The 144,179-nt window shown below is 41.4% G+C and overlaps 1 protein-coding gene across 4 annotated transcripts; it reads right to left on the reverse strand.

Annotated features, from left to right (window-relative positions):
- Positions 1 to 1,797: 1,797 nt before the first annotated feature.
- On the reverse strand, positions 1,798 to 119,704 carry cntnap5a (contactin associated protein family member 5a). Of its 4 annotated transcripts, none has more exons than XM_037110710.1 (24): positions 119,324 to 119,704; positions 101,232 to 101,342; positions 98,094 to 98,287; positions 84,818 to 84,965; positions 79,034 to 79,237; positions 78,249 to 78,433; positions 73,311 to 73,454; positions 68,137 to 68,404; positions 57,725 to 57,868; positions 57,433 to 57,592; positions 51,765 to 51,871; positions 49,600 to 49,719; positions 45,576 to 45,776; positions 38,284 to 38,440; positions 35,972 to 36,099; positions 33,929 to 34,099; positions 32,759 to 32,977; positions 28,439 to 28,678; positions 25,678 to 25,905; positions 19,854 to 19,987; positions 14,590 to 14,677; positions 14,193 to 14,393; positions 10,133 to 10,207; positions 1,798 to 2,629 (listed from the first exon to the last, which is right to left on the reverse strand). In XM_037110710.1, the coding sequence occupies exons 1-24, from the start codon at positions 119,394 to 119,396 to the stop codon at positions 2,436 to 2,438; spliced, it is 3,894 nt and encodes a 1,297-aa protein (XP_036966605.1). In that variant the 5' UTR covers positions 119,397 to 119,704; the 3' UTR covers positions 1,798 to 2,435. The 4 variants fall into 4 exon arrangements, with proteins under 4 accessions (XP_036966605.1, XP_036966604.1, XP_036966607.1 ...); XM_037110709.1 differs by having other exon boundaries at positions 14,193 to 14,396; positions 119,324 to 119,703; XM_037110712.1 differs by lacking the exons at positions 101,232 to 101,342; positions 119,324 to 119,704 and adding an exon at positions 100,388 to 100,444 and having other exon boundaries at positions 14,193 to 14,396.
- Between the last annotated feature and the right edge of the window lie 24,475 nt (positions 119,705 to 144,179).

Genomic DNA, 144,179 nt, shown 5'->3' on the forward strand with positions numbered 1-144,179 from the left:
ACAAATCATTAAGAAGAAGTAACCACGTGATATTACCCATTGCAATATAACCAAAACACTCTGAGAGGTATGTTTTCATTTACTGATACTAGAGATCACATCTTGAGACATAACAAGGACATGCACAGATGGGGTCTGGTGGATCAAGACCCTATCTTCTGACCATGCCACTCTCACTTTCAGTCACGTAATCTTTAGCCATGGTAGTGGTGGGGCTCCAAGACGGGCGATAATGTTTGTCAGTCTTTCATCCATCCGTCCATCCATCAGTCCATCGGTCCAAAGATCACAATCAGGGTGAGATATCTTCACAAATACCACAGAGTTGTTCCTTTATGATCTTCATGACCCCCAGCGGATGAATTCTAATGACTTGTCCGACACATAGGAAAAAACAATTATCACATTCCCGTCCACCTCAGATTCAGCTTTTCTTTGGGCTTCTTATGTTTAGCATGTTAAGCTCAAAATACAACTGACAAAGACGGCTAACCTGCCTAAGAGTAGCTGAAGCCAATGGATGATAAACCTGTTGACATAGAGCTGAGCCTGACAAGCTTGATTTTGACATTTCGGGTACTCTTTTTACTCTAGTACCACCTCCAGGTCAAGCTTAGTGTTTTTTTGCAATTAGGTTTTTTGGATCTAAAAAAAAAAAAAAAAAAAAGCAAAGTTGTCTTCATTGTCCACCCATGCTTTGCTGAAATTGCAACTCGTACGCAGACCACTAGGTTGGTTCTCGACTTCTGATCCTCTTTGTGTGTCTATACGGATCTTTCCAAGGGATATCCCAGCCTCACAGTCTTTATCTGACACTGACAAGAAGGCCTTCCTTCTCCTGCCTGCTTGGCTTCTGCACATCACCGAGCCAGTCAATTGAGATACAAGCATGACAACTTTAAACAGTGGAACAAAGTCATTGAAGTTCTGTGACAAATTGTAGAAGAGCAGGTTGTGGCTGAAACAATTAACCCTTCGGAGCATACTGTAGCTGTACAAGCTCCGATGAACTGCGGCGACTGCTTCATAGTACTGCAAACTTGACTCGACTCACATGCTGGTTAAACCAGTTTCACACTTCCTGTACACACCAAACTGCTGCCTGTATGCCAGAGACCACCAAAGGTACTGCTCGGGAGCTTAGTAGATTTAGACATTTGTATACTGCACTAGTTTCAGTATATGCAGTGGAATTGAACCTGTAGAACTATTGGATGCCTGCAAAGGCAACATTTTTGACCGCAGTCTGGTTGAGAGTTACACCTGTTCCTGCACATGTTAGTGTGGATGACCATTTTGTATTCATTTAAATACTATAATTATTTCTGCTACTGTCATGAGACAATAAATGTATGTGTTTTTTTGTTTTTTTCATGTAATTGAAAAATAATACACAAGTAGACTCCGCACACTTAAATAAATATGAAAAATTATGATTTCATAAGCCTTCAGCTAAATATTGCCTACGACTAATTATATGTGGTTTAAATGGTGTACAATGAGACTTGAAAACCTGAAAGTGTTGAGAGCTACTACCTACTTAAAAAGAAAAGATTACAACTTCATGGATTTAATGGACTTGATATGATTTGTAAATTTCCATGCTACTTCGAACGGTGCAGCTGAAAACAGCTCAGTGAAAGAAACGTTACTGGCAGTCACCCGATACTAATGGTCAACTGGCAGATGTTGTGCATGACTGGGGAATTCAAATTCCCTTTTATTCTATGTGGTGTGGGTTACAGAACTGAATGACTATAAGCTCATCTCTATGTAAATGCGACTGCTTTTCTTTTCTTTTTTTTTTTTTTGCAAATCACATGAATAACTTCTAAAATGTTAAAATAAAAACTTGTATGCAAATTAGGCACTCATACAGTATAGGCAGTATTGTCCCCTTTTCTTCTTCTACAACACTCACCACCACTGACAAAACAAAGACAGCAGCGAATGCACGCATATCTTACAGGCCTGGCCTACATTTCCTGACTTGCAAGTACGGTTTAGTGAGTCCCACTGAAATGTGGAAATCTTCAGCATTTGAGGGTTTTAAACAAAACGTTGTAAGTTGTGCGCGTTCAGGATGGACAGCAGCGTTCGCTCGGCGCACTCGTGGTGTCCCTCTCTTCCACCGCTGCAGAACATTCATCTTTTGCTTTACACAATTTGCAACGACAGAAACCACAGCAGCTTGATTCTTGACAGTTTCACCAACATCAAATACACTAAGAGCTGTAAAGATTCAGCCACTTGCTTGTACTGGAGCGTTTACGAAAGTGGACTACAGGCTACAGGCTTTTTGCAGTGTTCCTGAGAGTCTTCCAGGGCACAGAGATGTTTTGTCGTAAGAAATCCTGCAGCGGCTCGTCCACCTGTTAGTCCTTTTTAAGAGAGAGGTAAGTTTGTGTCCTAGGTCCACAGAGCGCACACTGTAGTCAGATGTAGTACTCCTTCATGTTGTCCCTGACTGAGTTGTGGAGGTGCATCTCTGTCCTGTAGTCCGTGTACATGCTGTGTCTGTTGTCTTCTTTGATGCTGCTGCTCCTCTGGGCCCGCCGCTGCTGGTAGAGGAGGCGGCTTATCACAGCCAGAGCACACACCGCAATGAAGACCACCGCTGTGACCACACCTGAGAACACAGCAGGGGAGACACATTAGTAAGAAACCATGGGACAATGCTGCGAGCCCCCATCAGACCGTCATCAGCAGCATCCTGAGAATCCTCTCGGAGACTCTAAGCAAGGAAAAAAACTTCCATCCTGAGGAGGCGTGGCTGACCCGTTGCTCGGTGTGACATATTATTATAAAAGCTGTAACTGGTTGATCGTTAAAAAGAAATAAAAACACATTTTTAGTGATAAAGGGCAGGAAACGGACATTGAAACCAAATGGAAATCGTTAGTATTTAGTCTCTATTCAGAAATTGTTTGATAATGAATATTAATTTATGTAATCTCAGTTTAATAGCTTGTAAGACATGCGTGAATTTACCAATTACTATTTATAGGAGGCCTTAGACTTGATAACAAGTGTGAAACCATTTTAAATACCTCTCATCAATCACAAACTACATTATCCTACTGTATCAAACATTATCCCTGCATGATCTAAACCACCGTGTTTCATTAACACATATTTCTCCTCCCTCTTTGTCTTTCCATTTTCTTTTTTTTCAAGAAACTCCTCGGGCTCTTTAAAGTCCTCCTCCGTTCCCCTGGACAGCTCAGCTTCCCCTGAGGAGCTCTCTTAAGGGCGAAGATGCTTTGCGAATACATTTTTTTCTTCAGAGGGATCTAGTCTAAAGTTTGAGGTAAATTCTTAGAAAACTTCATGAATGTAAGAATTACTGGGAAGCTTTTTGAATGCGGCCACAGGTGCCTGGTTGACTTCTGACCTCCTGATGTGAACTTCTTACAGAGAAGTCAGTTTGCCTGTAACTGTGTGATAAAACATGTCTTTGGACACAAAAATCATTTCTTGGGTACAAACTTCAAGAACCACACAGTTTATTATTGGACACACAGATCATTAAACTAGTGCTGAGTATTGGATCTTTGACCACTGCCCTGCTCACAAGCACAATTAGTTGCTGATGTACTTGTTTGTGTGTGTATATGTCATATTTAATGTAATTGCATAGTCCTTGAAAATGTTGTGTTTGACAGCATTAGAGTATTTATGTATTCTATTAAATATGATTACAGGAAACTCAGAAGTGATTACAATAAGACTGATAACACTCTCTTGACTTAATGGTAAATATTAGGGGCCAGTAAGTGATTTTGGCTAGAATTAGTCCATAGTTGTTTGTGCTTTTAACCTTGAACTTTTGTAATCAAATTCTCCCTGTTTCTAGCCTTTACGCTAAGCTAAAACAACCCTCTCCTGGTGCTGATCATTGTTAATAGTCGTCTCATTTCAGCAATGCACTAAGCAATAAACTTCTTCTTTATTTATCTACAACATGACAAAATTCAAATTCAAAATTCCGTACTACATCTCGTCTCAATATCACGACACTGCTTTGGTGAAAAACGATGCAGCCTCTGTGTGCAGACACCTGTGGCTGGATTCATAAAGCTTCTTTGTCTTCGTCTTCTAAAGATTTGCTCCTGGTGCGGTAAAAAAAAAAAAAAAATCTTATATTTATGAGATTTTCTTATGCTTTCGCCTTAATGATGAGACTAGATCCTTGTAAATTTAAGAGTTATTCACAAGCATCTCAGTCCTCAAGAGAGCTGATAAGGTGGAAAGCTGTAAGGCGTGGGGAGGAGGATGTTTAACCCCTTGACACCTATTTTCAGTAATTTTCGCCTATTTAGCATACCCAAATGGAAAAGCTTATAACACAACAACTACAAGTCCTGGATGGATGTATGATACTCATATACTTACATTACATTATGATACCATACACACAACCTAAATGACATCAGTTCAAACATGGCTCTAAAACATTTTTTTTTGTCTTCGAAAATAATAGGTCACATCTGAATAACAATAACTAGGATGTACTTAATGTAAAACATATGGCAATATACCACATACCTTCTACATCTTATCAACTACACCTGGATGAAATTTTAGACTTCTTGGCCTAACCTTATGGGAGTTATGGAGTTTTTAGTTTGTGGTGTCACTGGTGTCCACGAACCTCTCCAAAACGTCTCCAAATGGCCAAATTGTGCCAAATGCTTTTACTCACTTCTGTGACACTGGAAACATTACTGAAGCATTTTGGTGACTATAAAGCCTTCCTCCATGATTCAAAACATATTTTTGTTCACACATTCATTTGATGGATGGCTTGAGGGGTTTCCACACGTGGCCATATTGAGATAATGTCATGTGACACTGTCTCAAGACACTACAGAATAGTAAACATTATACAAAATGACAGACTATACTGAACTGAATTTAAAACAAGGATTTTATTGTCTTTCAATATACTAATACTGCATGTACAACTGTGCCAATATCAACAAAATATGAGCAATGAATGAACTATATACAAAAAATATGAACTAAATATGAGCAATATACAATAACTCTAAAATGTGTATAAAAGTAAGTAGTGGAAAATGTATAAGAAAACTTGTCTAGAAAATGAGGTAAACTGTACTGTAAACGCAAACATAAAAAGTGCGCTGTGACGCGCAGTGGACATTTTGGGCCATTCTACATTCCGTTTTGTGTGTGCCACTCATTGAAACAGTCCCTTGTGGCAACAAAACACAAGGGAACATCACAAGTTGAACAGCCAACTGGTGTCTTTTTGTAGCAGAGTGTGCAGAGCCGTCTGCCGACTCTGCCTGCATCCCGCTTAGCCACATTTTGTCCCTCTGTGAAATAATGCAGCTTGTGGGATGCTGCTGGGTTTGGGGGTGCAGTGATACATGAGGTGGATGGCTGGGATGTTGATGCAGGTCCTTGGTCGGCAAGCTCCTCAATGAGGGCCTGACGGAACTCTTCCTGCGTCATTGACCCCCTCTGACACTGCTGGTACAGGATGTGGGCGTTCACAACCGCAATGTCCAAAAAGTGATAGAATAGTGTCCTGTACCATTTCACTGTCTTGTGTGTGGCGCTGTTGTACCCAATGAGTGCATCTGACAGGTCAACGTCCCCCATGTGCTGGTTGTAATCCTTGACTGGTGCTGGAATGGGGACGTCGATCACCGTCCACTGTCCTGCTGTCTTCACTCTCCTTCGGGCTGTATCACCAGTGAATGCCTTGTGAATGGTGGAGCACATGACAACCTCTCTAGCGTCCATCCATTTCACGAAAAGGAGTTTGCTGTCCCTGATCCACTTGATTGTCCCCCGAGGAGTGCGCCTGGTGAAGTCATTGATGGTGGTCTTGGGGAAACCAACCCGGTTTGTGCGGATGGTACCACAAGCCCCCGTCTTCTTCTTTAGCAGGTCCAGAAAAAGTTGGCAGCTCGTGTAAAAGTTATCAACGTAAAGCTGATAACCTGTACCAAGTGAATCAAAGTCCAAGAGGGACATGACAGAGTCATAGCTCAGTCCCTTTCCAGCACTAGGTGACTTTCCCTCATGAACAAAAAAATTCCAAGTGTAGCCAGTAGCAGAATCTGCCAAAACAAACAGTTTGTATCCCCACTTAGTGGGCTTGTTCCTGATGTGCTGCTTTATGGAGATTCGGGCCTTTGACGCAACCATCCTTTCATCAATTGAGATGCGCTGCTCTGGCTGGAAGTGGGCTTTGCAGGCTTCGACAATGTGGCTGTAAAGGGGCTTGATCTTGCCCAGGCGGTCATAAGCCGGTGTCCCCCTCTTAGCTGCATTCTCCTCATCTGCTGTGATGTCACTCATGTGGAGAGCACGAGAAATCCTGAGGAATTTATTTTGGGACATCACAGAGGTGGGGAATGGAAGGCTATAGAGGGACCCATTCCAGTAATCCACCGTCGCAGAGCACTTGACCATCCCCATGTATATTACCATGGCAAGGTAAGAAAAAATGTCTGCTATGTCGATGTTATGCCAGACCTCTTTTTTTCCTACTTGCCTCTTTGCTCCATAGGCATTGGTGTTTGCCATCAAAGTCCCAAGCACTGCATCGGTGAAAAACAGTCTGAAAAACTGCAGTGGAGTGGTTGCCCCGCTGGTCCCCTGCTGTGGTCCAGGCTGTCTCACCGGCATGAAGTCAACTTGAGCAGGCTCAACGTCGTCATCCCCCACATCATGCCACTGTTGTTCCTCCGTGTGGGAGCTAGGTGCTCTGGAGGATCCTCCTCTTCTGCCCCTCCCCCAGGCATGTCTGGTAGCACGGGAATGTCCAGCAGTTGGTGTAGAAGCTGCAGTGTCCCCTGAGCCAGAGGGGGCAGTGGAAGAGGCAGCGGGGGAGGTAGCACTGGTGGATGCAGAAGAGGATCGTTGGCACTTCTGACGACCGTCTTCAGCAGGAGAGGGGGTTGGGCGTCTGACTGCCTCACTTTCAGGCTCCCAATCCACGTCACTGTCTTCAGACTGTGTCCTACAAAACACAATGCAATGCACACATGTTACCAAATAAAATGAAAAAATATATAAATGCAATTCAATGGGGTGCCATTTACATAGGAAACAAATAAACACAGATATATGATATTACATATTACACAAAAACATCAGGAAAATAACTGTACATAAACAGAATAATTGAATTAGGGGAATATTCCCAGTGTCTGGTCAGTGAAAAAGATCTAGTTCAATTTGCTTACAAGCTTGATAAAAAAAAAAAAAATAAAAAAAAATCTGAATAAAAGAGAATTTAGCTTTAGCGTTTGTTGGGTAGTTGAGGCTAGCAAGGCTAATTAGCCCCTGAGGCGCTAACCATTTCGCATCATTAACTTCTAATGTATGCTTTACTGTTCACTGTAAGCATAAAACCCCCCATCCACTAACTTTCATTCAAATTTCACTCATAGCTAAAGAAATAAATCAAACATCATCAAAGATAACGCTACTCACCGATCTAAGATGTCGTCGAGGCCCTGAGCAAACATCTCCTCTCTCTCAGAGTCGTAGTCACTGTCTTCATTTTCATCCGATGATGCCATGATCCATTCCAGGTCTTCTTCCCGGACATATTTAGTTTTGTTTGTGGCTTCCGCCATTGTAAACTGTGAAAATTGCCGAGTGCTTCTGCTGCGTAAAGTTAGCCCGCTAGCTGCCAGACGCCGTGATATCTTCTTCTTCTTCTTGTACGATTCCAGCAGTTTAGACGCTGTTCAGCGTATACGCAGTTATATCCCTCGGCTCATACCTAATCGGACCTGGGCACGCCTACCATCGGTGGAAAGGTAAAATAATTGGCTAGAAGCCTGAGTGATTGACATGTCGATAGCCAAAACGCTATCCCTGTACTAAGGCAGCGAAAAACAGTAAACAAAGCCTATTGGTCCTTCAAACAAGGAGCGCTCCATCTACTTCACGGGCTCTGCTGGGGTGAAAACTGAACAGAAAACAATGGGGACACTTTTATTTTGTAGCCAGCAAAGGAATGAAAACAAGCATACCCAACAACACCATACAGGAACTAGAGAAAATAATGACGCGGCCGGTAAAATCTGGATTTTATTTGACGAACAAAGTTAGTAGACAGTAAACAAATGGACCTTACAGGACGATATTCAAAAGCTGGAATAATTTTATGAAAAACTATTTTGATGCTTTTGATCAGTGGATTCTTACGGACAACTGGAATATAAATAACTGAGGAATGCAAACGTATTACGGCTTTATGGCCATGTCAAATGTCGCCGTGTGTTTCTTGTATATCACGTTAATCATGCTGATAAATATCAATGATTTATGGTTTAGTGCTCATGATTTCTGCAAAATCAACTGGATGAATGGTTCTACCCTTTCTAACGACGTACAGTATGTCCGTAATGACGAAAGTTGAAGCGGGAGACGTCACTGCGTACTGTAGACATACAGTCACTTAGTGAAATCCGCCGCCGGCGGGCGGGTGGGTTTCAACAGAAGAGCATTCACGGTTTCTTAAAGCGAAACTCGCGCCAAAAAGCAACCTAGGCCTTATTTGTGAATGTGAATGAGTCAAACATGCGTGTAAAAGCATAATTATGAAGAAAGAGGCACTTTATAAGATTTACCTTAGTGTATTTTTAAAACACTAAGAAAGCTCGACATAACATGAAACTTAGCTCTAGTATCACCAGAACAAGAGCATTGAGAATATTGTTTGTGTACACAGAGTTTACTAAAAAAGAACGTTTTTGAACAGCTCACATTAGCAGCTGTGTCTTTGGCTCGCTGCCTTCATGGCAGACAAAAAGTGTTGATCCCAGAGTGTGACCTAACAGGAAGGCTTGAGGAGCGGTCCACCATTACTCTGCTTCCTGTCAGGTCACACTCGGGGATCGATTTTGATGCTAGAGTCAGAGTGCCCCAGCACTCCACTGAAAATAAGCTTGCCTGAAAACGAAAGTAAATCTTAAAAGTGCCTCTTTTGTCGTAATTAAGCTTTTACACGAAGGTTTGACTCATATACATTCACAAATAAAGCCTTGGTTGCTTTTTGGTGAGAGTTTCTCTTTAAGCTGATGAGAAAACAGTGGAGAGAAGGACTGTCCAAATGCTGAACGACAGTGAGCTAATGAAACGCTACAGTTTAGATTGGTGCAGGGATAATGTTTGTGGTGGATCTCATTAGAGATGCGCTCACGTCTCCCACGCGACGCAGTAACACTGATTGTGATAACTTGGGTCTGTCACAACCTTCCATCCGCAGAGTGATCACACGAACAATTACAGCGCTTTTCATGCGGAAAGAGAGGTGTGCGTCTGCTGCACTTTGTTTTCTCACACCTGCCTCTTGGTTATGGTTTTTACGCTTGTTAATATCAAGTAGGCCCAGTGCAGATATCACCATGGCAAATAGTTCTACACAACTACATGTAACAGCTGTTTTCACACAGTTTGTAGGCTTCTGTTTATCATTGAGAGTGGATTTCTATTTTTTCTTCTGATCAACCAATCACAGCTTTTTTAAGCTTTAAAAGGATATATAATACATGCACCCTCACTGAGATAGAGTTTTCTGTCTCTTCCTTGCTCTAAGAAGTTTTCTAAGTCAGTCTTAAGCTAGGACCCCTTGCCTGAAAACGTCGAGGCAAAGCTTGGAGCTCTCTGTGAAGATTTTCAGAATGTCTGTGAATACAGCCCCAGCTCCCTCATTAGCTTGAAGACTATTTTCCACTCCCTGCTCCCTCTTCAATTTCCCAAAATGTCACACATTCCCTTTAAACACTTTAATTGGTCTCATATTGATGTTGCAGATCATCTGGGTTTGGGTATCTCTATTGTCAACAATACAGTTCAAGTGTAAGGAGAAGGAAAAATGCAAAGCAAAGTTTCCCTGTTTAGAGAGCAGACAGAAATCCATGACCATTATCATCATCATTTTAAATTGAATTTCGAGCAATGCTGTGTAAGTGGCAGTAATGAAAATGAGCCAGAGCTAAGACTGTGTTATCAAGAGACCAGGAAAAAAGAATTAAGATGGAAGGCAAACAGAGAGAATGACAAATAACAAACAGCTGGGGCTCATTTTCAATTAAGCAAGAAAAAATAAAGCAGAGCAGAAGAGAGGAAAACAGACCTGCTATTACAGCCAAATCGTTCTGGGTGCTGCCGCTGTGCTGCTCCTTGTCTTTGTTTGCCGTTACAGTTTGATCTGGGGAAGATACGAAAAACAGACGGATCCATTTATGTCTCCCCTCATACAGGAGACACATGTACAGCATTAACATCTCTGATTCCTCTGGGACTTCTCAGTGTCATCGAGTTTCCATCCCTAATCGCTTGGCGGCAGTCAGAGTTTGACCCATGTTAAGCCCCGGTCAGAGGGAGGGTGGTGATGAAGTGATGATGTGTGTTGACCCATTTAACCCATGTCAAAGTGTCATTGTGAATGAGGTGCGGCAGTGAATGAGCCTTGAAGCGAGCAGCTGGTGGTTCCATTGGATGCTATGGCTCCCCGCGATGAGCCGTTTCACGCGGCTGCCAAAACAACACTAAACAAAATCTCCATTATACTCCGGATGAGAGAGTCTTCCCGTGTCAGCCAAGCCTGAGTTCAAAACTGGTGCCTGGAATTAATCTATCTTTTATGATTTCGCATCAGTTTTTCGAGGATATTTCCTATCACGGTCTGTAATGTTTTATGATGTGTGTGGCAATATGGCGCTGGCTGGATGTAAGCAACACTCAGAGCCCGTCCAGCTGATGGGAGTCGCTGGCACTGCCTCTGCTTCCATTAAAGCACACTTGATGCTTTGTGCATTAAAGGTCCCATCTTATGCTCATTTTCTGGTTCATACTTTTATATTAGGTGTCTCCGAGATAATGTTTACACGCTTTACCGTTCAAAGAAGGCATTATTTTTTTCTCATATTGTCCATTGCTGCAGCACCTTTTTTTTCAGCCCTTTGTCTGAATGCACTGTTTTAGCACCTGTCGCTTTCAGGGCAGACTGGGTTTGCCTCCCTTCCTGAAAAAACAAAAAAACAGTCTGCTCTGATTGGTCAACTCTCACAGGCCTGAACAGGTAGCAGAGGCAGCCATGCTGGGCGGCGTGGTGACTGTTTTGTTGTGACCTCACAAGTTTACAGAAGTCCTGACAGCTCGCTCAAAGGCACAAATTCTGAGTATGGGCTGCAAACTTTTCTCAGTGGATTTAGTGTTTTGATACATAAGGTGATACAGTATATAGCACCTAAGCCCACTTCATGATCAATTAGACTTATAGCTTTAACAACAGATAACTTCTGCACCAAATTGGAAATCTTGAACCACACAAGGCTGCACATTACAGAACATCTGTTTACTAAAAACAACTGCTCAATTGTGTTCTTACATGAATGATTGGAGGGAGGAAGAAAAAGACTTGCAGTGTGGCTGGCGCAGACAGCTGCAGTGAAAAATAAATAAAAATAACTATAAAATAAAATGAGGAGTACATCTGTTCTGTCAGACAGAGGACTGAAAAACAGCTGGCATGTGTCTAGTTTAGATATGCTGCAATTAGCTAAATACACAAGTCACTGGTTACCAGACAGGGTTAAAGACTGTAACAGTTTAATAGGGAGCCAATTAGACTGTTGTGTCTGAGTCATTTTCTTTACTTTCAGAATTGATAATAATGTGTTCTCATGCGATGGCTTACAAATAGCAAGCCAATGTTTCGTGTACTTTAACACATCCACATTATAAGGGTTCTGCGTGTGCAGTGAAGGAAGAAGTCCTGTAACTGTCGGGCGAACTTTGGAATGGGACTCAGGCTGGCTGAGCAACAGGAAAGCAGAGACTGTTGCGTCCACATCTTTACAGAGATCTGTCTCGACCACAACATCCAGGATAAAGCTGTACCACTAACAGCTGATCGTGGTCTGAGCAAACAGAGGATACAGCCGGACGAGTAGAGGACTCTGTGTTTGCATCACTGGTGCCTGGTGCTCAGACACCTGATGTCAAACTCATCACCAAGTCGCTGCTGTTTACCTCCCCCCAGACACAAGTTATTTTTCGGGTACCTACACTACCAGTCCAAAGTTTGGACACACCTTCTAATTTAATGGTTTTTTTTCTTTATTTTCATGACTATTCACATTGTAGATTCCCACTGAAGGCATCAAAACTATAAATGAACACATATGGAATCATGTAGTAAACAGAAAAGTGTGAAATAACTCAAAACATGTTTTATATCTTAGATTCCTCAAAATAGCCACCCTTTGCTCTGATGACTGCTTTGCGCACTCTTATGCAAACCCGATGGGATGGCATGTCGCTGCAGGATGCTGTGGTAGCCATGCTGGTTCAGTGTGCCTTCAGTTTTGAATAAATCCCCAACAGTGTCACCAGCGAAGCACCCCCACACCATCACACCTCCTCCTCCATGCTTCACGGCTTCATTCACCTTTTCTGCGTCGCATAAAGACACGGCAGGTGGAACCAAAGATCTCAAATTTGGACAAATCAGACCAAAGCACAGATTTCCACTAATCTAATTCCTTGTGTTTCTTGGCCCAAACACATCTTTCTGATTGTTGCTTGTCCTTCGTAGTGGATTTTAGCAGCTATTTGACTATAAAGGCCTGATTCGCTCAGTCTCCTCTGAACCGTTGGTGTAGAGATGTGTCTGCTATTAGAACTCTGTGTAGCATTCATCTGGGCTTTGATCTGAGGTGCTGTTAACTTGCGATTTTTGAGGCTGGTAACTCAGATAAACTTATAGAAATTCCACAAATGAATCCTGACAAGGCTCACCTGTGAAGTGAAAACCATTTCAGGTGACTACATCATGAAGCTTATTGAGAGAAGGCCAAGGGTTTGCAGCGCTGTCAACAAAGCAAGCATAGTTTTGATGCCTTCAGTGAGAATCTACAATGGAAATAGTCATGAAAATAAAGAAAAAACATTAAATGAGAAGGTGTGTCCAAACTTTTCACTGGTAGTGCAGGTACAAAAAATAACTATATATACTCATCTGTTTGCGTAGCATTTTGGAGTTTATAAACTTTAATTTTGTTCTTTCAACTTTATGTTTCACAATAACAAAAAAAATGACCTGAACATGGAACTTTTAATAATAAACACATCACTAACGTGAAATAGACTTGACTTTTGGTTTCAAGGACGCATTGAGAGCTCTTGTGTTTGATCTATCCACCTCTGTACAGGTTGGATAGTGTTTCTCGCCTGTCCGACATTTTTGTCTCTATGAAATCTGCGCAGAAGTGATTGAGAAAAACAAAAGACGCATCATGATAACACTAAAAAATGACTCAAGGTACTGGCCTGTCATTTATGTGCCATTTGGTGAGACCAGGCTTGGTTAGCAGCTACATTTGAGGCTTGACTCTTAAGTTTCTGGTATCATGAAACTAGATTACTTTTGACCACTGCAGTTGTCAGCCTCATGTTGCAAAATGCTCAAAAGAGAGTTGAGACGACTGGATCAAAATGTTTCCAAGCAATTAGTTCATTGCTGTGGGATCCTTACACGGAATAACAAGTAGATCCAAAAGCAACACTTCCTCCAACTGAAACGAGGTGACGTCTGTCTACAGCTGCAAATCACTCATGTGTGATGTGCGCCAAAAGACCCCAACACTGCCGCCATCTCTGTCTGTACGGTGTGTCCCATGTGCACCACAGGCATCGGTAAACAGCATGACACTATGAGATGCAGAAGGAGGAGTGCCCGAGGAAGACTAAGTGGAGAAAGAGACTCATAGCTCGCTATAATTTCTTGGTACAGTCCTAAAGAAAGATTAAATATGGATGCAATTATCTTTCTTTGTTGCTTAATATGTCAGTTGTTTTTTAATTCATCGTTAAATCCATGAAATGTCAGTTGGTAATGAAAATCTCCCTCCCTCCTTAATGTTTCCGGGTGACATCTTTAAATAACTTGTGCTGTCAGCCATTCAATCAGCTTAGAGATATTTAAAGCACAAAGATATAAAGAAGAGCAGCAAACTCCTCACACTGTGGAAAATGTCCTAATGCTTAATTATATATTTGCTGAATAAATCACACAAAAGACAATTATTGTGTCATCAGCTAATTGACTAGTGGGCAGAGTGAGGGGGGGGTGTTCAGTGACTATTTAAATGCAGTGTGTACGTGGGAGTGAGTGTGTGTGCATGTTTTACCTTGCAGTGTGTGCGAGGTGGACTCTGCCAGCGCGCCGCAATTTGACTGGACCAGTGGGCCACGGATGGTGACCAGCGAGCTCCCTCGATTCGTCAGCGCCGCCTTCAGTGGCGCCACGTGGTTGAACTGAACCGAGGAGAGGCAGCCAATGAAGCCTTTAGAAGCTGCCTGCACCACTTTCTCGTTGAAGTTCTCCCTCCCTGCTGAGTTGAGAGGGGGAAAGTACATGTTGTTACCGCTGGTGACAGGTTTGATTACACAAATTACAGTCATTTCTGAGTAGCCAAGTGAAGAATGACAAAGGAATGGTCACGGGGAACAGTCCGACCAAAAGCACAACAGGGGGATGACGTTAGAGCTTTTCAGCAATTATCTGAGCATAATGGGAGGACTTACTGGTGACTTTGCCCAATGTCAGGGATCTGATTAAGATCAGCTCTGCATCAGATGACAGTGTGTACTTAGTGTGGATGTCCTGGTCGATCTGGTTGAGTGGAAAGAAATCAAATAACAAGGCGATTACAAGAAATCTAAACCGAGGTAACAGCAGCAGCCGCAGCACATTTCGATACATTATAGATTGAGAATTGTGTTCTCTACTGCTTCACTCAAAACCATATCCGCCCACAGCTGGCTTTGAAGTGATTTCGACCTTTCACTTCTGCGCGACCATGCTGACTCAGTTGCATCACTTAACTTGATGATCTGCAATAAAACACTGAAGGACTTTGATAACGTCCACTGACGTTTATAAAATGCCTGCAGTGGTATATCTGATGACCCAGCTGAGAATGGATTTCATTACAGAGGAAAATCTATTTTAACACCAACTCTCTATTGTTACTGTCCGGAGCGCAGGTGGAAAATTCAATTCTGTTTCCTTGCAGATATGGTAATTTGTGTTATTGTGCAGAAACAGATTAGACAATTCTATAATTCAATGTATAGTCAGCCTTTCTATTATTTTATATCAGTTATGTTAGTTGCAATGTGGTAATTTCACATATGTTTATTTTACTGTTGCCACAGATGCTCCCAGCTGGCACATGAATTAAATTTTACTGTAATCTTGCTTTAACAATGACAAAATAGCATGTAATCAAGGTCCAGTTCCTGGTCTTTATTCAGCTTTCAACCACATCTAACATCTCCATCAGCAGAAGGAGCTTGTTTTGTTATCATCGCGAGTAAAATGTGGAATTCAGACAAGCAAAAACAGCGGTCATACTGTTTAAAGGGGAGATTAAAATTCCTGCCAACACAAAACACTGTTCTTCAGTGCAGGGCAGGTTCCCTCTGCTAGTGAAGACTGTCAGTTGAGACTGACAGCTCAGCAAAAAGCTAGTAAGTGGGCCATCGATTGAGATTATACTGTCACAAGTGGAGTCTCTCCAATGGTTTTTGAGCTGTTTAGCTGCCCAGGAAGCATTGACTTTGGTGATGTTTTAAGTAACGAGATGTCTCGCTGTTGAGATCCGCAGCTCAGTTTGAAGAGTAGAGGTGGTTGTCATCACTGATTTACTGAATTGATTCGATTCCGATTGACAAGGTTCCAGTTGTATTTTACGGTATTTCCAATTTGATTGGATTCAATATCCGGTTCAGGGAAATTTCCGTAACAATAGCAATTTAGCTTGGAAATGAAACAGATTCTTAGAAAACTTATTCTCTAAATAGTGCAATTAAACATCTAACCTGGTGCATTATTATCAAAAATATTAATGTTTACTGAAATAGACAGAATTAAATGGTGTCATCTATTTTTTTTCCTTTTGAAATATGACCCAGGTACTACAATGATTTTAGCATCCAGTTGTGAGCAGTGCTGTGGTGAAAAAAACGGAAAGTAATGACAGATGTAGACCTGTGAACGTCTTCAAAGGAACTGAAGTAAAGAAAACAGAAACTTTGCTGCCTACGCATCGTGCTGCGCAAGGCTATGTGGATTTCAGAGTTTGTGACCTGCACTTGAATGCACCATAAAGGCATTCATTCCTGTGTGTGACACAGACAGGCGGGCTCACAGGGCAGAGACTCTCAGTGTTGCTTTTACTTTGACATGACTGTTTTGATTCCAACATTTACTCGCCGGTGTGACAGAAGGCCTTCATAGATTTACTCAACAAATGGAAAATCTTGCTGCATTTTGCGCTTGGCGGGTGTTGATTTTGGCCCCTGTGAAACATCCAAGGGAGAAGTGATGTGGTAAAGGACTGTCTTTGGAATTCATGACGTGATATCCGATCATTCGAATGAAGATTGATTTGAATCAGAAAATCGAGAAAAAGAGGGACCATTTTGTAGATGTGCCGGTTATTTCTGTTTAGTTTGCTTATGAGCAAAACTGTTGTCTGCCATTGTTTGTGGGATTCTTACCACATTTGTGTGTTTAATGTCAAGCACCCACTTGGTAAAGGTTTGAGTTAGGGCTAAAAAATCAACTTCCTTTACTCCCACAGAAGACATTTTACCAACCTCCTGTGGCATAATTGCGAAGGTGAGAACGGGAATTAGACTACTTTTTAGCCTGGTGAGAAATGACTCTTTAAATGGACAAAATGTTGCACTATAATGGAACAGACTGTGAACTTGGAGCCATGTGGACAGAAGCAAACAAACCTCTGCCTTTATTTGACACATTCATTTCTGCACCGGCACTAAACGCTGCTGCTAAATGAACTCAATTCTGCAGAACAGTTGCATATCAGCATAATTTGAGACTGCGGCTTCCTCCTGCATACCCACATGACTTAATGTGTCCGCCGCTCTGTGGAGCACAAAGGATCACAGTGGGAATTTGTTTCCCGAAGTACTTTCACGTTCCCTTGCAGGAGGTTTTGCATTCCCCCACAATATTTCTTTTGAATTCCCCCTGAGAAATAAGGAACAGTTAGTGTGTTGGTCCACTCTACTTACAATACACTGCCAGTTTGGAGAAAAAACACTTTGCAGATACAAGAGAAAGGAGGGACGCTGTAACTCTTTATATGAGGCATTTATTGCTCTTTAAAGGCCGAGCTCAGACAGCATACAGCCACTTTCTGTGAGCACAGCTGCAGCTGCTCTGCCTCGCTATGCAGGGTGAAGCTAGAGCAGTGGAGATGGTTGATGCTCCGGCTGCAGCTGCATTTATGGGTGAATCTAAGATGCTGTGAATATAGCTACAATAGCTCTACTGTGACTACTTGTAGCACTTAATAATGTCACCGTTTCCTGAAAATGTCACACAATTTGCACTTAACTTGATTTAAAATATAATGAAAGCCAATAATGTAGTAACTTGACCAATAGTGTAATAAAATGGCCTGAGTGATATTTTAATAGCATTTTTATAGAAAATTTAACGCCTTATGGAAATCTGGGATTGGAGCCCTCCCATAATCAGTGGGGGTGCAATTAAGTAAAAGACAAAACGTTTTGAGTTCTTTTTTTTTCTGAATTTCAATTTTCATTCTCTTTTTGAGTAAGTTTCATAAGATTGAGCGAGGTAAAAGACACACTCAATGCAGTAAGAAAAAGAACATTTCGCAGAGAGTGAATCGATCGTGCGACGTTCATCCCTTGCTTGTATAACACCCTCTGCAGCTTTTGACATTTTATAATGCATCTAATCCAGAATGCACTCTGGTCTAACAGACAATCCTTACCCAGTGATCAGTCAACATGGATAGAGGTGGGTTCATTTCCTTCTGATAGGGCTTACATTTTAATGCAACACTGCCTGATTACCACTAACTTATGTACCACTTACCATGTTTTGTGTTTTTCGAAATTTCAAATTCTATAAAAAGTCTAGGGTTTACGTTTCTAAACATAAAATCAGTGGTGTTTGTATCTTACTGACATGACACTAATAAGATTAATACATGTTGAATTACATTATAGGGTTTTATCCCATTTCCATAGTGTTTTTTAGATTTACTTTTTAACATACAATTGTATTTCAATTAATACAACTGTTGCCCATAACTTAAATGTATTTAACTTTTAAAAAAAATGTCATTGCATCGATTGGGAAGAGCTCCTGTTACAGCAGCCAGCAGTTCCACTCACCACCATTTTCATTTCAAGAAGCATGTGGTGTCAGATTGCTGAAGCTAGCTGCCTCTATCTGTCAATAAAGCCCCACAGCCACTGGTGAGCTCTAACCTCATGTATTGTCGGTGTTGCTGGTGTGAACCATGCTCGATAACACATGATCACTGTTGCCATGACAGTGTGGCGTGTGGTGTGTGGAGTCAGCTGTTTATATTAATCAAAAATTTAACACGAGACCTTTTCGACTGGCGGCCCATGGGATGAATGCAGTGCTTTAACAACCTCATTCCGGCACCTTGATCATTTGGTTAGTAGGCTAATGAGCCCACAGTTGCGCGTGTTACTCAACACATGTGCTGTTTATTTCAGTTTAAAAACTGTTTAAGCAGAGGGAATTTAACTGACAACCTACTTCTAAAATTACAAAGGGTATTGATTTAAAAATATTCTTTTTAATATATACATTTTAATTTTTTTAAATTTTGAATACTAATAAACAAAGCAGGGAAAAAAGTGCATTTACAGGTCGACATAGGGAATGTAAAAGTCACAGCTCTTTAGTTTTTTTTTTAAATCCTTCTAAAAAAAGAGATGGGCCTGTTTTAGACAATGTAAAAACCAATCACATCCATCATTACTTGAGCAGAGGTAACAAGGAAATGATGATGCAAGGTGAAGGAAGTTGAGCCCGCATCTGATGGAAGTGGATGAAATGATGAAATGGCAGTAGACGGAACTGCTAGGTATGACAATAAAAGCTCTGCCATTTTTAAATGTCATGGTCGCTTTTTCTACTTGGTTACATTGTACTTAATTTCCATTCATGATGGGATACTTTATTGAAAAATAATTATATAACTAATGGTTAAGGAACATGATTTATATTTGAAACATGACGTTGTATTTAATTCCCCTGAAATGGAATTTTATTAAAAAAAAAGTCAAGATATTGAATTCTTCACTAGTTTACAATTCATTTCAACGAGAAAGGCATTGATAAGCCACACAGGATGTTGTGCCTGTGATGCACATATCACACATGACAGATGTGTTTCCAATAAACCACGGGAGTTCAGGAATACAGAAGCTTAACCCTTGGCCATCAACCATGTCAATTCAACACACACACACACACACACACGCACACACACACACACAAAGCACAGTCACAGTTAAAGCTAAAATACCATATCAAGGCTACAGCCAGAGTGAGCGTGTAGGTAAACCAGCTCCACTACTTATCCCTCCAGCTGCAGGGATGTACACCTGCTCCTGTGCCAGCCACAGCTGAGGGTACACCCACTCGCACTGTGGTCACAACCACCGACGCTCTGATACATAATACATAACACCATATCATAATACCGCGCAGACCTACTCTATGGATCAGAGGGAGTTCAAGATTTAAGAATCAAGAACACCAGATTTATCATGAAATTTGAGTTGCCGTTTAAACCATAAAACATTTATGAATGAAGGACAATCAATTCACAAATGCAGCCAGGAGTCTCACAACTACAGGAGAGAAACTGCAAAACGTATTGTAGGGAACCACAAGAGATTTTCGGAAAGAAAAAAAGAAAAAAAAATCCCAACCTGACGTGTGGGGGCTCTCTGCTCACCTGTACATAGAGGTTTTTCCCCACCCGGTGGATTCTGATACGATGGAGTCGTCCGTCTGCCAGGTTATTGAGGGCGGGGCTGAACACATCTGGACTCCTGTCCGTCTGAAGGTGATACCAGATCTGCAGACTCCCTGGACACAAAGCATGAGAAGACATGAAGCTCTGTCTTTGAACAGACCCCTGTAGAAATCCCCATCTGAGCACTTGATGGCTGTGACGATTGATATGCTTTTGTGCTCAATGCAAATTCTAAACCCACAGGCTCAAGGCTGAGCCCCCCTGACACGAACACTTTACTTTCTACTTTGGCATCAAGTATGTTTACACTGCAAATACTGGAAAAGAGGAGACTTCTTTACTGAAATGAAGCAGCTACTTACTTATAAATAGAGCGCTAAATCTAAACTTCTTCTATTGCCTTTTTAGATCTCTATCTCCAAGCTCTTCGCTCCCACACTGAATAAGTCAATATGTGCTCAGTGTTCCTCCCACACACACAATCGCTGCCAGATCATAGAGTCAGAAAGATATGCATTGTCAAGTGGAGCTGGGTCAATATTACAATTCCCCATCTGTAGGTGAAGGGCTTTGTGTTGTGATTCATTTCAAACCCTGAGAGTGCTCCTATAGATGGAGGTCGCCGTGGATGAAGTGCCTCCTCTGCCCTTCACTGTTTACAGGGACCTGAGGAACACGGGCCCTCTGATTCAACGCAAAAAAGAGTGCACGTGGATACTGACTCTGACTACCAACTGCACACTGGTGTCACTCAGCATGATACTCAAGTTTGGATGGAGCTTAAAGGCTGTCAGCTCAAAGCTTTGAGGCCTTTTCTTGTGTCAGAAGATGAAAATGCTCAGGCACCGACGGCAAGAAATAAAATGTAAGAAAGGGTTACAGATGTGAGGACCTTCCTCTAAAAATACCAAAAGTGAAATGTCTTCTTTGTTTTTGATATATTTTTTTTAATCAGAAATTAATTGAAGTGACATATTCATTAAATTATTTTGTTGAGAAATAACTGTCTAAGAGCTTTTCAGTGTTTTGAATTTAACTGAAAACAGAGATTTTTCAAAGATACAGAGGAACCACTGAGGTTAAATCAGTTCATCAGCCTATAGTCAGTTATCATAAAGTTGTGGGGGTGGTTTTTTATCAATTCTGGCAGCCGTGCGATAGACATTAGTTGCCTGCTCACTGTCAGATCAGTTTCAGGCCCGTTTCCCTGAGAACCTTTCAACGCACAAATAAACGAGAGATTTCACATAAATTCAATCCCGAGGTCTTCTGAGCGTTAGGTGTTAATGTGAGCGGCACATTTTGCACTCGGTTCCCTGCTAGAGATTAAAAATAACCCTCGATGGTAACCGGAGTTGCTGTGGGTTTGTAATTGAATCATTTCTATTCAGATGGGCTCCATTTCTATTTGCCTAAAGAGGGACGATCTCTGTCTGCTTCCACATGAACCCTGGTGCATCTCGTTCGTGGTGTGAACGTAAAGTACACCGGCCCATTGTCAAGGAAGCAGTCGCCCTGTGTAATTATGCAAGATCATTTGGTTGGCATGGTTACACGTCTGTGTCAGCCGGTGAGCTCAGGATTTGTCCTGATAACCAGATTCTGAAATGAGGGTAAAACTGAGAACCCCGTGCCGCTCTCCTCTATCCCACGCACTGCGCCGTCTGTCTCCACCCGTTCGTCATTATTTGAGACACATGAGATCCACCTGAAGCCGTGACTAATAACGATCAAGCCCACCATTTCTTTTTCCACCATACAGGTTAAACACACACATATTTAGCTTTTATCACGTATAGTGCTGATGATTCAAAATGACAGACGCCCAAACTGTCCATCATCTTTAAGTGGATTACCTTCCAGTGACTTAAGTCTGGGTTGGTTTATGATTAGTCAGTGTGGATATTATTATCATTATTATTATTATTATTTTTTTAACATAAAGTGAAGCAAACTGCACTGATGACACATACTTCAGACGAGTTCAGAATGTGAGCTTAACCCTAACCCCCGTCTGTTCACCACTTCTCTGTGTCTCAGTCAGGAGGACAAGGTGCACCAATCCAGCAAACTGTGAAGTGCCGGAAAGTGGTTGTGATCGCTAATAGGGGGGGAAAAGAAGGTGCGATGGTGTGAAAATGTCACAAACAGACGCGAGAAATACAGGGAGAATAGTGACCACAGGAGGAAAGTGGGAGAGGGCGATGAAAAGCTGGAATCCCCCCGTGAAAATCGTGAGGGAAGGGAAGGAGGGTGTGTCAGCATGGACTTCAGTCAGAGGGCAGGATCACATTGTGACATACATACATGTGTACTTTAACATGCACATTTTCAACATATAACATTGTTACGACGTAATGAGTTTTGTTTGTAGTCAGCACCTGCGTTATGTCTGACGATCTGTTACACACCTGGGAGTTGTATTTACCACAGTGGTGTCAAATTGGGTCAAATTGCACAAAATGACAATTTCTACAAAATGTTGCTTAATGCCTTGTCGCACGTGAACCTGGTGCTGTGAAATTAATCCATGCATCTTTACAAAAAATGCAGTCAACATTGGGATTTTGGGCTATAATGTAGCCAGAACATGTTTTCTTTAAACTCAGTGAAACATTGCATTGCATACTTAAATATAAAATATCAGAAAATTTGCAATATAGAATTATTTTCTTTCAAATTGGTATTTGTCTAAGGGAGTTTCATAATGATACATTTTCCTTAAAAATGTACCATAGTCACTTATTTTGTAGATTTCTGTACAATTAATTATTATTATTTTCTGCATTTCTCAGAAATCTCCACATCAGTGGTGCTGACATACACTAAGCTTTTTAACTAAACATTCTAATCTCATTGGAGGTTATTAGAGAGGATTTGTTCATACATCATTCATAGCCAAATTTATATGATATTTTATTCATAAAAATAAAACAGATTTCTTATGACTGTTTTTCTGCTTCAAGGAGTGATATATAGACATATCCCAAATTCCCCGAGTAAGAATCTCTGAGTCCATTAAGTTGACAAAATGAGACAACAATTTTTGCAAGTGGCTTTATCCAATATTCAGTTTTCTGTTACTAAAATGTCAAAACTCTTCCGTTAAAAAAAAAGTGGGAACGTTTCACGATGATGTTAGTTTGTGTAAAAATGCATGGATCTTTACACAACTTTTCTGTAAAGGATGTTGTCAGGAACATCTTACAAAAAAACACCATTAATAAATGGTACATTTATAATTAATTCAATTTTACTTAATAGTTATTTTATTATTTATCAGGAATTGTAAATATTTAATGTCTACCATTGCAACTTTAAAATGGTCATCAAATGATGTTTATAGATGAAATACACAGTATTTATTAACCATTAATCACAAGACTTGTTCAAACATCATTCATGGAGTGATTTACACAGCATTTCATTTCTAAAAACAAGGACAAAATTACATTTTTTATAGTTGTTGACAGTATTTTCTGATTTATGGAGTGTTAATAACAGCTATCTAAAATTCTATCTGTAAAATAATAGAAGCAGAAACAAAGGCTGTAATATATCAACAGCAAAATGAAACAAGAGCTTTGAACCTGGAACCTTCTGTACTGGAAAAATGTGCAAAATAGTGCATTTTTAACTAGATAAACCCTCATTTGCAAATGTAACATCAAATACAAATAATAATTGTCTCAATAAAATTAATAAACTGGGGAAAGCTATTCAAATTATAGCCTTGTTTGCCTTCAGTGTTTTAAACACGATCTAACAAATACTGGGTCCCAAAGATTCTGAATAACTGACCATGTAAGCGTGGGCGTATCTACCCCCTGTACCTGAAAAGAGCTTTAAAAGCTACATTTTGACCTCACAGTCATCATGCTGAATCACATCAATGTCATCTCAACGGAAGGCTGTAGACCCGAGGCCAACACTGGGGGTTTCATATGTCAAACAGTGGGACCCAATACAAATGTCCCCTTTAGGGCCTTAAGGGCTGAACCCTCGAAGTCAAGCTGGTGTCACCTGGTAAGTGCTCGAGTTTGAGAGGCTGCAAGGGCCAAAAATGGTAGACATAGGAATGGGACAGCACTTTGTGACATATCATGTTACCTTGTGGGTTTTAGGACATTTTAGTTTTGTACTTTTTCTTCACGGCCAATGCACTTAAGGGACCGACTGCCTGATTGAAATGTCTTCCAGGCTCTTGCCTTACATAGTGGTAATTGCTAAATAATACATTTTCTCCTTTATGTCAAAACAGCATTAGACGGTAACATGAAAACTTTCTTGCTTTCCTACTAGTTTACTTTAAAACATTATGTTTAATGAATCAAATGATAACAGAAACATTCACATAAAACAAAATCGGGCTGATCTTGTTTCATGTGAATGTTTCGATGGAAAAAATAGAATCAAATTCAAATGACACACATATATATGTGTGTCATTTGAAGAAAGTTCAATGCATAAATGAGAAATTACATCAAAATAGAAACAGAAGTACACAAACATTTTTCAGGGAAAAAGAGCCATAATTTTCAAAATTCAAATGACTTTTTTTTGTTTAATAAACTGAATGATTTCAATGGAGGTTCAGTTTTGAAGATAAGGGGTGAGATATTGGGCAGCAATTTAATTTGTTAGGGAATTGAAAAATAAAGTTTGCATATAGAATAATTACATCAGTCAGATAACAAAGAGTGCCATCATCTGGATTATCCTTGTTTTTTGTGATTTTTTTTCTGGCTTCCCCCGATAACCCACAGTAACCTTGTGTTCAACATTACAGCACAATTATCTAAGGGTAATTCCCAAAGGGAAGGTCTACAGGACTGTGGAGTAACGGAAAGGGGCACTCGAAACGCCTGCCAGAGAGCCCCTCATGCACTTGACGATTTGACAGTTGGACAGTCCTAAACCCTCCTGGACTTACGGGGAACACACCTCAAAGTGTGTGTGTCCATGAGTATGGAAATGGAATGGGCCTGTCTCCATCCACATTTTTGCTGTAACGATGATGTAAACCGTGCAGTATTTAATCTGACAGCATTCTAAATGGTTTCAGATGTCCATGGACAGACAGCTGTATAATAGGGATGCAGTGATTTCCTATGAAAATAACAACATATAGCAAGAATGGCACTCAGCAGAGTGCATAGCGCCGCAATGACCAACAGTCCCCTTAAATTCAATCAATCCTGAAACAAATTCAAAAGCCCTGTATCACTCTCAGTTTAAAACCACCCATATCTGCTGTTCCATAATTAAAGCTCAACAGATCTAGGATCTGATTAGATGGCCCCAGCCACTTCAGTTGTCTCGGAGAAAGCTGCAACTCTGTTTTGCTGTGAAGCTCCAGAAATGTTTTGTAGACTACCCAACACTCTTGACTTTCCATCAGCATGGAGCCGAAAGAACAATGAGTGAATTTTAATTTTTTGGTGGTTTTTAGCTATATTGTAACACAAACTATATATCTTGATCTCCTCAGAAATGCTTCTTAAGTGCTAGGACCTGAAGAGAAAATCAAATATCCCAATATTTTAGAACAAATATCCAATGTGTGTAAAATATGTGTGCAAAATATACAATACTGGAGGGATGACTATTGGCACTTTCACAAAATAATATTTAGAAAGATGGAATAGACAACCCTTATGCCATTTCATGATATAACAATATCCAAAGTCCAAGATGATATATTGTCTCATATTACAGTAACAACGTAATATGCATACATTGCAGAGCCGTAGTTTTGACTGCGTAGCGGGTCTTTTTGTATTAATGTCAAACCTGTACGTACCGTTCTTGGCCAGGATGACAGCGATGTACTGCTGGCTGAAGGTGCTGACAGTCAGCAGCATGGCGGGCCTCTGGGAGGTGACGAAGCTGAAGGCTATGTCCTCTCTGGCCCTGCTGCTGCTTTCTGTGGACACACTGGAGGCCTGTGAGCTCCTGTTCTGCATCACTGAGAAGGGCTCCTGGAAAGTGTAGGTCACTGAGGACTCCATGTCGAAGGACACTGACACCTCTGCACACACAGGGACACGGATAAAAAGATGGTTTCAGCGCAGGCAGCTGTGTTACAACACTTTTTGAAACAAGATTAAAAGACTAAAAACACAGCTCAGGGCCTCCAGAGGCTGCAGCGCTCATTATATCTGAAAATATGAAAGCAGGACAAAATCAACAGACCCTTATTAAAACTGAGCTAAAAAATATGGTTTGCCCACTGGGTACGGCCAGAGGGAAGTCATGGTTTTGATTGAAATCTGTCCAGAAGCAATATCTATCCACAGACACGTAGTGGGGTGTATACGCACAAACGCTCTGAGCCGGTGGATTTACTGTACGTCTAAAAATAACCAGATATACACGTACGAGTCCAACTCACGCAGCAAGGCACGTCTCAACATTTCAGGTACTCTGTGATGTTTTGTGCAAACAGCCAACTTGTGTTCCCTGACTTTGAGGCCTCCCATTCACCAGGGAAACCACTATAAAGGCTCCGACGCGGGGATAAAATGTTGTCTTAAAGGTAAAATGCGAGGAAACAAAAGCTCGCTCGCTGCTGTCTGTCTGTGACTCGCATCCGACGGAGGGGTATGAAATGGATGGCTGGCTAGCTTATCATGCGCGCACACTATTACGGAACATCAGATCACGTTATTAAACTTCACTCAAAGCTGGAAATTCATCTCCACGAGGATACGATGACACAGATATAATGCTGAGAACAAAGCAGCTGAAGCAGCGGGTTGTTGTCGATCAATGCCACTCAGACACTGTTACCTCAACAGGTGCCGGGAGTTGAACCCCCCTAACGAGCAGGCTATTGTCTCCTCTGTGTTTTATGCGTGAGAGAGTCAAATATAAGGGGGGGCGGATGGGAGCCACAACATGCAAATGTACCGAGGCACTATTGCATTGCATCACCGTCTTGTTCCACATTGCCACAATAACGCATTCATAATGAGAGCGCCTCAGTAGTGGAGCAGTCTCTGCACTGTAGCAGGTTATCTTTAGGCTACTGCTGCTCAGCACCTCGGGCGCCCGCTTTCACAAAGTACCAATAGATTCACTGACTAAACACCAGCAAAAAAACACTGACAGTTTGCTTTGCAGCCGCGGTGTTCATGGCTTTATTAACACTCTGGATTTTTACCATCCAAGCAGCTTGTGAAATTGTCACAAAATATAAATATAGGAGTTGTGTGCATGGATACTAGTTTTTAATTACATCTGTGCTCTCAGCATGACTATCTTTTTTTGTGCTGGTGTCACGTTTCTTTGACTGAGAAACAATTATGAACCGCACAGATGCAGGAGGAAGGAGGGTGGGCTGGACGGCAGGTGTACATAGTCCAGGACAGTAAAAACACAGAATCCAGGGTTCACATCCAGTCTGTGGTCAGGTTTCAGCCCAGTCACAGGGATGGAATATTGGTAGTTCTAACAGCTGTCAGTGATACATTTTTATTAACTTAAGGGTTAAACAACTCTATATTCCATCAGTATTCACTGTTACTGAGTGTGTGGTTAGTAACAGTGAATACACAAGAGGGAGGGATAACTTTATTGCAGTCAGTAAGTCAACTCAAATGATGACAGTGCCTACAGAAGCTACAATGCTTTTGCAAACCACTGATACGTTTACATTTGAAGACTACTGACATTCTACAGACTGTGTCGTGTCATGTTCGTAGTTCATGTGTATGACCTAACCATCAGGAGGCACAAAGCTGCTCACATTTTTCATTTCTGAACTTGTGTTCTTCAAACGTACATGATTCCTTCAGATTTTTGTCACATTTTCCCGAACTGCCTTGACACTGGGTTGGGATTATAATGTTAAGCACTTTCATTAGGTCAAAACTTCAACAACACAGAGTTTTGAAAATCTACCGTCCCACTATTAATTATCTAAAAACTGCATATCAGTCCTGAGGTCCATGGAGTCGAACTGTCAGAGAGACGTGGATCAAAAGGACAGTCTGTAGCCCTTCAGGTGACATACAGTAAGTCACATGTCGGCTCTTTCCCACAATAATACAACTGAATGTGTGCTAAGATTCAAGTTGTTTTGATCCAGAAAAATTGTGCACAGCAGTGGGATTAGCTGTATCCTGGCATGGTTCGTACTGGACAGAGTGAGCAAGAGGGAACTGTGTAAAGAGTAACTCTACAGAGTTGGTAGCCACAGTTGCAGCCAGACTTTAATTTAATCTCTTGTCTTCAAACTCTCCACCATGTCTGTATGATCTGTTTGCTCAGCCTCCTGCTCGTCTATCTGTGCTGGGCGCTGGTGTGCTTCACTTGCGCCTGTGTGCTGCTCCCGTCCTCCCATATAGCAGGAGATAATTCGCTCTAATGCATTTTAAATGTTCTTGGAGTCTGGAGTCAGGACAAGTATTAATTGCCTCTTGCATTACTCGCATTTTCATTGAAGCGCCGTAATGGAATAACCTTGGCTTGATTGATTATTTGTTTGTCCTAATCAACATTAATCTACTAAAAGAATTGCATTAAGTGTCATTAAGCTTTTCTCGGTGATCAGCACTCACCTTGGTTACAGGTGGTTCCTCCGTATGCCGATTGGGAGCAGTCGCACACGTAGCCGTTGCTCTTCTCGATGCACCTCCCTCTGTTGTGGCAGAGGCTGCTGGAGCCGCTGCAGTAGCCGGGGCAGCCGGAGCTCACCCCCGGCGTCATCCTCGCCCTCTCCTCCAGGTCAAAGCTCACGCCGTTGATGGTCAGAGTCCTGATGCAGCCCAGGAAGCCTCTCTGCTGGGACGCTGTGCCCCCTGAGACGAGGACGGCCGTTAGTCACGACTAATGCTCGCAGGCTGCGCAAAGAAGCCTCCCTGATGACTTTATTAGCATGATTCCCTTTAAGGCTGATGAGAATTTACGACATTGAGCATTTGCTCCATTCCAGTGTGAATCCAGGCCGACTTTGTCGACACGTACGCATGTCAAGCCTCAAAACGACCACGTAAACCATGTAATGGACTGGACACGTTTCCGGGAAATTAACATGTAGAAAACAAACATCTGTGACGTGTTGGCAACTGCTAATTTGTGATACAGTGAGGTGGGAGACTTTAAATAAAAAACAAATATCACACTCTATAATTGCTCTGTAATTTCACTGAGAGGAATAAAAAAAAAACCTGCTGCCAGCTTCAGGGCGCTTAATTCTTACAGTGTTGTACATGTTAAAATGTCTAAAAAGAAGCTAAACATGTCTTCAACCACAGAACTGAATTCATCCTACTGTTTTGCAGGCTGGATACCTGTTCAGGTTCACTATCAGAACAAAGGCCTCTAGTGTAATTACAGCATATTAAACTGAGACTTGGCATATTAAAATATAATTCATGTTACTCTAGGTGGCAATGAGCACGTTTTTTTTCTTTAACTTATTCTTAAGTAAAATACTGACTGTGCAGCACAATGGCTGTAGAAAAAGCGACACCACGCGTGCACAGACTGGTTCTAAACCTGGCTTTCAATATGCTATTCGGCCTGTCACCGGCATTTTGTTCTTTTCTTTTTCAAGCAGAACAAAGATCGAATTACATCCGCAAAGGAAGCACATCTGTCATTGTGCAACCAAAACTGGAAGGGCATTGTTTTCCCTGGTCACTATCTGCAGGAAGCGGTGGAACAACTGCAATAACTGGTGAACTCTACACTGTAAAAGTAAAAGAGAGGGGGAGAGGGTGAAACAAGAGTGAACGGAGCGCTCCGCTGTTATTTCCTTTTAGCAGCGGGACTTGAGACAGTTCAGCAGTCTTTCCATACAACCATAAGTAACAAAACCTACGCATTAATACAACTGTCTGTGTTTTACTTTGCCTTTCCAAGTCAAATTGGGATTATTACAGTTGTTTTTCTTTGGACAGTAGCCAGGCTGATAGCAGCAGCCACGCTGCTGACACTGACTGGTTGTCTGTTTCTTTTTGAAGAATAGCGTTTATCTGTCACCGTTTAGTAACATTTATAAAAGAAGATGGAAGGAGCCTGTGAATGAATAATAAATACTGCGTTACATAACAGGCTGTGGAGCCACTGTATATTTTAAACATTTTCACAGTAAAACCAGTGTGGAGTAAGTGAGAAATTCAGCATTTAAGTGCAGTGGCCTTCAATATTCCAGGACAACAACAGTTGCCTTCTGTCAAACAGCACTCTATTTCAGGAAGTGTTCGGCGTCTTGGATAAAACTGTGGCAGAACTAAACCATGTTACTGTTGAACCGGTCTGCTTATATCAAGGTTGGTTTTCCATAATACTAATACAGGAAATCTCACATGGTTAATGGACTTGCATCTATGGCATTTTTCTGCTCTACCGACCACTCACACCACCATATAATAACCATCATTAATTAAAGTCAATTAAACGTTAGTTATTTCACTGTTAACAGACAATGAAATGCTTTTTTAATAGTTTATTTACCCTAACCCTTGGTTAAAAGTTAATATTAACTGTAGTTCAATTACATATATACATCTATAATTTATCAATGTTGGTTATAATACATTGTTACTGTTCTTCCTGGTCAAAGCGCACCACATAATTATCTGTGCTCAGCCAGCGATACCACCTCCAGTGGAGAAGCCATCAGGTAGCTTCGAACCACAGGCCGTCCAATGAGTGGACGACCCCCTCGAAGTTCTACATATGCCTCCATATATCTAGACATGATGTCATTTTGCTAACCAGTTTCATTTGTGAAGTGTGTGCTTTGGCGATGAAACATTTTTGTTTTGAAACATCAATTCAATTCTTATTTAATTTGAGTGTAATTAAAAGTCACTTTTATTATCTACTGTTCCAATCCGGTCATCAGTTTGAAAATGCCAGAGAAAGCCCCCTAAAACTGACATGATCACATCCATATTAACTTTGTTTCTTTCATTAAAACTTTCAAACATTTAAGCTTTGATGAAGTGACACCTCGGCAGCTTCTTAGGAAACAATTAAATCTTCATCTAACGTTAAGTTCTGCTGCGCTCCACGGAGGATTATTGCTTCCATTTGTCATGTTGCTCCTCTGATAAATTATTTCTTAAAGTAAATGATCCATTAAGTGCATGAACTAAGGCCTAAAAGTGAGAACACACGAAAGAAACACACTTTTTTAATGGCGTCTCTGTCCCCTCCAGAGGGATGGTGTATTATTAAGGAGACATTAAAATGTCAGAGGGGGGAAAGAGGAAAAAGAGAGCAGCCATGCTTCTGAGCCACAGCAATAATGAAAAAATAATAAAATACATTTGTTCTTCACACAGGTTTGTATTTTTTCCAAGCCTATATTAGCACAATACTCTGAGGACAAACGTACGTTTAAAGTGTTATTGTTAGCTGTAATTACTTCTCTCCATTCTGTCTGTGAAGAGAGACCTTTGTATTGCGACTTCATCGCAAGAGATGCAAGACACACTCCACAGCGCTGTCTGTGTGCAGAAATGAACTTTTCAGTTCAGCCAGAGCTAGAATACGAATTCTGCAGTCCCTGTTAGACAAATCTTGCATCTTTGTCCTGGCAGTATTAAGATGAAAACACAAATGGGAAACATTCGTACTACAAATCCTCAAGAAGTCTTGATTTGACTGACTAAGCCAGTGTGCAATCTGAAACATATCACTCCTCCGTGTAAACCCACCGAGATGCCACACCTGACTCTGCACCTCCTTTTAGCTCTCCTGTGAGCTCATTGTTTTTGGTTAAAACTGTACAGAATGTTACAGTTTTGGTCCCCTCTCATTTCTGTGGGGTAACACAGAGGGGAGAAGTGACAGAATGTAATCTGAGACATATCACTCCTCCATGTAAACCCATATGGACGTCACACCCCACTCTGCAGTTCATGTTAGCTGTGGTGTGCGCTCATTGCTTTTGTTTTGTTTTTTAACGCCATGCCAGTTTACAGTCCTGTTTCCCTCTCACAGCTCTCAACTTCATCGACAGCAAGTATAAATATTATTGCTAACTGGTGCTGCAGGAAAAAGAAAAAAGCGCATTGTGTGAATTTTGACAGATTTTGCAAAACGATTCATGGTTAGTGAGAACTAGAGACTTTTGCTTGACAATTTTCACTGAAAAACTATTATAATCAGGTGTCTGTCGTTCTAATTTATATTAATAATAATAATAAAATTTTACCGAACATTATTGGAACCAATTATTGGTAGAATAATTTTCTGCTATTTTTCCAACCAGCAGTTAATAAGTAGGCGGTCATTTCATGAGAAACATTTCCAGGAAACTTCCAACTGGTTATTCGCCGACTGTTTAACTTCTTCTGATCATGCCTCTTTTAATTCCAAACCACTTTCTGTCAAACTTCTGCAGGTCAGTATATGAAAGTGCAATTTTAACCAATTCAACTATCAACAATCAGCACAAGTATTGTCTCAAAAAATATACTGGGGTATTTTCAATACATTTCAGGGTAATCACTGTGGTACTGTGGGGATACTTGAATAAGTTTCATGAAATCTGTCAAATGAAGTGAAGAGACGTGTTTCCTTACATGTGGAGAACAAAACTCGAGGACGGGGACACCTCTGCAGCACCACAGTACTTATAATGCTGAATTGCAAAACATTTTATTTAAAAAAAAGAACTCCAGCTTATGTTATTTGAATGGTGCACTTGGCAACATTGTGATTTGAATAGTATTTTGATTAATTGTGCAGCACTGACGCTCATGTTACTATGTGTCAAGATGTGTAAGATGGCGACTGATTGTTATCTGTATGTAAATTTTGCGCTCACAGCTTGCTGCCCCCCCCATCCCCCCAAAAAATGACAGATTCAGGTTTAAATAATTCCTGTCTCAAGTGGCTGTGTAGACTGATGGCACACCTACCCACAAACAGCTGGCTGCTGAGCCGTAAACGGGGGTGTCCATCAGCCGGAGCCTCCAGGAAGCGGAGGGGAAGCTGGTCGACCTGCAGGGAGGCCTCCTTCACGTTGCGCTCTGCCCTCACGTAGTGCCACTGTCTGTCATTCAGAGGGAGGTGGGACTTCACGGACAGGACCACCGGACCGTTTCCCACATCAAAGGAGAAAGTCACCACTGAGGGAGCTGGGAGGCCAGTGGGGAATCACACACACACACACACACACACACACACACACACACACACACACACACACACACACCACAGCCAGGTCAGACTGAAAGCGATATTATGTGTTTTATGTCTCCTCTGTCCTCCCTTTCTGATGCAATGTGATACAATGCTACTGGGAAAACTTGATGACCTGAATAGATTTATGAGGGGGCTCAGCTGACAGCTCGTCAATATTTCACAATGTCTCTGATGCTGCGGCAATACATAATGGCTCCAAGTATCCTGAGAGCTCCTCCCTCGCATTTGTGAACAAAATACACTGTAATCAACAGTTCCAACACCTTTTTAACACCTCGAATAAATAAACTAATCCACTGCTACTTCAGCTCGCTCTCTGAGGACTACATGTGTACTCTGTGCTTATTAAATATGCCGTTTGAAGTACGAGCACACGTTGCTGCAATTTTCTTGCAATCCTAAATACCTTAGGTCTTCTGTGTATTCCGCTAATGGTGCTCATGTAAACAAGTCAATCCTTTGCGTAAATATATTTGATTTTTTTTTTTGCATTTTATCTTATGTTTCCTGATTGTTAAGGTAAATCTGCGAGGTAATGAGGCATCCTCACTGCTGTATCCATCTGGTGTATTCAATAAGGATTTCAGCTTCGGCAGTTGTTAGGAAATGCTTTAAACGTCTCCTGTGACAACATGACACTGGAGTTGACTGTGTCATTAGGATTACATCATGCTGGGCAGACCTGACAGTCTGCTTCTTGGGGAAATTAAACTGTCAACAGCTAACATTTCCATCTAAGGGAAAAAAAAAAAAATTAAACGCTGACAGCTTTTCCTGAGTGTTGTTATGTGTAGCTGTGCTTTTTCACAGACTGCGTTCATGTCCTTGTCATGTACTTTCGTTCATGCTGCACGTCTTTTATTACGGTCTGAATGTTTACTCACAGCTGAGCTCCACTCTGATGAAGTCCTTGAGGCCCAGGTTCTCCAGGAACACTCCTGAAGGAGCACTAGTCTTGAAGTAGAAGGAGATGTCAGAGGCGAGCTCTGCCTGCAGGGTGGGGAAGTAGAGGTAGGACGACTCCTGGTAGAAAGACGCTGCGTTCCATATAGACTCTGAAAGGAAAAGACAGATGAATCCTTGTTTGCTGTACCTTGCTTGCATTTTATCAACAACAACAAAAAAAACAAAGCAGCGAAATACGAGAGTGGAGGAATTTAATGAAGCATGACATGTGATCTGCCACCAGTGCTTCAAGTGTTGACTTCTGGGAAGAAACAGGAAGCAAACTGTGGTATCTGGTATCAAAATTCACACCCGAAAGTCAATCAATCTCAACCTCCTTCCTGGGAGCTTCTGCAATGGTATAATAACATTGCTGTATTTTCTTTTTCAAGCGCAGCCGCTATTCACCACAAGAGGTCCATTGACAGGAAAACATTTATATTAATCATAGTTTTTAAAGTTTTGAGCATTTTTAGTATTTGAACAGACAACCAGCCCTGTAGGGCTGCAGCTAACTGACAATCATTTTCATCATCGAGAACCTGAAGATATTCGGTGCTGTCATAAGCCCTATTCTCACGGGACTAGTATTACCTGAGGACCCCTAGTTATTTGTAATAACTGCAGAAGACGACTGCTATCTGTGCAAATATGAAATGTCCAAAGTTTCTTAAATAAATATTCCACCGCATGTTATCCACCAAAGTTTCACCAAACAGAGGTCATGAGATGACAGTCCCATGCGAATCGACATGTTGGTGCTCTGTTTTCTGTCATCAGTCATCAAGAGTGACATATTCTCTTGTGGCTCATATAGCTGTGCTGTGAAATCAGCAATACTGATGTTTCAAAGTGATGAGAATGTAAGGAGCAACCAAAGATAGTCATTTAAGTACAGCTGCAATGCATCTTTTACTTAAATGAGCTGCAAATGTGTATTTTATGTTGTAACAACATCTTGAACTTATCCTGGTGGCTCCTTGCAGGTTTGGATTCGACAAGTTCAAATAATATTCACCCTTTTGTAATTCAACAATGAGCAACAAAAGACAGTTTGAGTAAACCGTCTTCCCAAACATATCACTGAGCGATCTCTGGAAATGTTTTCATTTCTCTTCAGTTCAGTTCTTCCCCCCACAAGTAAACCCTCTTCTTAAATAAATCAATAAAGGATCTCTGAAAAACAGGAGATGTACCCAACATCTGTGACACTCTCAGGGTAACCTTTGTAGCAGTCGGCTGATCATCTCCGTGCACACAGGAAATGTCTGGAAGTGTAGCTGCAGGCTACAGTGAGCTGAGTGCCTTTTCCCTCAGACTGAATGAAGCCTGCAAGTTGGCATGCAGGAGGGAGGTTCTGCCGATCCTGCTTTTGTATTTGATGATCGGAATTGAAAGACACTTCAATCTATTTTTTGTTTTAAGTTTCAACTGTGACATCCCTAGTAGAGACTGTTCAGTAGTCACTTTCTCAAAGTATTCTCGATGCCATCATTTGATGGCTTAGAGAGAAAGTGTTGGTATCTCCAAATGGATTTCAAATAAAACAGGGGGTTTTGAACTATATTTGACTGCAGATGAGTTACTAAATATTCCCTGCTCTGTGTCCACAGCTCGCTCTGGGACATGAAGCAGTAAATATCTACCGTCTCTTTCATGTTCCAGTGCTGCTGTCCAGCAAGCCCCCCCTCCCCCCAAATGAGTTTCCTCTTATTTTGGCTCCCCTGCCTGGCTGAACAACATGAGTTAATAAAGACAGGCAGCTGGGGGGGGGTCCGGCAGATTTTAAGAGGTTATAGTCCACACGGCCAGGTGTCTGCCTTGAAACAGAACAGATGAGGTTTATCTCTCTATCCCTGGCTAAACACACGAGGACTAAAGACATCATCTGAGAATACTCTGTGTCTGATCAACACTAAGCCTGGGAATCAAGGCCCCCATCTGCAACCAAATCTGGCACGGTAACTGAGGTGATCACCTACTGTCTCCATAACAACGCAGCGGCCCGACGTGGTAGACGGCCTGCGAGCCCGTTCTGTTGGTGTCTCCAATCACTATCTGGCTCACTGGTAGGTGGTCTTTGTAGGAGAGGACTCCGGTGTCATTAGCCCTGGGGCAGACAAAAAGGAAATAAATGAATTGTAACACAGAGCCCTCTGGGCCGGATGCCTTTATGGGGCTCCAGATAAAGGCATCCATTCTTCTGCATTAGCACAGAACGCAGAGTAAACACATTAAAAAGGGAGCAATCTATCACGATGCAGACAACTGCCGCTGGAAATATGCAAACTGAGCTGAATCGAGAGAAGCTCTGGAGTGGATTTACATCCCTGCAACAAACGTCTCATACACCGACAACACAATACAGCCTTTGTTTCTTCATTCGCATGATTTATTCAATCATAATTGTAATAGTTTGTATTAGCTGTAATTAATCATTTCAGAGGGAACACTGGTGTTGGAAGTGGCTGAGGACAGATGCGGATAGATAAAGGAGAACAACACTGAGCAGATTCTGGACTCTCAGCCGCTCAGTGCTGTTTGCAGTTTTAGCCATTTAGGAATATCCTCTGTGACTTGATTTTGCTGAATGCCTATAATGAATTCACTAATTAGTCATAAGTTCTATCTCTGTGGCCTTCTCTGGATTATCTCTGGGTAGTGGTTTACGGTTATACCTCAGAGCGATTACGAGAGATCATCGATGATATGATTAGAGGAGATCAATTTAAAAAAAAAAAAAACATTCCTTGGTGGTCTGGTTGATTCATATTTGGATCACTAGGCTACAAGAGGGGCTAGACACACTCTCCGCTCACAGCCACTTAGCTTAATCTCATGCAGCCTAATACAACAATCCTGCTGTAAATCCTCATGTGTGTTTCTATGGTGCTGTGTGAACACTGAGGATCACTTATTATAGTTTGGGGAGTTGATACCTTCAATCAGACAGAATGGGTGGACAAAATAATAGACTCAGAACATCATCATTTGCCTGAAAAAGTGACAGTATTTCAATTACATGTAAACTAATAAAAGTTCAACCTACCCTAACCTGACGTTCCACCTCGTTCAGGTGTGCCATTTGATGGCTGCTGGCAGGCACTTTCTAGATGGTCTACTTTAAATACTCAGTCTTGGATATTCATCAAACTTATTACAGACATTAGGCTGCAAATTACATACACACACACAAAAAAAATGTATTTTACCTGGGACATACTGCCAAATGGTCTTTGGTGCCCACAGGTTTTGATGTCCTTTCTAATGATCAGCAGGATGTGATACCTAATTAAAAAGTGTCTTCAAAAGGCAGCACCTCTTGCGACAGTCTCCCAATGCCTCTCGTCTTTGAAGAACTGCATAAAGCCGTTCCCTTCTGTGGGTTCTCTTCTGTTCTCTTTGTTAAAAGTTATTGTTCTAGTTCTAGTTCTTGGTTTGGACAACCCTTAGCCTTTAAGTATGAGTTGAAGTGCTTTAAAAGTGATAAGTCAAACTTTCAAATCAATCCTAAAACTAACGAGCAGCCAGTGTTTGGTACAATTTGGAGTCTGTTTATTAATTTACAGCCCGTGCCTTCACAATAGTCCAACAGTGAGGATATAAAAGCATGAATGATAGTTTCAGTGTCATTAAAACTCAGCATTGGTAATATTCTGCCAATACTCCTAAAATGGTATTAACGTGACTGAACGGCCAGGTCCCTAACTTTAGTAGAATGTTGTCTGACAAGAAACCAAGACAGGAGCAGATACTGGAATGAGGATTATCTGGACCGATGATAAGGATCTCCGTGTTATCTGGCTTCAGTTTAAGGATTTGCAGACTTCCATTTATTTAATATCTGCCAGAAAATGTCTGAGAATAACTAGATGAGTGATCTATTACAGGGGGCAGACTAACCAATCTGAAAGGCTTTCATGTACAATACTTGAACAATAGAGAATTGAAAAACACATTATGTTCATGTAGAAGTTAACCCTTAATGTTGTAATAATAACTGAATACACACAAGAGGTTTATTGAGAAGTTTGCATTATTAAATGTAGTAATGTAAGTTATTTAAATAAGTCACACTGTCTCAACATGACAGAAGAACTTTGCTTTAAATATGAAACTTTACACTGAACTTATGCAACAGAAAATTTACATCTAATTAAAATACTTAAAGTCGGTGTTTCTGGCAATATGCTTTTTTTGAGTGAAGCGTCTCTCTCTCAATTAAAATGCATTGTCAAAAAAGACAAAAAAAAAGACGTGTGCTAGTGCGAAATTGTGCGTGTCTGCACTGTACCATGAGTCTGCATCAGCGTCACAGTTACAGAAGTAATTCATGTCGATGCAGTTCTCCTCCAGGCTGCAGGAACACTGCTGAACTCCAGGCAGGAAGCCTCCCCAGTAGCTTCGTCTCTCCCCTTCCCGGTCCAGCCACCAGGACAGCGGACTGCCATCTGCAAACAATGCAGCACACAGTCAGCGGCCGCGGCAACAGCCTGATGCCTGCCGCTGCCAGGGCTCAGGCTCAAGTAGGTCAAGGTCATGGGTTACATTTGGAGGATTGTGTTGTTTCGCTTCACTGGCTTTATCTTAATATGCTAAAAAAAGTATCTATGGAAGTGCACTGAAAAAAATACAGAAAAATTAATATTTATAGATAAGCATGGTACAGAAATCCTGCTCTGCCAGAGGCAGCTGAGCTGAGAGGCTTACGTAACAGGAGACTAAATAATGGGATTAAAATCAAGCAAATAGAGCTAGGAATGGAGGTAAGCAACAAAAAAACCCCTCACAAAATAAAAGACAAGCACAGGTTTAGATATTTCCAACACTTTGGTCGTAAACCAACAGAACAAAAAAAAAAAGAAAGAAAAATATAACAGCACACATGAGTTTTCTTTTGGTTTGCAGTTAAAAATAGAGATGTATAAGTTATACATGTTGGTATTCACATACACAAACACAGCTACACATACACACATATAAAAAACATACTATATTCATACTTCAGAGCCACTGTCACACCAGCAGTCGGAGGTTGTCAACACTTTAACACAGTCTCTTTTGTAACAGTCCTCTGTGGGAACTCTACAGGCTGCAGGGGAAATTATCTTTTCTATCTTTGTATATCTGTATACACAGGTGGTTTTATCCTGATTCATTGCAATAAACTCATCTGTTCTTCTGTTTTAACCTCGATTTTGAAACCCTTACTAGTATGACGCTCAGTAGAGCGCGTACCTCCACCAAGACCAAACAGTCCCTTTTAAAATCAACCAAGCCTGGTCCAGTAACAAACTTAAGAGCTCTGTATCCCCCCAAAACTTTGCACCGCCTGTTACTGCTCGACCACAATTTAAGATCACCAGGTCTGTCACAGCTTGCCCTCACCAACAAATCAATACAGATGGAATCATGATCTCCTTTGTGTTGTTGAAAAAATAATATATTCTTATTAAGATCCGCATCGACTCATCATACTCACTCATTGACACCAGCCACCTAAATATACCTGATTATTTTCATCAAGATCGTGACTTCTTCCCTGGGAAATTAATAAATAATTGTATTAAAAATACGACATATAATAACTGAGTGATTTCGCGAAGATGTTCAGCTTTATGCGTGCCCTGTTTATGAGTCCATCAGGTTGCCCTTTCTCTATTAATTAGTAGTTGATGGAAATTGTTATTCTTGTATACTTTGTTTGTTTCTTCAGTTATGGTTGCGGACTCTCTTCTCCACCTCACTACACTCATAACTTGAGGGCAAAAAGAGCCAAGACACACACAAAGTAAAAGATAGATTTGATTGCAAGTAATTCTGTTTTTTTTTCTTTATAAATACGCCGATGATATTATCTTGAATTTCTTTGGCCTTGAAAATCTGATATGATAACAGCCCCAGTTTCACCTGTCTCCGATTGGCCTCCTGTGTATTGAAGTCCTCGTCTTTTCCCCTATCTTTTTCAGTTTGTCTGTTTTGTTCCCGCCGTCTCTGTGCTGCTCCTCATGTTTTATGCCCTCATGTTTTTGAAATCCTACCTCTGTTCCCAGCAATCTGGGTTGTATTTCTTTTGTTTTTTTCTTATTTCTCTTTGGTTCTTTTTGTGGATTTGCCCCTGCCTGTTTCTGTGAGTCTTGCTGCTTGGTCCCTGAACTTTCAGTTTTAGACGACAGCTTCATTATTGAAGCTTGCTTTACGTTTTCAACCTCCCTGCCTTTGTGTGTTTTGCGTTTGGGCCCTCACTACTTTTGAAAACTGTATCAAATGGGATCCATTCTGAGCTGTGACCCATCAGCATACCCCGTCCGAGTTTTGTGGAAATCTTTCTCAGTAGTTTTTGTGTAATCCTGCTGACAAACAAGAAACTCACTGAAGGACATGGGTGAAATCATAACGTCCTCGGTGTCGGTGACCAGGGACAGGGGGCTGCAAGTTAAGTTGAGCTAGGTAGATTACAGACATCTTTGTATTGCTTATTTGTATGATCTTATATGGAGATGTTACAGCTCAAACCAAGATAAACACTTCATGTCATATTGATTAATATCGTCATCATGAGATATGTCAAGTCAATTACAGAATGAGGAACACGGGGAAAGACAAAAAATGAACGATTACAGAAAATTACATCACCAAAGAGGTTCGGTTTGAAGTCAAAACGCTGCGTTTCTGACAGACCTCTTAAAATACACTACATTCTCATCAGCTGTGCTCTTCCTTTTTTGACAAAAATGATCATATTCCTCCTTTCATACATTAACTTATTTTGGCTCTCGGCTGGCATTTCATGACACATTGTCTGCGACTGACAATGAGGCCACAGTGGAGCCATGTAGGCACAAGTCATTACCTCCTCTATGGGGTTAAGTGGTCCAGCTTCAATCATCTGTCACACAACGTGACCCTGCATCGGAGATGAGGCCAGCGAGCAGGGGAAAGCCCATTAAGCTACATGTCACAATACATAATCAAGTGTCACATGCTATTGCGCCTTCGTCTTCGCCTGCATACATTACAGCTGCATTAGGCAAGGTTTTTCTGTATGGATACACATGTCATTATTGGTCTATGTCACTGAGTGGATCTCAGACAGCCAACAATCTCCCATCTCCATCAGTTCACTCTTTCTGGGCAAGAAAGATTGTGCTCTTGTGTAGATAACAGCCCTGGAAATCCTCTCCAAACAGGAGCTGATGGCCTCCGACTAACAGCCTAATAACACAGTCTCGCCAAAATTGGGAGGACCAAAAGTTACTTGTATTCAATAGCGAAACACAGGCAAGAAAGGAAATAATGAGGGCTGGAACAACAAGGCCCAGCCAGCCAACATTTGCATTACAAAGGTTGAAAATAACAAACGCTTTATTGTCTTTACCCTCCCTGTCCTTGTGCTCGCTGCACACATACAGCCTCCCTTTTTCTCCATTTGTGCTGCCTCCTTGGGAACACTATTCAGACAGTGAACAGGTACACAAATAAGAAACAGCAACAATCAATACTTCCTGAAGGAGAGGTGAGTCTCAGTCTCTCCCCCAAATTGGTTCGATATTGACAGGACATGTTTACAGCAAGAATGCGACTGACTATCTCGCCTGAACTGAACTGAAGCGAACTGAATGACAACTGCCTCACGAACAGCCTCGAGAGTCTGCAGCATTCACTACATCCACAGTGCAAAAGGGCTGGGAATGAACATCAAATGTGGCGCTGGACGAACACTGATCTATAATCACATGTGAAATGGGAACAATAACTAAAACAGAGAAAAAGTGTTTCAGTCGATAAGTCGTTGTTGATGGTGATATTACACAGAACCGCAGACGCTTTTGTCCACTTTGAAACTCTAGAACAGCCACTTGTCATCAGAAATGGGTATTTCATCAATCTCAGACGAACAACTAAGCGCATGGTCAAAGCGCTTAAGTACGAGAGCTTTCTTTAATTTGAAACTTGAAATACCACCTCACATATTATGTATGCCTGCCATGCACCGGTCAGGTAACAGTTTCCATCCACGCCTGTCCAGAGTTACAGAACACAAGTTGGAGGAATTTAATCAGTAGCGTTAACGTTTATTTTTCGGTTAAGGTCTCACTGTGCTGACATGATCCGGGTGAATCATTTCCAGTGAGAAAGCAAAACCAGCGAGCTTGTGGTGGATAACTGATGTTTGTCTATTGTCTTTAAGTTTGTTGAGAGAGAAAGGAACTGTCAAATTTCTTGTGTGTTGACATGTTGGTCAATAAAGCTGATACTGATGGAACACAAAGTTTGGAGTAGGAATAGTAGTTGCAGTTCTCTCGATGAATTTGCTAAGTTGTTTGGTCAATAAGATGTCAGGAAATGGTGAAAAATGTTGGTCAGTGTTTCTCTAAGCCAGGACGATGTCCTCAAATGTCTTGTTTTTGTTTTTATCTATCAGCCTGAAGATAATGTGTTTACAGTCTTAGAGGAGTCAATTAAAGCAGAAATTGTTCCATTTAAGGCTCTACTCCAGCAAAGTTACCTCCATTTTCACTGTTAAAGTTCTGTCTGAAACAGACAACAAAGAGGACGTAATCCATTGCCATGGCAACCAGAATCCTGTGCGAGCAAGATCAACATCATTAGCATGGACAACAATAGCATGGATGTCAGCATGGATAGCACCAGCACGATGAGCAAGGGTTTAGAAAAAAATGCAATATAACGTTAGGAGTCCTTGAGTCCTGCTAAATCCATGTTAACGGAGTGCTGAGTGTTGTTGTTGAGGATGCGTTCAGGAGCCTGGGGAATGAAGCTGCTCTGCAGTCTGGTGGTACGGCAGCAGAATGACACCTCTGTATCTTCTGCCATTAGCATAGATAGAAAAAGCATGGATATCAGCATCGATCACAATGGCATCACTGTTAGCATGGAGAGCAATGGCAATATGGGGCAGCTGCTCCTGATGTGCTGGTCTGAACCTTGCATGGCAGCCACCACCATCAGTGTACGAATGTATGTATGTATGAATTACTGTAAATTCTGCTAAATGCTGTAAAATGTCAAATAGCATGATATCAATAGCGAGATTTCCTCGCTGCTCACTGTGAGGAGTGATGAGTGAGGACACACTGACACGCCCCCTCATTTAATATCAGTTACTGATATTAAACAGCACTTTTTTTGGGTTGGTACTGTTGTAAAAAAGGATTGAATTTGAGTGTTCCAGTCACAAGCTTTTTACATTTTTCTTAAGATCTGTATTAAGTGTAGGTCAAACAACTTTCCCGATTCATTAGAAAAGGATTTTCTTTCATAAGCTGTTGTTTACTCCATCAAATCTGATTAGGCTATAAATACAATTAGAGACCAAGACGCTGTCAGCAAGAGGCACAATAGTGGGTCATTAAAGAATACATTTGTAATCAGAATATCACTGAATACAGATGTAAATAATGAATAAATCATATAAAAACACTGTGTGTAGAAATGGTTCATGTGCCTCAGAGCAGGTCGCAGTATAAATACAGAATGTAGCTTTGTTTTTCATGCACAGGTGTTTGTTCAACACCCACGCTGATACCTGTTAACTGTGCCGTATTAAAGACAACTGACAGCTGATCCAGCTGCAATCAGCTGGAGCCATTAGCACAAATGCACGACGCGTCAGGCAACGCTCCAGATGAAAGGAGGTTTTCATTTTTCTTTTCTTTCCTGGTTTCCTCTCTCCTCGCATTGTTTCGCTTTGTAAGTCCTCACTGGGAGGGACTGGGGCGCGTGGAAAAAACGAGTGAGGGGATAAGTGGATGCAATTTATAAGAGCTGGGATCAACACAAAGCGGGAACTTGTGCCAAAGTCCCGTCCGGCATTCCTGAGATATCGTGTTCACAAGAATGGGACGGCCAGACATCATGTCTCTGGTCAGAAGCGTCGCTGTCGAGGCATTCAAATACACGACGAGATCCCAGCTCTAGCTCTGCCTTTCTTATGACCCGCCACCAATAATGGCGGTTTTCTAAATGCCAAATTGTCTCACGCAGTGAACGTAAATAAATGTCTCACCACTGGCACAATGTCACTGGATGCAGACAAGAATGTGAAGTAAATAAAAACACTGGAGTATAAGACACGGAAGAGCATGAAACTGCTGTTGTTTTAGTCCCTTCAGTGCCACTTCAAAACCGCAAAGCTCTCAGCAAACTTTATTCATTATGCGTGTTAAATAAGGAAGAAAAACAAGCCTTTAATAATTCAAATCAGGCGACAGTTGAACGCCATTACAGCAACAGTAAATCGCTGAACATCTGTGTTTTAAGTGACAGTAACAGAACAGAGGCTGACAGGAGAGATGGCAGAGGGGGGACATGTTATACAGCCCAACTCCACAACTGGAGGTGAACTTCAGAAGTTCTTGGCACATGCCAGCATCTGTACTCCCAGCAGGCTGCTTCAAACAGCTGTGGCGGTTGTTTTTCCCCCCCTCCGTAAATTAGCATGGTAAGTGCATTTTTGTACAATAATTAATTTGGGTATGCTGTAAACTATGTTTGTTGTCAAAAGTGATCCTGCGTGTGTCTACACGCTCAGGAAGGTAAGGAGACATTTGCCTTCTTCCACAGACGCTGTCTGTGCTGTGACAATGAGGGGCCTCCATCACACCAGTGTGTTCATGCGGCTATAAAATTGGCTGTTTTCTGCCTCTCTTTGATGTCTGGTGTGATAATGAACTTGTTTGTTTTCACATGCATGGCACCCGGGGAATAGTGGAATCTGGGACTCCATGAATGTTTCATGATTTAAGAGCAGATGTTGTTTGGGCCACCATAGGTGCAGCAGCAGTTCAAGATGAATGCACACAGAAAGATTGGAGGCCGCCTTTATAGTTATTGTGAAAATATAACAAGAGGAGTGAAGCACGAGGCAGGGTGTCGAAGGGGCAGCAGCTCCCAATGTGACAAAGCACAGACCGTCTGACTTTCAATTCACAGCGAAACAAGATAACTCTCCCCTGACGGTGCAAAGCACAGAGCATTCAAGAGACATCGTCCACGCGAGGCCATGACTTCGACTGGAGCCCCGCGAGAAAAAAGCAGCCCCCCCCTCATTCATCTGAATGAGGCCAGTACAGCGACACAGCAGGCGTGCCAATCAGAAGAGCTGGCCAACAATCAAACCCAACACAATGCAGCAACCTCTGGCAAGGCACTGCACATCAAACATGTGAAAGCACACATTCCTGGTAGAGAGTTTTGTAGCTATATTTGTTGACTGTATCTGTACTGTTTACCTTACAGTGCAACCCTGTGCAGTGTTTTGGCAGCTGACAAGCCTTTGAAACACAGTCATGTATTAATTAGTCATCCAGATCTGATCCATTTAAGGTCTCAACGGTACCTGAGGCAACATGCCTCCACCAACGCAGACCTTTACATTTTCTAATGTTGGCTGCAGAGTCTCAGGCAGTTGTGAAATCAAAAATAAATAGTCCTGTGCTGTGTGGTCAGTTATCCATAGGCTACCCATATGTAAGACCTGCTAACCCCGCCCATCATATTAAACCCAACTTGCTTGTGAGTTGTAGTGTGCAACTTTGACATTCAGAGGGAAATAATACTCACCTTTAGTATTAAAGAGACGGGACTTCTTGCAGTTGTAAACCACTTCCTGTTGGCATTGCTCTGACCCTGACACGATGGCATGCAGCTGCTCAGCTGAGGCGCTGTAGTTGAGCTTCATGACGTGGGGTTTGTGAGGAGAGGAGCCCTGGACTGTGACAGGAGCCGTGCTGTTGTGCGCCAACACCGTCCACACCTTCTCCTCTGAAAGAAGAGGAGTCAAACTGTTAACATCAGTCTGCCGCAAGCACCTTCTTCCAGTACATGTTAGACAGTGAGCATGATCTCATCAATACCTTTAGCACCGGCATGATCGCACGGTGCCCACAATAAACCATTTACTATCACAACCAGGGTCAGAAATTCAGGTAATAGCCATAGCCATCACAAGAAACCTTCCACCAACTGAGCTTAGTTCGGACTTTCTGTCACGGAGAGGTGCACAACAACTTAGTAACTTAAATTCTAAACACAAAACCTGAAATGCTTTCCAGGAACAGAACATGGCGACATGAAGCAGCATAATGGAACAAAAAGAACGAGTCTAAAGCTTATTTTTCAAAGTTCACAGATAAACAGTGGATGAATGAGCCCATAAATATAAATGATGTTACAGTGGGCGTTTCGACTTGTCTTGTTGCCGAACAATTGCTGTGACCCATTTGTGTGTCACACTTTGCTGTACGTCTCAGCATCGCGGCCAAGTTCATTAGCGAGTCACTGAGACGTTCAGTGTTGTTGGCAGAAACATCCATGTTGCTGGTGACATTTTCACAAATCTTTGCAGTTTCACATGACTGAAAACCCAACGGATGCCCTCGTTTCCAAGCAACAATTCTCTGTCACCACGAAAATAAACCTTACCCTTCCCCAGCACACAATCTTATCACAGCAGAAGAGCTCTTTTCAGTAATAGTCTGCTTTTGCTGCTCGCAGCATGAGACACTTGAATTACTAGTCCTTTTTTTTGTTATTTTAACTTATTCCATAAACATTTACATCCAAAAGTTTGTCAAGAGTTTCCACAGCAAAATCATGTCAGGTATCCCTCCTATTTCGGCCCGCAGTTTTCATTATGGATTTTCTGTTTACTCTGCGTTAGAGAAAATCCCTCTCCACTTTGTGATTATTCACATCAGGTTGTAGGGCTTAGAGTTATTTACATTCCTAATAGATTCCTTAATTGAGGTCAAGCTGAGGCAATATCTGCTGCCGGGTAATTCAGATTTGTGAGGGGAAGTCGGGGAACGCAACACGCAAAAAGACAGACAGCATTTGGTGGCGGCACCACACGCTCTGTAACACCACCGCTACGTTAACCTTGCAAATGACAAAGTAGCTGAGGAAGTTGTGACAGCTCAGTCATGAATACTGTCATAACTTAATGGAATATGTTTTGTCCTATATGTCAAGAGGACTGTGGATCAGGTTGTGTCCCACTCCCTGTCTGTCAAATGTCACATCTCAGGTGACAGTCCAGGTGATATAGAGCACATTGTGTTCCCGCTGTCAACAGATCACACTGATAAAGCAGCTCTGATGGGGCGATACGCTGCCAAAGTCGCTATTAACATAAAACTGCAGCTTCACAAATCCAACTGTCCTGCCAGATTATACTAATTGCATACTGTAAATAATTAAAGGTCAAATGGCAACGTGAGCCCTGTCGTCTCCAAAACTCGACAGATTGCCATGATATTCAGTATGGATATTTGTGCTGCCGGGAGCATGTTTTGCAACCGTTTTATCGACCCCTTATCCTTAACTTTCCTTTAGATAGAGGTCAGTCGCTCCTCCTTGAGCAACACATACTATCAGGACATGGTGTTTCCAAAAATCAATGGGGAAATCTCTGTGAAATTTGATGTGGATATTCATGGTCTCGAGGAAATAAAGCCAAATAGTTTTGGAGAGCCCTGACTTTTGCAAAACGATAAGGTCAAAACCACAAGCTGCACGCAAGGAAATCCAAATCTACCAGGCCGGATGCTGATTAATTTATCGAGAGATGCATTTCCATTTTGGACACTTTTCACCCTCAGTTCAAAATGTCAGTCTTGTGCACAAAATATCTCATTATTTAATGGCAGGCCGCCATTAAATTGAGTGAGCATATTAGTGCTCCCGCGAGGATTAACCCTTTTGACTCTAATGACCCCATGCTCTGAAAACTGCAGCCTCTAGAGGACACTAGAGGGGCTTTAGACTTGTAAGCTGTGAAATTGTAATTTCATCATGACTCTTTAATTTGGGAACCACAACTTCTAATGACCTCAGTGAAACCTTGGAAGCACATGATGCTTCTTGTGGCTGACTGAACCGGCGGGGGGAGGGGGGTGCTTGCACTAGTTGTTGGGAGCGCTATGATATACTCCTCTTTGCTCCTTTTTAATTAAACTTAAAGACATGATGAGGCAGCATATTGCAACAAACATAATGACTTGTCTTTCTTTAGCTGGAGGGATGTTTTCTCTTGTTTAAAGAGAATAAGTTAGACCCAGTAACAGATGAAATGGTATCTGAGGGTGCTTGTTGTACCTGACATCACAGTGTTTGCGTTGTTCCTATAACGTCATAATTGATGACGACAAGCGTCAATGTCCACATCTAAAGCAAGCTATCACGGCTGAATTGGTTAAGTATAGGACTCTGATTCAAAACTCTGGGTTTTGTTTCCTGTTTGGAACATATTGTTGTACTGTTATACATTTCACTTATCCATTTTTTCTTTTCTTTCAGTTTTCTCTGGTGCTCTTGTTTAGGGAGCAAAATATAAGTATAATTGCTCGATGTGAAATGCGTGTCCAAGAGCAGAACTTCTCAAATCTTCTTCACCAAATCGCTAAGCTATCAGTTTCAGTGTTGGTCCTGGAGCAAAATGAGTTATTCCAGGAACAACAGATCAAGCTAGGATCCTTTCACGTCTATAGTTTTCTTTAGTTTGGACCAAGGATAAAAAAACATACATTTTTGTATTCACGCTGGTTTTGGTGTGAATGATTTTTGCTAATTAAGCAAAAGGAAAAAACCTGCAGTCATACAGATTGAAAGTTAACTCACTGACTGCACAGTTTTGGCTATTGCCATCCATTCATCAGGACCTATGTGGGTAATTTTTGGTGTTCATTAAAATAAACTGTAAGTTCTCTATTGTCACAAGGCTTTCATGGATAAATAACTGATTAGAAGCATTGTTTGCATTATCAGACTGAAAATCGACTGCATGTTTTGAATGATGACACACAGATAGAGACAGGATGGGGAAGTGGCATCATGTGCATTAATATGTATTTAATTCATAATGAACCTAATGAACCGGCAAAGTACACAGAGTAGGATGGAACCACAACACGCTGCAATCTGAACTGCTCTTGAATGTCATCATTCAATGGATCAGAGAAAATCCCCTTACTAAAAGTCATACTGATGCACATTAGTGTCACCACGGTTAATAAAGATTTGCGGAGAACATGTACATCGCTCATTCAGACTGATTATGGGATCACTTTCTGATCAGCTTACAATCAGCAGATGGATTTAATCGCAGTTTAATACTATAGTAGATTTTGTATCTTTTCAAATCCTGCTTAAATCCCAAAACGACTGTCAAAAATACTGGAGTTGGTCTGTTTGCTTTCACCACACAGACGATCTGAAAGCAGATCAAGCCTGTGCTTTTAACGTGCTCGGTTCTTTTTTTTTCATTGGCCTTGTTTTTTTGTTCGGCGCCGCGGCTCAATTTAACTGAACCAAACCTGTGTGAAAGCACTCTGACATTGTTTAAGCGTAACCACATGGACATTTACAAAAGATATTGACTTCTCACAGATATGTTCTAAACTCTGAGGAACTGCCCTGAGTGGCTGTAATGATTTATTACTGGATGGTAAAGTGTGAGATAGCCAGGCTGGGGATCGATGCGCTACGATCACTACGTGAGCGGACTCTTTACTCTGAGCTTTCTGCCAGTTCTCAGTTGAACTCAAAAGGAGTAAAGGTGACAACACGTGAACTACAATGATCTCACCTGTCATGTTGCAGTATACTTGTGTGGGCCCCAGGGGACCACTCCCATCTGGATCAATGGAGAAGAAGCCCGACGAGCTGCCAATCAGCTTGTAGGCCTCACAGGAGGACTCGTAGATGGCTGGAAGAGGCAGAGTGGGGACAGAAATCAGTTATTCCTCCAAGATTCATCCCACGCTTTCAACAACATTCTACTGGCTGACTCATCTGACTGCAAAAAATCTATCTTTATTTATGAACTGTTTAGAAGTTATTGTATTCATCCCCTTCATCCAAAACAGTGAAATGGTGACATATGCTTCTGCTCTATCCATCACCAGTTGTTGCTGTGATGCAGATTGCGCTACACTTATATTTGAATACTACTGAAAGGCCTGATCACAATGTATTCACTGTAAAATTGTGTGGATTCAGTGTTTAATTTAAATCTTGTATCTATTCTCATGGCTGAGAGCATCGGCTTTTGAATTGTCGGGGATTGGGACCCCCGAGGTGGTTCCAATTTCCAGTGGATGCCAGATTGTTGTGGAGAAGAAAGTAAAAAAAAAAAAAAAACATTTCAAGGGGTTCTTTACTTGACAGTGGTTGTGCATAAAATGGTTTGGGAATATGCCACCCTTACAGTACCATCTTCATGCAAACTTACATTTTGCAATTCCTGTGAAAACTGTGACGACAAGGCCCCGCTTCAACCCTATATGTTACATTTTCCACCTTATAGCCATGTGTGAATAGGGGGACGGCAAGAACAATGACAGACTATTGAGCTTTGTTTGTGCTGCTGACTCTGCTGAGTTTATTAACGCTCTACCAGCAAAGTGTAGGTTCGCTTCACCATTAATGTAATGTGACAGCTCACCGCTGTGTAGAAGAAAGTGTTTGTGCTGTTATCCTGTGGAGTTTAACTGAAAAAAATACACTGTAACCTACTGGCCTGGCAATGCATACTACAGGGTTTTCCAATCACTTTTGCAGTATTGTGTGCATGAGATTTTCACAATGTCGCATGATCGCAGAATGTCTTGAAATGGCGAAGGAAAAACGTTTTAGTTTTTAGCAAAACTTTTGTCATGTCATGTCAGGGCCTTAGACTGGGGAATAGTTTTTGAATCAGCCCACACGTACCAGTGATATAATTTGCCTTGAAATGGATTGTGGAGTGTGTTTGCGAGAGTCAAGGGCAGCGAAGAGCAGAGATTATTTACACTCTCAACACACGGCCAGGCTTGTGCACCCACCTCAGACTGGGTGCCCAAGCATTTCTTTAAATGGTCACTAATCCGCCATATTAAAGTATCTGAAAACAATCACCACACTGGCTGCTGTCTGAGCCCCACCCCCCCCTTGGTTATTGGTGCTACTTCAGTTGTTGCAGTTTACATGTGTACAGTGGCATATTTACAACCAAAAATTCATATTATTTTTTCAAAAGAATGGGTCTTAGATTTCAGATAGATTTCAGAGACGCATAGACAGTACCAGGCTCCTGATTTCTAACTGGCGACCTTTGTTTATGTGGGCTGGAATGACAGCTGTAGCTAGTAGATGCTATCAGCCGAGCTAGCTAGATAATTAAACTCGATGATATGGTTGACAATTCAGCCTCTGGTTTACTTATTAATCTTCCCAGCTGCTAAAAATATTTCTAATTCAGCAGATGCTCCTATCTGTCATGTAGCCTCCAACATGCAAATAAAACAACATTGCCTGCATATAAACAAGAAATCAGTAATCTGGGGCAGGGGAATTTCACACAGAGTTTCCAACAGCCGTCTCCACTATGAATATCTGAGGATGTTGGGAGGATGTCAAAAAATGACACCCGTAAGGAAACACTTTCACATGTAGAGTCAGTCTGAAGCCAGCAAGTCTCAAGCTATTTAAGGATGGAGTAAAAAAAAAAAACAAAAAAAAAAAAAACAGTTTCTCAGAAATCCGAAAGCGAGAATAGCAGCGATGATTGTGAGGTCATGTCAGGTCGAAGAGGGGCAAGTTTCTTCTTTGCCTCTCTGTTGTACAAAGTGAAGAAAAGCTCGGAGCATGACAGGTGTGTGCGCTGAATCAAATGACACAGCTCAGTAGACCTCAAATATATGGGGAGGTGCAGAGGGTGTAATAGTAGGTTTGAGACTAGGTGGAGAAATGAAAGTGAGATGAACTGCTCACAGTTGTGACAGGTCGCTCCAGAGTATCCTGTTCCCGAACAGTCGCAGGTGAAGGTGCTCCATGTCTGAGAGCAGCGGCCTCCATGTTCACAAAGGTTGGGGAGACATCTGAAAAAATGAAAAAAAAAGTTTTTACATTACCAGTTAATATAAGGAGATTATTTTTTTGTTGATTAATTGGGTCGATACTTAATTAATCAATCATCTTCATATGTATGTTTAGATACACTGCCTGACTACACCATGAACATATAGCCCCATTGATTCTGATGAAAGCTGCTCAGTGGTGCAAAATGCAAAAAGTTCAGCTTCCTAGGTATAAAATTATGTGGCCCATGGCTAACTTGAATGGGAGTGAAATCATTTACTTGTGCCCCTCTCCTGAGACTGAACTGATCGAATCATGATGGTGTCATTTTGTGGAGGTTTTGACTGTATCCACCAGTTTATTGTTTCCACATTTTAACCACTGTTGGCTAAAAAAAAAAAAACAAACAGCTAGCTAATAGGCTCCGTTAGCTTTCTGAACCTAATAAATACATAAAGAAACAACTCTGTTTAATAGTCGTCAAGAACATACCTCAGTATGTGCAACAGTGACTTCCTACTGCTGTAGGTGTGTGCTGTCTGCTTACAATAGCCACTTAAGGAGGCTGTTTCTGCCCCCGAGCTCTGGTCTTTGGCCTAGGGGCTGTGTGCTTTGTGCTAACTGTATTAGCCACTGGAAGGCTAATCCTGCTGCCCTTTGGGGCGTTTGTCCCACAGACACATGAACTGTGTACTGTAACTGATCATACATTTGCCACTTATAAGCTTGTCAAACTACCTAATTTCTCACTGTCATGTAAGAAATCATTGAACGTTATCATAATGAATGAAAGGAATGAACAAGGCTATTGTTAGTGGTCACCGCTGCACTTTCTTTGCCATTCTTGTGCAACTAGCTTCCTACTAGCTTCAGCAATAGATCAGCCAAGCACTGAGCAATATTCCAGTCATAGGCATTCAGTGCATGGGCAGAATGGGTGCAGATAGGTACAAAGGTACACAGACAGGTAGCCTGTTCAATCATTTCATGTGGTCTGAATGAAAGGATTAGGTGGGCTTATTAGATGCCTGCAACAGCCACAGATACGGGATGTGTTACTGTCCAGATGTCAAAAAATGCTTCCAGTCTAACCCACCAACCCTAGCTTTTAATTGTTTGATTTGTAAAATATCAGACAATTAAAAAACACATAAATGTTTGTTCTGTACGAGCAGTCAAACATTATTTTTTCTTTTTTTTGTAATATACATAACAAAAATCTTAAAACTGGAACCTGAGAATTGCTGTTCAGAAAAGTTACTATTAGTTGCTGACTATGTTAGTCCTCTCCTGATGCACTTTCATACTTTCACTTTTCATACTGATACAGGCAGCACAAAACGGCCATTTCTTGGCTGCAAAACAAAACATCACACAAGCCTGCTAGGCATTTGTATTAGGTACCGGTAGAGATACTTCTATTGTTACTGTTTGCAAACCTGATCTTTTATTTATCAGGCAAGCACGACCCCCGCTCGCTGTACTCTTTATTCTTTTGTATGCAATTATGAACACGCTTTGGAACCCACCCAATGGACTAATTTGCTGTTTATTCATGTTTCATTAAAAATCTCAAACAAGTGTGAAATGATTGTGTCTCATACTTTGCCCTTGTATGAATTAAAAAAAAAAAGCTGACACGTCGAGGCGTTTTACTAAAAATAAAAGCATTACTGTCACCTTCAGACTAGAATGCCCGTTAATGGGATTTTGACACAATGAGCGCTTCACAGAAATTTCAAACCACACTCGTCTGATTAATAGTCCCTTCCTCAAGCCTCCTTCAGTTTCACATAATTGCCAGCCTTTCGAGCATGCATCTATAATTTCATACACTTTCATCTCCCACCTATTAACTGCAGCGGAGCGGGCCAGCCGCAACATGGATAAGGTTGCAGCCACTGGTTTAATTACCATCAAGCTATTTTCTGTTGTGTTCATGAGTGCCCTCGCAGGTCATGGAATTACAGTAGCCAGCACACCTAAGTGCATGCTGACCATAAATTGAGTCACAAGGTTTAATTAGACACAAAGAAAAGAGATTGACTCTGATGAAAGTTAATTTCCTCACACTCAGGGGTCATTACGCAGGCCACAATAAGTGAAATGAGAGTTAACATCAATGAAATAAATGTTTGAAAAGCCGCGCACAGCTGCCTCACATGTCACGTCAAACAGATCTGAGCACAGGATGCTGCGCAGATACCAAGTACACACCAGAAAGAAAAGAAAGTGTGGATGTAACCCACACACATTTGATTTTAGTTCTGCATTGCTTTCTTTGTCGCACACTGCATAATGCATGTAGATAGTTGTTTCATTTGTAGGAAACATCAAACGCTTTCCCCTCTCGCATCTGTTTTCTATGAAATGCATAATGCAGTGACTATTAATATTTATCAAAGATTAGAAAAAAAATACACTGAAATATTTTTGTAACATTTCACAAAGCTTGATTTTGCTTTAACAGTGGAGTTATTTCCCCCAACTTGTAACGCTCCATAATCAACGCTGTTTACATTCACTGTGAATGAAATGACTTTTTAAGTCATATTTGAGTCAGAGATTTTTAACTTCTTTTTGCTTATGGGTTTGGTTTTATGACTCATGTTCTGTCGTGGTTGAGGATCACTGCATCTTCTCATTAACCTTGTCTCAAGCAGCAGCAGAGCTGTTTTCAGCTCTGATGAACCCGCTCTACACTATGTGCCCAGCAACAAAACAACAGACAACCAGAGTTAGCTTCTAGCTGGTAATATGCACTGCATTAATATGGTGCTTTTCTAGTCTTCCCATTCACACACACATTAATACACTGGTGGCAGAGGCTGCCATTCAAGAGGCCACCTGATCATCAGGCTCAATAACAAATTATAGTCACACTCACATGCCGATAAACAGCCACCAAGAGCAATTTGGGGCTCGGTATCTTGCCCAAAGACACTTTAATAGCTGGGGACTGACCATCCAAGCTTCTGATCAGAAGTGAGTAGTGACCTGCTCTAATTCCTGAACCACAGCCACAGAAGAAAACAAAACATTAAGCACTGGTGCCAACCAATCAGCTAACCAAGAGAGCTATCCTGGGCGGGTCCCCTGGTTAAGTTTAGGTGAGTGGGAGAGGTGGCTGTGGGCTTTGGAGGCCTCTGTCTGGGGAGAGCCAGCCTGGGGGAATATAATAAGGATATGCTCTGTCCCCACCCTCTCTATATAGATGACATCAAGAAAGTCATTCAAACTAGATAAGTGTGGTTGGATGCTGTTAAAGAGAGGGAAGATGATTTGAACTGAAGGGGTTGAACTACAAGAAGTCAACAAAGCTACAAAGTAGACAGCTACAAGTACCTCAGGGCCTGCAAGAAAATGGGAACCATGAGGCAGCAGCAACAATCAAATACCTACATAGAGTAAGACAAGTCCTGGAAAGTAAGCTGTATAGTAAGAACAAGGTCTGAGCAATCAAAACCTACACCCTGCTGGTCATCAGATACCCCTATGGCATAATGAGCAGGCCAAAAGAGGAGATAGAGGCCACTGATGTTAAGGGAAGGTTGCTTCCACAGTGAATGGAGGCTTGCACCCCAAGTCCTAAGTGGAAGTAAGGAGGCCGAGAACTAGTGAGCATCAAAGACACTATCCAGGATGAAACAACAAAGATCCATGAGCATATCAGGAAGATGGCCCCGAGTGAGGAACAACTAAGTGAATACCTCAGACAGCAGAACCTCCTAGAGGAGGAGAAGGAGGAGCAGGAGGAAGCATCATGGAGGGACAAACCTCTGCATGGTACAGTATGTCCCATCAACAAACTGAAGAGAGTGGCTGATATTGAGAAATCCTACCAGCGGCTGGGAAAAGCTGGACTGAAAGACAGCGCCGACTGCCTGAGGCCGAAGGTCTGCCACACCAGGCAGGACCCCAGATGCAGGCTGTGCAACTGTGCACCTGAGACACTCCAGCACATAACAGCAGACTGTAAGATACAGGCAGGCAGAGCGTATATGGAGCGCCATAACAATGTGGCTGCCATAGTGTCCAGGAACATCTGTGACAAGTATACTAGGCTGGAAGCCCCTGGGTCAAAATGGGAGACACCTCAGAAGGTGGAGAATGTCAAAGCCAAGATCCTGTGGGACCAGATACAGACCAACCCGACACAGTTGTGGTGGAGAACCATCAGAAGAAGGCAGCGGTGATAGATGTAGCAATGCTAAGTGACAGCCAGCAACATCTGGATGAAGGAACATGAGAAGCTCGAGAAATAACGAAGGCTGAGAGAAGAGCTGGAGAATATGTGAAGGGTGAAGGCAGCAGTGGTCCCCGTGGTAACGGTAGTGCTTGGGGCTCCAGCTGATTCCAGGAACAACATCTGAGAGCTCGCCAGCCTGTTCCATCCTCTGCCCACAAAACGTAATCAACGTAGCTGGCTGAATTTTTCAGTAATTTTCTAACATGAATAAATGGTGGATATAAAGTTGATTAACCTTTAGGTAATAGTTATCTGACCAACATTAAATGTTTTATAAATTGTTAAGCAATTGTAAAGGTTTATAGACATCAGTTGAAACTTGAAATAACTTCTAAATAAGTTATAAATAATGTCTATAGATGAGCTGCACTGCATTAACCGACCATTTACAAAGTATTATAAACATCAGTTGCAACTTTATAGTAAACTGTTGCTAAATAAAGAATTTTGAAAGCCTGTCATTGTATATCAGATAGCTGTTAGCTGAAGTTCAACTGTAAATTTAACATTTTTCAATGATGTGTGACAAGATTTTTCTTTATACGACTGTAGAAATGTATCTTGTTGTCGTTCTCTGTCAGAGTTTATTTATACTATAACAACTCCGACTGCTATTTTTTCCTCTTTTTTTCTCTCCTATGCACACAACAGATGTATGCATCTGAGCCTGGAATAAGAAAGGATTCCAATCCAATTCCAATCTTCTGTCATTTCCTACAGTCCGTCCCTTCACTCACTGCCACAACAGACTGGCAGCACAGTTGTGTTTGCATATCCTCTGACAGGGGACATCCGCAGCAGGAAGGAAACGGTTTGAAATCTGACAAAGGAGAGACTCTCCTCGGGGCAAATACAAGATGAAAAACACAAGTTTGCGTCTTTGTCTCGTTCATATAAATGCTCCAAGCTACATGTGGACATTCAATGAGCTCATAGTCTCATTCACAGGGCCCACAGCTGTGCAGGGTAATGAGGGATAGGGATGGGGAGGGATGCCACACAGGCCAGTAGGGAACAGCTTGTTAGCATAGTCCTCTGCCAGAAAAGGTGTTGCTGACTTTCTGTTGCAATTTAATTGGATGATCCTGTCAGCGTGTTTGTCTTTATAGGACAAGATGTCAGTGACTTTCAGGCAGCTCTGCAGACAACACTGCCATCTCCGAATTAACGATGTGGGCATGAATAACTCTCTGCTGCCAGCTTGGATAACATTTTACAGACTGTTATATTTGACACATTTAGACTGTTGATTCTCAAAGTTTCCTGTAAGCTTCCTGTAAGACCTGTCCTCTAATTAATTAAAATGTAAATAAAAAATTTAAACCAACTTACCTGTCTCTGATATTGCAGGTGTCAAACTGGAGCTCATTATAATTGCCCAGCAATCCTTGCTGTACATGATTGAGATTCATCGGCTGCCTGTTGATGAATAGGAGCCGCATACAGCCCTGGAAGGCCGGAGTCTGCTGCTGACAGTTCATCGCGGAACAGCCTGGATGGAAATGACACATGATGGAACCTCAGTTTTAACTGCCCCAAGAAGCATTCTGTTGAGCTGCGTGTTAGAGATGAGAAGAGATGTATGTATCTTAACACTGCCAACATGCTGTGAGAACCCACTGACCTCCGAAATAAAAGCTGCCTTTTGATTCCAGTTGTTCCCACAGTTCGATCGCGGAGGACGGCTCATTATCCACGGTCAAAGTGATCTGTAGATTCCTGGTGTCGAGACTCACAGAGTGCCACAGACCATCATTGACTCTGTGACCTGGGGAAGAACATTTCACATTAAGCCTCGGTGACATGGCTTTAGTTTGGTTTAGTACAGCACAGGAAGAGATATTTGTTTCGAGCATTTTCCCGTGAAGCGTTTCTACCCTTGCATTCTGGTTCACTGCAGTGGGTGTTTTCTCAGCAGTCGCCACTAATGCATCAATGGACCATTGAAAGCAGGACCGCGTTTGAGTCGGCGGACGAGTTAAAGATAAAGTGTAAATTTTGTAATAGCTGGCAATACTGCCGTCAAATCCCCAAATTTCCCTCTCATCACAGTTCCTTCACACAGCGGCTGTCACTTCACTGACACACGAGACAGTCGCAGAGCTTCGAGGCTTCTCCATCACTCAAAACAAAAATCTCCCCCGTCCGCCTCCCCCGCCCTGTCACCGTCAACAAAATCTTTACTGCACGTTTTATCACTTTGACGATGTTAATGTGCAGATAACGGGGAACGCCTCTAACGTCAGCTTCTTTATATCTAATAGTAGTGAGCAAAATACTGGCGGTGCATCACTGCCTAGCAGTGTAAAGCAACTACATACTGAACTCTAGCTACTGTATTTCATACTTCTACTAATGATTGTACTTTTTAATACACTACAGTTTCTTTCCGACAGTTATTAGTCTCTTAACAGATTAGGACTTCCAACACCTCCAGTTGGCATATAAAATGTGTTGCATTGTTATTCAAATTCAATGACGGTTTATAAAACAATGTGACCAGCTGCAGCGCTACAATCTTGCCTGCATGTTCATCTTTGTATGTACCTCCGGATGGAAGCTGTCAACAGCCTGTCCTCGATTATTTTTACTGACGTTATCTTGAGATTTTTTTTTTATTTTTTTTTTTTTTTATAAAATCTTGAGATAAAATCCTTTTCTTGTGATAAGGGACACATTTATCTTGTTGTCTCAAGAAAATAAAAAGCAGATTTCTGGAGCTGACAAGATCATTCATCAAAAGGAAACAATTCTTTCTTTTCTTGCAATCACAGGATAATTATGAAGAACTCCAGCATCACACCTGACTTCAGCTTTCAAGCTCCCTGTCATGACTGACAGGGAGGATTCATAACTGAGCCGCACAGTGACGTGCACTTCAGTGGTCAGCAGGATCACTGAAGTGCACTCACCTGTGAAGCCGAAGCCTCTTCTCCTTAAAAAAACCAGAACTGATCAGGGTGTTATCTCTGACACAATGCTTCTCCTGCCTGTGTCAGACCTTGACTGAAGCACAGTCTATGCATGCTGGCATGGAACTGCTGATCTCTGATAAACACTTTTAAGCAATAAGAGGAGACAACCTCTTGTTCTCGCCAGATAAATTGTTGATTATCCCGTTAACCTTAGATAACAAAATAATTAATTTGTCATCTCGAGATAACGGCATCAAGTAAAGGAATTGCAAGCATGAGAGCGTGGCTGTTCTCAGGTGATAATAAAATACATAATGACAATGTCAGGAGCAAAAAGTTTACTTTAAGCTGATATTACATACATTTTATTTTTGAACTACAACAATTAGTCGATTCATCATTTAGTCGTTAGTTTAGCCTCTTAAAGATGAGGATTTATGACTGTGGAATGGACAGAAGAACCAATTTAAAGATGAAAGATGAAAAAAAAAGTGTGGAATCAGGAAAATAATTGTAGAGAATAAGGTAATAATGTAAAGATTTGTTAGTCACAGCCCTCGTATTTTAATACCACATATTGAGCTCCTGTGTCCAATAAATGTAGGACTTACTGTGTTGGGATGTTTTAGACGTGAAACACATCTGCACTCTAACTTGTTGCCATGAGTGTTCACTTTTTAAATCAAATATCAAACCAAATCACTTTAAACCATGAGCTTCTCACATATAATCACTCTGATGCTCATTAGGCAAATTCCCTGCTGGTTTCTGCAAAAAGCCATAAAACTGGCTCAATGTTTTCATATAAATTGCGCTCTTTCATCCATCTATTTTCATTCGAGTACCATAATTCCCCCTCTGTTAAAATAGCAGAAACGTCTGCTTTTTAAACGATCGACCGCTTGCTTAACCCAAAATTTTCGTAATTGGAAATAGAAAAAAAATCCATCTGAAAGTCAGTTTCAAACCATTTGGACTTTAAAAAAAAAATCTATTAAAACCCAAAAAGATGAGTAATAAACCAACTCAGCTTGAGCCACAAACCATTTCTTTTAAATTGACAGTGACAGCTCATCTCACGGAGCAGTGGCCATCAAGAGGACGACGCCACAATGGCTGCTGAGAATGGAAATTACTGATCCACGCCTCCATTTTGACTCTGTTTGTCCCCGACTAAATTAGCATCCAGATTGAGCTGTGCTGCGCTACAGGAACTCAGAGGGGACAAGACGGTCACACAGAGTGCACACTGGGAGTTATTTTAGTTACTCTAAAATCAGATCTGTCCAGGCTCTTGGGGGAACTCGAGAATTTCAGATGCAATCCAGTGACGCCTCTCGCTTACAGCGCAACCTTTTATCCCGGAAGACTGTGAATGCCATGGGCATTTTTTTCTCCACACCATTGACTGTTTCATGGAATAGGCAGTGTAGCCGCGAGGGAATGCTGGCGAGCATCCGTGGGAGTTTCCCTTCCCCCATTCAGCTCATATCTCATCATCTCCTTGCTGCCCTGCTGCTGGCCAAGCTTGAAGTGTCAAAGTGCTATCTAGGACAGATATATAATGTTTTTGTATCACATCAGTGAGCTGCGCGACAGCCGCTCAACTGTTAAGAAAAACATTTGCCTATTCTTCCTCTGTCTGAGACTACTTCTCAGAGCCCCAGTGCTGCCTCCAGGAAATACATAGTTTCATGTGACAGAGTCGTGTCATTACTGCACCAAGCTGCAGTGGCAGCTGCTTTAAGTTCTTGACAAGCCCAACTGGCAGTCGTTGCAGAGTGAGGTGAATGAAACAAAAGTTTGTTTTGGATGTTGCTACCCAGCGTTGTGTGTCTGGTTGTTTGAGTGAGACAAACATGTTTACTTGCATGGAAATCAAGCTGCTGGTGCAGATCATCTCTGGGCTGAACGAGTGAAGATACAGATCGATACTCTTTCCACATTAACGCCGTTGTGCACTTAGCTTGAGTACAGCACTTTATCAAACAGCGCCTATTGCATTTCTCCCTAAGCCATTTCATTGTCCACTTGTCAAACTAAAAAAAAACACAACTGTTGCCTTTCTAACAAAACTGAAAAGTGAGAAGAACATGAGGTTAGATTTAGAAAGAAAAAAATAATTTGCAAGAGCTTTGACGAGCCCTGCGGCTTAGTTTAATGAGTTTAATGACACCTCCGCTGCACAGCATTTGGCTTCTCAAACTATGTGATAGCGTTCGGAGGAGAGGGTTGAGAAAGGTGAGAATACGCGATGAGAATCTGTGAACTAAATTTGAAATGCAACTGACATCCATGACTTCTGTCTTCTCTGGGTGTTAAGAGAGTTTAGAGTGCGTACAGAAATGCACAAATTCTCACGACTGGTGCAGCGATTTCATGTTTCTTATTACGTTTCATGTCACTCAGCACACTCGTGCTGACACAAATATATATTCTTAATTGAACCAAATTACAAAAGTTGTTCAACTCTGCTTTTTTCACCTCCAGACTACTGCAAAGACCTTTTTTTTCTCTGACAGGATGATCTGTGCTTTTACGACATCATGTCTAGATCACTGCTCCTCCACTATTTTTTTTTTTTCATAAAAATGCAGCTTTTTGGGCTTTGAATTGACTTCAAAAACACCGGACCACATCCGCCTTTTCTCACTCCCAACTCATCAAATGCAGCAGCCTGCTCAGTGGCCCCATGCCTCTAACTTTGATGCTGTAGTTACCCCTCTTGCATCACTTCTTGATGTGCCCCCATAGTGCAGTAAAGAGGAGTCAGAGAAAAGTCAGAGTCGGGCGGTGGTTTCGGTGGTTAGATCAGTCATTCACTGGACTTTCTCAAATGACTGGAGATCCCATCACAATTGTGACCAAGCGTCAAGTTATGTCACTTGAGTAAATTAGATAATTATGTTATGTGAGCAATGCAGTAAGGTCATTTACGTTGCGTGAGGTCAGTAAGCCTAACCATGGCTTTGAGTGAAAAGTCTGAACAGAGTTACTGTATCTGAACCCAAAGTAATATTTGTCCTCAACTTAGAGCTGCTGTAAGTGCTAATCTTTATTAAGATAAGTGTCCAATCAGGATAGAGTTCTCCATATAGAGGCGGTCCCGTCGGCGCGTGAGGGTCCTCCTGTTTGCTGCTATGTCTGTCATGCGGTGACGTAAAGAGTAGGGAGAGGACTGCAGCTCTGAAATGGCATGGAACTTAGCCAGAACTACAACAACTCTTACAGCAGCCTTAACCGAGTGGGGGTTGTAAGTCTGAAGCTTAAGGCCTCTGACAAGCTGCGGCTGTATGTGACGAGCCGGGAGTGAGAACGTGTTGACCACATTACTCCCGTCCTTGCCTCTCTTTAACGGTTGTCTGTTGGTTTTAGAATTGATTTTAAGATTTTATTGCCAACTTTTAAAGCTCTGCAGGGTCTTGGCCCCATTATAATGCTGACTTACTGCTAGCCCCATGAGCCTGTATGTAACCTTAGATCCTCAGCTGTGTCCCTCCTGTCGATCCAGAGGTCCTACCTCATGACATAGTCTCATAGCATTGGATTATTTGTTTGATTACTAAGATGCTTTTGTCCACTTGCACTGTTACTCAATAGTTTTGCATTTAGCTGTGATTATTTTGTCATACAGTGCAGCCCTGCTTTCTTATCTAAACTGTGTGTCTTGTTTGTAAAGTTCGTTACTATTATTATTATTATTATTATTATTATTATTATTATTATTATTATTATCATCATCATCATCATCATCATCATCAATATTATTAATATTATTATTATTATTATTATTATTATTATTACTACTATTATTATTATTATTATTATTATTATTATTATTATTATTATTATTATTATGCTCATGCACCACAGGAACAATAATGATTTAGCAGCAGCGACACCAGCTTTCTCTGCTCAGCATATCAGTCATAGAGGAGATTTCCAATGGCTGAGTGTGTGTGTGTGTGTGTGAGGCTGTGTGATGCACCCTTTTAACATGGGAGTACCATCACTTTGGGGCCCTAATGTAATTAAGGGATTTACCCCCCATGTCTGTATTTGATGCAGCACATTCACAAAGGATAATTCTGCTTTTTGCAGACTAGATCCCGGGGATTATGTCTCAGTACTGTTAAAACTGTTGCTGGCCTCTGCGCTGAGGAGCGAGATGAGCCCCCTGCATTTGTAACCGAGATACTATCAGAGCTCTTGCTCAATAATAATCTTAGCTGTGACCTTCAGAAATCCAGTCGAAAAAAAAAAGCTAGGAATCCTAATGAAAATAAGTGGCTAAGTAAATAGATGATATTGTCCAAATTACCGAGAAGTCAATTCATATCAAAGTAAGATCAGACTACCTCTATATTCCTCTAAATTAATTTGCAGGCAAACTTTTATTTATTGCAAACAACAAGATGACTCCAGGTCATTTTCCTCGTGCGCTGCAGCTCTAAGGCTCATGGTCCCTGGTGCAGTTAAGTAATTTAATGCAGCTTGAGGTAAATTATATAAAAAGGAATATTGTCCCTTAGCTGTGGTTGTCTTCTTCATCTATATTTCCCTGCAGCCTACCATCTGTTCAAAGTCTGGCTTCCCCAAACAATCAGGGTTATCTCTATTATCTTTGCTAAGCAATCCCACTCAGAGGATTGAATGATATTATTCTCTGAGTAATTCCAAGAAAATAAACTTTTTTTTGTATTCTATTGAGGAAAAAGGTGATAAAAGTACGTTGGATGAAATGACTTTGGCTCAGTAAAGTGAAGCGCACAAACAGGCAGCCAGGTGGAGTGGGAGCGGTCCACACGGCAAACAGTGCAGGTTGGGGTCAGCATGTTGTTGTGTCTCCACTTCATTAGCTAAATAAAAAAAGAATACCCCAGTGTTTATATAAAGAAGGTCATGTTTAATGGGCAAGTTACAGTTTTGGTCAGTATTTGTCCTCTGTTTGGACAAGCAGCAGGAGTATTGGTGTAGAAAGCCACACAACGTTCTTCTGCGGACGAGGGCAGCGGCAAAATGTTTTTAGCCACTTAAAAGTCCGCCTACTTAAAAAAAATTAGTGTGAATTGAAGTGTACGCTATATTTAAAATATTTTGCATGCTAGATTTAACCGGCAGACAGCCCGTCCCTTCTACACTACTTTTTCTTCAGCAAAGACCTCCTGCAGTCCTACGCATGACACAAATGCGTAGCAGTTCACAGAAGATGAGAGTTTACAGAAGAAAAGCTTTTGAAAATAATCTTCTGTGGAAACTGCATTTCTGTACTGGTTGTTTGGTTGTTTATTTCATTTTCAGGTATTTTACTGCCATCTTACCTGACGGTCGGTTCGAGCAGAGCTCTTCACCAAGTGTCTATCTGGCTTATTTAGCAGGGATCTGGACCAGTGCATTAGGTGTTGTTTACGCTTGAGAGAATGGAGTGCCAGAAAGGGCTGTCTGATTGCAAGGTCAAGGTGATGTGCTGAAAATATTGTAAATATAGTTCACTTAAAGTGATATTGATTTCTTCAGGTTGGCATGTTTTAGGTGGCTAAAAAAACATTTCACTGCTGACCCCATCAACAGCAGGACACTGCCTTGCTTCTGTGCCAGTTCTGCTCTCTGCTTCTTAAACTGGAAGCGTGCCGGCCACCATCTACTGCAGGAGTGTCCAACCAGTCGATCAGATTGAGTCGACCGTGAGGGGTGTAGGAAAAATTTTTTAAAATAAAGCTGTTTTTTCTTTTTTTTTTTTTAATGTGTGACTGTATGTTTTGTTTTGTTGTAGTTATGCGTCGTTGGATATGTTTTATTTGATCTGCAATGCAACCGTGGCGTTGGCAAGGAAAGGGAATCTGGAGCGGCGTTTTAAAACGGTGCACAGGAGCTACGAGAGGGATTTCCCTGCAAAAACGCCTTTACACGCCACAAACGTGCAGGATTTGAAAGCACAGCTTGTAGCATGGCAGTCAATCTTCACCAAACCAAAGACCCAGGGTAAGGCCACAACTATTGCGTCCTATCGCGTCAGTCATGTCCTTGTTACACACAAGAAGCTATTCAAAGATGGTAGTATTGTGAGGGAACCTTTTCTCTAGGCAGCGGATAGCCTTTCTCACGACTTTAAAAATAAAACAGAGATCATGAAGGCCATTAAAGAAGTGCAACTCTCCCGCAGTACTACTACAAGGCGATGTGAGGGAATGGCTGTGGATGTGGAGAAGAAAGGATATTGACGTGTGTGAGTGCTTTTCCCTCCAATCTGACGAGTCGACTGATACGGTGGATGTGGCACAATTGTGTGTTTTCATCAGGGTGGTTTTTGAAGACATGAGCGCCAAGGAAGAGCTACTCACCATTTTGCCATTAAAAGGACACACCAGAGGTGAGGATACTGTATTTTCAATGCTTTCATGGGATTTTGACAAAGAGACAAAACTGCCGCTCTTCAAGCCAGTGGGTTCATTGCACTGTGCAAAGAAAGTGAATCTTTCACGGATATCCTGAATTATCGTTGTATAGCTCACCAGCGAGCGCTGTGTGGAAAGATTTTAAATATGAAAGAAGTGATGGATATCGCAATGAAGATTGTGTGTTCAGTTTGGGCCAGGAGTCTGCAGAGGAGGCTTTTCCGTGCTCAGAATGATGCTGAGCACACAGACATGCTGCTTCACATGGACGTTAGGTGGTTAAGCAAATTTTTGGCCAGATTTACGGAGCTGTTGCCTGAAATCAAGGACTTCCTGAAGCTTTCAAAACATGTGGATCGCCATACAAAGCTAGAGGACCACCAGTGGCCTTTAGATTTATCTTTCCGCACTGATCTCATTGGCAAGCTCAATGAATTGAATTTAGAGCTGCAGGGTAAGGGTAAAGATGTAGTCAACATGATGAGTTCAACAAACACGTTTGAAAGCAAGCTACAGCTGATGTCAAGCAGGCTGCAGCGTGGTGACCTGCGCAACTTCCCTCACACGCAAACAGAACTGCAACGTCAAGGTAACGGTGTCACACAGCTTGACAGTGCACGTTATGAGGAGCGTGTTCAGAGCATCTCATCAGAGTTTGAGAGGCGTTTTACTGACTCTGCATCCATCGAGCCTGTGGCCAGCTGTATCTGTTATCCGTTTGGTGCAAGTATTGACGTTGGTGACATTGCCGCCAAAGTCAAATCACTTTTCCAACTTGGAAAGCTCTTGAGGATGAGATTCTGACATTGCAAAATGGCATTGAGATCAAAGCCAGATCAACATCCGCTCAACCTGGAGAGCATGCAGTGTTCTGGAAACTACTGGTGGAGGAGAAGTATCCCGATCTCAGAGGATGTGCCTTGAGCCTGACAGCTCTTTTTGGATCAACTTATCTGTGTGAGTCTGCTTTCTCGCACATAAAATCATCAAGTCCAAGTACAGATCAACAATGACTGATGACCACCTTGCAGCCTGCCTACACCTCGCAACCATCTCCTAAACTCCTGACCACGAGAAGCTAGCCTCCTCCTCCCAGTGCCAGGTCTCCCACTAAGGTAGGAAGTGATTTCCTTTTTGCAAACTCAAGAGATCTACCTGTTTTTTATCTGGCTTATTTTTCTGTTTTGTTCATATTAATGTCAGTTATGGCTATTGCTCATCATGCAGATTGGTGTGTGTGTGTGTGTGTGTGTTTGAGAGAGAGAGAGTGGGTTTTCCCTTGGGATAATGCAGTCTTAGTCTAAAGAAATATAATTAACATTTTTTGTTAGGTAAAAGGCTCCTTAAATATGTAGGATCCCTAATTATAAACTATTTTTCATAATCCTTACATGGCGGGCTGATTGACAATCAGGATCCAACTTTCCAACGTTTTTCATCTTTAGAATGCGATACAATAAAGCAGGTGTTTGGTTTTGGCCCATCGCCCAGCATTTAGTTTCAGTTTTGTCCCTCCAAGGGAAAAAAGTTTGGCCAGCCCTGTTTTAGATTGATAGATTCAGGATTAGGACTACATTACAGTCCAAATGTATTTGAGCAGTAGTTCCATCACCATTTCTACCCTTTTTGTTTCTCACAAGGTTTTTAATTAGTGCATAAATTAAAGTCAGTGGTTCACTTAAATTGGCCCTGTGGAGTTGTCTCGTAAGAAGTTATATTTACATTCAGTGTTACTCACAAAAACAGATAGTGTAAGTCCTTGAGCTCTAAGAGACACATTAAGTGCATTTAATTCTTAATAAAACATGATTGCTTTTAAAGTTTTTTAAACCCAATATTGTTAAAGTCCATGCTTAGTAGCTTGCAGTCTTCTTCCCTGCCTTTATCGGCTGCATATACATAGTGATGAATGGAATAGGGACACAGTTAGCAGGACTGTGTATTGCAACATATACTAGCACCCATGTGTGCATCCTCATGTACATGTTCCTGACACATCGAACTTGGACCCACTCACAGAAAAAAAACCTTTGAGCTAAACCATTTTTCATTTTACTGCTCTTAAATATTTTAAATGTCAAGAGAGGCAGTGATGTACACTGAGTTCTACTGAACGCTTAAAATGTAACTAATTGCTTGCGTGGTTAGAAAGCAAACTGATCTGTGGAGATTATCAAAATGACTCACAGCATAATAATAATAAAGCTCCATTTTTAAAACAATAAACACAAGGCAAAAACTTAATTTAAATGTACTGTCGGTACAAAGTAATAAAGTTAAATGTAGGGAAGGGAGGACATAAAGAGTTTATCACAAAACTAGATAAAAACACCCAGCACGAGTTGTGGTGAATTTTCCTTTTTGTGTGATAATTGTAAATTTCCTCACGAGTGACTTGAGACAAGACAGTTTTACTGTTTTTCATTAAAAAGGATATTCACAAGAAAAGATGGGTGTCCTATTTGTTCAGTTTCTTAACCAAATTCTCCCTTTGTAGGAGTTTTGAGCATATTTTGATAATCGAAATAATACAACAAATCCTGTTTATTTTGGCTAACACCAAGTCTGGAATACTTGTGACATGAAATATTCATATGCCTCAGTTAACAATAGAATTCAGTCTGTGTGTCTGAGTGAATAAAGTCAGGGACAGTCCTCACTAACACAGTTATTCAATTCCTGTTTTCATGTGTTTGTTTCTGTTTATGTGTGGCCTGTGGACTCACCAGCAGAGACCTCTGATTTCTGCCGTCCTGAGTTGTGCAGGGTCAGGTACAGCCGGCTGTTGCTGATCTGCAACTCCAGTCTCTGGGGCTCCGGGTTCAGCTGCACAGAGAGCAGCAGCCCGTCTGGGTTCCACGTCCGAAACTGGAAGCGAACAGAGAAACCCCCAGTGGCAGACGCTGCTGACGGAAGTGACAGGAAGCTGCTGCCGGAGCTCACAAAGGTGCAGGCCACCAGCTGGGGCTGCGAACACGAGAAGGTCACATTGCCCTGGAGGACGACAGACCCAAGGACACAGATTAACATGCGTCTTCAGCTTCATGTCCCGTGTCTCATGGGAAACTCATTCTGATACGTCCGGAAATAAATGTTGATACGCACAATAGGGAACAGATGGGTGAGGAACCATGAGCCACACTGTGACTTTTACTGTAACCTTTAACCAGTACAACTCAATTACTTGTCATCAATTGTCGACTACCACATATTATATCCGGTACCATTTTTTTTTTTTTTTTTTTGTAATTTTACTTTTGAGTTGATTTTTTTTTTACATTTAATACAACAAATCTACAACAATTTCACAGAGGAAAATTGCGAGGATTCAATATAAGTGTGTGTGTGTATATATATACACACACACTTATATTGAATCCTATAATCCTATACTATATATAACTAGAAACATATGTAAAATCAATAGTCAGTAGGTGTTGCAACTTAACAAAATTAAGTATATGAGAAAAGAAAAAAAAAGTCTACTTGTCAAGAGTACAGTTTAACGGGTGCTTACCAATAACCTCTTGAATTAATGAGTCAGTCCCTTTCCAGAACACTTGGATGACCATGTCACATGACCAAAACAAATGATGTAAATGTACCTTTATGGATTCTCCATTTATAACAAAGATTAGAACTGCTGGGGAACATCCTCTAGAGGCGAACAGGTGTGACATCCTGTCAAAGAATTTAACATTCTTGTCCATGTATGGAAAGTGAAGTACATTTTGGGAAGACCCCAAGGGATCATAAGCAGAAGTACCTGAATACAGCAGTAAATCATAAAACTCTGAAATTATTCCTTGAAAAGATTTGGCAGAGATCATGACATCTTCTAGCTCCGACAGCTTCAAACCAATCTCCCTCTTTAAAACACACTCTATGTAATGACGGATTTAGGAGGAAATCTAATCAAAATCTGATTTGTTCAAATGATTTTAGAAATTCAGAAATTGGCAAGCCTGCAAAATGTGAGAGACCCCTGCAGGTCTGGTGCCAGAAGAGACCAAACAGAGACAACAAGGTATGTTCAGATATTTACTCACATCCCTGCAGGACAGAAATGTGTTGTAAATATTCATGTTATCATTACTTTGGATCCATACTAGTCATATTCTCACCAATTTCAATTCAAGATTGTAGTACTTTGACATTTTGGGACATCGTTTCTGTTTCTTGCAGAGGGCTAGAAGAGATTGTTACAAGTTTTATATGTTATAATTATTATCCAGCAGATGATACACTTAACTGAAAGGTAGATAAATATTTTCGCCACAAGGATTCTTCCTATAAAAAAAAAAAAACAAAAACATGTTTGCAGAGTGTTGTATGGGGAGGGGGAGTCTGGGTGTGAGGACAGAGCCACTGCTCAGAGCGGTCCAGCTCTGGAGGAGAGAATCGGCGCAGAGCCAGACCTTCTGAAGAAGTAAACACCCGGAGTCTCAATGGAGTCTGCTCTGATCTGGAGCAGTTTACTAAAAGGAGGAGATTCATCTTTAACTCTAGGGATTATAAAGCGGATTCATCTTCAGTCCTATTTATCAACCTGACTGTTGATTCAGTGATGCGTGGAGGTGACCTCTATTATCAACTGGAGCTGGAGGGGAAATGTACTTTGCTTCATTGTGGTAGAGCCACAGATTAAAGAGGGGGAAAAGAAGAGAGAGGACCAGAGTCCCTGGTGAGTGCTGAGTTCAGTAATTGACCTGACCTGACCACAAAAGCAGATACAACCTTGGTTATGTACAGTAAAGTCATCTGATTAGTGGCAAATAAACACTATTTTTTGTTCATGGGTGGTGAACACACCATTAAAGAGCCATGTGTCTCAGGCACCGATGTTTACAGACAAGGAGCTCTTTTACAGTTGTATTCACATGATTAGTCTCACACACCATCATCCTTCCTCACTGATGACTCTCTCAGAAAGTATAGCAACAGGAAAACAAATGAAATACACTGTAGCAAACTTTTGGATACATACCATATCCATCAGCATAAAGATGCAGATAAGAGAAAAGGCTAGATTTGCCCACAGTAAGGTCACAAAATCAGTTCAACATTCCTACCATCTCAAGATCACTAACTAATATGTTATATCTCAAACAACTATGTGTTTAACAGGTGCTTTTAGGTGTTTTTTTTTTACTAGAACCAGACTAGCTGTTTCCACCAGTTTTCAGTCTTTATGCTGAGCTAAGATAACAAGCTGTTGCCTGCAGCTTTATGTCTACCGTCCACATCTAACAGCGTCTACCACTTTCTTATCTGACTTTTGAGAGGAAAGTGAATAAACACATTTCCTAAAATGTCGATGTGCTATTTTCAAAATTTCATATGGAGCAAAATAATTGTAAAAGAACATTTTTAAGTACTTTCCCTTTTTCGTCAACGAGCACCGTCATTGAGTCAGAGTGGTTCACTGGCTGACTGAACAACAAAATATGGAGGGGAAAAAAAACCAAAAAAAACTGCAACAGACCCGATATGAATCTATGACATTTATTTTCTATAAACCAAAATGGAAGAGAAGCCAATATGTATTGTATATGTATGACACACACACACACACACACACACACACACACACACACACAAATATATATATCTATATATATATATATATATATATATATATATATATATATATATATATATATATATATATATATATATATATATATATATATAAAACCCATTTAAGTTTACATTTCAGTTTAATTCTGTACAGTGCAGAGGTCGTGTTAGGTACAGTCAAACACAGACCGGTCGTGTCTGCTGAGGTCAGAGCCCCATCAGCTGTGGTGCCTGCAGGGCAGCACAGAGCAATCACAGCTCTTTGACTCTCAATGTGATTCTCTCCCATCAACCTCAGGGAGATAGCCCCATTGAAATTCCATTACAGCTTCCATCATGACAGTTTCTCTCCACCTCTCCGCCTCTGTTGTCAGTAAAGGCCTTTTAACGCAGCAATCAGACGTTAAAAGGCAGCGGATGTCTCAGATGAGATGTGGCTTGTGGCTCTTCGGCCGACCAATCTGATTTGTGTGGGAGGTCGACTCCTCAAATGAATCCATTCACACACTTGCTCTTAATGATATAGTCGTAAGGATCACAATGGATGTCATGATTGTTTTCACATAATTCTCTGCTTCCGTACCAGAATGCGTTAAATCTGACAAATCGGATACAAATCTGTTGAGATGAGAATGTGAAACCTCGCTGCAAGGAGAAACTAAAGCATCAACATTAAACACACTAGTCGACGCGGCTCCGAGGACGGCAATGTCAGTAGCCAACCATTTTAGTCTAACACAAATGTCAAAACAACTACTGGATGGATTGTCAGGACAGTTAGTACACATGTCCATCCATCCTCTGGATATACTGTAAGAACTCTGTTGATCACCTGACTTCAGATAACCCAGTGACATCCATCCATCCATCCATCCATCCATCCATCCATCCATCCATCCATCCATCCATTGTCTGTAACCGCTTTATCCCTTTTATGGGGTCGAAGGGGTTTTTGCTAGGCGAGGGCAGGGTCCTCCCTGGACAAGTCGCCAGCTCATCGAAGGGCCCTCACTGATGGCAGAGGCCGTGACACAAGGTGCCAACCGCATATTTTTGGGGGGTTCAGCATCTTGCTCAAGGACACTTCGAAATGCAGCTCAGTTTGGAGTAGGGATGTGAACCAGCGACCTTCTACATTTCTACAACAAGTGTCTTAGTTTAGTTTTGGCCCATGTTCACAACATTATGCTTAGTTTCAACAAATCATGGTGGAATTGAAAATGAAACATGCAACATTACAGACTGTTTTGTGAAATCTTTACAGTAAAGCAGTCACTACAGTAAGAGGTTCTCCAATAACCCAAAGGGCATTAGCAGACAACCCTCAGCGGGGCAGCTGCATGTGGATGTTTACCTGCAGGCACGGCCCTTTCATTCATATGCTGTTGGCTTTTCTAAATGACTTTATTCATATATAAATCATTGCCCAATGCTGACCTTTTAAGTCAAATGAACAGAAACTCTTATATGCCTGCCATATATGAACGCACGTTGAACCCACATTTATTGACGTTATAAATGTGTAATAAGTTCATCTCTGGATGTCACTCAAAGCAGACACGCCAGTCTGTGCTGCAGCTTTATACACCCCACTGCTAAATCAAAGAAATACACTGAATCGGATAATATTTATATATATACAGTATATATGCAATATAAATAAAGGTTCACTTGTTTCCTTTTAGTGTGCTCTCCCACTTACTGTCTTTAAATATCATTAAAGCCATTTCTGTCTCAAGAAGAGATTCTCTGCTCTGTAAAAAAGCTTTCAAATGGCAGAGTGCTTTCTCACATCTGTGAGCTTTTAACAGCAATAAATCTGTTTCTTGGAATAGAAACAGAAGAACTGTACGGAGCTCAAAGAAGTCATCTGGACTGACCCAACCTGGATCTACAGGGGAGGCTGAAGAGTTTTCCTGACCTGGTATAAAAGACTGTTCATCTTGAATCATCAAAGCTTATCACAGACAGTGTAATATATAAATAATAGTCATACAAAAATGCAAAACATATGTGTGTAACACTGTAAGAGCTGCACCACACAGCAATTTATTTTTTCGCCTGTTCTTGGCGTTTTATAATCCAATGCAACACTTTAATCTGCTGAGTTAATCCAGAATATTTTCCAGAATATTTTCTAAAGATGAAGACTGCAGAGATATCCATTCTCAGCATGGTTCTCTTTTCATCTAACTCAAGCGCTTCATGACAAATCTTTAAAAAATATCTGACACATTTTACAATACGTATGGATTGAATGTGCGCGGACAAGCTAAAAGAGCTTGCTAAGACACCTAAAAACTGTAACTCTGAAACTCACCACGCTGTGTATCTGAGGCTTGCGTCTCTTCGCCAGATCTATGATATTGATTCCGTTGTAGTAGAGGTTTTCCATGCAGCCGTGGAAGTTCTTCCTCAGGAAGGTGCCGGGTTTACCAGGCAGGGGGATGCCTCCAAAACTCAGCTTTCAAGGAAAGAAAAGCACAAGAGATCTATTAACACTGGATACAGACACTGGTCCTACATAGTGACATAATGAGTAGTCGATGTAAAAAACTGAATAAAATGAAATTCACATTCTGTTCTACTATCTGCTGAATGGTGTAATAATAACTTTTTGCTACTTCAACATGACAATAACACCGTTAGCCAGTGAATTGTTAATTCTTAACGGGGTGGTGGCCCCATCTGCACACACACACCCATAATCACCTCTCAAAGGGCATTGTTCCAGAACACTCAACCATAACTGTGATATTTCTAACTCCACAATTCCATTTCATCCTGTTATCCTCCCAACCCACCCATCTACAATGTCTCTAAAACGACCGTGTAATGAAGTAATAGGTAAATACACCTGGAAATATTTTGCAGCGATCTGAGTTTATTCAGGTAATCATGTTTCTCACAACACAACACAAGCGAGGACACGTTAGGCAACATGACCCACATGACCACTTGGAATTCATTACCATCTAATTCTTTGAAGGACACCCTTTTACACGAACATAGACACGTGAGTGGTCAACGCACATTATTGGAAAACTGCAGGCGGCAGTGCATCTCTACAATCCTCCCGTCCTTCTGTGAACACACGTTCCTTCTATATCACTGATCATGAAGATGACATTAATCTATGGAGCATATAGGTCACAATAACATATAAAATTGCTATACAGATTAGAGAATATTATCATGAGAGAAAAAGGCGCAAACACAAAATCTGTTTACACCTTCAGCACCGTGGATTCATCAATACACAGCACAGTTAAGCCACTGATTCTTCAGAACCAGGGTCAGGGCCATAGATTCTAACTTGCAAAAATCTTAGTCGGGATCAATAAGTCAGGCTATCTAGACAACCATATGCCACCAAACAACCCCTCTGTCCATGCACTCTGGCCGCGAATACGAGCTGGAGATTGGGGATGGCATTCTCCCTCATCCCGGCTCAAATTGCCCACTGGCCCCCATCCACGGCAAGCGGTTCTTAAAGAAAATGTTTTCACATTGTGCTCTGGAAGAACTTGGCAGGCCTGCACAGAGTCCTCACTTCAACCCTATCAGGCACCTTTGGGATGAACTGGAACTCTGACTGCGAGCCAGACCTTATCATCCAGCATCAGTGTTGGACCTCACAAATGCCTTTTCGATCTGAATGGGAGCAAATCCCTGCAGCCGGCTTCCAAGCTCTTTTTGAAAGTCTTCCCAAAGGAGCGATTAATGTTGGGATAACTCTGAACTCATCAAATGCGGCAGCAGCCTGGTCAGCGGCCTGAAGCTTCAAGCTCTGATGCTCTACCTACCCCTCTGGTGTTAGTCTGGGAGATGAAGAGCTCCACAGTCAAGTAAGCAGCAATAGGTAACACACAGTGTTTGGTCAGACTTTACTGTTAAAGCTTGCTGACAAACAGGCCACATATTATAACATTACTACATGATTGTTATTAGTGTTTGGGTTCAAATAATTATGTTAAGTGACTCAGGTCACGTGATATAGCTGACAAAGATGAAGTGCAATCTGTAAACTGTGATTCTGTCTGTCCTGTACATGCGACATTTGCTGGGAGAGGGATCCTCCTCTGTGACCTTTTTAGCTGTTGAAAGGGTTTTTATCTCAATATCGCAAATTTTTCCTTACTCAAATTGAGGGGACAGGGGATATTGTTCCCTGTACAGACTGTAAAGTCCACCAAGGCAATGTGATTTGGAGCTATGTAAATAAACTGATTTGATTTGATTTGAAAAGTCCATCCCCGACTCTGACTTTTCTTGCTTTTTAGGCTACTGCACTAGGGAGGAACTTCAAGAAGTGACCACAGACAAGTAACTACATCATCAAAATTATAAGTGCAGGGCCGCTGACCAGGCAGCTGTATTTAATATGTTGGAAGTGAGAAAATGTTAATAACATGTTGGTGTTATGTCAAGGTGTCCACGTAAATTTGGTCGATCCAGGAGTAAATTTGTGTGTTTTGTTTCAACATCTGCATGTGTGCAAATTTTCTATGCACTCACCCTTTTAGCTAAGCCCTGCCCCCAGAGCTCTGCCTGACAACTTCCCATTCTAGGACTGCATAGTTTTGGAAATGCTGAAAAGAATGCTAATCTCTAAATTCTTTGAAAAATGGAGAATCACTCGCTCCCTTGACGCGCGCAAGCGTCAACTTACATAATCTGCTTTCATTGTTTTCTATTGTAGCCTCCTAACTGGCTGCGAGCGACGCAGCGTGATGTGGCGTGCCATTTAGAGTCTGAAGTCCTGTTTCTATTACATATATATTTTCACTCCTGTCGCTCGTGTTGCGATCACAATACAGACGAGGAACGGCTGATTCATGAAGCGGAGACTGGGAGGTACATAAACAATATCACCCCCTTTTTTTCTGCAAAACATAAATAAGGTGGCAGCTGTCACCTGAGGGAGAGAAACATCTAAATATCACAGTATTGAATGTGTATTTTCTGTTTTGAATGTAGAGATGCAGGAAGACAGGCTGTCTCAGCAAACTCCCCCATCTAAACTGCAGCTAAGTGTCCAATCTGATCTGCGCACAGCTGATAGGTACGTGGTTTGTTTACTAACGCAGCGGAATGAATATTTAACCGAGTGGAGAGTGAGCGTCTGATATGTTGCTTTCATGCACAGGTTTTGGGTAACGTGACTTTTAGAAATAGCTCATTGCGTTACAAGATTACTTCAGTTAAAAAAAGTATCTTGTTACTGTGTTATCAACTAAGAAAAGGAAACACATTGTGGGTTATACTGTCCAGGCAGCATGTAGCCAGCTGTACATGAACCTTTGAATGTACCGACTCTACTGTCATTTTGTAGCCTTCTTTACACAATCTGTAACTCCATAGCCTAATAATAGGAATGACAGATGCAATTCACCATTTACATCTTTTTTTTTGCTCTCAATCTGACAGTTTGAAGCACAGCTGTTCCAATGAAACAACACAGCACGGGGTCTTATATTAAGTATGCTTGAGTATAAGTATAGCAAGTATACTATGGACCATGTACTTGTAGCATACTAGAAAGTATACTAATTTAATAATTCTTCGGACTAAATTGGAACATTTTAAGTCTATAAATGTATACTTTAGGTATACTTTATGAGGTCATTTTAAGTTTACAGAAGTACACTTTCAAGTATACACTTACTCTCATCTATATACTACTAGTGTACTAAATATATACTTAAAGTCCACTTTTTAGTTTATTAACATGTAAGTTTATAACAGGAATAATACCTTAAAACAAATGTGTGTAGCGAAAGACATTTTCACTGAGCTAGAGTAAATGCAAGCACAAGTCAATGACTTGACCTTATTCTGTGCTTAAATCAAGACATACTAAGCACTACTATTTGTAATTTGGCAAGCTCTAGTCAGACATCCACCATTTATCACCACACATGTTAACAACTTAACAGACAGGAAGTCTCTCCCGGAAAAAAACCCCCTTCACTCACGTTGCCAACATTTTTATCATCTTTGTTAACTCGACACAATTTAACCACAGTACAAGGATGTGATTTAACCCATAACCCATCATCTTATTCACAGCCACATTCACGAACCATAATTACACCAACAACAGAATACCCAAGAGTCTTTGCGCCACAGTCCACAAGGGGCGTTACAGTATACTAAAGTACAAGTATAAGTGTAAGTCTAAGTATTAATATACTTAGTCTTAGGCTATTCTTTATATTTTTAAGTATAAGCCAAGTATACTTCAATATACTTTTCTTAAGTATATAAAAATATAGTATATAAAAAGTACACTTCAAGTATACTGTCTCTGTTTTAGTATAAAATAAGTATACTTGTAGTACACTTGAATAAACTACTTTTGTTTGCATTTACGCTATTTGAACACACAGACTCACCCAGCCAACGTTCTGTTCTCTCTAGTTTACTTTACACAAACTAGTGATTCTAATGCAGGAGGAGTTTTTTTTTTTTTTTTTAATCTGCGTCTGACAGTCGCTTCCTCCTCTGGGGTAAAGCCTAGACTTCCGAGGCCTCTCCACGGGCACACTGGATGGCAGCAGTTCTTTCCAATAATAGATTACTTTCATGTTTGATTTGCAGAACTAATGCGTTACGTTACTCCTAACAACAAAAAAAACTAACCTGAGCACTGGAGCGGATTATTTTTTAGGTACCCCCAAAGCTGCTCATTCTGTTCTGACAGTGTTGGAGCTCCACCACAACAAATCTGAGGAGAGGTCATGACAGGGCTCGCTGTGCGTAGACTGGACAACTGCTGTCTGATGGAGGGGTTTCATGTACAGTCGATTAAAGGGTTTCTGTCGAATTACTGTTAGAGGGCATAGCTCATAATCTCATTTTTCTTTTTTTTTTTTTTTTTAACACAGTTTGGAACTGGAATAACTCATAATCGTGCAAAGTTTTTTGGAAGTTGACAGCGCCTCTTATTCCTTCGAGACAACAGAAATAACTTGTTCCTGCTACTTTTCTGGTTCTCTCAGTTCCATCTTTTCTTCTTTCATTACAGAGATGTAATTTCAAAGCATGCCCCTTCCCCAGGGCCTCCATACACTAGACTCTGTTTACCATAGTGCTCCAAGGCGTATTAATAACTCCGCGCTCATCGCTGTGTTAGCAATGATAGGGTTGTCTGGCCCGCACTGGGTAAATTCATTAAGCTATGAGCTCACATTCACAAGGCTGTTCTTGCTGCCTCACCTCCAATTTATGTAATTCAATCATCGCATGAACTTACCTCGTAGTCCACCTCCAGTGAGTGTCCTTCTCCTTTGGTCTGAAAGTGCTGTGTGTGGGAGTCCACGGTGAGGTTAACCTGCCTGTTGAAGCGCTCCATTTGGACAGAGTGCCAGTGCTGGTCATCCAGCAGACTGCCTACAGTGACTGCAACACGGCCGCTGCTGAACCTCAGTCTGTTGTCATCTGGAAAAACACGAAGAAAACAGAGGGAGCACGGTTAGCGGCTTTAAATCTATGACAGTGAGCCTGGAAATGTGTGAGGGAAGATAGGCAGCGCTCCGAACACCGTGAACACACACTATTGTGTCTGATCCAGTCACTCAAGTGATGAATGCTGCAATAGTAATGCTAAACTGGCTATTTGGACAATTAATTACAGCAAAGAAATTAATTACTATTCCTATAAGCTATTGACCAACACAGAATGTCAAAGGGGTTTAAACTTATTTCACTTTATTTTGTTGTCAGTCGAATGCCTTTTTGCTCGGGAAAACTGCAATCTGATTCAAAGATAGTTATCACTGCAATTTGAAGGCATGCATTTGGTCTTTGGTGTGTTGTGAAAAACCTCATTACGAGGTGGAAATGAAGTGAGATTCACAAACGATAACCACCGCCCCGCTGTAATACTTCTCAATCATGAAAACATCCCCCAGAATACACCTCTTTTAAAGCCGTCATATCTTCTCAATCTGGTGAGAAGCCACTCACCACATTCAACCGTGAGACTTAACTCTTAGGAAATACAAAATTGATTTTTGAGCTAGACGTTGGGAAAAGAACCTAAGTTGAGGTAGAGGTCCAGTCTTCCTCGGTGAAGCTCCAGGGTGATATAATCTCCTCTCTGCCCTTCTCCATGCAGTAAAACACCCTCCGCCTGGTGGCTCTTGAAGCGTAGCGAGATCACGTCCTTTACCGTTGACATGGACTTCTGGTTGAACCGGTAGAGCAGCGCACTTCTGCCGTCAAAGTCTGCCACATACGACTCTGAAAGAAAACCGAATAACTGAAATCAGCACTGCACACAGAGCTTTTCAGTGAACGGTATGGAAAATGGCGAACACTTCATTTCACAGGTTTGCAAGTTCGTCATGTCGATTAAGTCACACATTTGAAATTAACTTCTGCTGATCCACCACACTGAAGTGAGTTGTCGCAGCTTCATTTCCAAATAGTTTCCGTTCAACTTGTTTCCGCAGTTTGATCAATTAAAACGTTTTGTTTTCATCAAATTTCATCACCTCAGCTCAACTTTTAGAACAATTTTCCACAGATGCAATATTTTTAATATCCAGCCTTCACAGACTGCTAATTACCAACAAGAAGAACTTCATCTTCAGTAATCAAGTTACTGATTTCACATTTCAAAAGTTCAATTTTCTTTAATTGCCTGCTGAAGCCTAATTATAATGTTTTCATACCACTCAGGTTAAATTTTAAACTCTTTTATATTTTAAGAGGCATAGGTTAATTTTCATAAGTCACCCTGACTGTGTGTGTGTGTGTGTGTGTGTGTGTGTGTGTGTGTGTGTGTGTGTGTGTGTGTGTGTGTGTGTGTGTGTGTGTGTGTGTGCGTGTGTGAGTGAGTGTGACAGAAAGAGAAAGAGTCTGATTTTTGATTGTTGGGTTTGTGAGAATTTAAATGATTAATACAACTGTGCAGAAACCAGCTGGACATGAAGCTGCTGCAGCTCACTGCAGTATGGCAGCCTGCTGAGGGGAAGTTAGACAAAAACTATCTGGAAACTAAAACGACATGACCAGCAGAGGTTACACAGAGAGGTTTCCTGTAAATGAAGTGAGGTGGCAATTACTGGATTTTTATGACCTGCTTGCTGGGAAATAGCAGAACGTTCTTGTGAAATAATATTGGGGTAATTTTCATAAAGTTTTGAGATGAATATTATTGTAATGCCTAGCTATTAAAAGTGTATTTTTAAAATAAATTTTACTCGGTAAAAAATAAATTGGGCCCTGTAAAATAACGTGTTTTTCAAAAACGGTCTACATGCAAGTCTGATTTTTAAAGCTGCTACAAGTTGCTTTTGTTTATTGTTGACTCTGGCGCCCTTTTGGACTAAAGATGGCGATGGTGAAACAAAGATAAGTTTGTGTTAGAGTACAGAGCAGCATCTTTCCTCAGGCTGTGAGACTCCCCAGCTCATCCTCAGCACTCTGTCTTGAAAAAAATGTCTTGTAATTTTATGGCTTATCATACCAGAACAAAACAGAATCCAGTGACAACATCATGAATAATTAGAATATCGATAGCCAGTCTTTTTACCGATGGTCCTCTCTGCTTGTGTGGGTGGTGTCAGTATTAAATTCAGACTGTTTCATGACCAGTTCACAGTCCCTGGTACATTTAAAATGTCAGTAATATGGAGTCACAGTTTGGACAGTTGCTGAGGCAAGTGAGTCAGAACATTTTGGACTACATCAGTAAAAAAGACAAGGAAAACCACAATTGGATGAAACCTAAAAATACACACACTTTCATCAGACTGCACTGAAAATGTTAGTAAATTGTCTTGAAGAAATTTGCTCAGTACAAGATGTTTCAGCAGTGTCTTATTCTCAAAGGTATATTATGATATAAATCACATCTTCTGTGCGGGTGAAAGGATCAAATTTGGATTTGCTTTTAGAATCAAATACAACTGGTCAACTTCAGTGTATAGACGGTATACTATCACTTGTACCAATTCTGAACCGAATTAAAGAGTCCTGTGCGTGATAATACTCTATATGTTCACGTACTTTCCATGGGATAAATCTGAAACAGAAATCACACAAAGAAAAATAAGAAGTAACTGCGTACTGATAAGAGGAACACCAAAAAATGTAAACAAAGGGGCAATAAACAGAATGATGAAGCACATGATGTTGTGAAAAGCGGGGGCGAGGGCGATAACGCAAAATGAGTTAGGACAGGCCTTTTGATTAAGACGGAACATAGCCACCGGCTGCATCCATTAAATCAAATTCAATAGGAAAGAATAATCCTTTCAGCATCACCACTATCAAAACAAAATTAAATAATTAAAAATGTAATTAAGTGGCAGCGACACAGTGGAGTCAATAACAAATAAATGCACAGGTTAATCAGTCTGTACACAGTCTGTCATGAGACATGCAGCCCTGTTGATGGCTGTTGCACTGCAGTGGTGCCGGGAGGCCAGCTGGTATACAGTAATCAGAGTGACAAAGGAAAGAGTACTGTACTCAGCCTTTGTTCTCCTCACAACACCAACAGCAGCCAGCTCGCTGTCAAAATGGAGAAAATCTCAATCTGTAATGCACTCTCTATGTTTCAACCCTCCTCATTCATATACAATAGAGTTCAGGGAGTCCTGAGGAATATATTTGAGATCAGTTAATAGTATGGGGGCCGCTCTCACAGTCACCTCCATATAATCCTGCTTCAGAGAGACACCCCGGTATAGATTACAGTCTGTAATGCAGCAGAATGAGCTGCGTAGCAGTGAAACCTGCCTGTGCCTCTCTCTGAGTGTGATGGCAGACGACTGTGACTTCATTCTTCATTCATCAGTCACATTGTTACTTACATCATCAGTAGTTTCTATACATACACATGAGTCTGAAGAATTTACTGACCAGCAGAAGAAGAAGACGTATACGAGGACGCTTTAGTTTTATACCTGCTTGTCTAATATTAATACACCTCACTACTGTGTGTTGGTTAGACATCATAAAACTGATCACTGTGGGATATTCTGACTGTGTTTCACACTGCATTAATTCACTGGCTCATCTAGTTAGTGCTGCTTCACAATGCGTGGGAGAGTGTGTCACTGAATCCCCATTACATGTATTTTATTGAGGTTTGCTCATAAATGCTGCTGTGTGTCTGAGCAGCATTTCGTTCTCTCCACCGTGCAGTCACAGTCTAGTTTGTCGGGCATGGAAGTGTGGAACCCATTAACGTCAGCCTTTATTACTCAATGTCCTGAGATGGTTATCCTCGAGAAATAACTGGCTCCAGTTATTTCTGTTTTTCTTTAAAAAGACTCAAAGAAAAGTTATTTCATTATCTTAAGATGATTCACAGCCTCAGTTGAGGTGGAACACACGCCGGAGTCACGTGAGGCACTTTGGCACACCTGCAGCTGTTGTTTCCTATATGCAACCACCCCCCCACCCACACACACACACACACACACACACACACACACACACACACACACCCACACACACACACACACACACACACACACACACACACACACACACACACACACACACACACACACACACACACCCACACACACACACACACACACACACACACACACACACACACACACACACACACACACACACACACACACACACAGACACACTCACATACAGACACACAGACACACACACACACACACACACACACACACACACACACACACAGACACACAGAGGGTGTCTTGGCTCTCCTCAAGGACTGAAACTCCACAAAAAAAAGCAATTTTTAACACTCGCTTCCAGGATTGGCACATCCCAGCCTCTGTTCCGTGACCGATTCCTCTGTCTGGCAGGCACATCTGGTGTGTGCTTCCCTCCTTGAAGCTAGCCCGTGTATGTCACACTCTCTGAAAAGGCCCACTTAGTTCCCCCTTGTCCGTTAGGTTACAGCAGAGAACAATGACTACACGATGCATCCCACGCGGACGGACTCTCTTTTATACGGGAGGTGTAAAAACATGTCATCCTGAGATTGAGATAATGAGGTATTTATCTCAGGATGACAGCGTTTCATTGAGACAAGGAGATAATTAAGTTATGATGGGGAAGATAAACATGCAAAGCAAATTATGAATTTGGCATTAATTGGCTTGCTTGTGTTAGAACCATGTTAGTATTAACATCAGCAACATAATGATTTAACTAACAAAGGGAGAAGTTCACTTAGGAAAAAAAAAGAAGAAAATTATTTATTTACCCCCACGCTGATGAAAATGTCAGGTGAGGTTTCGTGGTCCACATTGCTGGAGCTTCACAGCAGAACAGTGATGCAGCATTCTCCTAAACAACTGAAGTAACCAGACTTGTTTCCCAACATGATGAAAAACAGCTGGAAACTGGATTGGCCCACTGTGGAGTTCATACCTCGGCCTCGTCTGAGAAATTAATGGCAATGTTGAAAAAATGTCAAAATGTTAAAGAAAGTGAGGAAACAATTCTTGGGTCTGACCCGTTATCTGGATCTGCACCAGAACTTAATGGAGTCTTTTCTGGGCAGAGACCCATCCTCCATCCAAATGTTGTGCTCAGTAGTGTTTGTGTAATCCTGCTGACAAACCAACCAACCAACATAAAAAGGAGGCCCCGGTGTCCAAAATTCATTTAACAGGAGGTTATTTTCTTTTTCAGATCAGTTTGAGATCTGGGGCTTCCTGACATATGGATACCAGGAGTTCGTTTAAACTATTATTTCTGTTGTTCCTCACAGTCCCAGCTAATTCAGCTGTTTAGGAGAACAATGTGATGCTGTTTTGCTGTGAAGATCCAGCAATGTTTTGTGGAATACAAATCATCTCCTGACTTTCAAGCAGCACAAGGGCTGGTAGGATGACTGAATTTACACTGATGGGTGAACCTTTCCTTTGAGACAGAACATAAGGCATACAGCTCAGCCTGCGCTATCCAAGTCTTCAGATGCCCTGAAATCCCTGATTTGAAAAGATTTTATTTACACCCTTGATGCTTCTCATGCATGAGGCGCGTGCTAACGCTTTAAGCTTAGCAGCTGCAGTTAGGATTTCATTTAAAAAAATGACGTAATATGCATCTTTCCTAATCAATCAAGGATCTCAGGGCTTCCGGAGACTTGGATTATAATGCAGACGAGCTGTGGAGCCATTTCCTATATATATAAAAAAAAAAAAAAAAATATATATATATATATATATATATATATATATATATATATATATATATATATATATATATATATATATATATATATATGTTTAGTTGTTGTTGCTTCAAAGCTCCAGACATGTTTTGAGAACTACATCTTTCCATCAGAATAACCGCATTTTCATTTAAGTTAACCTCGCCTTTCAAAAAATCAGCTGCACTCAACACATAATACATGAAGTCTATACTGCGACACACAATGTTTGTACCCTTCATAGTCAAAGTAATGTTTCATTTAAGTGTGAAAAAGAAGACGCTGAGGTTGATTATTGGAGCATGTTTTTCCAGCCACAGTGACCAACATTCAGTCCAAAGCTGCTCGACACCGGTTTGAATGTTCAAGTCTTATTCTGGAAGTGTTTTAAATGTGAGGAGATATGTGCAGATATGGGTTTCACACCCTGGCTGGTGTGGATTTGCTTCAACATATCACCGCTGTCTGGAGTATCAAACAGCGTGTTAAAACTGAGTGAAGAGAAAATAGTCCTCATTACTCTCCATCACAGCGTAGCTGCAAAGCCGGATGCACAAATGAACAAATCCTTCTAGGCAGTGTAACTACAGAGGGTTTGATGTGTAGACTGAGTGCTTTCAGACTCTGGTATTCACTCCAGGGTGTGTGCTACTCACTGTAGGAGCAGCCGTACACCTCCACTCTGAGGCCCATCCAGCCGCTGGGGTTCCAGTCGCGAGGGACGAAGCGCAGGAAACGTGTTCTCACTGGGTGGGACAGCTTGTTCTGGACGACGGCCTCTGAATTCGTATTCCCGACAAATCTCTGCGGGAGCAAGGAGGGACAAAGATTGCAGTCATGATGGTGGCATAAAAGTGATGTAAAGCAAGTGACCAAGGCTCCGGCGAGGAACAAAAACGCCCTCAGATTGTAAGTGAGTATTAATATTATTTCACCAGGGAGAAGAAAAGTCTTTTTTAGCCGAATACCTGAAATATAAGCAGAGTAAAAGAAAAACTTAATCCTTGAATTGCACGGACAACAACAAAGTGCTGACGAGGCAAAGCCAAGGGCAATGTCTTCTTCCTATCCTTGAACATACTATTTGATGTAAAGCGATAAGAATCATTGTGCGGTCCAGAAACATGAGAGTATCCGTTCAAGAGAGTCCATGGGAGGAAAAATCACCACTGAGGCAGCCAGGGGCAATATACGGGCTCGCCTATTGTGTTTTCACCCTGCGGAGCTAAAAAACAAACACCTCTGAGTGCAGCGGGGAGACGTCATTCTTCTTTTTCTGTCCCAACGCCTCTCCTCCGTTCGGTCTGCACCAGACAAAGCTGGGGGACACAAACAGAAACGGAGAGAGGTGCCGACAGAAACAGAGACAAAAAGCCTCTCCTCTCCAATGACTGATTACCGGCCTCTTCATAACCAATTCTAGGCAGGTGACATATCAAATCAATAAGTACTCGTACTATAAAGAACTGAAAATATAGATCATTGACAGCGGCACTCCAGGGTTTTGTGAATAGTCTCAGTCTGACAAGGCCAATCATTCACCTCTCAGCAACAAAAGAAACACAAAGACCAGCGGCACAAATGACCATCCGGTCCTTTAAGAACGCTGCGCGGCTGATGGATCAGTGAATGCACCAGGACGCTGCCTCTCGGTAGATAATCAAGGCAAACCGTGCAACCGGTGAGGCTGTTATTGTGATTTATGCCGCCACTTTCCTCGTTTTGCGCCGGCCGCCGAGAGGAGCCTCGTCGCTGAATCTTCACACACGCGCGGGCCGGGCTTATTTACACATGCAGAATAACTCACGTCCGCACAGGAGGGATTAACAAATAGCACCGGGGCTTACACATTTGGTCAAAGCCAATGTATTACTTGAAGCAGTGCAAACAGCTTTTAGACCAAAGGAAATAAGAGAAACGCGTTGGCCTCGGAAAAAAAAAAAACAAAAAAAAAAAACAAGACATGCATATTCACAACACTGAGCTTTCTGAATGCTTTCAGTCTCAAAATCTCATTAGTCGCTGGCGTTTTATTGGGAATCAGGCTGATGAAAACCCGCTGCTGTGCTTGTCATGCAGGGCTCCAGCCATGACCTTGTTATTCTCAGGCTTTGTGTAAGACACTGCAGGAGAAGACTGTTTGATTGCTCCGCATTCAAAAGCTGTAATCTAAAGCCCGTGCAATGTGATTTCAATTCTTAAGCATTACTTTAGAACATATAATGATAATCAGGACCGGAGAATTAACACTAAAGGTGAAGTCTGGAATAAAAATGTATTCAGTTGTTTTCTATTGACTGTGTGGGTGCAGGTTTTCCTGGTCTGACAAGGTTTAACCCCTGAAGTTTCGAAGCTGCTGGGGCTCAGCACCCCAAGTCCGCTAACTGGGCAGCTACAATTACCATTAGCGTTTACTTTGGCAACAATGAAAGCTAACCATCCATAGTAGTGGCGGGGCAGCCGGAGGACATTGAGGGAAGAAACAGAAAATATTTTTCTCTTTAAAATATGAAGCACTCTCGACAAATCAGTGAGCAAAAGAAAATCAGAAATGATGCACGAGTTATTAATGTGTGTTTCTGTAAGGTAACCTGTAAAGGCCTGGTGCGCAGAAACACTGGTGGCACCCTTCTTTTCATGCAGCCATGGCAGCATCATAAAAATAAGGTGAGCGTTTATTGGACGGAAAAGCTGATTGCACAATTTCTTTTAATTGTTCAGGAAGCAAAAAAAAAACTTGAAAAAACCATTTAGAACACTTGCAAACAACTTGGTTGCCATCATATTGCCTGATGCTGGTATGCAGATGATTTTAGCTTGTGAAAAGGTGGCAGTCAGTAACATGAGCCAGCTGTGGTGGTGGATCAGATCACATGGGACTGGGAGTATAGGTAACAAGAATACCTGGCCGGGTTTAGGAGAACGTTGTTTGTGTTATCCTTTCACACGTTACAAAGAATAACTTCTCTCACGTCTTTCCTCGTCTTCCCTGAGTCAAAAAGTCACGTCATTACAAAAACATGACTGGTCAGTTGCACCGACGGCACTGGAGCAACATTAACTATAAGTCTCCAGCAATGACACCACCACAGTGACATCGGATTGTTCCATCACAGTGCTGGATCGCATTTTAGCACGCTGAGCAGAAATGCTTGCGAGAACAATTTTCCTTGCTGACACTGTGCTGGAATCGCGTGCACACACCTGGTATTTACGTGCGCGCGTTTAGAGACTCATTCAGTGTCATAGTGGGGCTCCATTTTTTCACTCGTCATCAGTCTTTTGCCTCTTTATTTCGGCGCTGCTTCAAGAAACAAAAAAACAAAGCATTCAAATAGTGATTTGGATGTCGATTGCCATGGCAACAGTAAGCTTTGAAGCCCCAACTGCCACACACACACACACACACACACACACACACACACACACACACACACACACACACACACACTGAATCAAATGTTGTTAAAACTCTGATTGGTCTGTGGAAATACGTGGCATCAGCCTCTGTTTTTCCTCCCGCACCCTGCCCACCTCCAACCAGAGTGAGAAGCGATGACAAGAACAGAAATGCCACAATCCTTCAGGTGAAAACCAGGCGGGAGTCAGAAAACAGAGCTTTGTCTCCCCTTTGAAAGGGATCAGAAACAAGATGGATGTCGAGTGCAGGCTATATGTTTCTTACACAGCTTGCGCAACTCCGCTTCTGGGCTCTGTCCTCATCATTAACCCCGTCTTTCCACTTGACTCCCAGCTGAATGTCTGGAAAATCTAATGAACCCAATCAACTCTGGCTGAGGCCGCGGTGCAATCATTCTCACTATCCATTAGCCGAAAAACTCACACACGTCAGCATGAGTCATTAGCATTCAGGAGCGATACCACTACAAGTGCACCGCCGAGGCTGCCCTCAGCGATGACGCTTGTTTTTTTTTCCACTTTGGAAAAAACTTGCAACAGAACATCCTGTGTGTTCCAGCTGGGAGATGAAGTAAAGTCTCGGAATAAAGGCCTGAGGGTACTGAAGACTTTCCAGGGGTCCAGAGGACCGAGCCGGGTCCTTGCCCACGCAAACAGTCCTAACCCCACAGTGACTTCATTATTTCTATTTATGTTTCTGTCACTGCGTAACAGACTCGCTTCTCATTCATTAGGACTCTTTACTCATCCTCTCCAGTGATGAGCTCCCTTGAGTCACTTTTCCTTTGTGCTGCGTACAGCGCAGGCACATACGTTTATTTTAATCAGTTCGCTGGGGGATAACTCCTGCTGCTGGCGAGGAGGAGATACAATATTCTGTAAAAAAAAAAAAAAAAAAAAAAAAAGGTCACTGCCCCGTTAAACACCCTGAGGGAATGCGAGGCGAAGCCATGAGTATGTGACCTTGCCATGAGTGAAAATACTCCAGCAATCCCTGATCACCTGCCAGTCAGCCAAACCTCCCCTGAAAAAGGATCAGCAAGACCTCGGCTATCTCCCCGATATCTTATCAGCAGAGGGCCTGACATGTTTCTGTTGAGCAAGAAAAGGCTACTGCACCCATCGAGTGAAATTCCAGGCTAGGTTAGATGAAGGTGTTTTGTTGTAATTATATCAATTTATCTAATGTACAACAAGATTTGCAGCTGCCCCGGCATCCCTGCGAGGCTGCACTGAGGCACAGTGATTGTGTTGACATCAGCATGTGAGGATCGCTGTCCAGGGTGCTGATGCTGGAGCCGTCCTGGGTTTTCACTGACATTCACACCAGAGAGCACAATCCTGCCAGCAGAGAGTACACGGGCTGATAGTCTGCCCGATCAGCCTTGTCATTTGTCTAACCAAATCATGCAATACTGGAGAGTTATTTAGTTCAGCAGTTATACAAGTGGGGTCTTGGGACCCCTACAGGCCCGTCAGGGGGTTCTAAGGGGGGACAAAACAGGGGATCATTTATTTTCACTGTGCTTTCATCCATACGTATGTAACAGTCAATGGATGACTACCTTGTTCATGGGTTTCATTTGCACATCCAACAAAAACAGGAAAGTATCACTTCAGTCTGAAGAAAAGAAGATCCGGCATGCTGCCAAGCATCACCAAGTTTGTTGAGACCCCTGAATCTCTGCTGACGTAGATCCAGGGGGACCAAGAACCTTTGCTGATGGCTGAGAGCAGCGTGAGTAATATTACATCTGAAAGCAGAGCGAGTATCAGACGGGGGTCTGCGGTCTGACGTGTGTCTGACTTGAGGGGTCATCACATGAAAAAGTCTGAGAACCACCGATTTAATTGGTCCTGTTTCCCTTGTCAGTTCTTGGAGTAGAAATACAGAAAGGTTTTGGAGTGTTGTTCACTGTGGAAGGGTTTAATTGCTGATGTATAGCAGATATCACACTGACCATATTAATCAACTTAATTTCTTGGTTTAGCACGCTAACTTAGCATTGAACACACAGTCATCTGAGACAGTGTTCAGTCATTACGGACAGCTGAAAAACAAATGATCATGTCTTTTCCCCCGTCATGTTTCAGGTGCTTCTGTAATTTCCTGTTTTACTCTGCAGTTTTGTCTCTCGTGTCCTGCGTTGCTTTTCAGTTCCTCCCTCTTTGTGTGAATTTCCCGCCCTTTTTCTTTGTTCACCTTGTCTTGTTTGTAGTCAGGCCTGTGTGTGTGTGTGTGTGTGTGTGTGTGTGTGTGTGTGTAGCCTCATGTCTTTGTCAGTCCGTCTGTCTTTCCTCCTGTGTGATTCTCCTGTGTTTCATCCAAGCCTGTTCCCTTCAGTGTCTCCCTGTTCCTCCTCACGCCGTGTTTCTGGTTTTGTGTTTTTCCTCATATGAAGTTGTACCTTGTTTTTGCTTTTGTGTTGCTACTTTGTGTTTTTGGTATTATAGGATTTTTGTGAAATAAAGCTCGTCTATTAGTGCCTTATCAAGCTGTCCTCCTGTGTGTCTCCACATTTGGGTCTTCACCATTTTTTTGTCTTCTGTTTTTTTTTTTTTTTTTTTTACCAAACATGACATATTCCTCTTCCTTTTCAAAACCTGGTGCTTACATCACCCACAATGCAATTCAGCCACTGAGCGACATCACTTACTAGATTACATGCAGCTCCCTTCGGAGCTGTGTGCCACTCTCGTACACTTATGCAGGAGTACTCTACATGACCTGTAAACACACTTTAAAGTGTAAAATTGTTGGAGCTACCCCTTTAATGTGATGTGATGATACTGCTAGAGGTAACCGCTTGAAGTTACACCTGACTTATTACAATTCAACTTCATGGGAACTTAAATACACCAGCGCCATCCATCCTACATTTGTCAAGATATTTCACCGACAACCACAAATGAGAACCTCATGTTGGGGCTAAATGAAACCTCAGGGGACCCCCGCTGTCAGGAGGAACCAATAGTTGAGGTAGTTCATTCTGGAACAAAGTGCCTGACCAACTGGCCGACAGAGAAAAAACACTGCAACCCCAGGAGCACTGAAACTGGAAGCAGAGAAATCCTCAGATAAAAACACAAATTAGCACTCAAGCAAACACATTTCAGTCCTTGTTAGATTCCCATCCACCTGAACGGATAACAAGCATGGACAATCGGTGTTTAAATTTCCCCCTTAAGGAGCAGAATCATTCACAGCTCAATTACAACATTTCTTTTTCTGTTTTTCTTTCTTTTTTTTTTTTTTAAATAACACTTCTCGGGGATAATGAAGGTAATCTGGGCCCAGTGCTAGAGTACACACCTTCCACAGACATTTCATTCTAATTGGGTTATCATTAGCTTTGTGCCTTCCTGTTTCTTTTGTTTTTTTTTCACATGCTCTTTCAAAACAACCAGCTTTGCTCACAACACAGGCTGATTGCAGGAACAGAGATGTCTACACATTAGTGAGGTAAGGGTGAAATTAACACGTGTGGAGAGTGAGTTAAACAAAACGAGAGAAACTGTGAAAACATCTTAATGTTTGCACCGGAAGAAAATGCTGCTTTGATTTGTGTCAGGCCTATTTGTGATTTCATTGTTCAGTGTTTGTATGTGCTTTTGAGTGTCCTAGTACCAAGTGGTAAGAATAAGCCTTGAATCCAGCTGTCATCAACAAGGCACTTAGAACTTAAGAATGAGGTTCATAGAGACCTTCAAGACTATTCTAAATTTGCTATGGATATAAATATTCCTTGTAACAATCCCCGCACTTTTGCCGTGTTGAAAATGAAGCAGTTTGTCCCCTCGCTGCTCTTTTCAGGGCGCTGCGTAATTGTGCTCCATTTTCAAATCAACTTGCTTTTTGGGAGAATGTTCAAAATCGATGAAATTCCCTAACACATTTATGTGCTATGTGTCAATCTGCCCGCTCGCCCGGGCAGATTGACACATAGCACTCACACACAGTCACACGAGCTCGCCGATAACGTCCCAGTCGTTTTGATGCCTCGGCGCCAGGTGGCTGAGTTAAGGTGGGTCACACACTGTCACCGAAACATGTTCAGGAAACTGTCAGCTCACCGAAAATCAAAGCTTGGCATTTAACCCAGTGTCTGTCTGTGTGCCACAAAGCTATCATGGTGTTATACAGCTAGCTTGATGGATTTCTCGCAGTAATAGAAATGATTGGAAGATTAATGTAGTTCATGGGAGAATGCACAGGGGCGCGTCCGTTACATGTGTCCGCTCCACTATACTCATTGTTTTTATTACATCAAGGAAATTCATTTAACAGAAATTGTAATTACAAGCGGACATAACGAGATCCTCAATTTAAAAAGAAAAAAAAAACAATGAGCGTGTGGATATTATTAAAGATGATGCTGAATTATTCATCGAATCAATTCCTTCACTTCTACTGTTTTAATGTATTCAGAGACGTGATCTGGGGCCAAACACTTGCCGCAGATGCAAATACAAAAATTGAACCAAGATTTTTCCTCGCGCTGGTGCCACAGTGTCAGACTTGCTAAAAGCGTAGAGAGAGTACGGCAAAATGACCTCCGCTTTGTCAAAACTTATTTTTCTGGCCAACAACACTCATAATCGAGATTGGATTGGACTTAAAAAAACAAGGTTGTTGCATGTTATTCACTGGTCTAATCTATTTGCACTGCTTGGTGGCAAACAGGGGAGAAACAGTATTTGACCACCAACACAACATCATAACGCATATTATATTGTATCAGCCAACAGGAAATTGTAACTGCATGTGTTTGCATGCAAAGATATGCAGTTTGTATGTGGATGGATTGTTAATCTGTACTGCACTGCCTTAGGCCCACGCTCACTTAGAATTGTTATCGTTAACGAAAAAAATATCTATCTTTAGTCTTACGCGTTGATCAGAGTCGTGATTAAAACTTTGAGCCCCAGATGATTTTCCAATTTCATACTAGGCTGCATCATTTCAAACTTTGGGAATGGCTGCTCCAGTCATCGTCAGGGGGACATTTTACCCCTGAAGAAATCTTAAAAAAAATGTGAAATAGATTTAAGTGAAACACAAAATATCAAATTTATTTCAATCAGGAGGGACTAGTGAATCAAGTAAAGACAATGTTTACTACAGCATGCCCCCCCCCCACCCTGTGTTTTCTGCTCCTCTAATCTCCGTTCCTTCTCTCAGGTGTTCTGTTCTTCCACAGACCAGAGGACTGAAGGTATGGTAGCCATGTTTTCTGTGGCTTCTTGTAGTTTATGGAAGGAAGTTATGCGTGGAGTCCAGGCACTGGCGGTTGTGGTTTATGATTCTTCGCAGACAGATGGGCTGATGAAATGATGAGGCTGATGTAGCTTGTGAATGTTTGAAGACAGGGCAGAGACTGGGGAGATGGAAGGTGCCTGCAACAGCAGAATGAATGAACTAGAGGCAGGAGACTGTCTCATTTAAAAAGAAAAAAAAAAAACAGTGAATGTGTGTCGATGCGCTGTTGGATAGATGTGCCCGGCTGTTGTGAACAGCTGACATCAACTGACGGGCCCAGATAATGACCGGCAATTATGAGTGAGAGGAGTGAGACGGGGAGATGAAAGGATGGTGCGCGAATTAAACTAAGGACTGAGCATGTGAGAGAGTAGACTTCCTGTCTGAACTTTCACTAGCGCTTCATTTAGAGGAAAATTATTTATGTTCTCAATAAACTTTATTTAATGCTCCCATGGCTCCCTCTTTGATCCAGGGGTCTTTTTCATGCCAAGAACCCCTTAGCTGAAAGAGAGACGGAGCACTGATCCTGCATTTAATGAATGACATTCTGTTGCATATTAAACTGAGCCTACAATAATGTGTTGCTAACAGGCTAATATGTTCCAAAAATCCGTTCTCATCCCAGGTCATCAAATGCGGATGCTGTTGTACAGCGCCCTTTGTTGGCTCGTACAGACAGGCGACAAACCCTTCAGTGCTGTGTGCAGAGCCCCGAGCCTTCCTGCCAGAGAGCATTACACCAAGGAACGGGACAAAATGTCAGTTTTTTATGCCCAGGGAACGAGACCGGCTGGAGATAACTAACCCGTTTACTGTTATGGACAGGTGCTGCACAGTGACTAAGCATAACATTTAGTTAGCTAAAGTTAAAAACATATATATATATATATATATATATATATATATATATATATATATATATATATATATATATATATATATAAATATATAGAAATAAATGATAAAAACAATAATTTTGGCAGCCCATTGCGGTAACTAGGGGTCCTGCACCTGTAAGGCCCAGTGTTATATAACATTTTATTACATTTTATCATATTATATTATATTATACTATACTATATTGTGTTTTGTAATGTTATGTCATATCATATTATATTATGCTCTGTTATATAACATTACATTATGTTGTACTATAATATTGACCATCTTGCTATGGCGTCACATTAGCAATGGCACCTGTTAATGTGTTCATGTCCGACCCGTAGTTCTATCCCTCACCTAAGGCTTGGCCTTTTATATGGCCACACCAGTCGGTTATCCTAACCTCGACCTCTCCCCTCTCCACGTCTAACCCCAATCCCTCCTTCTTTTCCTGACCTGACGCTGGACACGCCGTAGTCAGCATTTTTTGTATAGATTTAATGGAGTAAAACACGTTTTTTTAGCCACTGGACACTCTACTGTGTTTTGAATTGGTCCTGCCAATATGCATGGAGGCTCGCGGAAGGCCTTCTCCCCCTCTCAACATCCTCTTGCTGTTATCTCTTCTGTCATGGTTCATGCTGACAAGTGGGTGGTGGGATGGGGACTAACTTGCGCCGGCCTGTGCCTTGCCTCTGTCTCTCTACCCAAACTATGCTTGTCGGTGGGCAACATAGGGAGAGACTCTGAGTACTTTACCACTATACTTAACCTTCATTTAGATCTCAACTACCTGTGAAGATGTCACAGTGACACAATCTGTTCACAGACAGGCAGACAGACACCTGGATAAGCACTTAAAACTGTCTCTGAGCTAATTCCATTACCAAAAGTTTGCCATGGTGGCACACACACACGCACATGGACAGACACACACACACACCACACACACACACACACACACACATAAGGTAAAGAAGTACCAGCTGACACTGTCGCAGCTGGTAATTATATTATATTATATTATATACACAGTATATTTTAAGCTAGACTTCTGGGAGGCCTTTGGTGCTTTCATATCATTTCTTTTTTAAACGTTACAGCCTCTCAGAGATGCCAGAAGGATTGTCGATCTTTAGCCCAATTTTTAACAGAGCTAATTCTTCCATGGAGCTAATTTGGCTCGGTGTTAGCTCAGAGTGCCTGAGAGCTAGCAGCCATTTCAGCAGCTGCTTCTCTCTCATTAGGCCCCCCGAGTTCAGTTTCTGGCAGCGAGCCGTTACCTTTGAGCTTCACTTGTTAAAATGCCAGACGGACGTGAGTTACTATCTTCAGCGTCTTGGTGAAAGCTTTAGTCAGTCAGCTCGGGTGTGAGCTTCATTAGAGATTGCAGACTAATTGGCTGCCATTCATCCCTGCAATATCTATAAGCCCAAGTTCACTTGAGCACCCAATAAAAGTGGGGAGGCGTGGGGCTCTAATGGTTTGTGTGAGTGCGCATTTAATACACATCAGTTGATATGAGCACCAGTCACGCCTGGTTTTTAATGCATGCAGCGTTTGAGGAGGATGCTTCCTGTTTTGACTGGTATGAAACAGTCCTGTGTTGTGTCTGAGTGCTGTATGAACGGTAACATTTGAAGCATAATTATTTCTTCTCCTCTCTCTCGGCAGCCAGTAACAAAAGCATGTGTGTGCGCGAGTCATGCTGGTAACATCTACTCTATACGTAACGTCTCTTCTCACTTCACAGTGGCTTTTTTTTTTTTTCCCAGTATTCAGAACCAACTAAATGAAGACTGACAGTGTGTGGAAGGAAGCTGCAAGCTGTTTGTCATGATATTTCAACAAGTCAATCACCGGATAACACATCAGGGAAACGTCTGAGTCAGTGTCGCTGTAAATATTTCACGTTATTTCTGGGGAATCCTACACTTTTATTTCTTCACTGTGTATTTCTTGGAACTAATTAAAAATTGAGTAATGTCACTTGTTTACATAAACCGCTTACATATGTACAAATTATATTAAAAAAAAAAAAAAAAAACTGTTTAGCCAGATGGTCCACGAAATCTTTAACATTCAGTGTCTGGTCTGAGATATGAGCAGACTGAGCTGCTGCTACAGGCTGCGCACCCATTGTTGGTCCTGTGAACGGCCTGTTTACATGTATTCAAACCTTTGCTCATTACGCTCAGGAGTGTTTAAATACTATTTGTTGTTCTATTTCAGCCCTTCATTATAAATAAACGTCTGTTTAAATAATTCATTGAAATTGACTGTTGTTCTTCACATTGGCACGTTCCAAAACTCAGAAATTGTACTTGGGAGTGAATACATCAGAACTTCCCCTGCTTAATTAAAAAAAAAGAGCAGGGTACTCGAGATTTAAGTAAACGCTACTTTAACAGAAAAGTAAACCGTGTAATTACTAGGGACTGGCTTGAGCATTGGATTTAAACACATTTGGTCTTTATGTGTGCAACGTACTGAACAGAGTTTGTGTGAAATGTTTACATTCTGGTTGGGCTTCGACATTTAGAAGCAGTGCCACCCATAAGGGGGGACAAAGGGAGGAGCTGTTGGGGGGCTGAGCTGCTTGGATACCTGCAATGATCACTTTTATCATGGGTGTCATTTACACTGGGGATTGCTGGGAACATTTTAAAAGCATGACTGATTAAAGAATGCTCACATGCTAGCGCCAAGAAATGTTAACTGATGAGAATGCTTTGCTCCTCACCAGCACCTGCATTTGTAACTGGCTTGAGCTGATTTCACTGTGAGATTCTGATGAAAAAATTAATAAAAAAGGAAAGAAAAATAAAATACTATGAAGTTAACAGATGTGATAAACATAAAGCGTAAAATCCCAATGAGCTCCGGGGCGGCTGTGGATCAGGGGGTCACTGGGTCGATTCCCCTGGTCTACATGTGAAAGTGTGTTCGGGCAAGATACTGAACCCCAAACTGCTCCTGATGTGCTGGTCAGAACCTTGTATGGCAGCCACCACCATCACTGTATGAATATATGTGTATGAATTTCTGTAAGTCACTTTGGACAAAATGCCCAAAATGCCCTAAAAAGAAAAAGTAAAATCCCATGTAATGCATTGCATGGACTGAGTAGCTGGCTAGAATAGCCTAGGGTTTGCAGACTTAATATGCAAAGTACATCATTTTTTTCCTCCCTGGATTTTACAGGACATAATTAGATCCTATAGACAAACTAATGTCTCCTCCATATTTCCTCATGGATGTGGCAATGGCTAAGATCACACGTTTGAGACCATTAAAGAAAAAAAAAAAATACCATCACTTTGTACAAAAACAAAAAACTAAAATAAAAGCAATTCTGAAAACCTGAGAAATACAGTGACGCAAGCTGCATAATAGTTAATGTTGGAGTCAGTTTCCTTGCTGTGAGAGAAGTAAGGAGAAGAAAAATGAGGGAGCTACATTTCTTTATTATTTAGACCCAAATAATAATGAAATATGATCAACTTTTGATAGATCGATAGCCAGGAGCCTGACAGTACAGCTAAACAACTAAGCATCTTTGAAGGAGCAACCACCTAAAGAGAATGATTTTGATAATAGCAAAGACGTTCTGCATCTGCTCAGGATATGAGCGAACGAGAATTGTGGAAGATCCTCTCACTGGACGATTGCAGCCCTTTCTGCGGGCCGGCCTGGTTAGCCCCGTCTCAGAGTAAGAACAGTCTCAGTCCGCATCAAGCTGTTTTATTTCTTCTTCAGTTCCTACATTCCAGTAGATAATGCATTTTTAAAGCGATGGAAGTGGGTAAATAATTAAAGGCAACACACAACACTTGACATAATTTTTTCACCCCCACAATTCCATGCTCTTTTAATTTCAACACAATGGGGAAAAAAAGGAATTTGCAGCTGTGGGCAACAACACACCCTGCTAATTGGACTGCCATGCAGAAAAAGTCCCAGAGAAACAATTTAACATGTTGCAGCAGCCCTTGACATAACTGGGGCAAACACAATAAAGAATTAATGACATGTGCCGACACAGGGCTCTTTTCTTAGACCCGAAGTCCTCGTACAGGCTGACATGACAGGTTGTGACATAACATGGACGACGGAAAAACAGCCTAATGAGTGCATTGACAACAGACACATCCCACACCTTGAAATGTGTTGGAAAAAGTGAGAGGATGTGTTGTCACCTGCGACGTCATCAACAGGTGCATAGAGAACACGGCACGAAAGAGCGATCTTATGTAACGGAGAGGCCAGATGTAAACTTAAATGAGTCTGAATTAAAATATTCATTCTGCGTGAATTCAGATGTAAACAGTGTACAGAAGTCATGCAGAAAGCTGATGGAGACTCACCCCGACACCGTCCTCATGCCTGTACTGTTTCCAAACCCGGCCCGTGTCGCTGTAGAGCAGCAGGTAACTGCTGACCCAGTCCCAGCTGTCATACCGTCCCTGTGTGGCCACAGCCGTCACCTCCATCTGCTCCTTGAGGTCCACCTGGAGCCAGGGCTCCTGGTCAGTCACCATGGGAGACCAACCTCCTGCTCCTGAGGTATTGCAGAGAAATACAGACAGAGGGTATCCATTAAACATCGATATTGTCGATCAGCTGTGGATTGTTGTGGTTTTTACACTCAGCTGCATCTGGGCTCCGAATGCTCAAATGTATAAAGCCCCAGTGTGTACACAGTGAGTATGTGAAGAGTTCAAGGTGAAGTGACTCTGCAGCTGCCACAGTTAGGTCCTCCGCTCACGGAAGATAGCTGACTTGTTTTGAAATATGCAATGCCTGGCTTGGGAGTTTATACTGAGCAGAATCCTGCCAGCTCAACAAGCTAGACTGTTTTGCATAATGTACTCCACAACACTGAGTGTGTCTGCCATTGGTCTTCCCGGAAGACTAAAACGTGGATTTTTTTTTTTATTCATATACATTATAAGAGAATTACTAATGCATCTGCTAGTAATGTTTTAATTTTTGTTCACTTTTCTACAACCTATCCATGATTATGTTGTTAGCATTCGGCATCTGTAGCTCTAATTAGGTTCTGATGCCATATACAGTGTGACGTGCGTCCAAAGCTCATGGGAGCTGCGGTTGTTGAAGCTATTTATTCACACAGCAGTTTCCTTTTACCCAAGAGGGTCCGAGCTGTATCAGAGGAGTGACTGAGACTAAGGAGGCAAGAGCTGATAGCAAGACACTTTAACGCGTCCCAGTACAATTAGAATCAAATCAAAGCAATCAGACTCTTCCCTTTCTCCTATTACTGAATTGATATTTGAAATAACCACAGTAAAACTACCTTAATTGGCATCTATAGCCTTCTGATGTGCCTATGGCCAGATAAATCCCAGCTGTTCTGGGATGAGTACAGGAGGACCAGTGGCACTGTGACAGCTAAACTCCACCCCCTGATGGCCCTGGTTTCATGCAATTAATTTCCCCCCTTGATTCAAAGGAGGAAGGACTTCCTTACCAGCCTGGGCCTCATTACTGAAACTTCATATGTCTTAAATCCTCATCTCAGTTTAGAGCAGCATTCTAAAATTCTATTACAGAATTATGTTTCCTCACTGCAGTGAGTTAGAGTCCTATAGTAATTACTAACAAGTCCAACTGTAGAGCAGAAATGACCATGAAGATGGGCAACAACTTAACAACATGAAATCTGAAATATTATGTTCAGTTCTCAAACTGTTACTTTTGGAGAGTCTAACATTGATGTTAGCCTGTTGGAGAGTCTAACATTGATGTTAGCCTGTTGGAGAGGCTAACATTGATGTTAGCCTGTTGGAGAGGCTAACATTGATGGTAGCCTTTTGGAGAAGCTAATAATTACGTTAGCTTTTTGGAGGCGCTGTTACTGATGATACCCTGTTGGAGAAGCTAACATCGATGTTAGCCCTTTGGAGAAGCTAATACTTGTGTTAGCCTTTTGGAGAAGCTAGTGCTGATGTGAGCCTGTTGGAGAAGCTTACATTGATGTTAGCTTGTTAGAGAGGCAGACATTGCTGCTAGCCTCAGGAGAGACTTGGTCTGAATTAGACTAAAGCAAGCAGATGTAGGCAACAGTTTAGTAACAGCTTAACGTTTCAGCAGCATACAATTTTCATAATCCCATTGAAATGGTAATCCGCAAACAAAGTTTATTGTCTAAATCCAAGTGCTGAAGTGCCAAACTCATGAAAAGCAGTTGAAGCGCCTTAAACCTCTCCTTTCACCAATGGTGGCCTGTTGGAGCTGCGGACACAACTCTCAGCAAGTTGGAGAAACTAGCACTGAAGTTAGCCTGTTCGCTTGAAATTCCCGGGCCGCGTTTTACAGTTGTCTTTAGAAGGCTCGCTCAGAGTCAAAGTGAATTGAGACAGCCGTGGTACAGGCACTCTCGTGTGCATAGAGCTCAATGCTGACACACTTTTCCAACCAAAATTTGAAAACAAAAACAATAAATAAAAAAAAAACGACAACACATGAGCCAAGGACTGCTCCTCCCATAAACCGTTGAGAACATCCTTTCCAAAGACAAAAAACTCACAAACAGTAGTCAACAGCCTGTAATGACTTTCACCGCTGCTTTTCCTCATCACTTAAAATATGCATCATGTTAGAAAGGGAAATCCCGGTCGCTCCGAAGGAAACATACATAAATAATCTAACCGTGGTAGCAGTAACTCGCTGTCCCACATAGCCTTCGTTGGTGTGGTAAACATTTCCATGGTAACAGGGAGCTCCATCGATCAGATATTGCACCGATGCACTTTAGGATTGTGGGTAGTATTGTGCTTCTCCATGACACTGCGAATAAAATGCTTTTTCTCTAAGGGTGGCTATCATATGGACTCGGATGAATTGGAGTTTCACTTCTGGAACATCACTGTTGAGCTCTACTCTTAACACAGAGACAGGCCTGACAGGATGAGTGCCGACTGAACTGAGAACCAAGTTCACAGTTCTAGTTAGGATTTCTCACAATAAGATATGAGGTCTTAGATAGAATAGGACACATACTTTAGGAATTGCCAATGTAATAGGAACATAGGAATTTTCCTATCTTTCTAACTTATGAGAGAACAAGGAGTGAGGATTTTTTACTATTTTTTTTTTTCCCGTAATGAGGCCCCAGGAGTCTTTCTCATTTTAATACAAAGAGAGAAGAAGTCATTTTCTTTGTCATATAACACTCGCTGTATTTGTGTAACAGTAATAAGCGACACAGTCTACCAGTAATTAGACACAGCCATCATTTTTTGCATCCCTTCAAAATAATGAAAAGGTGCTCGTGTTTTGAAATCTATTTGCTCATTTGTCATCTACCTCAAATACAAGCCAAGTGACCGCAACACAAAATGATCCATACAAGTGTTTTATGGTCTTCTCGCTCTGTAGTTTAGGTTCGCTGGTCACAGCTGGTACAGCAGGTGGGTGGTGCGTATGTAAAGCATGTAGAAACACTGAATGCGTGCAGGAACACGCTCTCTTGTACTCACCATCTCTTCTGTTGAGCTTGGCGTTGTAGGCAGCATAACTGACCGAGGACTGAGAGGAGCTCTGAAAGGACGAATGGAGCAACGTGGATACCAGGGGGCCATTGCAATTATCTGTCAAACAAAACAGAGATACATTAGAGGCAGTTAACTTTAAAAACAGGCTTGTGTCTTTAAATATTGTTGAATTCTGGTCCATATAATGTATTTCGCATGCAAGTCTGAGTATTTGAAGAATGGTCCTGAAGGGGATTCACTGCCTGCCATACTTGAATTTATTCAGCTGACATTAATAATAGAGCAGGCATCCTTGAGTAGTAAAACATGTTGGTTCAAAGTGCATCCTCACCTGTCGGTGGTAGAGTTTTAAAGCAAGATCTGGGAAAAATAACAGGGCTGCCTCACTTATCCAGTTCTCAAATACCTCAAACAGTCTATTAACCCATGTGCTGACCCTTGAAAATAGCACAGAAAACGCTATGGCTCCCTTTGTGTGCTTGTGTGTGTTCCGTCTAATCCCACAGTGTGAGATTACATCACGTCCAACAGGCAGGAACAGATTAAGAGTCCAGTGATCTAAACCTGTCAGTCTCATATTCTCCTGATCCGCCCTGCCTGCCACAATAAGAGCAGCGAGTAGCACAACAACAGCCTCTATGCTGTTTCACTTGAGTGCAGCGCCGCATTAAGGCCTGTATCTGGGAACGTAATGAAAACTGGCACCAGCCTGATTACAATTATCCCTGTACTCTCTCCATCAGCGTGAAGTTCACTCCTCTGAGTGCGAGAGGCTTTTTGTTTTTGGATGCCATTCTACTTCGAGTTCAGATTCCGAGCACATCTGGAGTGGCAACTGGCCATCCATCTGGTAGACAAGAGCAGTGCAGAGCTGACAGCATGATCTCGCGCTCCTTTTGGGCGTCTCACCGAATTCTGACTGACCTGATTTGACTGCTCTCAGATCGCTTGCCAAGAGATTTCTCTAATCCTGATTTCAAGTGTGACTAAAGTGGATCAAGTTGTTTTGTCCAAGACTCAAATTACGGCAGAGCTGCAATGCAGTTGCAGATGTTCATCGGGGGAAATGAGAACAGTGGCATGCCATCTTAAGACACCATTACAGGAACTGGGGTTATTACGCAAGCACAGCAATCTTAATCTGTCAAAAGTCTTCAAGATCCTACTTTTGATTCTCACAGAATAACTCTTCACGCTCCTCCTGCCTCCTCTTCAATCTGTTACCCTACCTCCTGTCTTTGCGAGGAAGCATCTCTGATTGAAGAGCTAACGAAACATCACTGATGTTCTACCCATCCTTTGCGTGACCATTTTAGACCATGACAGATTACAAACGATAAGCACAGTGAGGTACAACGCATAGAATCACGTGTTAGTGATTGAGCTGCTGCGCAAATTCAGAGAAAGTTTCTCCATGTGCAAAATGTGCGTCTCACAGACCCTGATGCTGTTTACAGATTTGGTCTCGAGCCAAATGCCTGGCTGTCAGTCACAAAGACTTATGGATGGAGGAAGATTTGTCTGCAAAGCTGCTCCTTGGCCTGTGGGATAACTGAAAATCCTCTGGAGCTGACTCACGATCTCCATGCAAGGCTCAGAGGCTTGAATCTTATAGCCAAATGAATCCAGACGCGCATCTGAATGCACGGACGTCAACACACGCACACGACTTCCAGCCATGAGAGACCAGCCACTTAATCTCTCTTGAAATCATAAGTACATCAACTGCGAAAGCGCAAGAGCCCACAGCGTCAGCCACAGAAGTGCCGGGATGACCAACTGAAGCCCGGCACAGAAGTATCGTGTTGACACTGCTGAGATGGCTGCGCAACAGAGGTTATCACTGATTGTGTTTGTGATAAAAATAAAGGAAGAGAAAGAGTCACGCCTCTGCACAGCGACCGGACGTAGTTCCGACCGAAATCAAAATGTTGTGAGGCCAAATAATCCCATGAAAGACCGAAACCAACATTGCTTAAGCTGATTGGTTCCCAATGATGACATGAATCTTTAATATCAGCGCCCACACACACACGGCATCGTGATTTCTGGAAACAGCTGAGTGCTGTGGTAGAAATGTCACCCAGACAAGTGTAAGAAGTGCGTTTTTTGGGGAACAATTTTCAGCTGTGGATTAATACACATTTGGTGCTCTACTGAGTGTTTACAGCACGAGAGCATTGTACGTGGGATCAACTCAAAATACACCACAGTGTCTGAATTTACCATAATGAAGGAACATGACACGGTGCGGCTCATTGATGTGTTTTTTTTTTGGACAGCAATAAAGCTGTAAAGCGAGGAGGGAATATAAGCTGCAGTGCATCAGGCTTGCTTACACAGACAATAATTATCTCCGCCAGGCGTAAGCCTGGAGGGGATCACTGGTCGTGTTGCGAGTGTGTGCGTGCGTGTGTGTGTCTTTGTGTGCTATCTTTGTAAGAACCAATTTGAGCTATAGACCTTGGGAGTGAGGACATTTTTGGAAAGTGAGGACAATTTGGATGGCCGTCACTTGGGGACAGCACTTCAAAGGGCTGTTTGAAGGTTGGAGGTGGTTGAACAGTTAAGAATTAGGTTGGGGTTGGGGTTAGGATGAGGGTCAGGCAAAGATGTTCAGTGGCGATGGTTAGGTTTAGGGCAGGGGCCAGGGAATGTTTAATGTGGATTAGGACCCTCAAGCTGGAAGGACATATCTGTCTCAGATACTGCTGGAGCCTCCAGCCTACATTTTTGGGTGTTTCTGGTGTATGCTGAAGGTGCAGAAGGACCTCCCCTGCCTAATGTGATTCACATTTTTTGTTAAAAAAAAAAAAACACTTCGGAGTTATTAAATTTTAACGTTTCCATTTTAACATGCAAAGCTTTATCCAGCCTTTGCAGCACTCTTTCACGGCCCGGGAAACCTCCTGCGACACCACTCAGATAATAAAATCTGTGAATCAACGCTGCGAATTAAGTCAGTGAGTGACACGGAAACCAAACGCCAGACACCACTCATAAGTTCATCAAAGAAAAGTAATTTCACAAAAGAGAAACGTCGATGGCGACAACAGAGCTTTTTAATCAAGAAGGGACAAGCTCTTACATGTTCACTCTTCCTGCTGGCAGCTCAAAAACCAGCGGGCTATGTTTCTTATGTTCTGAGACCGTGGAGATTATTACAGCCGCCGTCGCGAAGCGCCACTATCGCACATATGAGAGTGATATAAGAGGAGGCATATAAGAGGGATATAGGACGGAACGAAAGAGGAAGGGAGCTATATTATAATATCAGTCAGATGTGAAATAGTGTTAACACACAAAAAAGGGAAAATGGAACCTCAACTTTGTATCGGATTCTCCTAAAATGAAGCACTTTAAGACGCACAGGTTTCACACAGCCCTTGTTTTACATGAAACGAGGCAATTATTTATCATCAGAGTATTCCTTATTTATATTCCCCGAGGTTCTAATGCGAAAACTGATCAGTAATTTTGTTGAATTATTATTGAACTGTGCTCACTTGATCTCATTTGGCAGTCACCTGCTGACTGCATACAGGCGTTGATACGACTACTGGTCTCCTGCAATATATATGGTTCTGAATCATAATGCTAGTTACACATTATGATGTTTCTTTGCTTGGGGAAATTTTCTCTAAGTCGACCTCGTTGAATTTTAATTGAATACCCTTGAGCTAGGCAAAATGTACACACCTGGAGGAGATCTGCGCTCTGCTGAGTGCACTCGACTAGTTATTACTTGGATCAATCCTTTGTTGGTTTTGGTCTTTTTATGGGATTTCTCAGCAATATGAAAAATACAGGATGTTGGAGCCTCAGCCTCTTTTCTGCTCTTTTTTTTGCAATATCCTTGCACCAAATGACATCCTTTCATTTGCAAAATGAAACCACTTACTGCTGCAAGCACGTGTAGGTTCAGAGTTTCACTTCACCTATTGGCCCTGTTTCATTTTCATAATTTCAAAATCAAAATCTGTGTCATATAGAGGGAAAATATAACTCTCAAATCAATTTTTATTTATACAGCCCAAAATCGCAATCACATTGCCTCAATGGGCTTTACAATCTGTACAGTGAACGACAACCGCTGTCCTTAGACCCTCGATTCAAGTGAGGAAAAACTTGACAAAAAAAAAAAGAAAAGATAAAAGAAAAAAACTCTCATATAAATAATCTTTTGAATTCAATTAAGAACACTGGGCATCTGAATAGGGAAAAATAAATTCCCTTAGGCTGCAGGTTTCACTTTCACTCAAAATAAAATGAGATCTTTGAAACTACCTGCTCACCCTTGATAATGTCAGCTGTACATCACTGTGTGATAGCCGTATTGACTCAGCCATACTGTACACATAGCCCCCTTTTTTCCAATGCTCTCTGCTGCTCATTAGCAAGCCTGTCTTTGCCCGGGTGCACAACAGATGCAGCTCCGCAAAGAAATCAAACTCAATTATCACAACAAAGTGCCATTTGTAGCACACATGGGATGGATATTTTAAGCTCTACTTGCAGAGGCATAATCACACCTGAAGACGACTACGCACCCAATCAAATAGACATGCCTCACCAGATATGAGGAAGTCTGAGTTTCCTCTTGGATATCAAGTCTCAGGAAATGTACAAACAGCTGGATATGAGAAAACATGCCAAGGGGATTTCCTAAAAATAGAACATGCAATAGAGATGGGGTGGAGCAGGCGTCTGAGTCTGACCTGAACCGCTTCTCCGGGTGGATCAAACCATGTGAGTTAAGTTACAGCTGCAAAATGTGAGCAAAACTACGGTACATATATCTCAAAGAGACTTCAGTATCATTTTTTTTTTACAAGACTTAAATCATTTGATCGCCAGGATGAGGAGACATTATTGTTTTCCAGTTTTCGCACACATTTGTTTACATTTTTGTTGTTGTCTGTCATTTCTTGTTTTTGTGTCTGTTTCCATCACCTGTTGTTGTTGATCTTGTTGTCTGTGCGCAGGTATACAGTTTTGTTGGTTGCTTAATGTGTAGCGTTACAGCGCTGATGAAAACGGCACAGTTTTAATTCACTCTTCATTTGGTTTAGGACCGCAGGAAGACCATCACTCCACTGAGGCTAACAGGGGTCCAATAAAGTCTCAAGAGTAGCACGACTTCTGATTTTACAACGTAAAGTCTAAAAAATTAATCATTATATATATTTTTTTTTATTCTGAATAACTAAGACAGATCTATGCATGCCAATATGTGTCTGTAATTGAAAATATTGATATTATACTAAATATTAAAAAAGTCCTCCATTAGTATGCCTTTATTGTCTTCTGAATATAAACCATGTTTATCCATATATCCGAATCAGAATCAGAAATAGTGTTGATCCCCGAGGGGAAATTGCTTGTGTTGCAGCTGCTCTAATTCAAAGTCCAGAAATATGCATAACATCATCAACAACAACAATAATGATAATTATGATAATAATAATACAAAAATACAAACTATATATAAGCAAGAACAACAAAAACTGAACAAAAATACAAGAAATGCACATTCTACTAGAATATATCCAGATATACAGAGTAATAAATAATGCTACAGTTGAAAATATATGGGTTATAAATATCCAGATAGGTTAAGTACAAAGTACATAAGTACAAACACTGTAATGGCCAACTGAAGTGTGTGTAGGGGCTGGGCAGTTCTTGCTTTTGTTGTTTTAGGCTTTTTCTTTCTTTTCACTGGTCTGTGGAAAAGGGAAATGTTGAGTATCTGTGACTGTGCTACATCATTGTACGGCAAATAGAAAAGAAAAAAGTTGAGTAAAAGGTCCTCGGTCATTGAAGAGCTGGAAAACAGTTGTAGCTTCAGTTGGAACTTAAACTTCCACCACAGTCCGTTTAAATTCCACAACTAGGCTGCAGGTGTTTTTTATTCTTGAACAATTACTCCATTGTTCAGAAGAATATTAATCAATCCCTTCATTTATTGATTCATTTATACTTGTACTTATGAGCTATTCACTATGTGTTGCATGCTCACCGTTACACAGGACAATGAGAGTAAAAGCAAAAAAATTTAACATTTAGATGGGTTCTAAATAAAAGATAAGGATACGACTGAGAGATAAAACAATCAAGCTTTAAACAACACTGTAAAAAAAATCCATCAGTCTTAACTTCAAAGCGTTTTTCTTTTTTTTTTCCATGAGCCACAGTGGAGGAAGCTCGTTATGTGGCCGATCAAATGTGGACCGAACGACACCGCAACAACCAGGTGTATCCACAGTTTGGTACAACGCACCGGCATCTGAAGCACAGCGATAAGTGATAAATCATTAGTCCATAAAATGTCAAATGTTATGAGTTACCACAGCCTGTGTTTTCAAATAGCTCCATTTTCCTGACGTAGAGTCAAAAAAAAAACAAAAAAAACCCCCTCTATTCACAAAGCTGTGAAATGAAAGACTGTTTGTATTTTCTGCTTGATAAATGAGTTAGGCAATTTATCATAGTTGTCATCTATTCAAGTTCAGTGACTGATTATTGTGACTAACGTGTCAGCAACACAGAAGAAAGTCTACAGGCCAGGGAGAGATTATTAAAGGCGAGAAATGAGTTACCCAGCTTCTCCCCACTTTACGCCACAGCTTTACTGGTAAAGCTGTTCATGCGCCATCATGCCAAAGGGTTTCGTGGGGTCTTATTTCTGCCATCACGTGAAAGCCTATGTCTAAACAGTCTGACACACTGGGGCACACATTTACGGAAATAAACAAAGGCGTGCTCACACTCGCGCGCGCCTCTCGATCATTTGCCGCGGCAATAAAACACTTAAAACCATACACATGGCACCTTTATCGCAGCTAAGGCAGCGTGATGGAGGGTGCGTAAGTTCAGTCAACATAAACCGCAGAGTCAATAATATCAAAGGGAACAGCGATAGTATCTGGTGACGGGGCGGCCTCAGACCTCTGTGTGGTATTGATAAAGCTTCATATGATACCTTGCGTGGACTAACAGGCTTTGGGGCTCAGTGACCTCTGCTCGGCGATAGCCTGAGTGGAGCTGAGGTATCGGCTGACAATTAGTCCCAAACGCTGGCTGAATTCAAGGAAGCACGCATCGATACAAATGATTGAGGAAACACAGCCTGGTTTACTGTAGCACTTCATTTCTCTGAACACTGCATATAATCTAAAGGGACCTATGAGCATTTACAGGCAGCATGTGGGATGTTTTACTGGGCTATCGACAGCTTTAGTGATTATACACATCTCGTCTGCCAGACATTAATTATTCAGCCCTCATTCAGGAATGCAGTGAGACAGGATTTGTGTTGATTTTTCCGTGGGATTGCTGGAAGCAGTTTGAATAACAGCTTGGTGACGACATGGTAATAATGGGATAATATCTTATTAATAAAGGGATTATGATGGCTAAAACCGGTAGCAACCATTAGGGAGTAACATCTTGGTAATAACCAGTAGGTGATATATTATTTTTTTTGACCGGTGGGGCGGCTATAAAATCTATGTCTGTTGTCATGTCTTCTCTCAGGAGTAATGGCTGTGGACTATAGAATCTCTCTTTCACTGTGCGACCGCATGATTTGATTGCTCACGCGTTAGTTCAGAAAATGATCCAAAACTAAAATTAGGTTCAACTGAAACCGCATCTACAATTTTTCATTTGGGTATAGAAGATATCTGTTCTATCTGTATATAAGCATCGTTTGCTTTCAAAGCATAAACAACCAATATTGATTTAGTAGCCGAAATTCAGCAGAGACGAGAGAAAAACATCTTTGCAGAGCGAGGTAAAGATGAAAAGAAAAAAAAAAAAAAAGGAGGCTTTTGTAAGCTCCAGTTTTGTCTCCGAGGAATGGTTCATGGAGGTTCAGGAGGAGCAAGAAGTTGATTGAATCTCGTTCTTTCAGCTTTACATAGCATATCCTATGTGACTGTGGACGTGCATGGGCAGTCACTCAAGACGATACATTTATAGATATGATGCCTGTGTCACTGTGCTGCCCTCAGTCTGTTTTTTTGAGATATTTACTGGTTCAAGGCGGCTGAACAAGGGCTGAATGCACCACAAGAGCACACAGGAAAACTATATCGATGTGCTGTAGGAGTGTAGCCCGGCTACTGGTGACTACAAGCCATCCACATTTAATGACATGTCGTTGCTCAGAGCCCTCCAGAACATCTGGACTCGGTGAGTTTAAATTGGTCAGCCCAGTCACCAGAACAAAATGTCGGCAGCTAAGGAAGACGGAGAGGAAGATGTGATCTTTTCCTGACCCTGACCAAGATTTAATATGTGCCTAGCAAAAACACTAACCAGGCCATAAACACAGCGCTGTGACAACATTTAAAAGAAAACTGAACCTACAAAAAAAAAAACTGAATTGTAACATAAAGAAATGTTCAGTTTCAACATGTCCATTGTTTGCAGAAACACACACTGCCTTCTCTTTGTGACTGCGCATACTACCTTCTCAAAATAAACCCTACAATGATAGCTTCCTAATGTCCAACGCCCGAATAGTGAATGCAAAATCCACGCAAATATGTATTTCTAATCATTTTCATATAAATATATGTATATACATTTGAAATATATAAATACAAACACATACACACACACACACACACACACACACACACACATATATATATACCAGTAACACATGCCATGGCATTCAGTTTTGATGTTTTGTGTATAGCATTGTCTTGTGGTTGGAGTCACTGCCGCACATATTTTATTTAATGACATTAAATGCGCCAGTTTTCAGCCTTTTTTTCCTCCTGAAGTGAAGCGAAACATTGCATCACAGCTCCGAGGGTGCAGCTTCCTTTCCTTTAACTGAGCATGCTAATCCCAGCACCTCCAGATAATAAGTGTTGCTCACGAATACATGATGATAATCAATATCAAATCATACAGTGTGCACATGTAGGCCTGTATCTAATTTGCAGGTTATCGCACCATGTAATTACATAAAATAATAAACTGTGCGATGAGGGCTCTGAAATCCGGCCGGGCACGTTTGAGCAAGCTTTGCCTTTTTTTTTTTTTCGTCTTTTAATTTAACACCTTTTTTCTTTTTTTTTTGAGAGTCTGAGCGTTCAAAAAATAAGCTTTTTTTGTCTCATTTTTCATCACTGTAACCGGCTCTTGCTGATTATTGCATCAATCTCATTGGCACAGTCGATAGAAAGTGGGTGTTGATAATCCTTTCAAACCATCTGCCAGTAACACTGAAAATAAATAGAGGATGAAACTTACAGGCTGCACGGCTATTTGAGGCATATTCATTGCACTCAGTAGACTGAGGGTTGGTGCAGTGTCACTGTGGGACCAACACAGCTGCAAATGGAAAGGCCTCCACTGGCGCCACATTCATCACAATAGATTTTTTTCTGCTCCCAAGGGATCGGGAAGAAAATTATTTCTCTAAATAGTCTTGTATCATGTGTCCACTGTGTTTTCTTCTTTCTCATTAAAATCAAAGACATTTTGTTCTGCGCGCTGGCGGTGAGAGGAGCTTGTCGCATCAGCTCTCTGAAGACTGAAGTCTGACAGTAGAAACACATTCACAGCAACCCCACCTAACAGCCTCTCACCCGGTAAGGGTGGTCAACATAATAAATACTGTGACGTAATGATATTTTTGCTACTAGCAAAGATTTTGTATGTATGGAGGAGCAATGCTGTAAGTGAACAAATGCTATTGGATTTGTGTGTGGATGAGTACTTTAATCTACAGGATTTGTTTCAAAAGACACTCTGGTGTGTCTGGCTATTCCATTCAATTAAATAATTCAAAATAAATGCTGATATATTCAAATGCAGAATTGAAGGATATATATTGATACGGTGATATAAAAAATACATAAGCTCTGATCCCGCACAGACCAAACAGTAAATAACTTTACCGTCCTTCAGTAATGAGTAGTAGACCTGAAACAACAGCGTGAAGACAGCGGCATCTGTCTATTTATCGACTCCCCACCACAGAGCCAAATAATTCAATCGAAATGCATCAGACGAAACAAACTGCTTTGAAAAGATAAAATAAGAGAACTGTAAAAGTCTCTTCATTTGATGTCTCTGTGGAGCTGCAGTCAGTCAGAGATCGCGCCGAAAGCTTTGAAATGCTGCATTTACTCAATTTAACCAAATAAACATGCACGCCTTTGTAGCACTGCTCTTTATTTAACATGAGCTTTGAAAATCAAGTCGTTCTGATGAGGACTGATTGGAGTGGAGCTATAATCTAAACCACACACTCAACAGCAGTCCCCCCAACACTGATATGTGTGGGATGGCAGCAACTGGGTAACAAAAACCATCATTAATACGTGTTCATTTACACTACAGCTGATAGTTATTTGACTGTTAACAAACCATTAAAATTGTTATAATCAATTTATCAAGAAGTTGTTCATTGTAAAGTTGCAATTGATATTCATATGACTTTTAAATGGTTTATACATACTGTGTAGTTCATCTGTAAACATTATTTCATTGGCCGTTACAAATTTGCAACTGATGTGTATTTATTCTTTTCATGTTTATCCTTTACAATTGTTTAATAAATGCTTAATAAAGCGTTTTATTGTTTAACCAATCAAATAACTATTAAGCACAGTCCAATTAACTATACATTCACCAGTTACAAGTGATGGTTTTAATAAAGTGTGACCAAGTGGTTGGTTCTCATTAAGATTTAAGGGATTTCATTATAACGACCTGAAATTTTTATTATCTTATATTCGTGCTAGGTTTAGCTTTCTGCTAATTCATATGAAACGGCTGCCACTCCTTTGTCGTCGTCTTTTTCACTTTTGGTGGATCATTTTGATAGTAAATATTTAAGTTCATTTTAGGATAAAACATTTTCTAACTTACTGATAAATGAATGTTAAGAAAAGATACAAAAAAGAAATTAAGAACATACATATCAAGCAATTGTTTTCACAGTCACATGGCATCAGGATGACAAACACACAGTCATCCTCATCACACAATTATACTGTTAACTGTTTCCATATCTGTCATTACGTTGCATCATCATGCCACGCAATGGAATGTCAACTCTCTCCCGTGGTGACGCCAGTCTGGGTGTTTACTCTGCACAGTCCTTCCAGTTGGTATCGTCTTGGAAGAAATGCACTGTATGTTTAAACATGAGGAAAAGTGCCTGCGCTGTCACACCGCAGTGTTCTGCCTCATTTACCTTTTGATAAATTCATCAGGCCTTGAATGTGTACAGCAGTAGGTGTTTCTTGAGTGCCTGCTTCACATTCATTAGCAGTGTGAATCTGCAGGTGCATCGTCTCCATCACACACACCGGCTCACACGCGCGCAGCTATCCCTGCCAGCTTTGCACCAGCACGTTCCTGGTGCTTCAGATGGGAAATAATTAGTTGTGAAGTATATGTTTGCCGAGCGAAGGTGAAGCATGACATTTTAAGTTAATATATACGTGTGGTTCTCCCCCCACATCGGAAACAGATTCCAGCTTATTAAAGATGGATGCATGGTGCAGCGGTCTCCACCTGCTGCAAGGGGATCACTAAGAGCGTGGCAATAATAAAGAATATTCCTCCCACAGACCTGGTGGTGAAGAGAGTCATATCATCTGATAATGAAAGCCTTCCCTTTTCCCGGCTAAAAGCAAACCCTAAATCACTTGTGCATCCACTCATGGCAGGAAACATTAAAGAAGCCTCACGTGGAGCTGTGGCAGGGCCCAGGCTGGGTGCAAACAAGGTGATGTGCTAGGTGAAACAGATTATATGATTATTCTTATCGGTGAAGTCAGACAGGAGGTGACATCACCCCTGTGTTGATAAATGTGTATGTGCTGAAGTTAGATTAGGGCTCTGCCAAATTATATGTTTCGTAGTAATACAGGTGCAATTCTGAAAATGCATATTTTTTTGATGATGTCAGTATTCTGACTTGTTGACATAATGATGTCATTCTGTTATGAGCAGCAAGTAACATTGGCTAACAAGAGCAAAAACAACAGGGCAATACGACCACTTCATTTCACCACCTCCAGCAGAAGCATCTGGCTGAGTACAAGGAGAGACAAACAATCCTGCGAGGAGAGCTCAACAACTATTGTGAACATTTTGTCATGGTGTCAAAAATATATGTGTTCCAGGGATACACTGAAATATTCAGATATTATGAGCAATGAAAAAGTGAGTTGATTCTTAAATGTCAGGACTTATCGACTGTTCTTAACTTATAGAAAACTAAATACATTTTGTTTTTGGACAGTTTGGCAGAACATCTTGGCCTCTGGGGATAATAGAGATGGACATTTGTAGGGCCCGAGCTGGTCTCGACCTGCGAGGAAAGACCACTTTTTCGGCCCAAATGACCACATTTTTCACTGCCTGAACATGCACCAAAACTGACCAAACTTGGAATATACACATCACAAAAATTGTGATAATCTGTTGTCGTCCTCAATTTCCACCACTAGGTGGTGCTATAATCAAGGAAACTGCATTTTAGCTTATGAATCACATAAACTTTGTCACACATTTAAAAACTTTATATCCATGCGCTCACTGAATTGTGTTGAATCTCGTCATATAGGCCACGCCCATTTCCGCTTACTGTTTATTTTTTTTCACAAATTCGCAAAATGTTGCAAACCTACTTTTTCGAAGTCCTCCCAGGTGTTTACACCAATTTGCACCAAACTTTGCACACAGCATCTGTGAACTCTCCTGACAAAAAAAATATTAAAAGAATTTTGATATTCCAAACAATACTCAAGTTATTAAATAACTGCTTGTACATTTTGCTCAAAACACAAAGTGTTGCATATCTTCACATTGGTCTATCTCAATGACATGAAACTCAAGTGATTACTTCCCCATGAGCCACAAAGGCTCTGAGCAAAGTTTTGCTAGATGACTACAAGGTGGTGCTGTTTAAATTGAAGTCTTTTATATCTCAACATCGGTTGGTCGGTTTAAGACAAAACTTGGTAAAATTTTTGCCAATGCCCTCCTGAGGACAGCTGACAAAACTGTTACCAGTCTGCCACTAGATGGCACTCTGGTGGCAGATTAATTAAATATTTGCCAATGTGCCCACACCATAACTGCTATGTCAATGACATTCGTAGGCGTGGTATAGACTGGCTCCTCTAACTCGCGCACCAAAAATGACCAGCAGGTGGTGCCAAATAACTCCCACATAATATGGCCCACATTTCTAAACCTTAAATATGTGTTCCCTAAATTCACCTTAATTGTGTATTTTAGGCCACACCAAATTTACTTGTGGTAAATTTCCATTTGCAAAATCACCAAAAATGAAAAACATACTTTTTCCAACTCCCTTCTAGGCCATCAAGAACTTTCATCTACGTCACACCTGGTGGCCGTGGTGGTGCAGTCCATTTTGATGCTTCGCCATAAAACCATCAAGGCATTATAACTTCCACATACAATTTGCCATCTACTCCAAATTGCTCAAACATGTAGAGGGTGTATATCTGTAGCTGTAGCTGCTGTTAAGTAGTAAGCAAAATTAACAATACAGCTAGCAGCCATATTAGCTGACTCTGCCAGGACTGGGAGCTCGGAGCTCCAGGGGAGTATGGAGTTGTTGTCTCTTGGATTACCACTAGAGTGCAAACTGGCTAGGTGCTAGCTGGTTAGCATGCTATCCTCAATAGATATCTCTGCAGCACAGCACATAGATGTCTTCAATATAACATCAGTACTCTTATTTCTTAATATTCTCATGATGATTGCCCTTTATTTTCTAATGTTACACTAAAATTCTGGAATTGCACATTCAATCTGAACAAAATAGATTTACCAGCTAGTGAAGAAGAGAGAAAATGTACATAGAGAAAGTACTCTTATTTCTCAATATTCTGATGATGATTGCCCTTTATTTTTTAATGTTATACTAAAATTCTGGAATTGCACATTCAATCTGAACAAAATAGATTTACCAGCTAGTGAAGAAGAGAGAAAATGTACATAGGGAAAGTTAGGAGTTAAGACAAGATTTATTCCTGCTCTTTTCCAAAATAGTCTGAATACTGAAAGCACTTATACAAATCTAATACCAGCTGTACCATCCAACTCCTGACAGGACAGAGTGACGCTAAACTCAGATATGTTATATCTTGTAAGAAAGCTTTGCTGGGTCAAGTAATGTACCTCATACATTTCAAATTAAAATCCACCTCACTACTACTAAAAAATACCAATATTGCACATGTTTTGGTGTTGGAGAAGATTTGTTTAAAAGGCATGAGTAAAAAGTGAGAGAACAGGGTCAATGTGATTGATGATATGTTTTACTGTATCCATCAATCATCAAAATAGGCTTAAAACTCTTAAAATGGCAGTAAAATATATTGCAATTACTGTACATGTACTGTACAGGAAACACATATTTGAATGCATCCCAGATAGGACACACATTTTTTTTGTGCAAATTAATTAAGGACTCTTAAATATGACAAATCATTAAGTGCCCTTGCATAAATACAGGATAAGTACAAAGTGGGTACCTCATTTCCCTGTCATGCTTTAGTTTGGTATGGTATTTCCACATTTGATTTAAGTTTTCTGTGGGGGATAAATTGGGCACCTTGTGACAGGTTTACGATTTGAAATGACTGAAAATATGCGCACTGCCCCTTGTGGCAATGAAAAATAAATCAGAAAATTGATTAACTGTGGGACTGTGCAAGCTATCAAGCTACGCAGCCTTTTTTCCAGTCACCGATGTGAGGATATTCAAGATTATCATCAAAAATAATTTTTTCAAAAATCAAAATTCCTCAAAATCAGATTTGGAGAGAATATTTTCTCCTCGCGCCGCCTTAACTCACAATTACATATCATGGTGAGGCCGTTTTATTTTGTTAACACAAAACCGCTCTAGCTGGTCATCACTGCCAGGAAAGTCAATAAAAAGAACCAGTGGGGGCATTGTGCATTGAACTAGATACAAAGATCAATGTATTTTTAAAGACTCAACCCCTGTATAATCACTTTTCACACTTCACTGATATAATTGCCAGAGAGAACTTGCCGGTTGGTTGTCAAGACAGATAGCCACTCGTGGGTGATGAAGTTGCATTACACAAAAAATATGATGAGGAAAAAATCATTTCAATACATTTGTAAATAGCTCCTCTGTTGCCAGTCAGTTGGCCATTACTGTAAAGGTCGCGCCAATACGCGATCAATTAACGCCTGCTGAAAAATGACAGGCTGAATGCTGACATAGTGAGTGATGTACACGCCTCCCTATCTTTGAAAAGCCAAAGGAAGTGCAGAGGGCTTTCTGAGGGGAAGTGGCTGCCACCTGACAAAAGGCCACACAAACCATCCGTGACACATCTCTGCTCCCCTCCTTTTGTTTCTCCGTGGTAAATATGGAGGCAGCACTTTGACCTCCAGAAGCATCTCATCATTTCATCTCAGCACAGCGTGTCAGAGCTGATCACTGCACACATTTGAGAACCACGGGACTGTCATAAATGAGTAATGCAGCTTAGTTTAGCTCACTTCCTCACCTTTAGATAAACTGCTCTAACCCCAGCACAAGGCTGCTGTAGCACTGGGCCACATAATGTCACGTCTCTGGTGTATTCGCATGGTGTCGGGCATCACCTTTCTTATGTGTAACCGCGCAATATTTTTACATTTCACAACACAAAAAATGTTGTGGGCCAAGTGTGTTATTTCTAATTGTTGGGCTAGAAATGAAAACTAATAAAATAAAATAAAATGTGTTCCGCTGGGAGCCTGCAAAACTGGCAGCCCGAAAAAGATATACAATATACATGTATCCTGATCTAGATTACGTATTACTGTCCGTAAAACTGTTATTTTGGCCTGAAATGGGAGCTAGAGTGACCAGAATGGAAAGGTTCATTCTCTCAGGGCATGAATGGCCTCAGTAAAAAGTACATTTTGACGATCTGTAATGAAGTGTGTAAGTGTCTGGGCTCTCCCTATAGTGTTGTGTATATCACAGTCAGATTGTTTACCTCTCAGACTGAATCTTGATTGCATTTGTATTGATGTTTTTGGTGGTATATCGCCGGTATGGCGAGCGGTACAAAGTGGTAGAGGCCACATGTGCTCGGACAGCTAATACAAGCACTGTGTGTGTATATTTGTGTACTTGTGTTGCCGCTCTTAGTGATATATTGTTTGGTATTTTGAGTGGGATAAAGCGGTTGAACGTGTCATGTGATATATGATTATGCTTCTTTGTATATTTTCTGCACTTGTATTGCTGTTACCTGTGATACATGGTTGATGTTGCACACGGGATTAGTAGAACTGGCATGTCACGTGACCCTTGGAGTTGAAATGCATTGTTTTTCTGATGATCTAGTTATTACATTTTTTGTTATCATCATAGTGGCGCAGATTCTCTGTAAAGGCTGCAAATGGAGGGTTGGTTAGACTTTGGCTAGATTTTGTGTAATAGGCGAGATATAGTACTTAGCGAAAATCTGAATCCTAGCTAACTCCAACCCACTGCACAAAGAGTTGAGTTGGTCACGATTTTGTTTTGTTGCGCCACGGTGACTCAAGCTCTCTGCCTCATCTGGTGCTTGAAAAACAAAAGTAAATGCTAATTTTATGTTAAAACACAACCTCCTGTTATGGGAGCAAATATTAGAGTCCAGTATGTACCAGCGGCCGGTGACCTGTGCCTGTAGGACTTGTCTTTAGTTTGGTACGAAGTTTAAACCTGGATGTTTGCTCTGCCCGTTGTTCCTACAGCAGACTTCTAACGAGATTCGTGCAACATGGGTGAGAGATAAATTACGGCTAAGACTGGGGCCATTCTGTACAGACTTTAGAATAACCACCATTAATAACAGCTACATTTACAGTTGATCCAACTTCGGTTAATAGTTTTTCACCGTTAACAAGCTATGAAATGCTTTATAAACCATTGGTCAAGCAACTGTTTACTGTGAAGTCAAGACTGATGTTTCTAATAGTCAATAAATACCGTGCAGTGCATCTGTGAACATCACTTAAATGGACATTGTAAAGATGATGCTGCTAAACCTTTACAGCTGCCTCATAAATGCTTCATGAGGCGTGCCATTGTTTGTCACCAGTCAGATAACTATTAACTAAAGTTTAATTAACTACAACTAAGTGTTGCTGTATTAATAACAGGACCACACACACATTTTTTTCCTGTCCAACATGCAACAATCAACAGCCCACGATAGTCACTTTGCTTCAGAGAGCTGACAGGGAAGCTGACAACTGTGCATTTGTTATAATGCTCGACTGCAATGATGGATGGTTTATCAAAAGTCGTCATCTCCACGAATCCACTCGCGCATTATTGGGAGCACTCATGCAACTAAATCGGCTAAATCTTCGCATTTAAAAAAAAAATGACAGCCCCTTCGGGTGAAGCAATCTGTCTTCAGCGGAGGCTCCGGCGGCCGCTGCGTGTGTGTGAGCGCGCTCCGCCGAGGAGCCGTCTTTGAACGCCACAGCTGTGAGCAGTCAGCACTTTCTGCTCCCGACACACACACACACACACACCAGCATGAACCAGCACCGACATGTCCGGGAGACCGACCTCAAAAAAATAATTAAACAAATAAAAACACCACATGAAGAGTGTGTGAGGACGCAGCCCGGGGACACACGCTCTCCACACCGACGCGGGGACTGCCTGCCCGCCCGCCTGCCTGTCGGGGGGGAGATGAACCTGTTTGCTTGACCTTCATCGAGTCCATTGTGCTCCACGGAACACAAGAGGCGAGCACGCGCCAACTACTTGTTCATCTGAGTCATACTGACACAAAGGGAGCCGTCCTCAAGTACTCCTCAAAGTCGACTTCACATGACCGGCAGCGGCACAGTTTATCTCTCCGCGCCCGCGATGCTCCCTGCGCAAACACCGGGAGGACAAAGGTAGCAGCCAGGCGGGGGGGGGGGAACTCCGGCAGCCTCCCCACTTGACATGATGGAGAGGAGGAGGAGAGAGGAGGAGGAGGAGAGAGGAGCTTACAGGTGAGCGAAGGTAGAATACTCACAGTGAGTCGCGGCGGATGCTCCGCGTAACACGCTCAGAGTATAAAGGGTAACCATATGCAGCAGAAAAACCATCTTCCAGCCGTGGTGTGGTATTATCCGTGCGTCCGCAGAGAGGCAGCGACCGGAAGGAAAGAAAAAAAAACCCGGGAGAGGTTTTCCTCCTCGCTCCTCCAGCACGGAGGGTCAGAAGGAGTCTGATGTGGAAGAACAAACCGCTCCCGCGACGACTCTCTCTCTGACTGCGAGGCGAGCGAGGCACAGCCCACCTCTCTCCCCCTGCCTCTCTCTCTCTCTCTCTCTCTCTCTCTCTCTCTCTCTCTCTCTCCCTCACTTCCAGTCTTTATTGGCAGAATAAGAGCATTGTGATGCCCAAGCACTGCTATGAAAATGCAGAACAATAGCAAAAAAAAGAAAAAAAAAAAAAAAAAAAAAAAGATCCACAAAGAGTGCCGCAGCAGTGCCCGTCTGTAACCGGATAACTTTATCCAAACAGTACAAGTATGGTGGCAGGTCGGCTCCCACCAGGACTATTAGTGGCTTTCAATGGCCTATGAAGCATGAAGCATCTGACCGGTGTGACATGTCTCATCTCGTCAGAAGATGTACTGGTGCTCCTGTTCGGGCAACCCCTGATTTGTTGTATTGGCATGACAGTAATAGGCGGCCTACAGGACTGCTGACGTGGCACAGGGTTTATAATATGAAGATAAGACTGGGAGCACTCACCTAAGGGACCCTATTAAGGAGCCCATGAGAGCGTGCCTTTCCCTTTCTCATTTTTTACTCTTCTTATCATAAATGTATTTATTTTTTTTTATTTTTTACTGCTTTTAAAGCATGCACTGCTGTGTGTGAGGCACAGGATTTAATATCACGCAGTGGCCCGTGCAACTGCTGGTATCAGCACATCCATAGTAAAGGGTACCCACCAATTTTACACATTAAAGGGGCACTATGTAGTTTTGGAGAAGCATTTAAAACTCGGAATTTTTATATTTACAACAATATCAAGCTAAGAATACAAACTCACATGTATATATACTTAAGTGAATAAACACTTTTTTCTCACAGGAAAATAAGCTCCCAGAACATTGGAAGCTAGAGAGGTGGCAGGGTCCGCCACATATAAACAAAGTAAAACAGAATAAACTGTGTTGTCCTTTAAGGTCAGTTTGTTTATTCAGTTTATTCGGTTATGAAAACAAAGAGAGTTTGTTTATTTTGTCTATTTAGACAGAAATACATTATCATTAACGTTTTTTCACCAAAACTACAGAGTGCTCCTTTAATGTGTGTTTATCGGTCTTAGGAACAGTTCAGCATATGTGGAAAAAAAGGCCTTCTGTGGCTCCATAGGAAGCTGCATGTAATCTGATAAATTGCTTTACAGTGCTGTCACTCAGTGGCTTGCATTGTAGTTGCATTGTGGGTAATGTAGGCACCAGGTTTCGAGAGCAAGGTAGAATGCTTGGTATGAAAAAGGCAATGTCTCTGGTTCAGCCCAGTCACCGGGATCTGGGGTTTAAAAGCTCATGTTTCACAGATACAGATACATTTGACCCTACCATATTGTTTTTTTCCATAATGTGTTATTCATGTTCAAATTACATGTTTATGACCCAACATTCCTGACCCCAGGTATTTTTTAAGAGTCCACATGATTATTTCTAGCTGTAGTTGAGATGATCAGAAAACAATATATTCTACATAAAGTGTGCCATCTTCAGCCATGTTTGTCGCATTCAAAACAGGTACTTTAAGGAACAGCATGATGTTTTCCTAACCCTAAGCAAGGTGTAGTATTGTACCTACAACTAATCAGAGCATAAACACAGCCTAAAAGAGAAAAACAGAAAATTGAGTCAAAAGAAAGATAAAGTTCCAACACAAAGTTTTAACTCATCTGTGGATTTGCAGAATGCTTTGTCTGCATTTATTCAGGAGGTTCTGTTAGTTCTGCTCTATCAGTTTTGATCATCTGTTTTTAAACTGTCCATCACGAGTCCAGCAGTGTTATAGGAGAGTAATGATAGACCACTGGACTGCTTTTCAAAACCTGCTTCCACAATGCAACTTACTCACTGAGTGACAACACTGGAGGCAGTTTGTCAGATAACGTGCAGCTTCCCCTGGAGCCACAAAAGGCTTCATAGTAATGTCATTTTTGTATGCTTTCTTACTCCCCAAGACCGGTACACACACACAAATACCCTTTAATTAACAGTTACATGAGTTGTAGAATACATCTGTAGGTCTGTGTCCCATTTTGAATTAGTGCTGGCAGGATTTCTTTCAGGGATAATTTGTTCCACAGCGCTGTGGTCTAAAAGGACTGAACTACTTCTGAAATAAAAAAAGGAACAAAAATTGGATGAAAAGAAGATTTTTTTATTTTGTTAATCTTGTCATATGCTCTTAAATGAATTATTTTGTTATTGTATAGCTGTAGACCAGTCTACTACAGTTGACACATCGTTTTTTAAAAATTGATGCCTGCGCTGCGTGTGGTGTTGGACCAAGCAGGCCATACGACCACATGACCTCCACAAAAATGTGGACGTGGACGGAGCTCATTTCTCATTACAGTCTGGACCACAGTGGTCTCAGCATGACATTGCTCCTCTTGAGTTATGTCTCTAGTGTGGGTAAAAACACAAATGCAACAAAACGGAGACGACCAGCGGTTTCCATTATGGCACAACCTCCTACACAATTATGCTGCTATGTTTAATAGTACAGTGTAATAAAGGGGCAACGAATTAGCACAGGCGAATCATTAAAACTGAATAAAAAATATATATACAATCTAATATAGCAGCTAAATGTGACGGGAATAGTGAGAACCATAGGAGATAATAAAGACCAAAAGAGGAAGCAGATTTCAAAGGAGCTCATTACTGCTTTATGTGTTGTTCTGCAGCTTCTCCCTCCGGACATTTCACTGCTTGTGTTGCATGGTCAGTTTTTGCCCTCAAGTACATACTTAACTTTCTTTAGGTCTGAGAGAGTGTCACACTTTTGGTATTTGAACTTTATTTAGCAGAAGAACTGAATTCTTCTGTCTTTCCGCGGCAGAAAGCGTTGCTCTGTCTCTGCATCTTGTTGTTGGCAGAAGTGTCTCAATCTGCTTTCTCCGGGTTGCCAGGTTTTTTCTGTGACAACCGGTCTCAATGGCCAATTTTGTGGTCACTTGTGTGGTCGGTCACTCGGTCCCACTTGCTTAATGTCTTTCTCAGTTTCTGAATGCTCACACTGCCCAGAAAATCTGCCACTCTGTATTATATGTTCACTGTTCATCATTAACATTTTCCATTGGCGCTTTTGTCGTCCATGTCCAGTGGCTGCTCCGGCTTTGTTCTGCCGGCTGTCTGCTGGAAGGCAGTCTGGGCCATATAACCAGCTGGCTGAGGGAACTTCTCTCCATCGTCTTCCTTGGCTGAGAGCTCGGTAATGGCTCAGCGTCCACTGTTGCATTTTTGCAGGCCCCACACTGAACATACCATACAATGGTTTCATTATTGTTGCTGGTTACATTCACTTCACAACTTTTCTCTCTAACTTGTACATAGCAAGTTAAAGGTCCAGTGTTTACGATTAAATGACATCTAGCACTGTGTTTGCAGACAACCAACTAGCCATCCCTCACCTGCTAAAACATGAACACTTGAAAGGCACTGTCTAGATTCAGTGTTTGGTTTGTCCATTCTGGGCTACCGTAGCATGATGTAGATAGAAAAGACTGATTCTAAGGTTACAAAAAACACAGATGTGCTTAGTTTCAGTTGATTGTATGCTAATGAAAAGATATTTAGGTACATTATATTCCATTTCTTCTATTAAATTGCCCCAAAAGACCTTTAAGGGATTTTGATTAGAAAATATGCCATGATTTGATTTAGACAGAATATCACACAAATAGTGGAAGATCACATCAAAGCTTAACCCTTTGATTTAACACAAATTTGCATTGTTAGCTTTACTACAAATAATACGGTTGTAACAAGCATGTTGCACACATTTAATGAGGTTTATACAGGTTTTCATATTCAGAGTGTTGCAAAATATATGGCTTTACAAGATGCACCACTCAACTCGGTGTACGCTACGAAACACACACTATACCACGCCATGCAGCTATGGGAACATGTTTTACTATAAGGGGGTGAGAACATTATTGAAGATAAATCTATAGAAAGAAAATGAAAAGTGATAATGATAAGATGTAACGCAGATTAACTTCTGTGTCGAGCGCCATAGGAAGAGATAAAAAAGGGAAAATGTAGAAAATTGTAGAGGGGGCAGATTCTCAGCACAGTTTCATGTGTTGTTCTACTGGTTTTCCCTCCGGCTCTGACACATATTGCTGTTTCCCTGGCAGTGTCAGTTTATTCCCCAAGTAAATGTTGAATTTTGTTTTGGTCTGAGAGTGCGGTGAATCTGTGGTATACAACTCCATCACTATACATAGCATACAGTAATGAAAGGAAAACACGCCATTGAAAATGCATCCTAAAGAAGATGTCAGAGGACGAGACGTACGGCGGCATCTCGTTAAAAATGTAATGGCACTGGTATGCATGGCAGAAGAGACGGCATCATGACAAAATCTATTTATGATTTCAGCACCACAGTTATGAACAGCTCCCTCTCACAACACACTGGAAATAGATGTTCTCATTCTGACATGTTTGGATGTAGATCCATTAATGAATCAAGTCAAGTTCTTAAGAAATGCACGACTGCGCGTGTGGTCCGCTAAGGTAACACCCAAAACTACAAAGGAGCACTTTGTAGTTTTTTGGGAAAGAAACGTTAATGAGAAGAGAACACTCTTCACCGACTGATTTTTCTTTTTTCTGCCTAAACAAACTAAATAACAAACTCTCTTTGTTTTCATGACTACAGCACAGTACTATACTGTTTGACTTAGATATTTTAGAGCTGTTTTAGCTTCAAATAGTCATCCAGGGAACTTATTTTCTCCTGAGAACAGCTTGTTCATTCAGTTATGGAAAAAAATACATACTTCTGAGTTTTAATACCTTGTTGATACTGTAAATATTAAAATCCTCAGTTTGAAATGTCTTCTTCAAAAACCATAGCGCCCATTTTAGGAGCATAAACCAGACACTGTAAATGCGTTGGGAGGTTCTTCAAAAAGACTGTAATTTCTTAAAAAAGAAAGAGAAGAGAAAAAGGTCTTTTTCTTTTAATTGGTGCACTTCCAGTAGATTAGTTCTAATTAACCCCAGCATAACCAGAGAGTTATTCAATGCGCAGTGGGTAAACTGAACATGGAAAATGTCTACAGGCAAGCATACAAAATCAACATGTATACAGAGTAGTTCAGGGACATTCCACTTCAAATCTATTTAGAAAATGAACACAACAAATCAACTGAACTCTCACGAAACATTTTCCCTATTTTCCCTCAGAGACCATTAACAAATAATATGCTACCTCTAATTAGTAGTGCGTACATTACCAATGTTCCTAGCAGTTTAAATTAAAAGCATTAAACCTGCATTTCTTTACTATTGGTGCAGCTTCGGAGCAGCTCAACAGGCTGTAAATACAACATTGTCATTCAATTACTCTATAAAGTTGATGTGGTTAGAGTGTTAGCAAACTTTGGCTCACTTTCACAGAAAGAAGACAAAGAGCAACATTAGCATTCGTTAGGAGTCATGTTTGTGTCCATCTGGTGAAATTAAGTTCTATTTCGATCTCCTCCCACCCCTGAGGGAAGTATCTGGCTCTCTGGCAGGTAAAAGCTCCATCATGTTCAGTACCTAGCTGTTAACTTTATTTGCCATTTGGTACTGGGTAGGTAATGTTTACTGGGTTTTTTGAGTTATTTTGCTGAAAACAGCTGCCTGCTTTGGCTAAAAATGCTGTTAATGACTTTGGACTGAACCAGAACAGCCCTTCTGTGGGCCGTAAAAGCAGTGAGCTAAAAGATGCTACATCCCCGTAGAAAGGCAACTATGTAGAGCTAAGGGGAGCTCGTCAGGTGATAACTCTGCGGATACAAATAAACTTTTCCATGTTCCGGCTCTTCTTTTGATCCATTATTAATATGAGACGTGTCTTTTAAAGCAGCTTTAAATAAAGAATGTGAAAACATGTTCACCCACACCGACTGCTGCTGCTGCGCTTTCTCTTTCACTCTGTCCGTCTGTCTTCAAAGTAGTTTCCTTTTCTCGCCTTCATCCGCATCAGAGAAAGTTGGGCAGATAGTGTCACAAGTTAGCGTCAATTGGTGGAGTAGGTAAACCTCAGAATGTTCCTCTGCATTTATGCACATTGTTCTGAACATGCAGCTCTACCTTGCTTCCTACAAATACTGTCAGTTTGCATTTGGTGTGTAAAGTTATGCCTGGCACTGTTAGCTGAGCCTTGTTACCATGCTGCCATGATGACAAAACCCAGGTGACTGAGTGAAGTGAAACTAACACTAGTTAGCAAGAAAATAGGTAGCCTGCCACGGGTACAATTCATGTACAGTTTATGCTATTATATTTGAATATGGAGGGGCTGAAGATTGAATGGTTTCCTTATTCTCACATTCACACATTGTAGAAATGCCTAGATTTTTTATGGATTAAGTGAAATATATTTATTTATTTTGTTGCAACATTAAATCACCTATAACTGCTGTGGTCCTTATCATCATCATTGTTGCTCATCATGCTCCATTTTGTTTAGGATACTTTGGTCATACGTGGGTCATCTCATTATGCATCGAGTGTAGTTTTGCAATACTCTCACACCTTCCAAACATGCCAAATACATTCTTATTTCTGTTTACAGTCAGAACATTTCCATCCACACTTAATTCGAGCTACGGTCATTGCTTCATTAGGCCATTAAATTGGACTACTGCCTTTGTCTCAGTATACAGTGCACCAGGGGAGAATTGATTTATTGACGAAAGTATGTCCAACTTGACCACGGTAGATGGCCATATGTGCCGTTTCGCCTAATTGCTACTCGACCTTTTATTATGTCACATACCAAACAAGTTACAAAGAGGAAAACGGGCTGCACCCACAGCGAGCGGTGAAAGCGTGAGACAACATAGACTGTGTCTCCTCGTCGGTCCAAAAATGTGTATTTCTTGCCCTAGCACTCGCCATGATGATACCTTCTTCGCCTTCTTCTTCTTTCGATTTTCCTGTTATTCTTCCTACTATGGATTTATGCCATGGTAGACTGCTCGGGTCAATGCTCGGAGCTGGCACTGTGGTGCATGCGCAGTATAGGCGTATGCATGAAAGAGTACATCGACTTCCAGACGCATTGTCTGGGTGTGTTTGTCAGACTTTGAAAAATTGACATTATAGTGAGTCAGTATGCCGACTTCATGATTCTGCAACAGTATGCTACATATCAGCATTTCCATTTATCAACTGATTGTGACTTTTGACCAAACGGCTGCTGTTGAAGGAACCTGACGTGCCAGATGGTTTGTTACACCGAACCATCTGGGAAGGCGCCACTAGAAACTGTTTGGAAAAGGGCAGCAGGAAGTGCTGCGGAGGACATGCACTTACAAAACATTCTATCACCGGCTAACTTTAATCAACAATAGGAGAGCACTTTGATGACTGCAAATCAGTTGGTGAATCAAACTCAAGAGAATTCTTCCTCAGTCCTGATATAAATGATGATATCACAGATGCAATGCTAACCTCTTGAGGAGCAGCCATTGTTGTTTTCCAACAAACAGCAGCATCTCTTGCTGGTTTTCACACCGCGCCTCCGACCTCCTGTAGTTCCTCATTAGATGCAGGTTGTCTCAACTACCGTGTGTCCAGCCACAAGCGCTCAGCTTGAAGCCTGGCAAGACGGGATCTGGTGAATCCAGCTGCCTCACAAGGTAAGCTGTTCAGCAAAAGTCACAGTTTCACTTTAATCTCTCCTTTTTTTTTCCTCTGGAATTCCCACTGAGACCACCTCACACGTTGTATTGTCAGACATGTGGAGTGTGTTGGCAGCAATTTTTACAGGTGTGGTATATACTGTATAGCTATTATCTATCCAAGCATTCGCCTGCCGTCACTTATGGTAAGGTCCGCCCTAGAACTCAGGGAGAGATTGTCATCAGACCGGGGATGTGTAATTATAACTTCCTTTCACCTGTTTTCTGGTTAGTTGGACACTGATTGTGAAGGAGAGCACTTCCCTCAAGGACATTATCAACAGAAGTGCTCAGGCCTAAATGTGAGAGTTCTTTGCATCTGAAAACTCTTGCTCATCCATCATCTGTAAGAGTGAAACTCTCTGCAGTGTCTGTGTTTCCCAAATTAAATTCTCCACAGTGGCTGCATCAGAGGACGATTCACTCAGTAGTTTTGTGCCAGATAGAGGATCCTGACAAAGCTGCAATCAGAAAGGTGTCACAGATTCAGGTGATCTGTGAGCCCAAAAAAGAGAAGCCTCTACTTTGCTCCCACAGATAACCTTAGCAATACCATTTCACAGCTGCCAAGTGGACAAAAGCCTTGCAATTGCAACGTCAGAGAGGGAATTAGACTGAGCTTAAATGATCCTAATGTTTTTTTTTTGGTTTTTTTTTTCCCCCTGAATCTTTATGTGGGCTTTTGTGTCCACATAATGCAAACACAGTTCTCATATTCAAATAGCCTACAGCTGTCGTCAGTGAAATGAATGTTCCTGAATGTTCCCCTCCTGTATTGAGCTCCAGAGAGTCATGAAAGGATCAAAGGAGCATGTCGCTGCAAGGAGCTGAACACGAGCGAGGCGACAAAAAGGAAATGGCCGACTGGCATGGTCAGCCACTTCATTTTAATTGCATGGATTATGGAACTCGTTTCTAAAGCTAATGTTTCTTGCTTCATTGCCTTTCACTCCCCTCCCTGCTTTATTGCTCTCTCAAAGCTTTTCTTTCCACTGAAAAGCCAATTAAGTCCCCACATGGCTTTTTTTGTTCATCCCAAGAAACACACTCACATGGGAAATGTGGAAATGGTCTTTATTACTGACTAGAATCCACTGACCAGAGGTTAGAAGAACAATATCTCTTTCCCAAAAAATAGATGAAATAATTACAAAAAAATCTTGTTCTATTAAACCTCATACAAAAGCTACTGTTATGTGACATTGATCACATAGTTTCCCTGTCTCTGCATTGACAGAAGTTTCTGCTTCCTCTGTTAGAACCTGACAAAAACTCCTTGATTTTGTTCCCAGGGTGAAGACACTCAATTGTCAAAGCAAGGATGGCAGAAAATAGCCTCTGGAAGTGTGAAAAAACAAGCCAGGTTGAGACTTGCGCTGCAGACACAAAAAGCAGCTTTGGAGAAAACCATCTAATCAGACAATCACACACGGGGACAAAGGATGAAATTCAGAAAAAAAAAAAAAATATATATATATATATATATGATGCAATGAGACAAAGAAAAGCACCAGCTTATCCCAAAGATGACTGCATTACATTTTCACCTGAGTGGATTAAATTGGAAATACAAACTCCAACCAATTAACAAATGGCAATCATGGCAGTGACGACACTGATGAGATGAGTAAGCTACTATTAAATTACTTCAAAAGAAGAAGCCAAGATCAGAGGAAAGAAAACAAGATGTTTGGGTTGCAGAATAAATTCTTTGTTCTTCCTTATCTTTTGAATCACGTCACATCTCCTCAGGCTGTCGCTGCTCTTTGAGGGAAGTCATGATCCCCAGGCCGGAGAGGAGAGGAGAGGAGAGGAGTGCATTCTGTGCCGGGGTAACCCATGAAACACTAAAATTATACAATACAATTGAATCATTCCAGATAGTAAATGCAAAACAGCTGCAGTGAATCAAGATGACATCGCAGGAACAACTAAAGCAGCGTCTTCATTCACTGATGAACAGTAACTGTAATAGATGCCAGAGTTCCCTCCAGTAAGGAATCATTGTGTGATTGTGCATTTTGGTTAAAGCAACATGATGTAGCTGTTTTGCCTTAAATGTCAGCTTCAAATAGCGTTTCTTTTTCACTCACAACAACTATCACTGGTTTCGGGGAAAATTGAGTGAATGTCTTCTGTTTTTTCCTCTTATTTTCGTCCGGCATGTGTGTCTCAACTCTGTGATTTACAGAGTTTCCTGAAAGCAACCTGTAACCGCAAGCGTAGTGTGGCCGCAAGTTAGCTGTTAGCTGCTCAGACCATCGTTTGGGACTGTTGGCGTTTACGTGGCGATCACAGCACCTTTGGACCGCCGGGAGGAGGTTTTCAGGCCCGGAGGCCAGAACAGGCGCACAGGAACCGGAGCCGAGCGAGCGGGGAACTGAGCCGGCCTCAGCAGCCTCTATTGACATCATGACAGAGGTGAGGAGATTTAAGTGTGAGGGTGATGGAGGAAGCTAAGAAGAGAAAAAAGAGACAGTGACAGAGCAAGAGGCAAGAGAGTAGAGTCTCAGACTGACTTTGAGTCGATGGTGACAGTTTGGCTGTACAAACAGCTGCAGACAGACACAGAGCTGGACTTATTGCTGTTGAATTTAAAGCAATATTAGCTGGCTCATTAAGTTATGTGTCTTGTGTTGTTGCACTTGCTGGATGTTTGGCTGTGTTAGCAGAGTTGTCAACTTGTTTTTTTTATTGTTGTTTTTTTTTTTTTAATCTTTGTCTCCATACATTCATTCTTCACTCCCTTCTTGACTTCACTCTTATAACCAAGCAGGAAGTGGGAGTGCTGTCGTGTTGGCATTTAAGTGTTTTTGTCCAGTAAGAAGGAAATTACACCATACACTCCAGCTGAATACACATAATGACTGCAGGGCATCGACAAAGCAGCTAATTAAATGGACTCTTAGTACACCTGGCTCTCAGTTTGATGGAGCTGATAGTCTTCACTGTTGTGATAATGATGTTTTTCATCTCTTGTTCACTTTGAAGCAGCTCCCATTAAAAGGCTCAGTGTCACTCACCAATGGCTCGCCTCGTCTTCAGGAGCATTTCTTCACAGGGTTTCCATTGTCGGCTTTGATTGGCAATTAGCATGTTAATTGTGTTATATTTCACATTAAATGTGAAGTCACTTTATGCTTGCGAAATTGTGACAAAGCAGGCAAAATGGCAAATCTGGCTAAAATGAAACAAAAGCTGTGTGTCATTTAAAAAAAAAAAAGAACCCTTTCCGGTTCTTTGGCCTGGAATTGTAGCAGTTTCAGATACATGCATCATTTCCATATCTCATAAGCAGCAGCGAACGGCTCTAACAGGCTGTGAGATAACATCAGTTATTTTGCACACTAAAAAGCTGAATAAATCCTAGAATAAATACATCCTGTAAGTGCCTAATTTTACCTGGGGAAAGAAAAACCCTGTTGCTGAGAAATGGAAAAACTCCAGACAAGGCTCAAGGTTCAATTTACTCTTCCATAAAATGATGGAAATTACAGGGCTCCCACCCTCATCTACCAACAGTGATTACAAAACAAAAATCAAAAATGGAACTAGAGACAAAAGTAACAACATGGTGGATCAGTTTTTCTCATCCTTGCCAATTTCTTGTTGTACTGTTCATCCCCTGTGCCAGATGCTCATCAGTTCAATCTAGTTACAGAGCAAGTGTTTACTGAGTAGAGGTTTACACATTACCAAACACATCCCTTCTTCTTCTTCTTCTTCTTCTTCTTCTTCTTCCCCCTCTTCTCCTTACTCTTCGTCTTTTTCTTCCTCTCATCTTTCATAGAGATGAGTTACAAAGTATTAGTCTGTGAAAGGGTTATGATTGGATATTTCTGAGACAGTGAAGCCCCTTAACTTCCCTTTTTGTATAAGAACACAAGTAAAGTGTCCATGTGTGTTTCTAATATAAAGCAGATCCAGCTGCAGTTGAGAGTAACTAAACCACCATCATCGGCTTCATGATAAACAATGATGAGCTGTACGAAATCAATAGTCTTGCAGAGTGGTGCACAGAGAACAATATACTGCTCAGCATCAGCAAAACCAAGCATCCTCACTTAAAGGTGCTAAAAGACAACACCCACCCAGCCAGAGTCTGCTCACCCTGCTGCCATCTGACAACAGATACAGAGCAGCTGCAGAGCTGGGCCGGAAACACAGTGGGTGGTGCCTACTCAGGCTTGTGAGTGCTGACCAATCACAGCAGACTTGTTTTTTCGCAGGAGGGGGACACTAAAATGGAGCGTTACGACAGAGGGTGGTAGAGGTGCTACAGCAATGGCCAGTCTGAGAAAAAATAATTCTTGTTTTTTTTTAAACATTAAAACAAGTTAACATTTTATGGAAGATACCCAAAATAAAAATGTGAACCTGAAAATACATGGACTATCTATGAATGCTCATTACAACAACCTCAGTACAAGCATTATTGGGGGACTTTGGTTTACTTTCTGACTTGGACTTGAAATTCTGTGTAACAACGATAAAAACTGAGAATAATTCAAATAACATTTCACAGAAATATCACAATATACATGACATTACAAAACAATAGCCAATAAGGTCTTTTTTTTTTTTACAATGCTTCATAAGACATATTGTCATCATTTTAAACCAAATTAATACATTTACTAATTTTAAAACAGCGATGCCTACATTTACAAAATATCATCATTTAGGTTTCAGATTTTGTTTTGCCCCTAATAACACTGTGGAGGTTAAGCTACAGCATCTAATACTGAACTTGGCCACATCTGATTTCACCATTAACAGGTGTGGTTCATTAATGCATCACTTAGACATCCTATAACTTCTAACATGAATCAAGTACCTCACTACTTTAAAACTCGCCTGTAGTTATCAACAGCTTAGGAGAAGCTTTATGATCAAACTAGGAAATGGATTTATGATTAGCTGGTGCAACTCAATCCTGAGTGATGAAACTGAAAGCTTATGAAAGGTGATCTTTGTCTGCTTCTTTGTTCAATACAATGATCAATGCCGGCCACATGCACACGATGTCCCTCACCATCCATAATCTCACCGAAAATAGTATTTCATAACACAGAGTATGATGGACACAAAGATTATCCTCGGCTGTTTTCTGTTTTAGCATGATTCAAGTTAAAGCAGAGATTTTAACCTGTCTTAAGATGAGACTCGCCTCACAAGATAAACAACGGCCTCAGTCGTTTGAGCGAATGCCAAAAACAGCTTAGAACGTCACGTTAAATTGTGATTTAGTTCCTTGCGGCTCAGAGAACACACCCATTTTCTTGGTATAAAGCAGGAACTACTGTGACATTAAAGAGTCACAAAACAACACATGAGGCTTTGCCATTTTCCTATTGAAAGTCAATATTGTGGGTTTTTTTTAACCATGACCACGATTATTTTCCAACCTCGAAGGTGGTATTCGTATGTTTACTTGCCAAGCGCTGTCTCCAGCGGTGAAAAGCAAGGTCAGTGTTAACTCTTGTTTTGCTTCTATTTCATTGCTGCCAAACCGTGTTTCTTGCCCCCAGGGCTCTACTTCTTCATCCTCTCCTGTTAGACTGAGGGAAGATTGGATGCTACAGTGACTCACCATCACCTCTTTTTTTTAATTATTTATTATTTCTTTGCGCTTTTTCATGTTTTTTTGGGAAAGTACAGATGTACAGAAAAAGAGATGACATGTAGCGAAAGGCCACCAGTTGGAATAGAACCCTGAGCTGCTGCTGCAAGGACACAGCCTCTGAACATGGGGCACATGCTCCAACAAACTGAGCCACTTGGGCACACATAACCACCACCTCTTGAGGTACGAAGTGATGTAACTGTTAAAACTGTTATATCTTCACACTCTGCCAAGGACGTCATGTTTTCACCTGTGTCCACTGTTTGGTTTGTTTGTCAGCAGAACAACACAAAAACTACTGGGCAGATCTCCATGAAACTTGAATGGAGGATGAGTCGCAGCCCAGAATAGGCTAATCAACTTTTGGTGTGGATACATAATGTCTCCAGACAAATATTCTGCTTCACGTCATAATACAGTTGGTTAAATCTCTAAGGGGAGGCCTGCGTGATACCATTGTTTTCTCTTTTGTCAACAACATATGCAAACACAGCTGTTTGGTAAACATGTCCATATGTCTGCATTGTTTTCTCCCACTGAAATCTCTCAAAGTACCCGTGCTTTGGGATGGAAATATGACCTGAGGCTGAAAATGACTGCTCACAAAATAGTAATGCGATCATGAAAGAAGAGGGGCTTTTTTTAAAATACAACAGTCAGTAGCCCTGAGACTCCGCATTACTGGAGCAGCTTTTTCTTTGCTTGGTTACAGTGTGAATCCATGCTGCGGATCCAAAAAAGGCATGGTGGCATGTTTTTTTTGTTTGTTTGTTTGTTTGTTTGTTTTTTTTACAGTTGTCAACCTGTTAATCTAAACGTGTATCTGCCAACTGTTTATAATAATTTATGATAACAATGATGATATAATTATTGTTTTTGGTTGTGATTGAGATCCTGACCCACCTTACATCCTGGAAAGTGTCAAAGTTACATTATAACACAATCACCATCAGTTAACGGGACCCTGTCTGACTCTCTCACTCGTGGGTAGGGCTGCTGTTCACTGAAGTCATTTTTTTTCTGGCAGAAATGTGACGAAGAGGTGGTAGGACAGACAGGATGACAGACACTTCTCCGCCTAAAACTGCTGTAATTTTATTTCCTCATATAAGTTGCCAAAGACACTACCAGTTGCCACTTTACTGTTGATCCTGTAATGTTGCCTTGTGGGACATGCCTCTTTTATTTGTGAGTGAAGGATCTGTCGAGCTGTCAGACTGTGAACACCATCACACCAACACACCCCCAGTCCACGCCTCCGGCTTTTGCATTCACACAGATGCCGGCCCGACTCTGCTGCAACTGAACTACGGAGGCGGATCAAAGCTGCAGCAAAACGATCCCCCCTCGCCGCATCTGTAGTATCGGTGCATGATTCCCGCTCTGAAGGGCAGTGTGAATGGGTCTAGAGTTAGAGTTCAGAGTAGGGATTATTTTTAAGATGCTTTGCTCGAGCTCTCATTTAAAAGAGCGATTTAGATTTTAATTTCTGAAGTATGTGGATCAAGACATCATCATCAGCAAGGTTTGTTTTTCACACTCAGTCAAGGTGACAAAATGTTGCCCTCATTAGTGATACATCTGTAGTGATACTTCGTTAATAGAATAGAAAATAGAGTTGACCATTGTCAGGTAAAGCTGGACACAATTCCACCAGTGTTGTTTGATGTTCCTTTAGAAACAGCATGTTCTCATGTTTTCCAGAGGACAATGTTTAGCACGGCTGATTACCAGAGCAGTCAGGTCTACATCAATAGTTCAGGGTCATTCCATTGACAACAAGAGAGAAGGAAAATAGAGCAGAAATGCTCCTGATCATGCCGCAAATCATTCCCTCAATTAAAAAGTAAATTTGCATATTTATATACTCCAATCCTTTGATTGCTTGAAAGTCATATTCATGCTGTGTGACCCATTCACTTCAGACCAAACTGTCATTTTCTCAAGCAGATAATGGAAGAGGTGGGTGGACGCAGCTGCTGGAATCAGTCTGGGCCACAAGGCTCCAATCCAGCATTGTAATATATTGCAAGCATACTCTCATTTTGAGGGAGATTTGTCATAATACCGAGTCGGCCAGATGCGTTCCCCCGGTCGTAGAAGCTTTTCCTCGCCCACTGGGTCACCCTGTCAAACACAGAGACATATACTCTTTGTCATACTTGGGCTCCCACCGTCTTGCATTACAGAGAGGGAGGGAATGGAAAGACCTTGGCTGAAAATCACAAAGCTGAACATGTCGGAGCTGCAGTTTCGGCCTGTGCATATGTGTATGTGAGTTAATGAATGAGTGTGTGGTCCAAGATTGCAGGGAGGAGATAAATAAGGACAAATAAGAAAAACAGCCACACAGCAAAACAGAGGCTGTATTTTGAAAGTGGCTTATTTTACAATAAAGGATAAAGGGTGCTTACTGTTCCTGGGCTCTCCTCTCTTAGCTGAGACTCTTTCATGCTTAAAGATATGTTACATTTTAGTATTAAAATCTCCACAAACACAGGTATATTTTGCCTGTTTGTGTACCCAAATTATTCAGATATTTATATTTAACTTTGGTCAGGGTATCAGTGCATCTGTCGTTAAAACTTTTACGAGAGAGTCAGGAAGACAGTCACTGACTGAGACCCAAAATACATGTGTGCTCCGTGAACATTTCTGCCTGAGTCACAGTGATAGAATTTAATTTCAGGTAGTTGCTTAGCAAAGAACTTGAATGAGGGACCCCTGGTGGTATTGATTACCAACCAAACTGGTTGCAGCTAGTAATATGAATCTGAAATGTCGAAGGAAAGGCAGATCTTGGCTGTAAAGCAGATGTCCAAGGTACAGCAGATGTCCTTGGGATAGTTTAATGAGCAAAACAAGCGATGGTGCGACTAGTACCTCATCCGAGGTCCGCAAAACCACAGAAAATCTTAAAGCTTTAAATTGTCATTGTCACATGCAGTCAAACTCCACAGGCGCACCCTGCACACTGTCGGGGCATGCAAAGGTGGAATAGAGTAAGTCCAGTATAAACTCTGGTGCCAGTAGATTCTTAGAAATATGGTACGTAGCCTATTAGAAATGTAATGTTTGCTAAGCAAAGAGCTGTTTTCACTGTGACTTACTGTCAGGAAATGAAACCTCGTACAACCTCATACAGTCTCAGACCCTTATACGAGTTACAAATTATGTAGCCTCATAGCTGCTACATTTGATTTACAAGCTACAATGCTAAGTAGACAGATAAATAGACTTGGAGCCCTATTTAGATGGTTTAAAGCGGATGGTCAATAACACAAAGCATGAGTGCATTAAGGACGTGTCCAAATCCATTTTGCTAGTTAAATGGCGGATAATCTGAGTAAAGTGCGGTGCACGGCACAAAAAGGTTCTATATAAACTCTGAATTAAGTCGTGATTGGGTTTTGGGCAGAATTTGATCCTCGGATATGAAAAAAAATACACTGATATTTAACTGAGGAGGCTTCCCTCTGTGCACGCATGGATCTCAGTTCATGGATCAGACGGGTCATAAAAAGTATCATCCTGATCAATAAACGGTTGGATGAGAGAGGTGAGATATGTCCTTAATGAGGAAACTGTTAATGACATTACCTGCAGCGATCCTCCAGCAGCAGATACAACATTAACATGAGCGTTTGTGCCTGAAGAACAGCTGACAAACTTTATGATTGTTTAAAATGCCTGACTTGTGTCCTTTGGAGAGTTTCTGACTACAGCTTTTAGTTTTGCTGGTTAAATGTGCCATGATATTTGTTACAGTAAATGATTGTGTTCATGGAAATCTCGATCACAACATCAGAGTGTGTGAATGGTGTGAACCCGCCGGTGTAGGCACATCTAATGTGTCCCTTAAATAGCAGGAAACAGACTGCGATTTTGACTTTACACCAGCTTTTTTTGGTCCATGGCGCTGTCGCTTTCTGCTGCCTCAAGATAGCAATCCACCATCAGTACGCCTGACTACACCTCATTTTAAGACCACCACGCTCAGGGGCGCACAGGTGGGGACAGTACATTTACTATTTACACAACATTGGCGCTGGGTGTGGAAATGACAACCGTGTCAATCTGAAACTAGAAATGACACTTGTGCTGAGCGTCAGATGGAGGCCTTGATGTGGCTGATTTCTCAGGATAAATCTGCAAAATTATTATTATTTTTCCGTCAAATCCATAATCCCCAGTTTGTTGGCACGGTGAATGCTTCATTTCCAAATCCAACACTGTCACACTGGCCTTTGTGAGCGAGTCGGTGCCTTTTTAAAAGCTCTACATAATTTAACAATTAGTATACCAGCAGTGACTTTTCTTCAAATGGTTTTTAGTGTTGAAATGGTCTGTGAATCACTCGCAGTCCAACATTACGTCTTAAAGTTGAGCTGGCATGCAATATTTTTTGGTCTTTATTCCAACTTGGCCAGATACACTACTTTCAGTGTGAGGATGTTTTGTGAACACATCCCCTGAGCTGTTAGTTTTAAAGGAACCCTGGATTATCCGACTTAAAAGATACAAACTGCCTGGCACTGAACTGATGTATTGTCTCTGTAGTGCAGTCAGACAGTCTCTACACTCACACACAAAAGCACAGGTGGCTTGCCTTGTATTCTGCTCTATTCAGAGTTTCTCTTTAGCTGTCCCTGTGTTATTGTTGATCGCTGATGCAACACTGTGAGCCCTTTCTTCGATTCTGACTGACTGACAATCAAAGCTGATGTTTCCCATTGTTTTCATAAATAGTTCCAAAGTTCTCAGCAATCAACATTTATTTTACCTGAGCTGGAACAGTTCTGGAATAAATTTTACCTTGCAAATCAGCAAAAGTTAAGTTTTTCGTTCAATCAACTAAGCCATTTCATAATCTTTGAATATGTAAATATACAATCTTTATTTTATATATATATATATTTAATCTTAATTTGGAGGAGCAATGCAATCTTTTCCAGGAGCGCCCTGATAACATTCACACAGTTACCCATTCACACCTTAAAGCTCCTCAGTGCAACCACTACATTAACTGGAACAGTCGGGGTTAAGAGCCTTGCTCAAGGGCACCTCTAGGGTGGTAATGTGGTAGGTGAAAATGCTGCCAGTTAAGGGATTAGACTATCACTGCCTCTATTTGCCTCTCTAGCTTAGCAATTTAGACATAGAAGAATCTGCGGACAGATTTTGTCAACGTTGTAGTGTCACAACTGTGGTTAAGATAAAAATGAGGTTAGGTTAAACTGGAGACCATTTTGCAATTGGATGTTCACACTTACTCTGAACAGATTACATCAGAGGAGTGAGTCTGGTGAACAAGTATACCATGTTCACTGTTGTACATTGTTCCAGTGTGGTCCCGTCACAAGATGGTCTCATGTTGTTTATAAAAGAGTTGCAGGATTTGAAAGGATTCTAAACCAATCATGAATTGTATGATGGATGAGAGTATAATATTGGAAATGTTGATTACTTCTCAAAAAAATTACTGTTACTGCACAACCAAATCTGTTAGCTGTAGGCTTACATGTGATGAATATCAACAATATGTCAAACAAAGTTTGACTGATTTTACTATTGTCACATTAACAACATGAGCCCCCCAAAGATGTCACGGGCCTAAATCAGAGAGACATTAAGGAAGGAGGTGCTTATTTCAAAAGGTAATGAAAATAAGTGGTAACCCCTCCTTATACAGTCCCCTAAATATCTGGTAATGATATGGTAAATTATAGTGTAGTATTGGGTAATTATCACTGAAAATGAGTAGGCAGTTACAGAGAAATTACCTGAAATACCTCTATTGTCATCAGTTCAACATACAATTGTAGTTATCCATGGATTATAATGTAACAGCCAGAGATGCGTTACTCTAATCGGGCCACTTTTTTCAGTAACAAGTACTCTAACATGTTAATATTTCCAAACCAGTAATCAGATTAAAGTTACTTATTGAAGTCACTGTGTGTTACTATCATTTTTGTCATTTTCCCTAGTAAGAATATATTTTTTTACTTTCCTCTTGGTCTCGGGGAGTGCTGTCACTTACGCGACAACTCACATTTTCATCATGGGGACAACTCACATGTCACACCATACAGCAACACTAACACAAACAATGGAGGGAGGAGAGAGATGCGCGTTTTCTTAGCTGGAAATACAGTCTTTGTGTTGAGTTTGTGTCAGCTAAAGATGAGAATATTAAGTTTCATTGTACACTCTGTGCTGGCGACAAAGTACTGTCAAGCTTCAAAAACACATTTGGAGTTGCAGCCCAGTTAAGTTTACAGAGCAGGTCCCACCAGGTGGTGTTAAGCAGAGAGCTGTGAGCAAAGCCACGGCCTTGACTTCTGCAGGAAGTCCCAACCACCCAAACAACAAAAGCTGGACTTCAGTGCAAAACACGTAAGTGGGGGAGAGTTGAAGAAGGTGGTCGGGCGGTATGTTGTAGAGGAAATGCTGCACTTAAACATGGTTGACTCGCCCTCATTTCGTGCCATAATAAACAATATCCCCACTACTATCAATGCCGTGCCGCCTCACAGAACATGTTTTTCTTCTTACCTGGAGAAGGAGTATGCAGAGATGGAGAGAAATCTGAAGGCCGCGCTGAATGTTTAAGTTTAGGTGGTAAAAAACAAGTAATCAGTAAAGTAACTACTTTTTAAAGGAGTAATCAGTAATTAGTAATCAGATTACTTTAGGTAACTGTGGCAACACTGGTAACAGCCCAAGTACGATGATGTACTATCTCGAAATTGAGATATTACTTTTACAAAAAAATGTTTGAGTTAATCTGATTTACTCTGGAAGCTGTGGCAGTGTTTCTATTTAAGTTGAACACTTCTGAATAGTTTCTCTCTATGGGGTAGTCATTATGGTGCACGCTCTTGTTGAAGTTTTTACAGTTCACTGAGTAAGTAAGATGAAACTTACTGTAAAAGGAAGCCTTGTCTGTTTCCATGATATTGCCAGGATATGACTGTATAACTTAATATAGATCGCTCCCTTTTCTGTGCAGTCAACACACATATGTACCATATAGGTTCCACAACAGTACTATGCCAAATATTAATATGCCAACACCATGACAATTGATTGAAAAGTACCCTGAAGCCATCAGTATGGTTGTTCTATTGATTTAAAGCTGCTACAAGGAAGGAACTTTCATTTTTTTTGTTGCTTCTGTGGCCCCTGTGGACTGCAGAGTAGCCTCTTTTCTCAGGATGTGAGACTCCTCAGCACTCTGCCATAAACTACAGTTGTCATTTATGACGTATCCGACCCAGATAAGTTGGAATCTAAACCACAGTCAGGTTTTAATAATAACTACAATGATCACACAGAAATAGCCAGTCTTCTAGCTGATGGTCTCATCTGTGGTTGATGAATTTGTCATAGCTAGTTCACCACTCCTTGTGCAACGCTTGAGGATCATAAACCCTAAGCCTAACAAGATAATGTATCAAGATAACAGTAATCAAATATGTTTGCTGAAACAAGAGAGAAAATGTTAATTCATTCTGTAATTATAAAAAGAGTTCAGGAGGGTTGTTGCACTTTGTAATACGCTCTCATATCTATAAATAAGCGTCCGACAATACCCTCCCTGTTGTCTTTGCCAAGCCAATGGCATCACTCGATGAAGCTTCTGTTCATCTTCAAGGCCCTCTTAGCCAAATTTCCTCTGTACTGTGTCTGTAGATGTCTTTATGATTTCACCATGCCCTTTCAATGTGAGCACATCTCCCAGGGTGGACAAAACGCCTCTGATGATTCACGTGATGAATATAACCATCATGTATCAATCTGTTGTAGCACCCCAGCAATCACTGATGGCAGATGATAGAATATATTTTCAGTTTATTGTGAGCCTTCAACTCCTGGATTGATTTTCACTAACTGTAATTGTATCAGAATATATTTTTAAAGTAACCACTCCCAACCGTTCTAATCTATTGATTAGAACTTGCTCTTGCTGCACCACACTTTACTCAGATTAGCCACCATTTAACTAGCAAAATGGACTTGGACACGTCCTTTTTAATTCTTATTAAGCTTTTATCCCCTTTAGGTGTCCTCCGAAGTAACATTCTTGTATGTGACTGATTTACCAGTTGAACCAACAACAGAAACTCACATGGAGAAGACCTGGTGCAGTCTGATAATGATGGTAACTTAATTCGATGTTTTATGTCTAGATTTCGATTGAAAGAAGGGTTGTCCTGAGCTTGTCACTGTTGTTAGGAGTGCTGCCCTCAGTTGGCATTCAGGGTGCTCAGTCAGTCAATATATTCATTATCACTGATATGATTTCGGTCTATCTTAAAGGGATAGCTGGGGTCTTCTGATGTGGCAGAAGCAGCATCTGCTTACAGTAATTAAGCTGTTGTCAATATAAGTTACGTTTAGATAAGCAGTTCCAACTTCACCAGGGAATATAGAATCCAGACTGTGTTCCAATATCTAAGCTATTTACTGTGTTTATCAAAAAACTGGATTTCCCTTCCATTGCTTTATAACAACCAGTCTAACTATTGGATATCTTAAAAGTAATTAATACCAAATTACAGCACAGACGATCGCCCAACTTTAAGTATTAGCATATTTATCTGGGGAAAAATGGAAAAACAGAAAGTCGTCTTTTTTATGTATATACATTTGAAATGCATTTCTTTTTAGTATTTTTTCTTTTTTTTTGGCCTTTGTAAGGCTTTATTGGTAGTACAGCTGAAGACTTTGACAGGAAACAGGATGAGCGAGTGAGGGGGAGTGACACACAGCAAAGGGCCCCAGGCAGGGATTCCAACCCAGAGCTGCTGCAGCAAGGACAAAGCCTCTACACATGGGACGCCTGCTCTACCAACTGAGCTAAATGGCGAAATACATTTCTGTTTGTTTCTGTTTCCATTTAGTTGTAGATATTCAGTTGTAGACAGAAGCCACTGCTCCATCCATGGCAAAGCTCCACGACAATTATAAATTACTGAAAGAGGAGATCCGGCTTCTGAAACAGGAGCAGGATTTTCTGAGGGAGTGAGGTCTCAATCCTGTGAAGAACATCATCACATGGTCGTGTTATAAAACGGTAGCACTTTGGTTAGGTATAGGCACAACTACTTACAGCTACTTGGTTCTGTTTAGGTTTGGGTTGGATGGTGTGCTTTGTTAATGATGTTAAAGATACGTAAGTAAAATCAAAAGAACTGATCGATGACTTTCAGTTTCACATGGGATAGGAACAGTGGTCTCCCGATTGAAGGTCCTGTGCTTGTTTATCCCACCCAACAGCCCAGTCCTCTGCCAGACTTTGTTGCTCTTAAACAATTTTTTTTTTGCTGATTTCCTCCTTTGCTCCCGTCATAATTATTACGGCAACAAGAGCTTATGGCTGAACACAACAGGTTCTTACTCCCAACTCCTCAAATATGACAGCTTTGTCAGTTGGGCACATGACAGGCTCCAACATACGTTACGTCAGGTTAGACTTTCAAAAGAAAATTAGGTGACAAACATTTCACATACAGTATATGACTTTTGGACTGTTATTAACTGTGAAATGTTAGGGTAAGATGATGGAAAAGATCATGCTCTGGTTTCAAATAATCACATTCAGTCACATCAGTTGTGTAATTTATGCTATCAAGTAACTTACATAACTGAACAACAAATCAATCTTCACTCCTGGCCACAAACTGGATACACACCCTGGTCTTGTGCATGACCCTTCCCACCACCCCCCATGCATACCCCTTTTCGACAAGGCAGTTCAGGTGCAAGCCAGTCCTACTCTGTTCCAGAGCGGCATCAACACTTTGCTGGTCTAGATCAGCTGGGTTATCCTGACCAAGGACCAACTCAAATCACTGATGGCTGACAGAGATGAAAAAAAAAACAGAGATAATGTAGCATATTCTGACTTATCCATGGGAGAATAAACAAAACACTTTACCATTTTCACTAATCAATGCAACATTGGTCCAAGGACCAGTCATGTCTGGACGCCAGCAGTCGATGTAGTCTGCAAAACAAACCAGTTCTCAAAAGGTTGACAGAATGAACCAACTTCGAAATAGCACTATCACAAGCACAGATCCAGCACATGGGTTGTATTGGTCAAAAAGGTGTAGTACGCTTTTCTCATTATTTATACTACTGCACTAGAAGGGCATGTCATTACTGACACTAGAGAGGTAACTAGGCGAGGAAGAGCTGAATATTGCAAATGCAAATCCTTTGAATTGACCAAATTTAAGACAAAGAAACAGATGGGTATACTCTTCTCTTCGTCCCAGGAGGTATATTCTCTGCCTCAACCTCATCTGGGTACATTTTGTGGATTTCCAATTCCAGCAAAGATGGTATAATCACTCCTCCAGCACAACCAATTACATTGGTATCTCAGAATCATTAAAGTATGATTTGAAGATTAAATCTGGATTCCGAAAGCTTTTTTAGTGTCTAAAAAAAAAAAAAAATGCCCAAACAGAAAATGAGCAATAGGTGTGCTCAGCTACTCTGGCTGGCTGAGTGCACTGTGACTTCATAATGCTAATTAAGAAAATACACCAGTGTGCTCTTAAACCCACTTGCCGATGTCAACAACTAAAGGAATGCTGCGTCCTATAATTTACTTCACGTTTACAGTCTTGCCTTTTAGAGGTGGGTAATGAAATACTTTCGCACTGACATTGCTGCCTTTTCATTAGAATTTTCTCAGTCTTTGCTTGAGGACAGGAAAGAGGTCAGTGTGAGTGCACTCAGCCAGTGGCAGAGACACAAAAGCTTCACACAGAGGCTAATTCACAGCGTAGCCCTGCACCATCAAAGTGCTCGGTTGTGGATTTAATTGAGAGCAGCTAAGCTTCCAACTGGGGATTCTGCACCACGGCCAGCTGACACCGGCAAATCATACCACCTCATCATAACTAACGCTCGCTTTTTGCTGAGACAAAAAAAAAAAAAAAAAAAAAAACTGAGTTTATCGTTACAATTACATCCTTCTCTCTCATCACTACCATAATTATTCCCCAGTGGACATCTCAGAAACTGCTGCGCCGCTACAAGCCACACTGGATGTGTCTTAATTTGAAATGGGTACATGTGAGCCCCAGGTCAGTTTTGTTGTTGCTGCTGTTGTCTTTTAGGAATAATCAGGTGCACCATATACATACCACCAATATCATTACCACTTAGACATTGCAAAAGGATTTTGGAGATTCAGCCCAGTCATATTTCAGGTGTGGTAATTGGCCAACAGAATAGGAGTTTTAATGACTTGGGTAAAAATATACATCTACATCCAGATGGC

Source organism: Acanthopagrus latus, chromosome 9 (assembly GCF_904848185.1).
Source record: "Acanthopagrus latus isolate v.2019 chromosome 9, fAcaLat1.1, whole genome shotgun sequence".
Classification (NCBI taxonomy): domain Eukaryota; kingdom Metazoa; phylum Chordata; class Actinopteri; order Spariformes; family Sparidae; genus Acanthopagrus; species Acanthopagrus latus.

Bases quoted from the DNA above. Each gene is read 5' to 3' on its own strand.
- cntnap5a (XM_037110709.1), bottom strand. From the start codon at position 119,396: ATGGTTTTTCTGCTGCATATGGTTACCCTTTATACTCTGAGCGTGTTA. The intron at 73,455-78,248 runs GTAAGTTCATGC...TTTCCTTGAAAG, and splicing joins CACTGGAGGTGGACTACGAG to CTGAGTTTTGGAGGCATCCC. The intron at 57,869-68,136 runs GTGAGTCCACAG...GTTCTTCCCCAG, and splicing joins GAAATCAGAGGTCTCTGCTG to GTCACAGAGTCAATGATGGT.